This window comes from Schistocerca nitens, chromosome 2 (assembly GCF_023898315.1).
Source record: "Schistocerca nitens isolate TAMUIC-IGC-003100 chromosome 2, iqSchNite1.1, whole genome shotgun sequence".
Classification (NCBI taxonomy): Eukaryota; Metazoa; Arthropoda; class Insecta; order Orthoptera; family Acrididae; genus Schistocerca; species Schistocerca nitens.
In genome coordinates, this window is record NC_064615.1 from 146,471,098 (window position 1) to 146,596,489 (window position 125,392).

The 125,392-nt window shown below is 42.4% G+C and overlaps 1 protein-coding gene across 1 annotated transcript; it reads left to right on the forward strand.

The window, feature by feature from the left end:
- Positions 1–22,630: 22,630 nt before the first annotated feature.
- On the forward strand, positions 22,631–121,572 carry LOC126234882 (glutamate receptor ionotropic, kainate 2-like). Its single transcript, XM_049943622.1, has 7 exons — positions 22,631–22,650; positions 40,953–41,202; positions 63,035–63,377; positions 67,351–67,567; positions 79,035–79,246; positions 102,637–102,824; positions 121,297–121,572. Exons 1-7 carry the CDS (start codon positions 22,631–22,633, stop codon positions 121,570–121,572), a joined length of 1,506 nt encoding a protein of 501 aa, XP_049799579.1.
- Positions 121,573–125,392: the final 3,820 nt, after the last annotated feature.

Below are 125,392 nucleotides of genomic sequence, written 5' to 3' on the forward strand. Positions count from 1 at the left end.
TACACATGTGTCATTAAAAGTATTGTCCATCGTTGGCCACTACTTTCTCCCACCTTTCGGGCAGTGTACGAACCCCGCTTCGAAGAAATTGTTCATCTTTTGAAGCGATGTACGAATCGATCCAACATGTGACTCCTTCATGAGATCAGAAGTGTTGGTCAGCCCGACCATGCTCCATTGATCTAAACAGGTGATAGTCACAGGGAGGAATGTCTAAATAATACGACGGGTGGGGTAGGACTTCCCATTTTAACGTTTCCAAGTACGTTTTGACACCTTTTGCAACGTGGAGTCGAGCGTTATCGTGCTGCAAAATCACTTTATCATGCCTCTCGCTGTATTGCGGCTATTCGTCTTTTAATGCTCTGCTCAAAGGCATTAATTGCGTTCGGTAACGAGCACCCGTCATTGTTTCACTTGGTTTTAACACCTCATGGTACACGATGGTCCCACCAAGTGCAGAGCATGATCTTAGAGGCGTGAATATTCGGTTTGGCCCTAGACGTGGAAACATGGCCAGGATATCCCCATGGTTTTTTGCGTTTAGGGTTATCCTAATGTACCCATTTTTCATCCCCGGTCACAATGCAAAGCAGAAATCGCCTCCGTTTTTGCCTCTGAAGCAACAGTTCACAAACACAGAAACGCCGTTCAACGTCTCTTGGTTTCAGCTGACACGGGACCCAAGTTCCTTCTTTCTGAATCATGCCCATAGCCTTCAGACGTTTTGAAATGGCTTGTTGTGTCACTCCCACTAATCGTGCCAATTCTTGAGTTTGACGCGTGTCTTCACTCAGTAATGTCTCCAATTCTGCATCTTCGAAAACTTTCTCTCTTCCACCACGAAGCCTGTCTACGGCGTTAAAAATCACCGTTCTTGAAGCGTTGAACCGAACACGACACGTTCTTTCACTAATAGTGTCCTTACCATATGTATTTGAGAGCATTCTATGAGACTCAGACGCTGTTTTCTTCATATTGAAACAAAGCTGTAACACCTCCCGCAAATGACGAGAATAAGGCTCGTAAAGTGACATTTTCAATCACGAACAACATTATGATGCAGACACAAATCGACTAGTGTTTGAATGAGGTTATGTTGACCGAGGTCCAAGATAACTGCCTGACGTTTGGATCTATTTCTTTCGACGGGTACTTAACGTTGTCGCCACCTATCGGCAAGCGGCGGAAGCAAAGTTGTACACCTTGTACATTTCCATCTATCTCCAACTTATATACTTTTTCCATTCGAACAACCAAGGACACACAGCTCTTCATGTTCATTTTCAGTTCATCCTTATTGGATCCCTCTTTAAGCTTTCTTATCCTATAGCCCAGATCATTTTCATCTTTTACTAGTGCAGTCTCGTAATCTGCAAAGTACAGGCTAAATTAATTGCTATCCTATAGTGTCACTCCCACAACCTGGCCTTTTCTACGCGAAATCTGCGGTATCGCTGCTAAATACAGCTCAGAAAGGTTCGCTGACAACCCAAATCCTTGACGCAGACCCTTATTCACCTCCAACTCTGTCCAACTACTCCAAATCTTAAGCGCACTGTGTTATTTTCACACAATTTCATAACAACCTTTGGCCATTTTTGATCCAGCTTTATCTCTTTAAACTTTTGCCACAGTTTGTTGGTGGGCACATTATCATATGCTTTCATTAGGTCAATCAAAGCAACATGTGTCTCCATTCCTGCCTTTGTGCGCTTTTCACACATTAGTTTCCTTGGAAAGACGTTATCCATTACTGATGTTCCTGTTCGGAATCCTGCTTCCTCTAATTGTATCTCCAAGAATTTCGTTGGACCAAATTTTCCCGAGCTCTGGATGTATTGATCCATGTCCTGGTGCCCTCTTCATCTTACAGCTCTTCACAGCCAGTTGAGGCAGATGTATATCCAAATGCAATAACTCCTCCTGTTGCATTTTCAGCTCAGGCCGATTTTCTTGGAATAAATCCTTAAAATAAGTTGTTTACTGATCATGACTAATATTACTATGACGTAACTTTCCACTGGTTCAGCCGCTGAGAATTTTTCTGGGTTGTATGGCCATGGTTAGGTGAATATGGATTGGGGGGAAGAAATGAAAGAGGAAGCCGCCTTGTAGGATTCTGCACAGAGCATAACTTAATCATAGCTAACACTTGGTTCAAGAATCATAAAAGAAGGTTGTATACCTGGAAGAATCCTGGAGATACTAAAAGGTATCAGATAGATTATATAGTGGTAAGACAGAGATTTAGGAACCAGGTTTTAAGTTGTAAGACATTTCCAGGGGCAGATATGGATTCTGACCACAATCTCTTGGTTATGAACTGCAGATTGAAACTGAAGAAATTGCAAAAAGGTGGGAATTTAAGGAGATGGGACCTGGATAAACTGAAAGAACCAGAGGTTGTACAGAGTTTCAGGGAAAGCGTAAGGGAACAATTGACAGGAATGGGGGAAAGAAATACAGTAGAAGAAGAATGGGTAGCTCTAAGGGATGAAGTAGTGAAAGCAGCAGACGATCAAGTAGGTAAAAAGACGAGGGCTAATAGAAATAATTGGGAACAGAAGAAATATTGAATTTAATTGATGAAAGGAGAAAATATAAAAATGCAGTAAATGAAATAGGCAAAAAGGAATACAATCGTCTCAAAAATGAGATCGACAGGAAGTGCAAAATCGCTAAGCAGGGATGGCTAGAGGACAAATGTAAGGATGTAGAGGCTTGTCTCACTAGGGGTAAGATAGATACTGCCCACAGGAAAATTAAAGAGACCTTTGGAGAGAAGAGAACCACTTGTATGAATATCACGAGCTCAGAAGCTCAGTTGGCAACCCAATTCTAAGCAAAGAAGGGAAGGCAGAAAGGTGGAAGGAGTATATAGAGGATTTATACAAGGGCGATGTACTTGAGGACAATATTATGGAAATGGAAGAGGATGTAGATGAAGATAAAATGGGAGATACGATACTGCGTGAAGAGTTTGACAGAGCACTGAAAGACCTGAGTCGAAACAAGGCCCCATGAGTAGACAACATTCCATTAGAACTACTGACGGCCTTGGGAGAGCCAGTCCTGACAAAACTCTACCATCTGGTGAGTAAGATGTATGAGACAGGTGAAATACCCTCAGACTTCAAGAAGAATATGATAATTCCAATCCCAAAGAAAGCAGGTGTTGACAGATGTGAGAATTACCGAACTATCAGTATAATAAGTCACAGCTGCAAAATACTAACGCGAATTCTTTACAGACCAATGGAAAAACTGGTAGAAGCGGACCTCGGGGAAGGTCAGTTTGGATTCCGTAGAAATATCGGAACACGTGAGGTAATACTGATCCTACGACTTATCTTAGAAGAAAGATTAAGAAAAGGCAAACCTACGTTTCTAGGATTTGTAGACTTAGAGAAAGCTTTTGACAATGTTGACTGGAATACTCTCTTTCACATTCTAAAGGTGGCAGGGTAAAATACAGGGAGCGAAAGGCTATTTACAATTTGTACAGAAACCAGATGGCAGTTATAAGATTCGAGGGGCATGAAAGGGAAGCAGTGGTTGGGAAGGGAGTGAGACAGGGTTGTAGCCTCTCCCCGATGTTATTCAATCTGTATATTGAGCAAGCAGTAAAGGAAACAAAAGAAAAATTCGGAGTAGGTATTAAAATTCATGGAGAAGAAGTAAAAACTTTGAGGTTCGCCGATGACATTGTAATTCTGTCAGAGACAGCAAAGGACTTGGAAGAGCAGTTGAACGGAATGGACAGTGTCTTGAAAGGAGGGTATAAGATGAACATCAACAAAAACAAAACGAGGATAATGGAATGTAGTCAAATTAAATCGGGTGATGCTGAGGGAATTAGATTAGGAAATGAGACACTTAAAGTAGTAAAGGGGTTTTGCTATTTGGGAGCATAATAACTCATGATGGTCGAAGTAGAGAGGATATAAAATTTAGACTGGCAATGGCAAGGAAAGCGTTTCTGAAGAAGAGAAATTTGTTAACATCGAGTATAGATTTAAGTGTCAGGAAGTCGTTTCTGAAAGTATTTGTATGGAGTGTAGCCATGTATGGAAGTGAAACATGGACGATAACTAGTATGGACAAGAAGAGAATAGAAGCTTTCGAAATGTGGTGCTACAGAAGAATGCTGAAGATAAGGTGGGTAGATCACGTAACTAATGAGGAGGTATTGAATAGGATTGGGGAGAAGAGAAGTTTGTGGCACAACTTGACTAGAAGAAGGGATCGGTTGGTAGGACATGTTTTGAGGCATCAAGGGATCACAAATTTAGCATTGGAGGGCAGCGTGGAGGGTAAAAATCGTAGAGGGAGACCAAGAGATGAATACACTAAGCAGATTCAGAAGGATGTAGGTTGCAGTAGGTACTGGGAGATGAAGAAGCTTGTACAGGACAGAGTGGCATGGAGAGCTGCATCAAACCAGTCTCAGGACTGAAGACCACAACAACAACAACGACAATGGCCATGGTCCATGGAACTCTTCAATCCCTGACGTTTCGTCCAAGGCTACGTTGGACATTTTCGAAGGTGCTCCTGGTTGTGCTGAGTCTTTCCGACAACCAGGAGCACCTCCGAAGATGTCCAACGTAGCCTTGGTCGAAACGACTGGGATTGAAGAGTTCCATGGACCACGGCCATACAACTCGGAATAATTCTCAGCAGCTGAAACATCCGGTCGTGAAAGCCTTCATTGTATGATTGCCTATGGCTGACTTGATCCATCTCCTTGCCACAGCACTACCGGTCCCACGTATTATCCTCTCTGTATATTCACGTTTTCCTTCCCGCGCCTCCCTTTTGCTTTTTAAAACCTCTCTTTTCGCTTCCCTATTTACTGTCCCAAATCTGTCTCTACTTTGACTGTCATTCACATTTAGGATTGCCAAGCTTTTGTTTTTCCTATCCATCATCCTTGCTATTTCTGCATCTCAACAAACTGATCTTCTTCTCATATTCTCCTAGTTCTTCTTTCGCTACTTGTTCCAGTGCTTTCCTTATGTGCTCGTATTCCTCTTCTAATGTTCCCTCTGTTGTGTCCAATTTGTCTGCCGCGCGTGATTAGCCGAGCGGTCTTGGGCGCTGCAGTCACGGAGTGTGCGGCTGGTCCCGGCGGAGGTTCGAGTTCTCCGTCGGGCATGGGTGTGTGTGTTTGTCCTTAGGATAATTTAGATTAAGTAGTGTGTAAGTTTAGGTACTGATGACCTTAGCAGTTAATTCCCATAAGATTTCGCACACATTTGAAGATTTTTATTATCTCTCCCTAAAACGTCCAAGTTAAGCCTTATAATCACAGCCTGCTCAGCCTGTTACCTCCTCTTCTGTTCACCACTCCCCGGGATAGTAAATTTTACATTACACCAGATGATGGTCACTTCCACAATCTGCCCCTCCTTTAACTCTGACATCCTGAACTTCTAAACTGGATTTTTTCCTCAAAATTAGATAATCAATAATTGATTTCAATCCTCTTACATGGTTATATGACGCAAATTTATGTTTATACATGTGAGCAAAAAATGTGTGTTTTACTTGTAATTCCTACCCCTCCAACAAATCCAACAACCTTTCCCCGTTCACACTCATAACATCGTCCCCATACATCGCAATACCCTTCCTATTTCTCTCTTTTTCTACTCTGCTTTTAAAATCTCCTGCCAATATCAGTTCATGGTGATTTGCAACGACTTCTAGAGTCTCTATTAGCATCTGTTCAAAATCTCAAAATCTTCATTTACTTTAAACGGCATATGAAAATCGGATTATCTGTTTAGAATAGGTTTTTTAAAAAAAGTTGGGCGTTCTCCGAAAAAAGAGACCCCATGAATTCAGACAACTGATTAGCCTCGATGTGGAATGAAGCCACGGCCTTCAGTGCAGATGCACATTTACGTCCGCCCACCTGTGGGAATCTAAAATTAGCGGGCATGGACACGGATAGGGACTGAGGATAAGTGGCACTGGACGGAAATGTCAGTCGGCCGGGGAGTGCACGGAGATAGTACTCGCATTTGCGATAAACACCAGGTCTGGATGGCGGAGTTGTTAACGAAACTGTCTAGTCAGTAGGAGATGATGGGTTCTAGTCCCGGTCGGCCACAAGTTTCCGCTAGTCACTGCTGATTCCACATAAAGTACCGAAGCAGTGATAACATTTGTTCCCTGCCTTTCCTTTCTTCTTTCCCACATCTACTTTCAATTTACGTAACAACAAGATTCCGCCCCAGGCTTGTCATAATTTATATGAAACACTGTCGGCGTAGCAGCTTAAAAAGGGAGTTTCTTTTTTACAAAGCAAGGGCGATAACCACTTGAAATTTTTTTTTGCCTCAGCATGTCCTCACTGTCGCCTTTATGTAGTACCATCAGCCGCTGTTAGATGGTCACTCAGGCATTTATAAAACCAAACACAAGATGAAGCATCATGTGACCTGGTCCTCGGTCTACAAAAAAATTGGGAGAATGGTTGGGCACTGCCTAGAATGTAAGTTGCCGAAACCAAGTTCGGGCCGTAAGAACGGAAAAAAAGTTCTACTGTCACCTCCGTAAACATGTTAGTTATCTAGTAAGTGGATCACAGGATGCTGGTCTGTGATGTTATCCGTGCGTCTGGGTAAGACTACGCATTAACACGGACCATCAGGTGATAGATAGTGGACGAAACGCGAGTGAGGGTAGCGATTTGAAGAGCAGAGGGAAAAAAGTGCCATGGCTCGTGCCGTGGGAAAAAAAACCTCTGCGACAGTGGGATGGGTAGTAAGAACAGTAGTGGCTTACTAGCTGCGATAGTTCATGCAAGGTTGGATTTGTTAGTATGGGTATCATGCATCATTACCGTGGCATGCGATGGCGATGTATCCCAGTTGCTGCTGCCGCTACATTCCTGGAACAATCAAGATCGTTATACAGTAGTGGGAGATCGGCCATAGATCATCTCACTGTGTGGGGGATGTGTGGAGCTTGTCTGCATGCAGTGTACGGTACGGCTTCCCTGCGTGGTGCCAGTTATTCGGCAGCCGTAAGAATGGATTGCTGCACTACACCCATGTGGAACTCCTTATCATTGATCATGTTGGCCCACTTTCCCGGTCTCAGGTGGGTTACCGCTATATATTCATTGTAGTAGGTGACCTCTTGCGTTTTGTACTATAGACGTCGAGCGGGTGGGGGGTGGGGGGGGGGGGGAGGGGAGTGGAGATAATAACTGTGGGAATGAAATTTTAGTAGAACTATCATGGTCTTTGATCCTGTCATTCACGTCAGTAATAATGCTCCAGTTTTCGTTCTTCGGAAATTCTGCAAGTTGTGTTGCATGGGATCCATCACGTAACTATCTTCCCCTATAACCCTTAATCGTCTTTCCGGAGAGGGCTAATAGGCGAAGTCGAGGTGGGACCATTCCCTCCCATGGTAAAATTTTGCTTTTAACACAGCGAGGCATAAACATCATCAAGCTGTCGTCCAGTCGTTAAAGTTCACGCATCGTTTAAATTTACCATTGTCAAACTTGTGGGAAATAACGCACTTGCTTCCTGATCAGGAGACAACCGGGGTTCTTGCGTATAATTGGGGCAGCGTGAGTGCGAACATTGTGAGGTCTCATCAAACAGAAGCAGTGCACTACAACCGTGGGCAATGCCCTGCCAATTTTAACATAGGGGACATGGTCTGCGTTGACAACCCTGGAGTTCATGACAAAGGGGGCAAGGTATCGAGTAAGTTTATGTAACGTTTTGTGGCCCTCACTTCGAACACGCAACGAGTGAAGGACGATGCCTCTCAACCATTTGGATGGTTCAAATGGCTATGAGCACTACGGGACTTAACTTCTGAGGTCATCAGTCCCCTAGAACTTAGAACTACTTAAACCTAACTAACCTAAGGACATCACACACATCCATGCCCGAGGCAGCATTAGAACCTGCGACCGTAGCCGTCACGTGGTTCCAGACTGTAGCGCCTAGAACCGCTCGGTCACCCCGGCCGGTTCAACCATTTAGAAAGTGTACCCACGAGTCATATGAAATCTGCTAATACTGATATGCTTTTGCTTTCCGATCAGGTGACGGTCGAGGTTCTTACGGATAATTGGCGGAGGGCGAGAGTGAACATTGCGAGTTCCCATCACAGAGAGTTCAGTTTACGACAGCGGGGAGGCTGAGTCATTCTGCGAGGTAGATAGCTCATGCCCGGCGAGTTGAGCACTTTCTTTGGCGGCTGGAGGGTTTATGGTTTCTCTGTGGTTGCAAGGAAGGGATGGAAAGAGCGAGACGAAGGTGGTCGAAGTTGGCGGAGTTTGGTGGCGGTGTTGCATGGAGCATATGTGCTTCTTGGGGAACAATTGGCCAGTATTGCTGGCGCAGGGATTTTCTAATGCGAGCATCGTGAGCCGGCTCTTACCATACAGGATGCTGCGGCTGTGACGTGACATGCTTGGTGAGGCAACCCCCGTCCTGGCTGTGAAAATTCGCATGGTTTCGGGGTTTCTCCTGCAGAACTCAGAAAGATTAAGCAACGGATCGTGCCCCGGGCTGTTCTAGTCACTCAGAGCACCTTCATCGTGGGATTTGTAAGACATAGGGTCAAGTCCTCCTTTGGTTCTTCGGTCGTGGACAGATTCACGTCCTATATAAGTCTGCCGGCTTTCGTGGCCGTTGTCACTGAAGTTAAAATCTTCTGGGTTATTAGGCCGCGTCATGTTTCTTCTAAAATGTTCGACGTTTCGACCCCTCTGCTGGGATCTTCCTCAGGATCTTTTGGTGTCCACTACTGCTAGAACAGCAGCAGTGGACAACAAAAGATCCTGAGGAATATCCCAGCAGAGGGGTCGAAACGTCGACCATTTTAGAAGAAACATGACGCGGCCTAATAAGCCAGAAGATTTTAACTTCATATTCACGTCCTGCCTCCTTCCGTTCATGGATGAGCATTATCTGTAATGTTCGCCAGAAACTTGTCTCGGTTGTCTGCAGTTTGCTGAATCAGCTTGCAACTTGGCTTCCCCCTGGTGTTCTGCATCACTTGTGCTGTGTCCCCTCATTTTGCATTTAATTGTTGATTATTTGAAGGGGCCATTGCCACGTGCTCAAATCTCTCCCGTATATCTATTTAGAGTAGGTTTAAAAACAGTTGGACGCTCTATTTTAGGTGATACTTCAAACTTTCTTGCGATTTTGATTTCAAAACCACTGCTGTCTATACTCAATTTAAGGTTTAGTTTTCATTTCGTCACTATGTTGAACTTAAGAAATGGGACCCACTTTAATTAGTGGCAGCGGCTTTGTTCTTGTACGTTTGTAGATAGCACAGTTGTTCTACAGCGCAATAACTGGAATACTTTACGTGATATTCAATCGGTGCTTACAGCTGTTACATTATATACCATCAAGCTAATACATAGCGATACATATAAGATGGGTCGATCTACGTTTTCAATTGAGGATATTAGTAAAGAGAAGTAGCTGAAATGAGACTAGCGAGAAACTCAACATCAGCATTGATGATCACAAAGTAGATGAAGTTAAGGAATTCCACTATCTAGGCAGTAAAATAACCAATGACTGACGGAGCAAGGAGGACGTCAAAATCAGACTATCAATGGCAAAAAGGGCATTCCTATCCAAGAGAAGTCTGCTAGTATCAAACATATGCCTTAATCTGAGGAAGAAAATACTGAGAATGTACTATTGGAGTACAGCATTGTGTGGTAGTGAAACAAAGAGTGTGGGAAAACCGGAACCGAAGAGAACTGAAGCATTTCACATATGGTGCTACAGACGAATGTTGAAAAGTAGGTGGACTGATAACGTAAGGAATGAGGAGTTTCTGCGCAGAATCTGAGTGGGAAGGAATGACTTCCATAGTATTAGAGGGAGCTTTAGAGGGCAAAAACTGTAGGGGAAGAACGAGACTGGAATAAGTTCAGGAATTACTGAGGACGTAGGTTGCTACTCTGAGATGAAGGGGTTGGCACTGGGGAAGCGGACAGCATCAAATCTGTCAGAAGACTGATGACAAAAAAAAAAAAAAGACAATTTGCATTTCTTGTTTGTTCATCTTTTCCTCAACTTTGTTAGCTAGTCGAGATCTCTTAGTGGTTTTAACTATGATGGGTACACAGAGCCGCTGGCCACCTATTTACATAGTTGTCAGATTAGCTAATACATTTCCCAACGTTACGCCATTATCTGGTTAAGATTTCAAGTTGTTAACGCAGATTTACTGCGATACAGCTAGTATTAATAAGAGCTGTAGGTAGAGGTCCTAAAGGGAGAGATAACCTGTAAATACGCAATGAGACTTCACGCTCGTCGTCGTTTCGGATGTCTCAGTGGGCCGGGCCCACTTCCTTGCGTCGCTGAAAACTTGTATCCATCAGTCTGGCTCTACGTCAAGATAGCGGACAGTTCAATGAAGCGCCGCATCTCCATGTGCCCATAGCGACACCATCAGCTGATTATTAAATAAGCTTTCTCACTGTACCAATTCTTCAGCCCTTCCTACACCGTTATGAAATATTTGTGAAAAAATATTTATACGTGTGATTAGCAAGTGATATAATATTCACTTCTTTAAGATTGATGTTCAGTTTCGTTAGACTTACGTTACAGACACGAACTCCCTCTTCGCGGTATGTTGGTTGGTTGGTTTACGAGGGAGGGGGGAGGACCAAACTGCTTGATCCTCGGCCCTCCCTCTTTGTGTTTTGTCTTCCTAAGGTTAGTTTGTTGATCTGGGAGAGGAAACCAGACAGCGACGTAATCCCTCCCATCGGATTAGGGAAGGATGGGGAACGTAACCGGCGGCCCCCTTTCAACGGAACCATCCCGGCATTAGCCTGAAGCGATTTAGGAAAATTACGGAAAACCTAAATCAGAAGGATGGACGTGCGTTTGAACCGTCGTTCTCCCATAGGCTAGTCCAGTGTGCTAACCACTGCGCCACCTCGTTCGGTAGTCTTCGTAAGATTTAACGCACACTAGCGCTCGTTGCTTCTTATCTGAGTGAAATCTTTTATAGTCAGACTGTCAGTCTGCTGGTGGTAATCGTCGTTTTAGTACTTTGCTGATGATGCGAAGTTTTTTGGTCACCATGGCTTCGCATTTCTTCCGTTACTTTTGAAGTGAAGATTTTAACGATGGTACGTTTATAATCTGCTTTTTACTGTCCTGTTATTGTTATTAATCTGCTCTCAATTGCCGGAACTCACTGAATGACAAAACATCTGCTAGGCACTCGATTTTATATGTTAAGTACTTATTCATGTACTTGAAGGGTACTCCGAAGTAGTAAACAATCAATGTTTCAGGGTCGACCTGGATCTAAACGAGAACAGCCACGCCATGACCCGTGAAAAACTTTTGTGCTTTTAGGACGTTATGATGATCCGAAAGAAAACTGATATTAGCAATAAATGATATTTAAAGTTACTATTGAAAGAAAACAGCGCTCGGTCACTATTTGTAACAAATTAACTGGGTTTCAACACTGCTAGGAGTGTCTTCCTGAGTTTAAATCAAAGAATGGTCTTTAACATGGTCACAGAATTATGACTAAAAACGTATGATACAGAGTATAAGTACAGAATCATCGTGAAAGACTGTCAGAACTTATATGTCATTTATAAAATAATAGATATACCAAAAGGGCATCAGTCACAAAGATATTTAAGATAAAAAATGTTAATGGCGAGCCACTAAGGGCTGTTCGTTACTTACGCGGTTACAGGTTGCTACCTGTAACGGCATTCATTTTATAAACTCTTTACAGCTGTTGGTAATCGGCTTAGAAAACATTCTGCCGCATAACCACCAGCACCTGTCAGTAGTTTCGTCACAGCATTCTCATCAAGACCTGTCCTGACTGGTGAAGGCATCAGTGCCTGAGTCATGTAATCCCACTGTTCTCAAGTGGATTAGATACTCTTATTTAGAGAAACGGAAAATGTCACCCATGTAGCAAATACAGGTATTTTACATCAGATTTTGAATCTGGTTGTACACTACGTTGCGCGAACTAGTTACAGTAGTTTCATCAGCCCGATGATCCAATCTTCCACTACGTATGATTGTGATTCCTGCAAAAAGTCCAATAGTATTATGAATGGTTCGTTTAAAATTAAAATTCGAAGATTTGTGATTACTATTGATGGGTATTCTCAGAATACATATTCGAGACGACTGGGTGTGCGCAATGAAACGGAATAACTTTCAACTTCACGCATGTTATCAGATGTTATGAAAGCTGCCTCCTCCAGTCAGTTTCGTCGACGTCCATCCGCCTGTAGCCATGTGGCATATTCGTAGCGGATAATTCACTTCCTTCAGACAGTCCTAGGTGTCATAAATTCGCGTAAAAGGCTATCAACGTTTTTAGTGATTTCGTTCTGGCGCTGGTAATCGATGATCATACGCACTGTGCGATGATTCTTATTTACGGCCACCACAGGGTGAACCGAAGACATTATGATGATTTAATGACGTTGTTTTCAGCATTCGCTGTTCCTTGTAAATAATCCTAGACATTATGAATGACTAGTATGGCTATACCTCTGCACATATCCTTACGTATATGATGTAGGTGTTGATGGAAACCGTAGACCGGTTCTAGACTAGAACTTATAGGTATAACTAGAATTCTGAATGACGAAGGGATAGGAGCCTCTTTAGTGATAGACAGTCGGCAATACCAGTCGTTGCTTCGTGAACTTGTTGGAGCAGTTTCGTCTGTGTGATGATCCGATCTCCCACCATCTATGGTTCCTCGTGATACCTGCAAGAAGTCCCATAGTATTATGAGCGGTTCTGGTAAAATCTGAATTCGAAGTTTTGTCTAAATTCGAAGTTTTGTGTTTACCATTGATAGGCATTCACTCAACACATGTTCGAGGCCAGTTGATGCACAAGGTGTCCACGCCGAAATTTCGTATTTTAAATTAAACTAAATGAAATAACTATTTTTTACAAAAATAGGTTGTACATGAAGATAAATTTTGAAAAAAAAATTACAGTAACAAATGAAATCTCTTCCACGTGAGCCCCTGCGGTGACACGAGGAATGTCGAGTCTGTTTTCAATTTTCGTCCAGGTCCGCTGCAACATAGTCGAAGACAACAAACCGAGTACGGAGGTCTTGAATGTCCTGCACTGCAGTGGCGATCACCATTTTCTTGACGTAGCCCTATAGAAAAAAATCCAACAGTGTCATGTCAGGAGAATGTGGAGGCCAATCCATGTCGTGCCTTGTCCAATCCTGCGTTCTGGAAATGTTGCATTTAGAGCTTTCCGGACATCGAGGGACCACCGAAGTGGAGCGGCATCATGCCGAAATCTAAGGTTTGGTTGCAAGTCTTCAACCTGGAGTAAGACAAAGTTCTCCAGCATGTCTATGTACGTCGTTCCTGTGACAGCTGTTTCAGGAAAGAAGAATGGTCCAGTTATGTTGTCACACATGAGGCCACACCAAACGTTCACTTTCGGGCTATATGGTACCTTTTCCCTGACTGTGTGGATTCTGCGACCCCCAAATTCTAGCGTTATGATTGTTCACAGTTACAGAGACAAGGAACGTGGCGTCGTCAAAAACATTACACTTGACAGGAACTCAGGATTCCGCACGATTCGGTTAAGCATTTCGTATGCTAATTCGCATCGTCGCTGCTTGTCATTAGGCTTTATGGCCTGCAGTATCTGCACCTTGTATGAATACAGACGCAACCGCTTTATGAGGACTTTATGGACAGTTGTACGAGGCATCTGGAAGCGAAGCTTGACGAACTGATTTTTGTGAACTTCGTTGGAATGTTTGGTGGATATTCTCAGCTTGTTCCTCAGAGTCCGCCGACCTCTGCCATGCCCATTTGCAATGCTGCCAATTTCCATTAAACGACAGTGCCATGTCCGCATGCTCTTGGCGTCTGATGCTGCATACCTGTAACTCCACTAAACTGCCTTTGCAGCATAACAGTGCATTTAAACTCTGCTTACTAAAGTACACTTTGTGCCAACTGATGCCATTTGCGCTTCTACGGACAACAATTCAACAACGAAAGTGCAACAGATGTTGAAAAAATTTAAGCAGCAACTTTAAGTCCTTATGATGCACCCAACGGACAAGTCAGACATGAAACAAATAAAGGTTTACTATTTCTAATCGCGTCACAAAATAGGGAATTTCAGTGTAAATACGTTGTACATTTCCGTGGCGCTGGTCAGCGCAATAGCCGTTGAATCTCAGAGCATTATCTGCTTCAGCTACAGAAAGTAAACATTGAACATCACAGAAAACGATGCTCCAGAGTCTAGTTATGAGGCACGTTGACTGAGACGATGAGTGTTAGATGTCTTGGCAACAGTTTTTAGAGGAGAATTTTTATCTTTGGCATTCACAGTCGCATCGTCAGCTTTCCTGATTTCTGTGTCTTGGAGACTCGTTGGAGAGCGACGTCATCAGATTACTGTGTTGGGCTTCATACCGCAAGTCGGCTCTACTCACCTGCGGTTGTTTAAGGGGGGTAGGACGTCAAACGGGCCGACTTGGAGCAGGAGAGTCACCACAGGACATTTTAATTTCTACTGTCTACACTTTTACAAATAAATTCATAAAACTTTGTCAGCATAACCAGGAAGGATTGAGGACTCACACTCGTCGCAGTGGAAGTTCAAAAACATAGCAACTTACCTTTTTTTTACACGTGAAATTTCATCATTTTTTCACTTATTACTGGCTGCATTTGTTGCTATAGGTGCACTTTTCTTCGTAAGTAAGAGAGATTCTTCGATGACTTTTTCATAGCATACAAACAGTAGTTAGAGGTGTATGAAACTTCAGAATTTTCCAAATATATTAAAAAACTGTGAAAATTGAGATAATTAACTATAAAACTTGAGTTTTTTCTAAACATTAAGCTTAAAATGTAACAGTTCATTCATTTTTCATAAATTAAATTAGTATTATGCTGAGAATAACACACACACACCCATGCCCGACGTAGGACTCGAACCTCCGGCGGGACGGCGCCTCAAACCGCACTGCCACTGCGCGCGGTTGAGTTCGGTGTGTAAGATTGGCGAACTTCCTCATGAAGTAGATATGCTACATTATGTGATAAAAAGTATCCGAATACCTGGCTGAAAATGACATACAAGTTCGTGGCACCCTCCATCGGTAATGCTGGGAATCAATAAGGTATTGGCCCACCATTAGCCTTGTTGACAGCTTCCACTCTCGCAGGCATACGTTCAGTCAGGTGCTGGAAAGTTACTTAGGGGATAGCAACCCACTCTTCAGGAGTGCTGCACTCAGGAGAGGCATCGACTTCGGTCGGTGAAGCCTGGCACGAAGACGGCGATCCGAAACATCCCAAAGGTGTTGTATAGGATTCAGGTCAGACGCTGTTCAGGCCAGTCCACAGGGACGGTGTGTAAGATTGGCGAACTTCCTCATGAAGTAGATATGCTACATTATGTGATAAAAAGTATCCGAATACCTGGCTGAAAATGACTTACAAGTTCGTGGCACCCTCCATCGGTAATGCTGGAAATCGATAAGGTATTGGCCCACCATTAGCCTTGATGACAGCTTCCACTCTCGCAGGCATACGTTCAGTCAGGTGCTGGAAAGTTACTTAGGGGATAGCAACCCACTCTTCAGGAGTGCTGCACTCAGGAGAGGCATCGACTTCGGTCGGTGAAGCCTGGCACGAAGACGGCGATCCGAAACATCCCAAAGGTGTTGTATAGGATTCAGGTCAGACGCTGTTCAGGCCAGTCCACAGGGATGTTTTTGTAGTGTAACCACTTCACCACAGACCGTGCATTATGAACAGGTGTTCGATCATGTTGAAAGATGTAATCACCATCCCCGAATTGCTTTCCAACAGTGGGAAGAAGGAGGTGCCAAAACATCGATGTGCCTTGCTAAACAACAAGGGGTCAAGCCCCCTCCATGAGAAAAACTGCCATACCATAACACCACCGCCTCTGAATTTTACTGTTTGCACTATACACGCTGGCAGATGTCGTTCACCGGGCATTCGCCATACCCACACCCTGCCATCGGATGGCCACACTGTGTACCATGATTCGTCACTCCACACAAAGTTTTTCCACTGTTCAATCGTCCAATGTTTACGCTCCTTGTACCAAGCGAGGCGTCGTTAGGTATTAACCGGCTTGATGTGTGACCTATGAGCAGCCGCTCGACTATGAAATCCAAGTTTTCTCACCTTCTGTCATAGTACTTGCAGTGGTTCCTGATGCAGTTTGAAATTCATGTGTGACGGTCTGGACAGATGTCTGCCTATTACACATTACGACCCTCATCAACTGTCGGCGGTCTCTGACAGTCTATAGACGAGGTCAGCTTATACCCTTTTGTGCTGTACGTGTCCCTTCACGTTTCCGCTTAATTATAACATCGGAAACAGTGGACCTAGGGCTGTTTAGGAGTGTGGAAATCTCGTATACAGACGTATGACTCAAGTGACACCCAGTCACCCGACGACTTTTGAAGTCCATGAGTTCCACGGAGCGCCTCATTCTGCTCTCTCATGATGTCTAATGACTACTGAGGTCGTTGATGTGGAGTACCGGTCAGTAGATGGCATCTCATCGCACCTAATATGAAAAACGTATGTTTCTGGCGGTGGTCGGATACTTTTGATCACACAGTGTATTTTGTTTTCTGACTGAGATATTCATTCAACGATGGCATTTCTGGTCATCTAAGTTCAATGTAAACAGGCATCATAAGCTCTCTAACTTATTCCACAATTCGTGGTATTAGTAATTCGGGGATCTTAGAGGCAAAGGTGGAAAAATGGGCCCATGCTGATATTATCGGTCCCATACATATTTGGAAGTACAGGCCACGAATTGTAGCGGAGAGCATATGAACTACTAGAACTAGTTGCCAAATTTCACTGTACAGTGCGCAAACATAGTAGCTGTCATGGTTTGTGAGTAGTTGTGCTGTGAATTTTTTCGCTGTCATCAAAAGTTTGAAAGGTTAGTGTTTACTTGAATAAAACTCGAATTTCTAACATGTTATTAGTGTAACTAAGGTAAGGTACGTATTTGCCTTGCTGTTGGGATACCGTTTTACGTTAATTAACGTCGGTTGGGAACCAAACTAACCGTAGGCAAGATCGTTTTCCCCAAGATGACGAGGGTGGATATATGGGCCCCTTTTGCTGCTGGTATTATGGGCCCCGTAAAATCAATCAGATATTGCTACTCTTTATGTTTCAGATGCCTCGAACACATCTTGTACCCCCAAAAAAATCGAACGGCATTCTTGGGACAAAGCAATTATGGCAAATACTACTGTAGCTATTAAAGAGAAAAAAATGGGGTTGAAAACAGCGGTTAAAGTGTACTCTGTCCCTCGTTCTACGCTCCACCGGTTTCACCACAGGGACTTGAGGACGAACTGGTTAAATATCTTCTCATTATGGAATCCAAATTCTACGGCCTTACCAGAAATGACGTCAGGTGCATGAACTACCAGCTTTGCACAAGAAATAAAAAGTTGGTGTTTCTGTCCCTGATGTTGACGACGCTGTATGTCTATTTTGTGAAGGGATTTTTTTCAAAGGACACAAAAGGTGAACTTTGGGCCCAGTGTATAGCCTGCGAGATGTGGGTTCAAAACGAATGCGCTGGATGCGAAAAAGATGCTTATGTGTGTGACTATTGTAAATAGGCTAGGCGTAGGATGTGAAAACCATCCCACTAGTAGACTAATTAACAATTTTCAGAGTGAATCTTTCTTTCATTGTACAGAAAAATTAAATAAAATTATATTTTTCAAATTTTTGTTTCTTTTTATTTCAAACTACCTTGGGGCCCATATTACCAGCACAAATTCTTGACGCAACAAAATGCAGAGTATCAGGAAAAAAATAAAATTTTGTTCTAAATATTAAAAAGTTGGACCAAAACATGTCATAACTATTGCAGGACATACTACAGAAATGTTTTATGTTAATTTCAGGTGATTATACTAAAAATAAAAGGTGTTATATAAAAAAACAGAGTGGGGGCCCATTTATCCACCTTTACCTCTATTATCTTACAGAACTCTCATCTGTTAACGTTAAGCAGTGCACTTTCTTCTCGTTTGCTGTACCGGTGTACTGGCGCCACTTGTTGAGATTCTCAGCTATTGTGACGTATTTTGAAAGAAGACTACCGCAGATATCCTGTGTCAAGCCCTTCACTAGTATTGAAAATTTGTCCGCCTCCGTTACCTTCTCGAACATTGCGGGACATAGAGCAAAAGAACTGTGCACATATACTGACGAGAAAAATTGTAACACCAAATAATGTAGAAATTTCGGGAAAGTTTTTGTCTAAGTAACATACTTAAGTGACTGAATCTGCAGGTTAATGTAAGCGCGAGATACGCCATTACAAACGTGAAACACTTGTACATTAACAACTGGCATAGCCGCCAGAATGTTGAAAATAAGCAGGCAGAAGTTCTTTCATTATGTTGCAATGGTGCCGGATGTGAGTTTGTGGGCTGGAGTCCCACGCCTATTCCACTTGGTCGATCAATACAGGGCCAGATGATGCTGTTTATGGATGACGTTTGAGCTGTCTTCCGATGACGCCACATATGTGCTCTATTGGAGACAGATTTCGTGAATAAGTAGGCCAAGGCAACGTGTCGATAAACCGTGGAGCATGTTGGGTTACAACAGCGGTATGTTGGCCAGCATTATCCTGCTGGAAAATATTCTCTGGAAAGCAGTTCATGAATTGCAGTACAACACGTCGAATCACCAGATTGACGAACAAATTTGCAGTCAGTGTGCGCTGGATAACCACTAGAGTCTTCCTGCTGTCATACGGGATCGCGCTCCCGACCTGAACTCCAGGTTTAGATCCATTGTGTGTAGCATCCAGGCACGTTGGTTGCAGGACGTCAACTGGCCTCCTAACCAACACATGGGCATCGCTGGCACCGAGGCAGAGCCAGCTATCACCAGAAACACGACAGACCTCCACACTGCCCTTCAATGAGGTTTCGCTTGACACTACCGAAGTTGTAAACGGCACTGATTTGGGGTCAGTGTAATGCAAGCCATAGGACGTCGGGCTCTGAGTTGTCCTTGTAGTAGCCGATTTGTAACAGGTCTTTGTGTCACTGTGATGCCAACTGCTAACCAAATTGCTGCATCAGATGCAATACGGGTGCGTCAAGAGGCATACACCGGACACCACGGCGTTCCCCCTCGGTAGTACCACGTGGCCGTCCGGAGAACTGTCTTCTTGTGACAGAACATTCTCGTGATCACCGCTCCCAGTAATCAAGTGCAGTGGCCACATTCCTTCCAAGTTTTTCTACAGTATCGCGGAAGGAATTCCCAGCTTCTCGAACCCCTATTACACGACCTCGTTCAGCATCCGAGAGACGTTGATAGTGGTGTCTTTGTCACCTTAAAGGCATTCTTGGTTAATATCAGCTCACTATGTCCTTTCTCAAAGATAAGTAACGCTCACGACCGTTAGAGCATGTATTTAAAGCAGACCCGATTTGCATCGTCATACTGGCGCTACTAACACCACTATTACGCGACTGGTGCGAAATTCCCGTAGATGTCGTCTTTCGGATGTAGACAAAGGCCTACCAACTTTATTTTATGTCACACAACTCCTTTTTGGTGGTGCAATTTTTTTTTCCGACCATGTAAAACTGTGTCCTCTCATCTTTCCGCCGGGCGCTGTTCTGCATTGTTCTTCGGACAAACAGACGTACTGCTGATTTTTGCCAAATGTTTTCTTAATTTCCACCTGAAATTTTTCCAGCTTTTGACCGTTACCTCGTTCCGCATTGCTGTGCTGCTTCGTCAGATTTATAGTAGACGTTGGTATGATACCTGTTGCCATCCCATGCCTTATTAAACGTAGTGTTCAAAATTTCGTTGCGATACCATCAGTTTCCCTTAAGCTACACTCATTCTTATATTTTTTTATATTATTCTAGCCATGGGCTTGCGAGCACGATATCACAGATCTTCTAGTTGGTATACATGCATTTGTTTGATTTTTGTTCAGTACTGTGATCTATAATTTGAGACTAAGGAATGAAAAATTAAAGAGGAGAATTGAGTAACTGCTTGGAACGAGAGGACGTTGAGAAATGAAACAGACAAATAAGTCTCCCTTCTTACATTTTTTATATTATTCTAGCCATAGGCTTGCGAGCACGATATCACAGATCCTCTAGTTGGTATACATGCATTTGTTTGATTTTTGTTCAGTTCTGTGATCTATAATTTGAGGCTAAGGAATGAAAAATTAAAAGAGAATTGAGGAACTGCATGGAACGAGAGGACGCTGAAAAATTAAACAGACGTATCAGTCTACCTCGTAAGAAGAGAGTACACAGTATGCATTTAACATACACGGCAGAGAACCAGCGGTTGTAAAAACTTTCGCAGTACGTGAAACTCACCGGTGTTAATTATTGCAACGACAGTGAGGGCTAAGCTCCTAAGGCGTCAACTTTGGGGAGGGAAGCACGGCCAAGACAAGAAGGAGTAGAAAACAATTCAAATGTGACATTATAAGGTCTTTTTATGGAGTAATATAACTGAAGAAAAAAATGGTTCAAATGGCTCTGAGCACTATGGGACTTAACATCTGTGGTCATCAGTCCCCTAGAACTTAGAACTACTTAAACCCAACTAACCTAAGGACATCACACACATCCATGTCCGAGGCAGGATTCGAACCTGCGACCGTAGCAGTCTCGCGGTTCCGGACTGAGCGCCTAGAACCGCTAGACCACCGCGGCCGGCTAACTGAAGAAACATCAGTTAAAATTTAGGAGGAGAACGGTCAATACAAATACTTTTAGCAGGTTACCAAGAAAGTATACTGACAAAGAAATTGGAATGTGGAACACAGAACTACTGTATAAAGTAAACGTATTCACTTACTAAGGAAAAAAAAGACTTTAATTGGATATGAAAAGTAATTTTTATTGTCACTGAAAGAATCAAGCGTTTAGGTGTACCCTTCGTACTATGTCGTATGTTATACAGTGCTGTTCACTATTCTAATGTGCACGATTGCTCTGATTTCAGTGAAACATGCTCTACACTTTCTTCCACGTTAGTGATCAACGGGTTTATAAAGTCATGACCCATGGACTGATGAAACGAGTAGAATGTTGCTTTGCAGCAAACAGAAAGGATAAATGAAATGTTATCGTTACACAACCGAAACTATGTGGGAAATTCTGAATGGAAAATTTTAACTGCATTGTAATTTTACTTTCTTTATCAAAAGAAAAAATGTATTTTCCAGATAGGATCGTACAGGGCCGATATCGCGGTGACAGTGAATTATTGTAGCTAGCAACTGGACAGGATGCCATATGATACAGCAAATAATCTTGACAAATGTTTCTAAGCTGCTATTTCATGATACTTCCAATAAATAATATTGCCAATACATTAAAGAGTAGCTCAAAACAGAAGGAAACTTTTGGAACTAGACATGAGACTTTGTGATGCGAAAAAAGGCCCGTTGACCAGGGATACAGAGCTACAGATGTTTCATTTACGTTTGAAAGTTGCCATCGAGCCACGGTTCTTTGAAGTTATTATCTCGACTAAAAGCCGATGCTTACTTTGATCAGCAATTCAGAGCCGAAATGAAAAATGTATCATCTGCACGGAGCGCACGGGTAAGTATCGGAAGAGGTAATACTTTAAAAGTACGACGGATGATTTTTCTGACTGTAGTCTTTACTTATATTTCAGTAGGAGACTTTTGACCTGTGTATCAAAGATGCAAAATATTGTTTGATCACCGTGAAGAAAATTGAGTGTCCATTTCTTTCGTGAAAGGTGAACGAAACATACTTCGAATTACCTTCAGAGGGCAAGTTAAAATTTTTACGTCACTTCCGTCAATATAGGCCGAAGCTGCTCCAAAGACCACGCATTTGGAGAGCGTCAAGCGAACCGTAAAGTCGAGGCACAAAATAAAATTAGATACTGAGTTAATCTAAATCAAATTATTTTATCGGTAACCGGGTGAACCCTCAACGAAAAAGAGTATTGGTTTACTCGCAGTCCTTACTACCAGGATAAATTTTCCCATACTTACAGGCAATGCATTCTTTACTAATGCTGGCAACATTAGGAATTTCGCTGTGCAATGGACGTCTAGTACTACAGAACGAGGACCTCAGCTCTTTTGATAGTTTAGTACGTGAAATGGGGTCCACAATTCTCTTGAAGGAATTTGTCAACTACAAGTGTATAGTTGCGTTGTCGGATGTTCCAGAGGGTTTAGCGTTCTTAGATCCGTGGTTCCCCACAATAGTACGAGTATCGCTGGTCAGTGGAGACGTTCCTGTACAGCGCCTCCTGCTGTCCGCTCTGGACGCCGACTGCCGAGGGTTGGTGGTTCGATGTCACGACGCCATCGCTGGTGTCGACCGATTCCTCAAGGCATCCAAGACGGCCGTCACCCGAGTAAACCGTCGTTTACTGGTACTGCCGGTAGCTAAGTTTCCACACATTAACGTATCTGCAGTATTCGCTCTCCGCAGCATCGACCATGTACCCGACATTCTAGTGGCTAGAATGGCGGATAATGATGAAAGGTAAGGAGTGGTTTTTTTTCACTGTTAGCTTCTTTCACCTAGTTCGTGTTAGACTATCTAGAGATGTCTTATTTTGTATAAACGATTTCAGTTCGTGGTCAATAATTTATTTATTGATTTTTATTTAAAGTGATTCTGTCCTCCACTGCATGTGATTCAGTTTTGCCCTTATCATTCATCCTGCATGAAGCAATGTTTTATTAACTACATAAACCAAATTTCTTCTCAGTCTGTGGTTGCACGGCATTTCCACAACTACATTATATTACACCACTCAGGCTCAAGAAGATCTTTTTATGGATTTCTGCGTTAATTTAGGACAGTTATACACTTTTCTCAGAAGTTACTTCCAAAACCATGGCATACATCTGGTGCTATATCTTGACACCTTATCGAATCTGTCCGTTTTAATTTCCTTTAGAAATGTATCTTCTTTGAACTCTATTAAAGAGCAATTTTCGAGACGTGTGCTTGGAGGTTCGATGCTTGAAGATACATGTCTAACTTCATCTGAAATGAAACACGATGAACGAAATTACTGTATGTGCTCTATAAATATATTAAATGTGAAGTACAAATACGTTCCTAGGAATGTAACACTATAATCCAAAAATTATATTACCCGCTGTAGATGGTTAAAGGAATTAGCTATGACTATATTTACGTTCTTCATATCCATAGTCACACAATTATGACTGATATTACGTCAGTGACTACAACTACGGATAGTATATGCCTGTCACAAAGAACTATTGAAAATTGACTTACACAGGTTTGATAAAACACTAAAACAATTATACAATCAACGTATCGACTGCCTTTGCAGCGCTCTCTTCAAAACAGTTTCAAAGGACCGCTGCAACGGCGGTAGAAACGTTTTTGGTTTAGTTGCAGTTTTTTGCAATGACGCCGATTAACACAGAAAATGTTTTAATGAAATTTACACTTGCCATGGGAGCCTACGGAAATACACTGAAGCGCCAAAGAAAGCGGTATAGGCATGCGTTCAAATGGTTCAAATGGCTCTGAGCACTATGAAACTTAACTTCTGAGGTCATCAGTCCCCTAGAACTTAGAACTACTTAAACCTAACTAACCTGAGGACATCAAACACATCCATGCCCGAGGCAGGATTCGAAGCTGCGACCGTAGCGGTCGCGCGGTTCCAGACTGTAGCGCCTAGAACCACTCGGCCACTCAGGCCGGCTAGGCATGCGTATTCAAGTACAGAGATTTGTAAAGAGGCAGAACACGGCGGTGCCGTCGATAACGCCTGTCTAAGACAGCTAGCGTCTGGCGCAGTTGTTAGATCGGTTACTGCTGCTACAATGGCAGGTCATCAAGACTTAAGATCGTTTGAACGTAGTAATACAGCCGGCGAACGACTGATGCGACACAGCAATCCGAGGTAGCGATGAAAAGGGGATTTTCCCGTACGACCATTACACGGGTGTAATGTGAATATCAGTAATACGTTAAAACATCGAATCTCCGACATCGCTGCGGCCAGAAAAACACCCTGCAAGAACGGGACCAACGACGACTAAAGAGTATCGTTCAACGACGCAGAAGTGCTGCCCTTCTGAAGATTGCTGCAAATTTCAATGCTGGGCCATCAACAAGTGTCAGCGTGCGAACCGTTTAACGAAACATCATCGAAATGGGCTTTCGGAGCCGAAGGCCCACTCTTTTATCCTTGATGACTACACGACACAAAGCTTTACCCCTCGCCTGGGCCAGTCAACATCGACATTGAACTGTTGATGAATGGAGACATGCTGCCTTGTCGGACGAGTGTCGTTTCAAATTGTGTCGAGCGGATGGACGTGTACGGGTGTGGAGACAACCTCGTGAATCCATGGACCCTGCATGTTAGCAGGGGATTGTTCGAGATGGTGGAGGCTCCTGTAAAGACGTGGAGCGAGTGCAGCTGGAGTGGTATGGGACACCTCATACGTCTAGATACGACTCTGACAGGTGACACGTACGCAAGCATCCTGCCTAATCATCTGCATCCATTCATGTCCATTGTGCATTCCGAAGGACTTGGACAATGCCAGTAGGACAGCGCCACACCCTACACCTCCAGAACTGCTACGGAGTGGCTCCAGGAACACTCTTCTAAATGTAAACACTTCCGCTGACCGACAAACTCCCCAGCCATGAACATTACTGAGCACAGCTCGGATGCCTGGCGACGTGCTGTTCAGGAGAGATCTCCACCCCCTCATACTCTTACAGATTTATGGGTAGCCCTGCAGGATTCAAGGCGTCAGTTCCCTCCAGCACTACTCCAGACATCAGTCGAATCCATGCCGCCTCGTGTTGCGGCACTTCAGTGTGCTCGCAGTGGCCCTGCACGGGATTAGGCATGTATATCAGCTTGTTTGGCTCTTGAATGTATAACTTGCAATGAGATCCCTCATGATCTTGGATGAGAATATGAGATGCGAAGTGAAGTGTAAAGAAATCGTGAGACTGTGTGACTGGTAGAATCATTGTGTGCCAGCACTACGAAAATAAAATTTAAAGATACGCACTGTAAAACATTTGAGGGTCATTCAGTGAGGAGTTGCAATACTCCTAATTTTCAATCGATAGTTCGTCGTTGTTCAGTGCGTTCTTCAGAAAAATAACATTATTGCAGTGACGTTATTTGTAAGGTCATAACCGCCACTGCCACCTTGTTGAGGCAGTCTGCCCTGCCGAGGACCAGGCAGGCGTACCTGTGCTTTGATGAGGTTGCAACTTCTGCCTGGAGAGCTACTCATGCCATCATTTCGCCGCCATCATCGTCTGTACGAGAATCTTACTAGGCAAAGAACGTTATTAATATTTGAGTACATTTCTCGCGGAAAACAGCGGTCTGGCGAAAAGTACTTTAAAATGAGCACAAGCAGTCTAGATCGCGAAAAGCCTTGATTTAGTGGTAACACCATGACCGAAACCAGTTACCAGAAAATGAAGGTTTTACGCGGTCGAGACTGTGTGTGTTCATTTTAAAGAATGTTATTATCCACTGACACATTCTGATTCCACGAGTACCGAGTAGCCGGTATTACGCAGTGAATCGTCCTGAAACACCATCCTGAGATCCTCCTTTCTTTTTCTTCGATTCATCGGTCCGTCTGGTTTGACGTGGTCGACCACGAATTCCCTTCCTGTGCCAACCTCTTCATCCCAGAGTAGCACTTGCGGCCTACGTCCTGTATAACGTGTTGTATGTCTTCTAGACGAGAACAGCTTCATTCCGTGTGACGTGTCGGAATGAACAACAAAACCTCAGTTCGCCTGACGTCAGTCGGGAGGTGTGTACTGCAATGTTGCCTAGAGAGACGGGACTCCAACTACGGGACTGGAGGATTTGGTCAGCTGTGGCGCTCTCGATGATAATAACAGGGCGAGCACAAGTAAAACGGAGCAGCCAATTTTTCTTTCTGTATGGGAAAATCTTTTTCTGTTCGTGCAATGTGATAAAGTTGCAAAGTGTTTCGAACGTAACAAAGAAGTACGGAGTAATAAGAAATTTTATGCCGTTTTCCGTGCCAATGAATATGAGAAATACCAAGGAGAAGAACGTTGCTACGAAATATCGAAATTTAAATAACATGCTGATGTTCAGGACTATCAAAGCAGCTAAGCATCTTTCCTTTATAGCTACAGAATAGCTATTCGTATATCTATGAAAGACCGCCCGTTTACTGAGGCGAAAGAAGCGATTCTGATGGTCTCTGAAGAAATAACTTTGTCTCCTTAGACTATTGGGTGAAGTACTCGGGAAATGCGTGTGTATATCCAAGAGAAATTTGTTGTTATGCAACCTGAGTTTGTGCATTATTCTTTAGCTATCGATAAGAACGGTGACATATTAAGTACTGTGCAATCATCTACTTTCATTAGGATCGTCAATGACAAGTTGAACATCATGGAGCAATAATTGGATTCAGTTCCCTTAAGGGGCTCCGGAACGCCCTATACTTGCAATGTTAAAATAACGCTTATAAATTACATCTTTCCTCACAAAGTATTTGTGGTAGGAAGTTGAACTTTTTACAGATTATTTATTGGAATATGGGCTACAACTTAACACAGGGATTTTACAAAATTTTAGTTCAGTTATTAAAGATGATTTTTTTTCAATTGTAATGAAAATTCACAAAATTTTTTTGCAATCTTTTATTTATATATTCAAAAATATACAGTTTTTTGGAAAAAGGCTGTGTTAAATTATGCAGAAGGTACTGTGTAACATTTACTGAAAGTTTGAAACAAATATGTTTGGAAGATCCTTAGAAAACATGTAATTAGTATGAGAAAATAAAAGTTTTGGGAATCGAGCGACAAAGATTGGATTAACTTTTTAGTGCATTCCAGGTCCATACGATGGATTATCTTCATCCTCTGCAAACTCCTCCTCCAGCTTCCTCTTGTTCCTCCTCCTGTTTACTCTTGCTTGTATTTCTAGACTCTTTACAGCCCTGTCTGCAGCCCGAAGGCGTTCCTTGTCTAAAGCAAGCATCGCTCGTACCCATTAGAACCTATCTTCATTCCCATATTTCTAAATACCTTGTACCTTACAATGTTGCCATCATTGAAAGTCGCAACAGCATCATACACACCAAAGTGAAGTGTTTCTATTCCAAAAAATACAGTCTTGGGGATTCTCGACCATATAACACTATTTACACTTTCATTGGGGTTTTGAGTTTTTCCGTGAATACACTTTTTCAATAGTTCAGGTGCTGCTAAGTCTCTGAAAATAGGTTTTATACTTTATCTCACATCACTAAAATGTACCTGATGAACACGGACGTTAATAATAACACCATTTGACAGCAGTTTAACAGCGCCACAGTGGGTCACGCCCATGTAGAACACATTTCAAAAAAAATTTAAAAATATTTGTAGTCTTCGGAATTGAATAAATTATATATCTATTAAAAGGTAATAGTCTACAGATTCAGAAAACGCAAAAAAGTAAAAATTGAACTTTTCATGATTTTGAGCCTTTCCGGAGCCCCTTAAGGGCAACAACACAGGGACAGTTTCAAAAGTGATGAAGGAGCTGTTGAGAACTATGGATTGACCTGGAAGAAGCGTTTTCCTGTCGCAACAGATGCATCTCCGTGGATGGTAGGAGTCCATACTAGATTAATAACACGAATGTAAGAACATACGAAACGTGCTCCTGGTCCAACACACGATTGCATTGCAGTCAACTGCTTTTTTCATTAACAGAATCTTTTCGCCAAGTACATTAAAGTGGAAAATGTTATGGATACCGCGGTACAAGTTGCAGATTTCATTCAGCCAAGAGGCCTCAGATATAGTTTAAAACTTTTCTTGAAGGATGTGGGTCAATATAGTGAACTCAGATATCATATTATGACTCCAGTGTGCGCTGGTTGATCGTGCGTAGGGTGTTAGTTCGATTCCTCGAGTTAAGAGACGAAAGACCATTACTGATGATTAATCAATTTCATCTTGCTCTCATTTGCAAGACCCTGAATTTGTGACCAACCTTTGACTTCTGATTTAATATGTCACTTGAACGACTTAAATGCATCACTCCAAGGTAAGGGCTTCATCTCAACAGGTATGTGCTATCGAATCAAAAATTTCAAAGTGGCGTTGTATCTGTGGACGAACCAACTTTTTTTGGAAGCATTGCCAATTTTTCTCAGTTGCTGCACTTGGGTACTCCAGATATTACTCTCTCTGAAGAATATGCGCAACTCATGCGAAATCTTCGTAACTAGGTTGAGTCCAGGTTTTAAGGTGCAGAAACATTGTCCACTACGTTTCAGCTGTTTGCAACCTCGTATGCAATGTCTGTTAACAGTGTCCCTACCAGGTACCAGATGTAAATTTTGAATTTATAATTTGAATATTTGTTGAAGGATAAATATAATCACAAGAAAAATCTGGCTGGTTGCAACAAGCATGTTCGCCAAACCAGAATTCCTAGGTTATACAAACTTCTGCCATAGATATTATCGATGTTCGTTTCGACTCATGTGTGCGAACAATTCTTTTCTATTTTGAAATTTGCAAAGTTCAAATTCCGAACCTTGTTGTTAGTTCACAGCCTAACATGCAGTCTTAGACTGCAGATACTTCGAACATTACCTCCTTACATTGAGAAACTACTTAAACAGAAACGAAACAGAAAATGTTGGGAAATGTTCACGTAATAGTTATGTACAGCTCGCTTCCAAACTGTAGTGAAAATTATATTATCTTCTGTTCTATTTACCTTATAAACATGACTGTACATTAAGCTAGACTGTTAATATAATTTCTCATAGTATAAACCGAAATGCATTGTTTTATATAACTGAAACAGCATTTCAGTTACGATGCCCAAGACGCCTTTTAACACCAGATTTGTTTCCTGACTTTCCTAAACTGGTGCATCCCTCACTCCTCTGCCCTGCAGCATCACTACAGAGGGCAGTGACATCATTTGTTGAACTCCCCTTCCCTGGGAGCATGTAAAGGGGTGTCCGCTAACGTCACACTAACGTCACACGGACGCTACCTTCCCCCTCTGTTTGTATTATAAACTGTCTTCCTCTATAGTTTTCACCTTCTACAGCTCCTTATAATACCATGGGAGTTATGTCTTAACATATGTGTTACCATCCTATCCCTCCGTCTTGTCAATGTTACCCATATGTTCCTCCAAGCGGCGATTCTCCGTAGAATCTCATCATTCCTTGCCTTACCAGACGACCAAGTTTTCAACATACTTCTATAGCATCACTTCTCAAACGTTTCGATTCGCTTCTGCTCCCACAGTACATGGTTTTTTACCGTACAATACTGTACTCCCAACGTACTTTCTCAGAAACTTCTTCCTCAGATTAAAGGGCAACGTTTGACACCGGCAGGCTTTCCTTTGTCAGGAACTTCATCTTTGCCGACGCCAGTTCGCTTTTTATGTCGTCCTTGTTAAATCTGCGATGTCTTATTGTGCTTCCAAAGCAACAGAAATCCTTAACTTCGTAAGCTTCGTGGTGATAAGTTTTGAATTTATTTTCGTCGATAACCTCATTTCGGCTACTTCTCATTACTTTTGTCTTTCTTCCGTTTACTCTCATTCCATCTTTTGTACACATTAGATCTTCATTCCATTCAACACCTCTTGTAACTCTTGGCTACTTTCACTAAAAATAGCAATGTCATCACCGAACGTTAATATTGACATTCTTTCATCGTAAATTTTAAACGCACTCTTTGTTCCTTTCTTGTATTTCCGTCATTGCTTCTTCGATCTGTAGACTGAACAGTAGGGACGAAAGACTACGCCTTTGCCTTACACACTTCTTCACATTTTTTTCTGCAACTATTTCACCTAGGCTTCCCTATTTATTGCATTCCTAAGTAATTTATATTTCGGCGTCATGTCTTTCCCAGAGTACTGTAGTACATCCTTTTTTTGTCAATCAGTTGTAGCGTTTCTCCCGTTAACCGAGGTGTCTTCTTCAAAGTATATCTGGCTATCCAACGTCTGTGACTGCTGTTTTTAGAGTTGTCCACTGCTATTCAACTGAGCTACCTATTTTGTTACTCGTTATCTCAATATTCACATCTTCAGCGACTTTCTCAGTACTTCAGTATTTCACTTCCTTCTACATGATTCTCTTAAAATTCAGTCTTCCCTTCATCATTACTAAACTGTTATCCGATTCTGTATCTGCTTACAATCTATATCTGATAGTGGTATCTCTGTCCGACAATAACGCAATCCAGCTGGAATATTTCCATATCTCCGCGCCATTTCCACGTATACTAGCTGACATTTAATACACAATTCTATTGGTCTTTCTTTTCTTAATTCCTACAGCCCCCCCCCCCCTTGTTCTTTCGTTTACGTTTTTCTCATGCACCCCACTGTCACTTTCCGGTCCCTTACGATTACTTTGTTTTCAATTTCCTTTACATACTGAATCACACGTTCCGTGGACTCACATACTTTCTCCATCTATTCATCTTTTGCCTGCGACATTGGCAAATATACTTGAACAACTGTTGGCGGCGTTTGTTTGATGTCGATTCCGATGAGAAGAACGGTGTCACTGAACTGTTCACAGTTACTCTCTCCTACATTGCTTATCATAATAAATCATACTCCCGTTATACCATTTTCTGTTGCTCATGATACTACCCTACATTCGTCGGACCAGAAATCTTTGTTTACTTTCACTTCAATTTACTCACCCTCACACGTGGAATGGTGCCGTTCCTCGTTTAGGCTCACCTCCACGTTGGCAGTCGCCTCCCAGAGATCCGAATGGTCTAATTCGAAATCTCTGGCCAATGGCGAGATCATGATGACACTTTTCTAATTCCATGCCACATGTCCTGTAGATACATATTTTGTGTCTTTAACGAAGTAGTTTCCATTGTCCTGTGCATCCTTACGCAGTTCATCACAGGTGATTGTTCTGTCTTTTAGGGGAAAATTCGCACCCCAAGCTCAAGTGAGTACCCTGAACCTCTGTCAACTCCTCGACCGTCTTTCACAAGGCTGGCGGAAGAACGAGGGTGACTTCTTATGCCAGAAGCCTACGGCCGACATTTATGATGAATTTTATTCAAAATGTTGGTAGTGCATAGCTGCGAATACAGGAACCCAGAACGTTTTCATTACTAGCCAAATACGCAACTCCTTGACCATGTTGCCGTTTAGTGGTGTCCACACCCTCAACATTTCTGCACTCCGAGTGTGAATCAATCCAGATACAATAAGTGACGTTGTGAGAAATCGATGGGCATCACCATTTCAACGGAGCGAATGAAATCCATCTGTTTCTGATCTTTTGTAAGGCGATTATGTTGACAACGTCTAATCCTTGGGATTGGAGGTTCCGATGTAAGGTGTGATAGGTGAAGATAGGCTCAGTCAGCGATTTAAGTGAATTTAAGGGGAAAACTAAGGGCCACTGATGGCAGTTTGCGCCTATTTAGTTATGAATAGTGTAGTTTGCTTGAGCATAGTCTCTATGATATTCCATTATCAATTGCAACTTCGGAACTACCTCTCTACTTGCTTTCCGTTCCTAGAATACCTGTTACTTTATATATACATAAATTACCTGGCGGTCAGGATAAGCAGCAGTCTGTGGATGTTTGCTGATGATGCTACTATGTACACGAAGGTGTCGACGTTAAGTGACTGCAGGAGGATACAATATATCTTAGACAACATTTCTAGTTGTTGTGATGAATGGCAGGTAGATCTAAACGGAGAAGTGTAAGGTAATGCAGATACACTACTGGCCATTAAAATTGCTACACCAGGAAGAAATGCAGATGATTAACGGATATTCATTGGAGAGATGTATTATACTAGAACTGACATGTGATTACATTTTCACGCAATTTGGGTGCATAGATCCTGAGAAATCAGTACCGAGAACAACCACCTCTGGCCGTAATAACGGCCTTGATACGCCTGGGAATTGAGTTAAACAGAGCTTGCATGGCGTGTACAGTTACAGCTGCCCATGCAGCTTCAACACGATACCACAGTTCATCAAGAGTAGTGACTGGCGTATTATGACGAGCCTGTTGCTCGGCCGCCATTGACCAGACGTTTTCAGTTGGTGAGAGATCAGGAGAATGTGCTGGCCAGGCCAGCAGTTGAACATTTTCTGTATCCTAAAAGACCCGTACAGGACCTGCATCATGCGGTCGTGCATTATCCTGCTGAAATGTAAGGTTTCGCAGGGATCGAATGAGGGGTGGAGCCACGGGTCGTAACACATCTTAAATGTAACGTCCACTGTTCAAAGTGCCGTCAATGCGAACAAGAGGTGACCGAGATGTGTAACCAGTGGCACCCATACCATCACGCCGGCTGATACGCCAGTATGCCGATGACGAATACACGCTTCCAATGTGCGTTCACCGCGATGTCGCCAAACACGGATGCGACCATCACGATGCCGTAAGCAGAATCTGGATTCATCCGAAAAAATGACGTTTTGCCATTCGTGCACACAGGTTCGTTGTTGAGTACACCATCACAGGCGCTCCTGTCTGTGAGGCAGCGTCAAGGGTAACCGCAGCCATGGTCTGCGAGCTGATAGTCCATGCTGCTGCAAACGTCGTCGAACTTTTCGTGTTGTTGTCTTGGAAACGTCCCCATCTGTTGACTCAGGGATCGAGACGTGGCTGCACGACCTGTTACAGCCATGCGGATAAGATGCCTGTCATCTCGACTGCTAGTGATACGAGGCCGTTCGGATCCAGCACGGCCTTCCGTATTACCCTGCTGAACCCACCGATTCCATATTCTGCTAACAGTCATTGGATCTCGACGAACGCGAGCAGCAATATCGCGATACGATAAACCGCAATCGCAGTAGGCTACAATCCGAGCTTTATCAAAGTCGGAAACGTGATGGTACGCATTTCTCCTCCTTACACGAGGCATCACAACAACGTATCACCACGCATCGCCGGTCATCTGCTGTTTGTGTATGAGAAATCGGTTGGAAATTTTCCCAATGTCAGCACATTATAGGTGATGCACCGGCGCCAACCTTGTGTGAATACTCTGAACAGCTGATCATTTGCATATCACAACATCTTCTTCCTGTCGGTTAAATTTCGCACCTGTAGTACGTCATCTTCGTGGTGTAGCAATTTTAATGGCCAGTAGTGTAAGTAGCAAAAACCAACCCATAATGTTCGAATACACCATTAGTAGTGTGCTGATGAAAAAGTCACCGTGATTAAATATTAGGAAACTGTGTAAAGGGGGTCGCATAAAGGACCTAATGATACCCATTGCTGAGTACTTTTTGAGTGTTCAGAATGCGGACCTGGTCGGACTAACGGAAGACATCTAAGCAATTCAGAGGCAGGTTGCTAGATCTGTAACCGGTATTTTTGAACAACACTCAAACATTGCGGAAATGCGTCGGGAACTCAAATAGTAATCACTGGAGGGAAAGCGACGTTCTTTTCGAGTGGAATTATGGATAAAAAAGTTAGAGAACCGGCGTTTGAATCTGACTGCAGACCGATTTTACTGCCGCCAACGTACATATCGTGTAAGGACTTTGAAGATAAGATTATGGAGATTAGGGCTTGTACGGAAGCATAAAGGAAGTCGTTTTCTAATCGCTCTATTTCCGAGCGGAAGAGGAAAGAAATGTTGTGTACTAGTAGTACAGGGTACACTCCGCAACGCACCATATGGTGACTTGCGGAGTATGTATTAAGATGCAGATACAAAACTTGATCGCCATGTATCATACCCACCCTCTTCCTTCCAGTCTTCTGCTGTCGAGGTTGTGTGGATGATATTTTTCCGAAAGTCAGATGATAGCCCTCTGATCTCACAGATTCTACACCTGAAGTTCAATAGTGCTTTGACTGTCACCTCAGTAATTTGAGAAATTCCGAAGGAACATTTTCTATTTCTTCCGTCGTATTGGATCTTAAGTCCTTCAAAGCCGTCTTAAACCCTGACTGAAGCACTGTACAATATGGTACCATCACACGAAGAGATATTTCAATATAGTTATTAATTTAAACGGCAGAATTGTCGATCCGCCATTGCATATAATATGTATTATAGATATTCTGGTTTAGTCGAGATCGCAGGTACGAAATAATCTGTGATTGCGGGTGATGCATTTCAGGGAACGGTAACTGTTGTCGCTCGACACGAGCGCGAGAGTGGGATTTTCAGCTGAGCAGTCTGGGAACTGAGTCGTAGCAGTGCACTAGCCGACTTGTTAAAATGTTCAAATGACTCTGGGCAGTATGGGTCTTAACTTCTGAAGTCATCAGTCCCCTAGAATTTAGAACTACTTAAACGTAACTAACCTAAGGACATCACACACATCCATGCCCGAGGCACGATTCGAACCTGCGACCGTAGCGGTCGCGCGGTTCCAGACTGTAGCGCCGAGAACCGCTCGGCCACCCCGGCCGGCCCGACTTGTTAGGCTTGTGAGTTAACGACCATTTCGCTCTCATTCAAGTATATGGCCGAAAGAGTCAGCCTTCAGGAACTGTGGAAAGAACCCTGTTGTACCGGACCGGATGCCACAAACGGCGCAGATTCACCATGAGATGGGGAAACTTACCGGCGTCTATTGTCTATTGAGGTCTAAGTGCTATAGTGTCCCAGTGAGACAGACGAGAACCTACGTCATAGAGAAACCCAGTAGAAGGTTTTTGTGGCCAAGGAGACGCAGCAGTGTTAAATACGGCGGACCTAACATCGGCCATAAAGGGAAACATTTGTGAAAAGTATTTAATTCTGTAATAATGCAGGGAATCAAGCCACAGTAATTTTAATCAGCCATCCTCCATACATTTTCATGGTGATCCCAATAAAACTTGAATATTGATCGTGTCTATAATAGTTTAGGATTTACTGTTAAAGTAAAATTAACACGTTTTGCAACAAAGACCTGAATCCTAAAATCTGAACGCTTTGGTCGATCGTAACGATCGTCATTTCATATAGAAGTGCATGATTAAATGACAGATGTTGTAAATATCAACTCTGTAACTTTTTTGTTTAAAAGATATAGTAAATTTAAATCATCAGCATTTTCAGTTAAGCATCAGATCATCATTTCCTCAATACAAAAGTCAATGAAGGGTGACAGCATGACACCTTATTAAGTCATTAGGTAATAGAAAATTTGTTGTAAAGTTTAGTGCATAATACTTACTTTCTTCTTTATGTATTTATCAGAAAGCACATTGGTGCAAGGCTACTGGCCGTGACATTCAAAGTTAAGAAAGAAATTGTATTGATTTTATGCAAAAGAATTTAACGTTTGTTTTATAATGGATATTATTATTACTTTATTTAGAACGTGAAAGTGGTCAAGCTTTGATTATTTAAATATGTTAAAATGTAAAATAATATAGAATACGCTGTAGCCAATCAGGTGGACGGCTTCAGGAAAGGTAATGCCCTAGACAGTTGAGCGATTTCGGCTGGAAACACCAAAGGGTACAGTTCGTATTGAGACGCGAAAGCGGGCAGTCAGTCTTTAGCCAGCTAGGAAGTGAAACGACTTAGAAAATGTCGCGTTGTGTGGTATCGCGGGACTTAGTCTCTGAGCGGTGAGCAGCCGCGCGCCTGGTGTGAACTGAAACTTTTCGTGTGGAGTATCGGATTTGTGTTTCGCGATGAGATTGTGAATGTTCGAAATGTGTCAAATGGATAAGCGCTCGAGTATACCGTAACTCTAAATACGACCACTTTCGCTATTAGTTTGTTTTCTGAATAAAATTATTCTAAACAAATCACAACTGTGTGGCCTACATCATTTCTCGGTCGTTAAGTTAGTTCCCGATATTATTATTACTGTTATTATATGTTATGTTAACTTTTCATTTCGTAAACTTGCCATCAGCCAGACAATGTAACCAAAGGGTTACAAGTTTGTAATTTAGGGCGTGTAATTCGACACTTGCGGTTCAGCTCGTAGACGAGTTTGAGCCAAGACATTTCGACGAAGAGGAACATCTCTGGGATGTTAGTTCGCAGGCTGTTTTGCTTATCACAAAAAGGGGATTCGCGTTGCGGTATGTTACCGTGTAAGTTTCACTGTGAAAGCGATCGGTAACATATGATGGCATGTAGAATGTCGCTTAGTTGTGTGCAGTTACGAGAGTTCATAATTCTTGAGTATTCGTAATAAAACATACAGTTCTTGATCTCATAATAATCATTCTTCTCAATCGATTAAGTCATCATTCGCTTCGCTAAATGATCAACACATACAGTCGGTTAATTATTAAATTGAAGGATAAAGATGAACAAGAAATCGTAGGACTATAACAGCCCAGGTATGTTATAGCTGGATTCCGTATATCTTCCGTATTGACCCCCATTTCTTCTTCTATCTCGTCATCAGATATTTTCTCCCTCTCATAAGGGCATTCAATGTACTCTTTCCACCTGTGTGTTCTTTACTCTGCGCGTAACACTGGTATTACTTTTGTACTCTTAATGTTGATACCTTTTCCTTTAATTTCACTAATGTCTGATTTCACTTCTTTGTATTGTGGAAGTCATTGCGACGAACATTTCTTTTTTATATTATATCACATATGTGCTGCAGAGATTTTGCCTTAGCTTTCCTGCGCTTCCTATTTATTTCATTCCTCAGTGACCTATTATTCTGTATTACTGCTTTTCCTGAGTATTTTCGTACTTCCATCCTTCGACGCTCAACGGATTTCTTCTTTTACCCAAGGTTTACAAACTGTTATCTCCATAGTATTTATATTTGTCTGTTCAAATTACTTGATTATTCATTTTAGAGTGCACCACTCCTTTTCAACCCAACCGCTTGCTGTGTTATTCATTATTACAGCATCTTCAGCCTTAGGGAACTTCAAACGTATATCGTCATTCCACAGCTGTTCAGTACCCGCTCCTTTCCTCGGTGATTCTGAAGATTCTCTTACACTTCAGTCTCTCCTTCACCATTACTAATTTGTGGTCTGAGTCTGTATTTGCTACCTAATATGCCTTACAATCAACCATTTGTTATCAGAATTTCTGTCTCCCGAAGATGTGATCTAGTAGGAATCTTCCACAAACCTTCTTTGATAACCAAAATTTATTGCAGAACTAAATTATTCTTCCTCCTTTTTCATCCCCATACCGATACCAATTCTCCAGTCACTTTAATTTCTACTCTGCTCAATACTACAGCGTTCCAGTCGCCATGAATACTATACTTTCATCTCCCTTTACACATTGTACTTCAAAGTCTTCATACACTTTCTCTGTCGCATCATCTTCTATTTCTGACGTCAGCAAGTGAACATGAAATACTGTTATTGACGTGGGTTTGCTGTTGACTCTGATGAGAAAACGCTATCATTGGACTTTTGGCGAATACTCACGCTCTACCTACTCTCATTACAATGTTGTCTGTTCTTATTAATACGCTCCTATACTTGTCTGACTTTATCTTCTTTTAATTCCGCTGCACTGAATCCAACTACATCTAGAATGCATCTCTGAGTTTCCGTTTTCAGATCTTCTAGCTTCTCCACCATTTTAAGACCTCTTACACTGCATGATACTACTCACACAGTGTTAGCATTTCGTTACTTATTCAATAGTTTTCTCTTCGTCACTTCCCCCTTTCCAGAACCCAGAATGGGAGACTAGTCTGGAGAGACAATCACTAAAGCCTTTTCCCTTACAGGACACATTGACTGTGGATACGAATTACGTGTCTTCTATGAAGTGGTTTACGCTGCCGTCTGCATCCTTATGACGCTGATCTTCCGCCTTTTAGAGGCATTTTCCCAACCCAAGGGAAAGAGGTTGCCACAACCTATGTTTGCTCCTCTGCTCTCTTTGAAAAGGCCGTTGGCCTGACGGAAATAACTCTACACATCTTTGGCTGATGATTTTTATTCAACGTTGAGGCAGTGGCTGGGTTCTAATTAGGTACTCATGACGTTTTCATTACTACCCGAAAATACTAACCACAGACTGTGATAAGTTTTACAAATGGGTTTGTTTTCCTATCATAACATCCTAATTTTCTTCTTAATATTTATGCATTTCAATGTTTTCATAACATTCTTTTCTTTATACGAAGATAAAAGAAATTGTATATATTCTTTTTTAACCTTCCTACATCCTTGACGACGATGTTACTTCGCGCCTGTGCAAGTAACGTTGATATATTAGTTCATTTTAAAGTGTATTATATTTTTCTGAGTTCTTCGACATGCCGGATGGTGTTCTCAGTATGGAAGCATTGATTGGATGGCGTGTTTATAGTAATCTAAAACAAAGAAAGTACATTATTAACAAACAAAATAATACAGAGATGTGAATTAGTTTGTTGTTATCATTATCAGACGGGTGCTGCACAATGTTGAAACCTTAGGGAACAAACTGTTTTCAAAATACACTCCTGGAAATGGAAAAAAGAACACATTGACACCGGTGTGTCAGACCCACCATACTTGCTCCGGACACTGCGAGAGGGCTGTACAAGCAATGATCACACGCACGGCACAGCGGACACACCAGGAACCGCGGTGTTGGCCGTCGAATGGCGCTAGCTGCGCAGCATTTGTGCACCGCCGCCGTCAGTGTCAGCCAGTTTGCCGTGGCATACGGAGCTCCATCGCAGTCTTTAACACTGGTAGCATGCCGCGACAGCGTGGACGTGAACCGTATGTGCAGTTGACGGACTTTGAGCGAGGGCGTATAGTGGGCATGCGGGAGGCCGGGTGGACGTACCGCCGAATTGCTCAACACGTGGGGCGTGAGGTCTCCACAGTACATCGATGTTGTCGCCAGTGGTCGGCGGAAGGTGCACGTGCCCGTCGACCTGGGACCGGACCGCAGCGACGCACGGATGCACGCCAAGACCGTAGGATCCTACGCAGTGCCGTAGGGGACCGCACCGCCACTTCCCAGCAAATTAGGGACACTGTTGCTCCTCGGGTATCGGCGAGGACCATTCGCAACCGTCTCCATGAAGCTGGGCTACGGTCCCGCACACCGTTAGGCCGTCTTCCGCTCACGCCCCAACATCGTGCAGCCCGCCTCCAGTGGTGTCGCGACAGGCGTGAATGGAGGGACGAATGGAGACGTGTCGTCTTCAGCGATGAGAGTCGCTTCTGCCTTGGTGCCAATGATGGTCGTATGCGTGTTTGGCGCCGTGCAGGTGAGCACCACAATCAGGACTGCATACGACCGAGGCACACAGGGCCAACACCCGGCATCATGGTGTGGGGAGCGATCTCCTACACTGGCCGTACACCACTGGTGATCGTCGAGGGGACACTGAATAGTGCACGGTACATCCAAACCGTCATCGAACCCATCGTTCTACCATTCCTAGACCGCCAAGGAAACTTGCTGTTCCAACAGGACAATGCACGTCCGCATGTATCCCGTGCCACCCAACGTGCTCTAGAAGGTGTAAGTCAACTACCCTGGCCAGCCAGATCTCCGGATCTGTCCCCCATTGAGCATGTTTGGGACTGGATGAAGCGTCGTCTCACGCGGTCTGCACGTCCAGCACGAACGCTGGTCCAACTGAGGCGCCTGGTGGAAATGGCATGGCAAGCCGTTCCACAGGACTACATCCAGCATCTCTACGATCGTCTCCATGGGAGAATAGCAGCCTGCATTGCTGCGAAAGGTGGATATACACTGTACTAGTGCCGACATTGTGCATGCTCTGTTGCCTGTGTCTATGTGCCTGTGGTTCTGTCAGTGTGATCATGTATCTGACCCCAGGAATGTGTCAATGAAGTGTCCCCTTCCTGGGACAATGAAATCACGGTGTTCTTATTTCAATTTCCAGGAGTGTATATCATGTGTTGACATACTCAACGCCCTAATACCCTATGCCCTCCTTACATGTCCCTTAATTTGTAATGATCGTTGCTACGTAGTCTCACTTTCAATACAACGATAATACCACATCATAAAGTACACATCTTTCCTAATTTATAGGCTGAAGAATTAATCTTCGTTTTCTTCATAGAAGCAGTAGGGCAATGGCGTGCTCTGGCAGCAGAAAAGTTGCTATGATGTTTCTTCTGTGTTCCATTGCCTTTTCAGTCTATATGATAGAACTATCTGGTATTCTTTCTTGAGGCATTACGTTCATGCGTGAGTATCATCTTTAATTATTTTACTTTAATGTCCTATCTTAAAAATTTTGAGTTCGCACATCATCATTTATAAATATTCCTATTTTCGTCAGCATGCAGCCATTCATAGACCTCGCTTTTTATCCACATATCTTATAAAGATTTTATTATTCCTCAATTATGTTTCTGAGCTGTACACACTAGAAAATTAGTTTTCAGACTCCGTTAACAATGCTTTAGTGTGAGTGAGAAGAAAACTTTTTAAAATGTCTCACTCGATTAAAAACATGGCTCACAATTCGTTAACATTCTATCGTCTTTGTCCTTTATTGTTTGATGATAAAACTAATTCTGATATATTTTACGTTCGTGAAAAGTAAAGATGGCAACAATACAACACTAATCCTGATCTTACGATGGAAGGTAGCAAAATTTGGAAGACGAAGAGTAACGTCAATATTAAATTGCATTAGCATTTGTCAGTTTGGCTTTGAAAGCTACAGTTCAATCCTTAAACGAGTATTTATTTCCCATAATTACAAAGCAAGAGGAAGTGATTTAACTTAGGGATCTATCACAATTTTAATATGATGTATTTCTGTGAGCTTCGTTATGTTGCTTATACCAGAAAATAAAGCTGTTCACTGAGGTGTCGCCTTGTCCACCAGCTTCGAATTGGTAACACTGAGGTTGGCCGGGCAAGAGACGTGGCGTGACGAGCTGGTGGTGGCGCGGTGGCGTCGGGGGCTCGGCTTACACCCGCCATCTGCGGACCTCTATCCCAGCAGGTTGGCAGACCTACATGGGCGTCGGATGATACTTGCAGTACTCGACTATCCGCCATATGTCATACTCAACAGCGACGCTAATGTATTCGATGGTGTTGAGACACGCATCATTTTAGAGCTCGTGAAAAAGGTATGTAGTAGTAGTAGTGAGAGTAGTAGAAGTAGTAGTAGTAGCTTCATTCATCCACAGAGCTGTTTTTACAAAGATATAGGCTATGTCACAGTATTTACAAGTTTAGTCCAATTTAAAATAAGCTAATTTGTATCCACATACACTTACAGACTTCTAGTTTGAGACAATCATTAGATTTTCTCCTGGTATACAATACTTTTTTTTACAAATAACTTGTTACATAATGTAATACCATACTGTTCAATCATATCTCACTACCAGTCACTGCACACACTATACACACATTGTTTCATAACACTTCCTTCACTGCACACACACACACACACACACACACACACACACACACACACACACACACACACACACTGGTGATCTCTGGGCCATTTTCAGTACCAAAACTTCCCATTTGCTATCCTGAAACACATAGTCAGATTGCTTCTGTCAATAACATGAAAATGTATACCCTTTTCCATTATTGGTGGAGTTTCACTGTAATATAGTCAATTCTGGAGAGGAATCAGCACGAATCCTACATTGCTCTGAAATCTGTCATGTAGAAAGAATATTCATCAGTAGTTGAAGTGAAATAATTAATTATCAGCAATTGTCCGATTTAATCCGACAGTAGTCGCATGAATATCCCATCATTGTTTTCAATGTTATTTTAACAACTGTGAAACAGAATAGGATATATACACATATAACGATGTCGAATTCAATTAATTTTCAACTCCACATGTCAACGAGCTATATGTATTATAATATCCACACATAACTTATTTTATTCAAAAGAAACAGAAGTGAACATACATTACATTAAAAATGAACAACAAGTATAGTTGATAAAATATACAATGCTGTATCCTTGTATGAGTCTCAGATACACATCAGTTCAACCAATATTTCCATGATTACCTTTTGGTAGATGTATTATTTCAGTCCGCTCTGTCCAAACTATTGACAAACACTATCTTCAAATGATCATGACATGTCCACTTCTCACGCCGAACACACCGCTTCCTGATTTATTTGTCCCGCACCCTACCACACTCGTAATACCTTCCTCTTTTTCCCTTTCTTTCCTCTTTCGGCCTGTTTACTGTCTTCTCCATTCCACGCAGTGGAAGTCCCCACTTCCGCATCTCCTTAGGTACCTGAAGTGCTTTACATCACCTTTCTATTTGGGGCTTTATAAGTCCCCGTTCAATATTGGTTAGAAAAGTAGTTCTCGTCAGTGCTCTATCTTCATTTTACTGAATAACTCAGAAAAATAAATAAATTACCTATCGAAACAGAAAGACAAATGGCAACACCAATGGTCACATGGATGATAATTGTCAGTCAGAGCACACAACCTGGATAAACGTATTTTTGTACTACCTAAAATAGGCACATTCAAACAACAATGGTGAAACCCAGGCCCACTTGCTTCGGAGGTGAGTACGTTACCACCCAGCTAAGCCTGTTACAATTTTCCTTCTACATGATAATGTACACAACAATTTGTTACAATTTTGCTGCAACATGCCCACTTTTATTGCATTGTTTAACAATTTAGCTGTAAAACGGTGATGTATGTGGTGGTGTCTTCATTGTGATATAGCATATGATGACAAACATTTTGTACATGGTGCAATATAATACAATTTTACTTTAACAAGGGGTGATTTGCTACAATTTCCCTGTAACATGGAGATGTATGAAGACATTTTTTTAGAAATTTTGTTCTTATCTGCCACTTTGCATACTATTTGTGACCCAACAGCTCACATAAGCTGCCAAGTGATGGTATGTAAACTATCAGTTTCACGTGTTGCAATACAGTATTAAGATGCAGGAATTGACACCAACTGTCAAGTTATGCTGCAAAACAATTTTAAAATTTAGTAACTGATACGCACTCTCAAGTTATCACACACAAACACACACACACACACACACACACACACACACACACACACAAACACTACCTCACAGGCAAACACACACACACACACACACACACACACACACACACACAATAAATATCATTCATTGTAAGCTTCTGGTGTCAGAATACTGTATAAGTTACAGTAGCTATCACCAGTTATTATGATACCTATACTATCACCATTCATTACTGATAATGGTAGTAACTATGATCAGGATTGTGGCAACCACCGTATCAACTGACATATGAAAAAGTATTCAAGGGATAAGGACAGTCACCCTGCAAATTGGCTATCAGTATCCTACTTTGTAAACTGACTGTCATAACTTGTTACAATGTCACTGCAATATAACGTATTTAGCAATTTTTTAGTGTTGTGGTGTAAATGGGGCAGTCAGTTACAATCTGGATGCAAAATGAGGATTTACTGTGGTGGCAGAAGTGGAGTGTTCTGTAGCCTCCTCTATGTGATGGAATAAGTTAACAGTGTCTGCTGAAGATAACAAATGTGTTGTACTTCAGGGTAAAGATATAATTCTTGCATGGGGTCACTATAAATTTCGAAAATCGGTAGCTGAATATATAGCAACTCTCCTTTCTTACCTATAAATATACGCATTACCGCTGTTCAGTGTGCTATGTGTTGTGTGATATCCATCAGCTTGCTCCATAAAGCTGCCAACTTGGGCTCTTGTCTGTAGATCTTCGTAGGTATTGTACATTAATTGTTCAACATGCTAATGTCTGACTCTGTTTCATTGAAAATCTTCACACTTTCAGGTAAACTGCCAGGATAATTATAAGCCCATCCAATTGTGTATTTCCACTGTACATAGCAGCAATTGGTACTGGATTATAACATAAACACATCCGTACACCGGTGGATAATGTCAATTTATTATCCCTGTAACCAGGATTTTCGAAAATTACAACTGAGTAAAACTTGCTATACCTAGAGTTACATATTTGCTTTGACTGGCACTTTAACTGTATGATGTATTGAAAAAAAGTACTTGGTTACCTGTGGTTTCTGATGGTGGTTTACTTAGAGGATGTCCTATGATACTGCCCACATTAGAGAGAAAATAATTAGTTAAACATAGGCATATACACCAAAAATATATCATTATATACCATCTAATACACAATGACATTTTATCCTTTATCTGGGATGGATGTGATAGTTTGGTTCTTGTTAACTCTTCAGCAGTTACTAAGCAACTGAAATGGGTCAACACTGACCCTAAATTCAGGAGGCACAATCCAAAATGACGTCACAAGTAGACTTGCTGGAATATGGGCATCCTCACTGATGCAACCCAACCTCCAAGCATGCCACATTTCTCTCAGTCGAGATAAGTGTGTGTACAGAGTAATGATAGATTCATTGCCAACTGACCATATTGCCCACCCAATAATATTTGGGATAGTGGCAATCACCAAGTCAACTCAGTCGCCATTTCAACTGATCAACATTGCCTCACCCAGTTGTATGGTGGATTCCAGCAATAACACTATCGAATGACCATCATTGTGTCAGTTGCATTGAGGGTAATGAAGCCAGCATATCAACTGACAATCGCAGCCCCACCTAGTAAAATGACCTTCATTGCCCGAAACAGTAGTATCCTGGGTTAATGGTAGTCACCACACCAACTCATCATTCTCATCCCTTACATGATGTTTTATTGAGCAGTTGCTTACAATTTTGATGTAACATATCGATGAACACGGCAATTTCTTAACATTTTGCTATAATGTATCGATGTAGAGGGAATTTGTTACAATTTTCCTATAACTTAGCGATGTATGGAGGATTTTCTTACAAATTTGCATTAACATACCGGTGAATGGGAAAATTTTGCACAGTTTTTATGAAATGTGGTGCAATTTATTACAATTTACCTACTACGCAGTGATGTATACGGGCTGTTCGATAATACAAGCTGGCATTATTAGTACAATGGTTCAGAGGTGACTGATGACATAATAGCCCTCATTTCCTACCTATATGAATGTGTGTTACTACTGTTCAGTATACTACTTTACTGAAGAGTTTTGTAGCTTTCACTGTGCGGCAACGTAAGTCTACATCTACAGGGTGTTACAAAAAGGTACGACCAAACTTTCAGGAAACATTCCTCACACACAAATAAAGAAAAGATGTTATGTGTACATGTATCCAGAAACGCTTAATTTCCATGTTAGAGCTCATTTTAGTTTCGTCAGTATGTACTGTACTTCCTCGATTCACCGCCAGGTGGCCCAATTGAAGGAAGGTAATGTTGACTTCGGTGCTTGTGTTGACATGCGACTCATTGCTCTACAGCACTAGCATCAAGTACATCAGTACGTAGCATCAACAGGTTAGTGTTCATCACGAACGTGGTTTTGCAGTCAGTGCAATGTTTACAAATGCGGAGTTGGCAGATGCCCATTTGATGTTTGGATTAGCACGGGGCAATAGCCGTGGCGCAGTACGTTTGTATCGAGACAGATTTCCAGAACGAAGGTGTCCCAACAGGAAGACGTTCGAAGCAATTGATCGGGCTCTTAGGGAGCACGGAACATCCTAGCCTATGACTCGCGACTGGGGCAGACCAACTGTAGAACGACGAGGACACCTGCAATGTACGAGGAAATTCTTCGTGCAGTTGACGATAAGCCTAATGTTAGCGTCAGAGAAGTTGCTGCTGTACAAGGTAACGTTGTCCACGTCACTGTATGGAGAGTGCTACGGGAGAACCAGTTGTTTCCGTACCATGTACAGCGTGTGCAGGCACTATCAGCAGCTGATTGGCCTCCACGGGTACACTTCTGTGAATAGTTCATCCAACAATGTGTCAATCATCATTTCAGTGCAAATGTTCTCTTTACGGATGAGGCTTCATTCCAACGTGATTTTCAAAATCAACATGTGTGGGCTGGCGAGAATCCCCACGCAATTGTACAATTACGTCATCAACACAGATTTTCTGTGAACGTTTGGGCAGGCATTGTTGGTGATGTCTTGATTGGGCCCCATGTTCTTCCACCTAAGCTCAATGGAGCACGTTATCATGATTTCACACGGGATACTCTACCTGTGCTGCCAGAACATGTGCCTTTACAAGTACGACACAACATGTGGTTTATGCAAGATGGAGCCCCTGCACATTTCAGTCGAAGTGTTCGTACGCTTCTCAACAACAGATTCGGTGACCGATGGATTGGTAGAGGCGGACCAATTCCATGGCCTCCACGCTCTCCTGCCATCAACCCTCTTGACTTTCATTTATGGGGGCATTTGAAAGCTCTTGTCTACGCAATCCCGGTACCAAATGTAGAGACTCTTCGTGCTCGTATTGTGGACGGCTGTGATACAATACGCCATTCTCCAGGGCTGCATCAGCGCATCAGGGATTCCATGCGACGGAGGGTGGATGCATGTATACTCGCTAACGGAGGACATTTTGAACATTTCCTGTAACAAAATGAAGTCACGCTGGTATGTTCTGTTGCTGTGTATTTCCATTCCATGATTAATGTTATTTGAAGAGAAGTAATAAAATGAGCTCTAACATGGAGAGTAAGCGTTTCCGGACACATGTCCACATAACATATTTTCTTTCTTTCTGTGTGAGGAATGTTTCCTGAAAGTTTGGCCGTACCTTTTTGTAACACCCTGTATATCTATATGTATGTCATTACTCTGCTATTCACGGTAAAGTGGCTGGCAGAGGGTTCAATCAACCACCTTCAAGCTGTCTCTCTACCATTCCACTCTCGAACGGCCCACGGGAAATATGAGCATTAAATTTTTTCCGTGTGAACCCTGATTTCTCTTATATTATCGTGATGATCATTTCTCCCTGTGTAGGTGGGTACGAACAGAATGTTTTCGCAATCGGAGGAGAAAACTGGCGATCGAAATTTCTTGAGAAGATCCCGTCGCAATGAAAAACGCCTATGTTTTAATGATTGCCACTCCAATTCAAGTATCATGTCTGTGGTACTATCGCCCCATTTCGCGATAATGCAAACGAGGTGCCCTTCTCTGAACTTTTTCGATGTCATCCGTCAGTCCCACCGGATGCGGATTCCACTTCGCACAGGGATTACTAGAGAATAGAGTGGACAAGAGTGGTGTAAGCAGTCTCTTTAGTAGACCTGTTGCACCTTCTAAGTGTTCTGCCAATGAACCGAAGTCTTTGGTTTTCTCTACCCACAACATTATCTATGGGATCATTCCAGTTTAGGTTATTTATAACTGTAACCTCTAAGTATATAGTTGAATTTACAGCCTTCAGATTTGTGTGATTTATCGCGTAATAGAAATTTAGCGGGTTTCCTTTAGTACTGATGTGAATAATTTCACACTTTTCTTTATTCAGGGTCAATTGCCACTGTTCGCACCATACAGATATCTTATCCAAATCATTTTTCAATGCGTTTTGGTCATCTGGTGACTTTACAAGACGGTAAATGACAGCATCATCTGCAAACAATCCAAAACGGTTACTCATATTGTCTCCTATGTCGTTAATCTATAACAGCAACAATAGCAGCCTTATAACCCTTCCTTGGCGAACGCCGGGTATTACTTCTGTTTTACTCGATGACTTTCCGTCTATTACTACGAACTGTGACCTTTCTGACAGGAAATCACTAATCCAGTCGCACAACTGAGGCGATATTCCATAGGCACGCAGTTTGGTTAGAAGACGCCTGTGAGTGGTGTCGAAAGCCTTCTGGAAACATAAAAATAAGGGAATCAATTTGATATCCCCTGTCGATAGCACTCAATACGTCATGAGTATAAAAAGTCAGTTGTGCTTCACAAAAATGATATTTTCTGAATGAGTACTGACTATGTGTCAATAAATCGTTTTCTTGGAGGTACTTCATAATGTTCGAACACAGTATATGTTCCAGAACTTTACTACAAATCGACGTTAGTAATATGGGCCTGGAATTCAGCGGATTACTCCTACTTCCGTTTTGGTGTATTGGTGCGACTTGAGCAATTTTCCACTCTTTAGGTACGAATCTCACCGTGAACGAGCGGTTGTATGTAACTACTAAATATGGAGCTATTCTATCAGCATACTCCGAAAGGAACCTGACTGGTATACAATCTGGACCGGTGGCCTTGCCTACATTAAGTGATTTAAGCTGCTTTGCTACACCGAAGATATCTACTTCTGTTTTTCATCTTGATATTTGTTCTTGATTGGAATTCAGAAATATTTATTTCGTCTTCTTTGGCGGAGGAGTTTCGCAAAACAGTGTTTAATAATTTTCAAACAACTTACAGGAATTCAACCTGGTAATGTTTACAGCGACAGTCGATATTTCGGCGGGAGTACACCCCTCCATTTTCAAGGCATAAACTGCAACGGACAGGCATTGTACAGGCATTACTTTTGAATACATTATGAGAGTGACAGTAATCAATATGTTACAAATATTTACTATTAAAAACAGGCTTGATCACAATTTATTTAGTACGGTGACCGGTTTCGACCACTACTGTGGTCATATTCAGACCAATGAGTAAGAACCTGTAACCGCTCTCTACATCTACATCTACATCCATACTCCGCAAGCCACCTGACGGTGTGTGGCGGAGGGTACCCTGAGTACCTCTATCGGTTCTCCCTTCTATTCCAGTCTCGTATTGTTCGTGGAAAGAAGGATTGTCGGTATGCTTCTGTGTGGGCTCTAATCTCTCTGATTTTATCCTCATGGTCTCTTCGCGAGATATACGTAGGAGGGAGCAATATACAGCTTGACTCTTCGGTGACGGTATGTTCTCGAAACTTTAACAAAAGCCCGTACCGAGCTACTGAGCGTCTCTCCTGCAGAGTCTTCCACTGGAGTTTATTTATAATCTCCGTAACGCTTTCGCGATTACTAAATGATCCTGTAACGAAGCGCACTGCTCTCCGTTGCATCTTCTCTATCTCTTCTACCAACCATATCTGGCACGGAGCCCACACTGCTGAGCAGTATTCAAGCAGTGGGCGAACAAGCTTACTGTAACCTACTTCCTTCGTTTTCGGATTGCATTTCCTTAGGATTCTTCCAATGAATCTCAGTCTGGCATCTGCTTTACCGACGATCAACTTTATATGATCATTCCATTTTAAATCACTCCTAATGCGTACTCCCAGATAATTTATGGAATTAACTGCTTCCAGTTGCTGGCCTGCTATTTTGTAGCTAAATGATAAGGGATCTATCTTTCTATGTATTCGCAGCACATTACACTTGTCTACATTGAGATTCAATTGCCATTCCCTGCACCATGCGTCAATTCGCTGCAGATCCTCCTGCATTTCAGTACAATTTTCCATTTTTACAACCTCTCGATACACCACATTCAATACGGTCACGACGACACCCCTCGATCGACGTTAACACTTGTGGTGTCACTCGCCTTCATACATGGCAGTGGATGTTTGAAAATTCGTGACGCTAGCTCAGTGGTCGTCAGTTGATTTAAATACAGGGTGATTCAAAAAGAATACCACAACTTTAGGAATTTAAAACTCTGCAACGACAAAAGGCAGAGCTAAGCACTATCTGTCGGCGAATTAAGGGAGCTATAAAGTTTCATTTAGTTGTACATTTGTTCGCTTGAGGCGCTGTTGACTAGGCGTCAGCGTCAGTTGATGCTAAGATGGCGACCGCTCAACAGAAAGCTTTTTGTGTTATTGAGTACGGCAGAAGTGAATCGACAACAGTTGTTCAGCGTGCATTTCGAACGAAGTATGGTGTTAAACCTCCTGATAGGTGGTGTATTAAACGTTGGTATGAACAGTTTACAGAGGATGGGTGTTTGTGCAAAGGGAAAAGTTCTGGACGGCCGAGAACGAGTAATGGAAATGTAGCACGCATCCAGCAAGCATTTGTTCGCAGCCCAGGAAAATCGTCTCGCAGAGCTAGCAGAGAGCTGCAAATTCCACAATCAACTGTATGGAGAGTCCTACGAAAAAGGTTAGTTATGAAACCTTATCGTCAGAAATTGGTTCAAGCACTGTCTGCAGCTGATAAGATTAAAAGAATCGATTCCTGTGATTTTATCCTTGCTCAAATGGAAACAGATGAATCTTTCGTTTCAAAGATTGTGTTTAGTGATGAAGGATGTTAAGGATATAGTGTTTCGGCCACCTCTCCCAGCCACCATTGATGATTTGAAACGAGAAATAACAGCAGCTATCCAAACTGTTACGCCTGATATGCTACAGAGAGTGTGGAACGAGTTGGAGTATCGGGTTGATATTGCTCGAGTGTCTGGAGGGGGCCATATTGAACATCTCTGAACTTGTTTTTGAGTGAAAAAAAAACCTTTTTAAATACTCTTTGTAATGATGTATAACAGAAGGTTATATTATGTTTCTTTCATTAAATACACATTTTTAAAGTTGTGGTATTCTTTTTGAATCACCCTGTATATTTCCCGGCTGACTCTTAATTCAATTACTGCCACGGGGGTGAGGAGAAAGAACCCATCATGGTGATACCAGCATTATGCGTATTTAGATGTTCGATTAATTTGAATGGTTTGCAATGTTCCAGCGATTCTATTCAAACTCTATGCTGATGTATCGACAAGGACCATTTTCGCAGATAAACATGCAAGTACGTAATGGATGTTCAGTTTCTCAATATAGTTCGTCGCACTCACACATTATACATCCGCTGTAAGAACAATTTCATGCATTCACAATTTTGGCGTCCCGCAATATTGGTTCGCTAAATATTATGACGATACGTTGCATACAACTTCCACAGATATTGTTTATCATGTAGTCAAGACTACGTAATGAAGCCAAAATCGTGGATAAAATTGAAATGTAGTTTCTTTATTAACACTTCTCTTTTCACAAATTAAATATGAAATATGAATCGGGATTGGAGGTGATGATCCTATCCTTCTTTTTTAGTATTGTAGGTCACCGTTAATTAATATCTGGTAGTTAATAAACGAACTATTTTTTATGCTGGCTCGTTGTTTGTATCAGTTACCACCGCAACCGCCCAAGGATAAGATTCTATTAATGTTCCTCGCACACGCGTTTCACCATTTTATAAAATGCAGAATTGCGTAAACTATAGCTTTCCGTTGCGCACAACCTTCGTGGGTTCCACAACCATAATAGATTCCCAAGAGTATTTTTCCCAGCTAACACAAAGTTCGAATTATGTTGTCGGATTCAATTTCACTTCACTTGACAGTAAACGTCTCTGATCTCTTCGTCACACTTAATGTATTTTAAACGTGCTTGAAGAGTCTTTAAATAATCTCCTTAACGAATTTCGCAGTCGCGTACCACTTTTTCATCGACTAGCCCGATCGCTATAACTGAAGGTAGAGAGCTCAATAATGTGTTACGTGTTCTTTTATACGTATTAAAACACAATCGCTTGGTCTTTGCTACTTTGCTTTTTATTACTTTTCATTATATTGCTTCTTAGTAATACTGTGCTGTTATTGAAGTTTCGTATTACTGTCCCCTTTTTAATTCTTCCCCGATTTTCATTAATATGATGCTAATTGACACGCATGCCCGCAAAGTACCGTTACAAACCTCCATCTTCTAGAGAATCACTCGACAATAACCTTGGAGGCAATCGAACAGCTCAGTCAGCATTAGATGGACCTATATTCTTCCGAGGCTGCAGGGTTAATTTTACTTTGGATGTCGCTACTGGAAATTCTGGTAATGGTTGGTTTACCCTAGCCATCGTTCGTTGTGAAAACGCCTCCCCTCCTGGAATTGAATAATTCGCCGATCGTGATGGCATCGTCTACAAGACCTGGCATTGTGGAATAGATCCGATGACCCGAAGTAGCCCTATTTATTTTTATAGTAATACACCATTTACATTGTATACGCGCTCCTGTAGAAAAGTTAGTAATGATGAAAAAATACATGTATGGATGAAAGGACTTGGTGTACATGCTGAAAATGTAAATGTAACTGGAGGTATTACTTTTTACTACAGTTATTAATACAGTTTGATTCTTGATCTGTGTAACCGTTAGATGTACATCGTGAACCGGGGGCTCAAGGGTGCAACAGTTTGAAAAAATTCGAAATCATAGTGCCGCACTGCCCGCTGAGCGCCTAACGAGTCGGTGACGCAACCCGCCCGACTTGGCTCGGCGCTAGGCTGGCGCAGCAAGGTACGCGTGAGCTACTAGTCATTCTCTAGCAGAAGGAGGTTCTTACTCATTGGTCTGAAGATGACCACAGCAGGTGGTCGAAACCGGTCACAGTACTAAATAAATTGTGATCAAGACTGTTTTTCATAGTAAATATTGTACAGGCTGATTTAAAACCTCGGTTCTGGAGTAATTCAGGAAAGATAACACACACACACACACACACACACACACACACATACACACACACACACACACACACACACACACCCATACATACACACACTGAACACGTCCTGAATTACTCCAAGAACCGAATCGCCGTAAGTTGTTTGAAAATTATATACGCCAGGAGAAACCCAGTTCTCACCTGTTCAATAACTATGCTTTAGTGACACTGTCATCAGTGACCCCAAAGTTGCTATCGCGCAGCGAAGGTATTGATTGCGTCTTGCCACTGGTGTGTCTTATGTATGACCGGAATATCTGTGGGCTTCTGCAAAATTCCGATACAGAGTTTCGTTGTGGAAATTATTAAAAGCATCTCACATTGAAGTATGCGCCGTATTTCGAACTTCTGCAAAACTTTGCCTATCTTGGAATTTTACGTTCATTTAAATTTGGCATGCATTCTTTCGTTGCTTCTGCAACAGCGATCAGTACCATCACTTATTAATTTATGTGATATACAGGGTGTTTCAAAAATGACCGGTATATTTGAAACGGCAATAAAAACTAAACGAGCAGCGATAGAAATACACCGTTTGTTGCAATATGCTTGGGACAACAGTACATTTTCAGGCAGACAAACTTTCGAAGTTACAGTAGTTACAATTGTCAACAACAGATGGCGCTGCGGTCTGGGAAACTCTATAGTACGATATTTTCCACATATCCACCATGCGTAGCAATAATATGGCGTAGTCTCTGAATGAAATTACCCGAAACCTTTGACAACGTGTCTGGCGGAATGGCTTCACATGCAGATGAGATGTACTGCTTCAGCTGTTCAATTGTTTCTGGATTCTGGCGGTACACCTGGTCTTTCAAGTGTTCCCACAGAAAGAAGTCACAGGGGTTCATGTCTGGCGAATAGGGAGGCCAATCCACGCCGCCTCCTGTATGTTTCGGATAGCCCAAAGCAATCACACGATCATCGAAATATTCATTCAGGAAATTAAAGACGTCGGCCGTGCGATGTGGCCGGGCACCATCTTGCATAAACCACGAGGTGTTCGCAGTGTCGTCTAAGGCAGTTTGTACCGCCACAAATTCACGAAGAATGTCCAGATAGCGTGATGCAGCAATCGTTTCGGATCTGAAAAATGGGCCAATGATTCCTTTGGAAGAAATGGCGGCCCAGACCAGTACTTTTTGAGGATGCAGGGACGATGGGACTGCAACATGGGGCTTTTCGGTTCCCCATATGCCCCAGTTCTGTTTATTGACGAAGCCGTCCAGGTAAAAATAAGCTTCCTCAGTAAACCAAATGCTGGCCACATGCATATCGCCGTCATCAATCCTGTGCACTATATCGTTAGCGAATGTCTCTCGTGCAGCAATGGTAGCGGCGCTGAGGGGTTGCCGCGTTTGAATTTTGTATGGATAGAGGTGTAAACTCTGGCGCATGAGACGATACGTGGACGTTGGCGTCATTTGGACCGCAGCTGCAACACGGCGAACGGAAACCCGAGGCCGCTGTTGGATCACCTGCTGCACTAGCTGCGCGTTGCCCTCTGTGGTTGCCGTACGCGGTCGCCCTACCTTTCCAGCACGTTCATCCGTCACGTTCCCAGTCCGTTGAAATTTTGCAAACAGATCCTTTATTGTATCGCTTTTCGGTCCTTTGGCTACATTAAACCTCCGTTGAAAACTTCGTCTTGTTGCAACAACACTGTGTTCTAGGCGGTGGAATTCCAACACCAGAAAAATCCTCTGTTCTAAGGAATAAACCATGTTGTCTACAGCACACTTTCACGTTGTGAACAGCACACGCTTACAGCAGAAAGACGACGTACAGAATGGCGCACCCACAGACTGCGTTGTCTTCTATATCTTTCACATCACTTGCAGCGCCATCTGTTGTTGAAATTTGTAATTACTGTAATTTCGAAAGTTTGTCCGCCTGAAAATGTACTGTTGTCCCAAGCATATTGCAACAAACGGTGTATTTCTATCGCTGCTCGTTTAGTTTTTATTGCCGTTTCAAATATACCGGTCATTTTTGAAACACCCTGTATATCTCTATATTGGCATCGATACTATCTCTTTGAAATCATTCCACATCTTTTCTACCCTTCCATGATCAGAACGGAAAGAGTGGAGGGTATCCTTTAAAAAGGCGTAAAGAGCACTTTTATAATCTTTTTTAAATAGATATACTTTTCGTTTCTTTTTGATGGTTGTAGGTGTTACGACATTCAGCCTGTCAGCAGCTGTCTTACTGAGCTAATCCCTGTATTCGTCATGATACTCCCTATTTGTCTAGGATTATTTGTTTCTAATAGGTCAAGCATGCTTTCGAAAACAGTTACGCTTCGAGTAGGCTCATGAACTAATTGTTCATAATAATTTTCTGATAAAGAATTCAGTACAATTTTGGATAATTTTCTATGCCTGCCGCCGGCTTTAATCCTATAATATTTCCAGCATATAAGGGGTAGATTGAAGTTACCAGCGACTATAACTATATAAGTGGGGTATATATTTCATACGAGACGCAAGTTTTCTTTGAACTGTTCTGAAGCTATATTTTCTGAGTCGGAGGGTCGGTAAAACGACCCAATTAATAATTTAGTCCGATTGTCAAGTATAACAGCTCCCCGCACTAACTCGTAGGAACTATCTACTTGAATTTCACTACAAGGTAAACTACTTCTGGCAGCAATAAATATTCCCCCACCAAGTATGTTTAATCCTTCCTTTCTGAACACCGTTAGATTGTTTGAAGATGTTTCGGCTGATCTTATTTCCGGCTTTAGCCAGCTTTCTGTACCTGTACCTATTTGAGCTTCAGTGCTTCACATTAGGTCTTTTAGCTCTGGTTCTTTCCCAGAACAGATACGAAAATTTACAACTACAATATCGATCGTTTCTGCAGTTACCTTACTCTCTTTTACATGCACCTTTTTAGAAGGACCCCCTTTCTGTGGTTTCCTGAGACCCTCTAACCTAAAAAACCTCCCAGTCCTTTCCACACAGCCACCGCTAACCGTGTAGCCGCTTCCTGTGAGTAGTGGACTCCTGACCTATTAAGCGGAACCCGGAAAACTACCACCCATTGGCGCAGTGCAAGGAATCTGCAGCCTACACGGTCACAGAACCGCCTGAGCCTCTCATTCAGACCCTCCACTCGACAATGCACCAAAGGACCACAGCCACTTCGAACGACGATGCTGCAGGTGGTGAGCTCAGCCTCAATCTCGCTAGCAAAACCGACAGTCTTTACCATTTGCGCTAGCCGACCGAAAATAGAATCTCCTTCGATCCAAAGCGACTCACTTCACTGGTATCGACTTGACCCACAATTTGCAGCCTAGTGCACCCTGTACTCTTCATGGCATCCGGAGGCACCCTTTGCACATCCGGAATGATTCCCCCGGGTATGCACACGGAGTGCACAATGGCTTCCTTCCCTCCTTGGCAGCCATGTTCCTATGCCAATAGTCCCCATTACGCGCCTAACGTTGGAGTTCCCAATTACCAGCAAACCCACCCTCTGTGAATGCCCAGACCTTGTGGGCTGAGAATCTTCCTCTGGAACAGGGGGGATGACTGCATCCGGCTCAGAGACTTTATCAACCACAGACAATGCCCGAAACCTGTTCATCAAACGAACCGGAGAGGCCTTACGATCGGCCCCTTGGGAAGTCTTTCGCTGCCTGCCAGACTTTCGAATGATCTCCCACTCGACTAAGGGTGAGGGGTAAACCCGGGGCAGCCACGGCAGTGGACCGATTGGGGGATACGTGGGACGTCCTCGACATCCCTCGCATGCCCGACCCCCCACAGTGATGCCCCTTGGCAGCAGCCTCAATCTGTGTGACGGAAGCCAGCACAGCCTGAAGCCGTGAGCGAAGGGTCACCAACTCAGCTCGCGTCTGTACACAGCAATCACAGTTCCTATCCGTTACTGATGCCGCTCCTGTTTCAACCTCATAAAAATGTTTAACAAGCGAATGGTGTACACGTCTTATAAGCAGCAAGAACTCGGGTTGCTGTCTCACTGACGATCTAACCGACACTGTCAGCGTCGTCAGCAAAAGATGACAAACATTTTATGCTGCTAGGTTAAGTTAGTAACTTAGCACAGACGTAACAGTAATGTTTGAGTTAGATATCGGTCTTAAGTAAACCAAGACCGGTTTTGAAAAATTTAGATGTGACAATAATATTGTTTATTTTGTTGTTAAGAACAGACTATTCTCGTCAACAAGTGAAATATAACCTTTTAGATCCTCTGCAATTTCCATTAGCTCTGAGGCTTTTAAAGAACAAATCTTCCCATTGATTGCTTTCTTCATTTTATGGTACAAATTTGGAACTAAGATGATGAATTAACTTTTAAGTTTACAACTCTGATGTTGAAATACTTAATTTTAGGTTCCATTGTGGTTGCAACGCGTGGTACAGGTGTTGCTTGACATATAGATCTTTCACAAATCTTGTCGTAGACTTCTAGGAGATGTAGAGGGGACTTAGTACGTAAGTTGTTGATATGGAACCGTATAAAAAGATGCACTGATTGATTGTAAAATAAATTTGAAGATCGGATCATTTTCAAATCTCCTGCTTCACGGCACGCACAGAGCGGAGACGGTTTACGCCGACCGGTGTGCCCTACAGAGACCCTTCGCATGGGAAATATTTCTAGTACTCGTCTTCGGATTCTTTTTTACGTGACAAGCACGTTCTCTTCAAAATCTGGAGCTCGGCGTTTCCGTGTAGCGCCACAGTAAACTCTCCTGGTTGTGAACGTATCACCTTTTCGCAGCCGTTGATGCATTCGAACTGAAAGGGCATGTGATGTCATGGCTACGATTAGGATTGATGATGGCTCCTCATTTCAGTTTTTGTGCTACCGTGTAGCTGGAATTTCGCAGTGATTCGACTATCAAACTTAGCTTTTGTCCAAACGGTACATGCCGAACGTGGATTCCTTATCAAAACTTTATCTACACTGTCTAGTCACATTAATGTCTTTCTGGACGATACCAACAGGAAAGTGGAGTCATGTTGACTCCAGTACCGTGGCCAGCTGAGCTGGGGTTCTCGGCTGAGGATCAATGGCACGAACAGCCCTATCGAGGTGGACCCATTTCTCGATGGGCTTTAAATCCGAGGAGTTGGATGGGCACGTGAGTACAGAAAAACTCGTACTAATGTTCTCAGAACCACGCACGTACATTGCGAGATGTGTGATAGTCACATTTGTCCTGCTGGTAGACACCATCGTGCCGAGCAGAAAAAAACTAACTGCATGTTTCTGTGGGAATGGTCCCCAAGGATAGATGCATACCTGTGTTGATACATTGCGTCTTTCAGAATGACGTGATCACCTAGGGAATGGCATGAAAAACTTCCCCAAACCACGATTCTGCCTCGGTTGTTGCTGGTTTTTCCGACGCTACATGCCGTACACGCCAACGCCAGTGTGTCCATTGTAGCATAAAACGTGATTCAGCAGAAAAGGCCACTCAGTGGACGTCCAGCTGAGGTACTGGCGTGCAAATTCCAGTCTTCGTCGCCAGTTAACAGCAGTCAGAAACGGTGCAGGAACCGTGCAGATGCGGGGCCCATACCCAGCAACATCGCTGAATGGTCGTCGAGAAGACAGTGTTGGTAGCAATTTTGTTCATCTGGCCGGGCGCTGGTCAATAGCTGCAGGTTTATTTACCCGTACATATCTCTGCAGCGTTCATTTATCCCTGTCATAGAAGGCTCTTGGTAGACCACTGTTGACTCTGCGCCTGTCTTGGATAGATCGTTTTTCCATGCACGGTATACTTTCACCATGATAGCATCCGAACAGTTTACAAATTTAGCCATTCTTGACCTGAAAACTAATAATCATGCTCATTTGGATGTCACATAAATTGCTCCGTTCCCGAATTACGACAATGACTGCAATGTTTTCCGTGCGCCCCCCCCCCCCCCCCATGTCCTGGACACACACTATATACCCTCTGTCACTAGTGCTGTCACCTACCATATATGAGTGGTGTGAGCGTGGGGGGGGGGGGGGGGGGAGTTGTCTGCTATTTGGTCATTTTGCGCAACGGATTAATCTGAGATATACCATTTACCCTGTGGCTCCTGCACGATGCAATTTCCACCCCCACTACTACAGATGTCAGACAGACGCTCCTAACGTTCTAAACAGAAATGCCTGAAAAACGTTCAGCAATAAATATCTTCTGGAGTCGTCCGCTGTAAGGAAATGAGACAAATATTCACAAAATTTCTTACGTAACTAGTGGGATACTTGGGTACTGGAGTAGTGCTAGTTAGTGTAAGAAAAACGTGAAACTAACGAAAATTATTATTTATTTTGCAAAAATTCTGAGAAATCACAATGGCACAATGAATTGAACAAGTTATATCCTGGTTCTTTTCGGAATGTGAAGTTACCTCTCAAGGATAGGATTCGCTAATGAAATTTCTATACAATGTTTAAGATTGTTATTGACTTGACAGAATGGCCGAGAGGCGCGCCTACTCAACTTGAATAACTATCCTTTAGAATGTTGTTAGGTACGGTCGAGGCTGTCGCGTGTGAAATGCAGTGAAGTGTACTGTTGTGGAGTATATATGGGGCTCGCAATAGCTGTAGCACTCAATACCGTAGGCTGCGATGACTGCTGTCTGCACTGCTCGCTGCTGACAAATAAGATAACTCTTGTTGTATCTGGATTGACCTTCGCCAATCAAACTCTCCCTATGCCTTGATGAAGTCAAGGATTCCTATTCGCCCCTGGTCTAACTATTGGCGTGGTACACTGGTCAGATAACCAGTCCACCACGATGCCAGTCAAAAATTCGCTCGCAGGCGTTTAACTATAACTCTGTCCGTTCACACCACACAATAAGTGTGTTGGCCAACACAGTGAACAACGCATAATCGCAAGGACTTAATATAGAGTCGAACTTCGATTCGCTCTAGACAGAGGTTCTCTCCCAGTGAAGTACTGAGGAGAGACTTGTTCCTCGCTCCAAGAGCGACAACGGAATGGAGCCTCTCCATGCCAGACGTGAAGGGGTATATCTTTTGGTCTCTTCCATTACTCCTTCAGCTCAAGGTGTCAGAAATATCGTCTGCCAATCAGCATTGCTCTTCTAAAATGGGACAATCACATTTCGTATAAGGCGACCAATCAAGAAATCTGTAGTATCGGCGTTTGGCGTTTGCTGTCTCCCTGTGAAAATCTCTGAAACTGTGTGCTATGTGTAAAGAATGCGTAGGTGGATGCTCCCAGACAATGTAGCGGAATTTGCTTTTAAGCCGAATACGGGGTCGTTCCCCCTTTCACTCGGGCACACGCTGTCTGCTCCACGGGTGGCTGAGGTTGACTTGTCCTCTGAAGGGACCAGCCTTCCGGTGTGTGGTCTGCCTCTCTCGAACTAAAAACTCCTGTGACCAGCGTGTCTGGAATGTATGTGTGTACGCCAGCCTCGAGTATTTCTACCCCTTCTTATTTGCATATCGTTTACATGAATTCATACAACATTGACTTTATGTTATCGAGTTTGCGTTCAGATGAAGCGCCTTGATATGTGGAATATGATTGTGAGGGCGGAATATGTAAGCAATGAAGGTCAGGAGACCATGACGTCTTACAGTGGTTATTGCACATTGACGTCGAACATAGGTGGTGGTCACGTTAATCTGACTGGGCGGTATCTTATGTCCCCTCTACAAACCCTGTTTAGGTAATAGTTCTTAATATGCTATAATGATTACTATAGGACATAGTACCTCGGGGTCATTATGCCCAGTCCCTCCTATAAGGGAACCAGGAACTGAAAATCCGACGAAATAACGAATTTTCTTTTTATTGGGTTAAGCTACACCTCGGGTTTTTCTGAATCAGAATACGTATATTTTTGTGTGTCTGGTGCATGTTAACCGTAAAGAAGGAGCGTTTTCTAGACAAGGACAAGCCCCTTTCTGTCTGCTGTACACTGATTTGTGTTTATCCTGGCTGCATCAGACATTTTTGCTTTATTTATTCTTTGACCACTGTTTTGCAAGTTGGTGAACCTCGTGCTAAACGAGTGTACGTAACAGATGAAAATCAGTTCAGCGTTCTGTTTTCATTTAGCTCCGCGTAGTGATTTTAAACAGCATTTGAGTTTAAGAAGTAATTTTGTTGTGTTTATAGGTATATGCTGTCCGTGCTGATCGTAAATATGGGCAGAATAAAGAAGTATAACAGTAGGAATAAGTTTAAAGGTAACACAGGACCTCTGTCATTCTCACAGTTCAAAGGACACCGAGTCATGGCGTAAGTATCAGAGAGTTACTGTAACTGGTGCTGTATATACCACACCTCCTAGCAAAGCCAGTAGCAGATGTTATAACACTTGTATATTGAGCCTTAGCTAGCAAACATCCGCTTGCTACGAACGGGATCGGTTGTTAAAACTGTATTGTGAACCTCAAACCGTCTGAAACAGGTGTCACGTATGCAGTGTTGTCTTTCAATGGTGGGCCAGTCAGAAGGCTAAAAGTTTTCAGTGATACGGGCATAGAATCGGGGGTGAACATGAAGAATGCGCTTTTGTAAGTTGACCAGCTATAACTGCAGGAGGTTGAAGAAAGTGCGCTACAATTGACAAAAGTGGCAGAACTGAATATGGTTCAAATGGCTCTCAGCACTATGGGACTCAACATCTGAGGTCATCAGTCCCCTAGAACTTAGAACTACTTAAACCTAAGGACATCACACACATCCATGCCCGAGGCAGGATTCGAACCTGCGACCGTAACGGTCGCGCGGTTCCAAACTGAAGCGTCTAGAACTGAATAGATTGCCTCCATACGTAAGCGAGGGGATACAAGAACACGCTACGATGACAATTATAGACGTGGCGAGGTTTTACTTGGCTGAAAAAGTTGTATGATAAACTTTAAATTCATTTTCCTGAAGGTACGAACCTTTCGCTTTAGGTACAATTTTCTTTGAAAATAACACATCTATATCAATGGACCTTGGTAGAGAGATTAATTACAAGAATTTAATAAAAATGTACTAGAATTATGCCAATCAAGTAAAACTTTTGAGGAACACTTAGAAACAATTTTCTTTACATCACAATTTGTTTGGTCACATCCCTATTAGTGAATAGGTACTGTGATAACAATGTTATTGTAATACACTGAGGCGCCAAGGAAACTGGTATAGGCATGCGTATTCAACTACACAGAAACGTAAACAAGCAGAATACGGCGCTGCGGCCGGAAACTCCTATATAGGACAAAAAGTGCCTGGCGCAGTTCTTAGATCGGTGACAGCTACAACAATGGCAGGCCATCAAGTTTTAAATGAGTCTGAATGCGGTGTTATAGTCGGCGCACGAGCCATGGGACACAGCATCTCCGAGGTAGCGATAAGGTGAGAATTTTCTCGTACGACCGTTTCACAAGTGTACAGGGCAATCACGAATCCAGTAAATCATCATATCTGCGACAAAGCGGCGGCCGGAAGAAAATCCTGTAAGAATGGGACCAACGACGACTGAAGAGAATTGTTCAACGTGACAGAAGTGCAACGCCTCCGCAAATTGCTGCAGACTTCATTGCTGGGCCATCAACAACCACTCAACGAAACATCACCGATATGGGCTTCCGGAGACGAAGGCCCTCTCGTGTACCCTTGATGACTGCACGACACAAAGTTTTACGCCTTCCCTGGGCCCGTCAACTGCGACATTGGACTGTTGACGACTGGAAACATGGTGCCTGGTCGGACGAGTCTCGGTTGAAATTGTATCGAGCGGATGGACGTGTACGGGTATGAAGACAACCTCATGAAAGCATGGACCATACATGTCAGCATCGAACTTTTCAAGCTGGTGGAGGCTCTGTAATGGTTTGGGGCGTGAGCAGTTGGAATGATATGGGACCCTTGTACGTCTAGATACGACTCTGACAGGTGACACGTACGTAAGCATCCAGTCTGATCACCTGCATCCATTCATGTCCATTGTGCATTCCGACGGACTTGGGCAATTCCAGCAGGACAATGCGACACCCAATACGTCCAGAATTGCTACAGAGTGGCTCCAGGGACACTCTTCGGAGTGTAAACACTTTCACTGGCCACCAAAGTCCCCAGACATGAACGTTATCGAGCATATGTGTGATGCCTTGCAACGCTCTGTTCAGAAGAGACCTCCATCCCCTCGTAAACTTACGGATTTATGGATAGCCCTGCACTATTCATGGTGTCAATTCCCTCCAGCACTACTTCAGACATTATTCGAGTCCCTGCAACATCGTGTTGCGGCACTTCTTCGTGCTCATGGGGCACCTACACGATATTAGGCAGGTGTACCAGTTTCTCTGATTCTTCAGTGTATAAGTAACACGCTCCGGAGAAAATAGGGCAACTTACGCATCTTCCAAATTTGGTTTCATTTGAACGAACAGTTTTTGAGAAAAGTGTACCAACGACGGTATGGTCAACCACAGGAAATTCCCTCAGGGCCTTGTCCCTTAACGTTCAGTTCGGTGTTGCTTGCAGGTGAATGCAACGTGGAGCGTGCTTGAAGATACAACGTATAAGTGGGGCACAGTATGGGAGAACGGCTCTGGAAACGGTATGCTGGGCGCCGTGGCGGTGGACGAGGCGGACCTGGCGTTCGCTGCGGTCTACCCCTGGTACCCCGAGTACCTGTTCTTGGAGTACTCGCGGCCCTATATCAGGGCCGGCATCGCGTGCCTGGCTCCGCGGCCGCTGCTGTTACCTGGCTGGCAGGTCCCCATACTGCCCTTCTCACCTCCCCTGTGGGCGGCCGTCGGTTGCTCCGTGGTTTTCGCCACGGCTGCACTGTACGCTGTGAAGAAACTATCGGATCGGGTTCTTGGTGAGTTGCACGTCGGTTGTCACCTTCCAAGTGTTAAATGCTGTTGTTATGGAAAAGAGACGAGAGTTCAGTTCGGAAACCCATCTTGCTTTTACAGATTCTGATAAAACATTGGACAATGTGAGTTCAGACATGCTGTGGAATGTCATGGCTGAACGATGTTATCTCACCTCATAATTGCTGCTAAGAGTCTGTACACAAACACCGCAAGTGTTATGGATATGGAGAATATAGCTACAAAGCCAATGAATACAAAAAAATGGGTATGACAGAGATGCTGTATTCCTCCAGCACTCTACAATATATATATATATATATATATATATATATATATATATATATATATATTTGGATGGGGTCCACCTTTAGCAAAACATAGTTTTGTTTTTTATCCCAAACACGTTTCACTGCAGTTGCAGTATCATTAATGAGCATTTGTTTCATGGCTTTTTACCACAAGGTGTGGTTTTCCTGAGGTATTATGTTTTTATAGCGCCTGTTTCCTTTCACAGTTTGACATGTTTACTTTTTTCCTCGTCTTCTTCACTGTGAAGTTCTATATATTGAGCTGTCACTGTTTCACTGTTTATAGTGGTTTATTACTTAGTAATTTTCATAAAATGGTGATTGGGTAAGATACAATGAGGATATTAAGAGCACGATGTTTGCCTTGCGGTGTTTGGTGAAACGGAGGAAACAGAGTGCGGTTGCGGATTTAGTGGTCATCAAACTGCGGCCTGCGGGCCGCAACTGGCCTGAGTCAAGTATTCCTGCGGCCTGTGGTTCTCAGTCGTATTTTATAATAATATGTATTTAGCAACTATCAGCCTAATTCAGAAACGCAGCTAACTTTAAGAACTTCATAAGAGTGGAGTTTTCCTGCTCAGTAAGAAACAAAAATACAGAGACAGTAATATTTTAAGACGTGTTTAATTTTAACTCCCAGTGGGTGAATTCGGTCGTGTGGTAAATAGTGTGCTTCTTATCTCACGGACAGAGGGATAAGAAGTGCAGTCACTGCGGGTTTAGAGGACGTCAGATGGTAGATGGGGGATGTTTCATTCCTTGTTTTGCAATACTCACAATCCACAAACTTCCGCTTCCGATACAGATCAACTGCTGTGGTATAGTTTCTTACACGGAGGTAACATGGACTCGTGAATGACGGTGATCTTCAATTGCAGCACCCAACTGTAGCAAGGAACATTAGGTTAATGAAGGGTGTTGCGATTTAACGCAGTTAGTAGAATAAATTTGAGATGGTTTCTCATACTCAGTCGTGCATTGGTACGAATACCATTACTAATCTATGTCATTGGCACCCTTAATAAAATCAACAACTCTTCACTACACAACTGTACTGCCACAACTGTAAGTTAGCTGAAACTGGCAGCAATCTGGAACGGAAAACAATCGGCATGAAGTGTTCTGAATGGTGACGACTTTCAACGGTCGGTACTTGGGGCCAGCGGCCACCTCTATTCATCCTTACTATACCTAGTCTATTGGAGACTCGTAACATAATGATTTATGCACATTGCCAATTAATAATATAATCGGTACATATGTGGCTCCCGATGCTGCCCCACAATGTCAGTAATGGCTCTTGCGGGAAAAGGTTCGATGATCACTGCCTTAGGTACTATAGTCTTCATTTATTTCAAAGCTACAACAGCTGATCACTGATAGAAGAGTTTGGTAAAGTTGGAACAGACTGTGGAGTGTGGAAAGACAAGCAAGCACTTTTCCGTAAAATTCTTCTGGGTTGCTGGATCTGTCGTGTTTGAAAGGTGCCAACATGTGTGGCCAGTCTATAAATTCCCACTGGTTAGCGAGTAGTTAAAAATCATTTAAATACCTGAGAATATCTTGCCTTCGGTGTCCCTCGACGACTGCATACATGAGCTAAAATATGCTTCTTCCATAAATACAGGATACCGTAATGGATTTCACAGCAATGATGGAGGCCAAAACTGAAGTAAAGTAATTACGTTGAATTATTCACTTCAAAACCTGTATCTTATGAGCTCATGATGAATCTTCGGTGTAATAAGCCTCGTTGTTACTACTACAGCTAAGCGATGGTAGTACATACTACACTGGCGATACTTCCAGATGCAGTAATTTGATAGAAATGCGCGTGTGAGGTCCATTGCATTGTTGAACACTAATACTCAACAAAGTACGAATATAAAGTCACATATCATTCAGCCTTTTGCCATATTAAATCAAACTGTTTAACACTCCGAAGTCACTGCACTGTTCAAATATGCTGTTTAAGAAAATGTTGCTCTACTGTAAATCCAAACCTGAATCATGCACCAAGACCTTGTTTCAACTGTACGCAAAGATCTGTCCAACACTCATCCCTCTAACAATACTCGAGGTCGAGTATTTATACTCGTCCTACATCGCACTACTGAATATAATAATGCAACACATAAATTAATAATATGAAATAGTTTAACAACATTATCAAACACTCTATATTATTCCCTACTTTGCTAGAACAAGTTTAAGACATTTTCTAAACTCCTAAATATCACATTAGTATTGAAATTGCAGAAATAAGCATTCTAACAATGCCAAACGATCAACTATCTATATTTTCATATTAACAGAATATTCCGTCGGTTCTTGGTAGAACAACATTGTAATAAATGAAAAGCACCAGTTTGATTTTGTTCTACAATATTACTTTTATTGTAAACCGGTTTTCGGCTTACAAGGCCTTGTAAGCCGAAAACCGGTTTACAATAAAAGTAATATTGTAGAACAAAAGCAAACTGGTGCTTTTCATTTATTATATATATTTTGTTAATTAGGCTCGAGTTTTAATTCCTACCACTTACAAATGATGAGAGCGAAATATATTATTCTTTTATCCAAACATTTTCCATATATTAATTTCCTGAATCTGATTTTGTTTGTTTATGGTACAATGGGTATTGTAACTACTGTTGTTTGGTATTGCTATTATTCTTCTAAAACCCTTTTTCCTAGTATCGAAAAGTAATTGAATTTAATTATAGGTCTACGCAACTTCGGTACCAATTGTACAGACTCTTCGTGCTCGTATTGTGGACGGCTGTGATACAATACTCCATTCTCCAGGTCTGCATCAGGGCATCAGGGATTCCATGCGACGGAGGGTGGATGCATGTATCCTCGCTAACGGAGGACATTTTGAACATTTCCTGTAACAAAGTGTTTGAAGTCACGCTGGTACGTTCTGTTGCTGTGTGTTTCCGTTCCATGATTAATGTGATTTGAAGAGAAGTAATAAAATGAGCTTTAACATGGAAAGTATGCGTTTCCGGACACATGTCCACATTACATATTTTCTTTCTTTGTGTGTGAGGAATGTTTCCTGAAAGTTTGGCCGTACCTTTTTGTAACACCCTGTATTTCAGCTCCACAAGTTTGAAGGATGTATAGGATTTCCGAACATATTCCAGAAATTTTTTGTAGTAGCCAGTTCGTGGTTGTCTTTGATGAGGGTAGGCGTTTGAAGGAGACAATGATGTATAGATAAACAATGTCCTTTTCTTCTGTCAGTGTACTGATGGTTAGATGCGCCCACCACAATTTCTTCTTCTGTGCCAGGCTCATTATGTCGTCGTAGCTCTTACATTCAACAGTCTCGATTATTTTATTGTTATATTCCATTCTCTTTCTTCTCTATAGATTTTACCGTCTACAGTTACCTCTAGCATAATGTCAGTTATCTCCTGGTGTCTTAACACATCCGCTATAGTCAGGTTCCTCTGTCGGTGTTTCCCAGTTATTCCTCACCACGCCCATTCTGTGGCATACCTCTTCATTTTAATAACACAACAGAATTATTATTTTTAGCAATAATAGTTCTGATGTACTGCAATCTAGTTATTTCTAGTAATTAGTAAATAACAGTTTTTGTCTGCTTACGTTTTAAAGGGAAACTATCCTTGTCTTTGTTGGCACCCCCCTCCAGGTACAGGCGATGGGCCGGCAGGTGGGCGGTACTCGACGGTGGAGGACTGCTTCTTCCGTTCTTTGGGCCTGCTGGTGCTACAGACACCGGACGTGGAGCGGCGCCACACACGTGTCGTGGGCCCCACGCGCCACGTGCTGTCCTGGCTGCTGATCGCCTACCTGCTCGTCACCGCCAGCTACGGCAGCGGACTCTCCTCCGTGCTCACCATACCCAGGTATCAAATAGGATAGTTAACAGCCAGTTAGATTCAGAAGAAGACTGGGGCTTCAAAAAAGGTACTGGTTGCACGAAATTTAGAGATTTCATAGGAAGGTTTACTACTGTCGTCATTAGGCGTGCAGCAGCTACGACAGACCACTCCAAATATGTCCAGGACTAGTGCGGTTTTCGCTAGGCTATATCACATTTTGCATAAGACTTAGTAGAGTAATTGAGTGACGTAAGACGGGTGGAACCTGATCAAACAGTAACAAGACAAGAGTACCACAGTCCCCAGTCCTGTCGGCGGTAGCAGAGGTGCCGCATACCACCGCACTACTCTACCAAATGTAAGAAAACACGCAACTCAGGTTATAGTCCATAAGTTTCCTTGCGCGCTTCCAGCCCATCCCTACATTTCCTGTAGTTGTGGCCATCAGATATCTTGCTCATGAAGATATTCAGGCTTTTACAATATAGGTGATAGTCGAAAAATAAGGCATGGTTTTGATCCTTGCAAGAGCTCACGATCCGACTTCGGAAACATTACGAAGAAGTTCGAGAAAGTCAAACTGAGGGAAATAAAGAACGCCAGTGCCAAAGATCTGCTACTTACGGGAGAAATGCAACGGCTCAAAAGACTTAGGGAAACATGTGTATAAAAGTCCGGTACGTAAAATTTGTTTTGATTCAGGCGGTACCTGTGCTCTTAGTGTATAGCTTGAGTAATTTGCTTTCACTGTGTGCAACAACTGAAGTAATTCGCCATCTATCGGCTGTGTTACGCACTACAATAAGAAGCGCTCCCTCAGATGGAAGGGAGTATCAGTGTCTCAGGGGCCCCATTGTTCTCTAGTAAGATACACAGACGACAGTGGTGATTTGTGAACGTTGTCTTCAACCAAGCACATGCAGTACCACTACGTAATGCAGTGGTAGTTGTAAGGCAGTCTGTTTGATCAAAGTACGATTCACTTAGCCATATCACTGTAGATGCCAAAACCTCTCTATATGTCATCCATAGGCTATGGTTAAACTACAGGAAGACCGTTCACGATACAAGGCGAATTTTACAAGATTGGCTACGCATTACAAGCCCACCTGAAGACCTATATCGGGCCATCTCTGCATTGCGTTGTCGTGTGACTACCCCAGAGCACTGCAAGACAACTTTAGAAGGACCTCTGGAGTCTGATATCCGATCGAACTGTAAGGAACAAGCTACGAGAGAGGACCGTACGACCGACTCGAGTACCCTGCGTGGCGCAACATCTCTGTCTTTCCCATGTCAACTGCCAACTTCGTCACTGACGAGACGTGTAGTTCACAGACGAGTACAGACTTCCTCTGACGTAAGATTACTATGTTCGTGCGTAGTGTTGACAGCCGTACGGGTCTTGTGGTTCTCCTTAATCGCCTTACCGCCTCCTAGTACATTTAATAGATCCTGCTGGATCATGTGGTCCCTATTGCTTGCGGTGGTGGCACTATAAAGCTAGGGCCCATGTAGCGAGCGTCACTAGGGGTGTTTTGCGAAGCCAGGACATTACATTAACGGAGCGGCCAGCGGTTGGTCCCGACCTAAATCACATCAAGCTTGTCAGGGATATGCGTAATAGACGTGTCTTTGGCCATCATTTCTGTCAAATACTCTTCAAGGACTCTCAACGGCTCTCATTACGGAGTGGGAACGGATACCACAGTGTGACCTCCTCAGACTTATGCGGAGCACGGAGCATGCTACATAGATGTCAGGGGGTGATAAACGCTCGTGGAGGGCATACACGTTATTGAAGCTCTCAAAGATCAACGAAAAGCACGAAGTATGGCGGAATGGATGATTGTCCCAATTTGTTTTCGACACTTGTCGCACATTTCAGTTCTAGTTCTGTAAATGAAAGAACATCTAATGATGCTTTGTTGGGTGCTTAATGTGTGAAAGATAAAGCTATAATATGATAACGTATCGAGTCCTCCGTTACTGCTCAGTGAAGTATGGCAGACACCCAAGTCGTGTTTCCTTAATTCCTTTGAGCAGTGTATTTTAGATGCGTTGAAACGCAGTCCACACGTCGCTATGAGACAGCGTGAATGTTCGAAAGAGCTTAGCCACACAAATATTCTGTTAATACTACCTTCAACACATTTAATCGTTTCCAGATTTCGCTCCATCAGAGTTTCATGAGAATGATTTTCACAATTGCTTACGTTTCACCGAATGGTGTCCTCAAAAATAGTAAAGTAATGAGACGTTTCTGCGAAAGAAGCATTATTTACGAAGCATGGGTATATCGATCTTAGAAATAATTTTTCAGAAAAGGTTACTTGAAAATCTATGCTGACTGAAATGGGCGAATAACGACCTTTGGTCGGAGAACGTCTTGTGAGGTCATTGGTTCCTCTTTTACCGAAATTACTCTAAATAACAGATATCAAGCTGTGACTGCTGTTGGTAAATATTCCGATGGACACTAGGCATTCCATAATCCATGCAATACTAGTATGACATACATTCTGATTGCTTCACACTTGTAACTACAGGTGTCCTCAATAGAAAGTGAAGAGGGTTTTGGATCGGTCGTTCGGGTAATTCAAAACTATCTGCACGCCCATCAGAAATAACAGCACTGGGCTTTGATCTGTGGTCTACAATGAAACACCAGTAGCTGCCAAAGACATGAAATGCCGTATAGAATGTGACTCGACTGTAGCGTATCCAGATTCAGTTCCGTGCGCAGTGCTGTCCGTCCAGGATCGATTTATAGAAACAACCAATACTCAAGGTTATCATTTTGAGCACTTGATGTGACAGTCACAACAGTAATAAACATATGAACCGTAACTGAGTTCCGTGTTTGCCTAAATCTGGTGCAGTACGGAAGACGTTTGTGGAATTTTCGGTATTATTGGATCAAGAGCCGCACTTCTTGCGTAGTTATTCTTCAAAGCTTCTTCCAGTGGCAGAGAAAATGTATATAGTTCCGTTTCTGTAAAAAGTCCACGTCATTATAGAGATATTGTTAACAGTCGCTTCTGCACGACGGAAAATTAACCAGGTTTAGTGCAGTGAAAACCGCACCGTGATATTTTTTCCTTTTATTGGTGTGTTTTTGGAGGCATGTATTAGCGGCAGCAGTGTGTGTTTTATTCACTTAGATGATAGTAACAGATGAAGGTTTAGTTGTTTTACCGACGTCGCAGAATATTTTATCATAAATTTGCACTAAGGTTAGTTTATGACGTGAATTGGCAATTCGTGTCACGTCTTTCTTCCTCCTAAACCCAGCCGGCTGTGAAAGCGGTCCTCTTTCGCGACTATTACGCTAGAGGGCTCGCTCGGCAGCCGTCATGCCACAGGTAGCGAGCGGCACTCCGAGTTGACCTTAGGCGCGGCAAGGTGGAATATCACCTGCTCCGTGATCAGCGTGCACACAGTCGAGTGTAGTCACCGCAGGGCAGCCCATGGAGACGCCGGCGGTCAGCGTAGGGTGTGACCGGGCTAGAGCGGCGGCTGGTATTGCAGAGGCGGGCGACGCTTCGAGGTGTGAACAGTGGAGCAGCAGAAGAGGCGCACGTTGACACGGCCCTCTGCTAATAGCAGTGGTACCTGCGGCTGAGAAATCTTGGCGAACCGTTAATCGAGTGTTGAGACAATATTATTCTTCTTCATGGGTGTAGCAGCTGCGAGTTTAAGAAATGGACGACGGAGTCAGTCTGTGGACAGCAAAAGACGTGAAGCCTTCTCCTAAACGTGCGCCCACGAGCCGAGTTCGGGATTTCACAGACGGTCAGCGTGGTTCGTGGCTCCTGTGTGCGCGCGAGTAATCCAACGTTCAGTTGGTGTCTTTTCGCGGATGCGAGAAAGGCGATGTCAGTGGAGAAGCATCCAGGGTCCTTAACAATACAGGAGGAGCACTAGCAGGTTGCTCTAGTGACCGACAGCGGTATTTTCAGCGGTCGAGTAATGCAACATAGTTTAAAGTCAACAGTACAGGCTGTGCATACAGTGTCACAAAATACCAGTAATATTGCATATGGAAGGTCCATATGTAAAGTGCTCCTTTATGTGGCTATTTTGTGGACACGCTGGGCGTGTGGTTATTTCCTCTAAGCGAAAGCCGTATGGAAAATTATGTTATTGTTATAATACTGTGAGCGTCATTGGTAATGTACGTGTGACTGTACAGAAAACTATCTTGTGATTGTTGCACAGTATGGGTAATTGATTTTGTGTTTGAAATTGCACAGATAATCGAAATTTCGAGGTATGCATGGATATTATTCTAGTGAACTGATAGAAGTGTAGTTTTGGTGAATAGTTGGTGTGGTCATGGATCTATATTTAGCTGCTGCTAATACAACTGAGTCCTAACTATGCCACAGACTTCTAAGTGGTTATCTGTAGAAGACATAATCGTTTGCGATTTTGGTGTCTGTGGCCTTATATTGCGGGCGCACAAGTTAAATAACAAAAAATTAAACTGTAGCATGCAAAAGGTGTTTTCCTTTTCGAAATTTTGATTTAACTAATCAATAAACGTCAGGTTCTCTTTCGCGTGTCTCTAGTTTCGTGTAGAGATCTGAATACTGTTGCGGCATCATTAATGAAGCGAATGAGCTGATGGCCGAGTGTAAGAAAGCAAGGGACCTACTTTAAGAGCATTTCGACCAAGCAATTTCTCCATCTACTAATACCAACCATATCAGCTGCTGAAGGACCAATCAAAGAAACTGCCGAAGTTGAGGCTGCTCTGAAAGAGTTGAAGAGAGGGAAACCCAATGGCCCGATGGCATCCCAGCAGAATTATGGTGTTCTCAGCAATGCAGTGTGGTAGGTTGGATAACACATATTTTCAACGATATCATCAGAGAAGGTAGAATACCAATAGATTGACAGCAGAGCATAACTGTAACCGTCTTCGAAAAGAGAGGAAGCCTTGCTGAGTGTTCTAAATACCGCCCGATCAGATTACTGAACCACACGTGGAAGAACCTTGCCGCGTTGGCGACAGCAATAAAGTTCTTCGCCTCTCTACGTGATTGCTTGTAGGCGTTCCAACTGGGTAGTGTTTGGTCTTCAAGATATTCGCGATGGTTTTTTTTTCGTGCGTACGGCATCATTAAAATCGTCATTCCGATACCACATATCTTTGGTGATCCTAAGTCGTCCTGGTTTCGTAGTTCCGACAATACAGCGCGCCGCTTCATCAACAGAGATCTACAATTTAGTCCAGCTATTTCGACTGTGGTACTTGAGGGCACTGTAATTTCTGACAATGTCAGCCTCCTTCTACTTGACGCGCCATCATTCGATTTTTGATGGTCTATTTCTGGCAGAGTACCAAGATGTTGGTGGGTTGATTCTAAGCTTACGATCATTTCATGTGGAGTCACGTTTGATCCACTAAAATACATGTTTATGTGAGTTTCAGGATTTTAAAACCAAGTGTTCTTGATGACCAGATTATGATTTTCTATATACTCGACGATTCGCTGGCCTTCACCGTTCTTCTCTCCATGTCCATATCCACCGTGGAAGTCATGATCTTCTTTTCTTTGTCCGACATGTCTATTCAGGTCACTAGAGTCTTCTCGTCAAACAGTGCGAGGCAGGCATCTTTGGTTTCCGCACTCAGGACTGTTGATGAGGCATAGATACTTAAGAAGTGGATTGTTTGTCAATATGCAGTGAAGATAAATTTCACAAGGAGATCGTCGTAACACTGCACCTCAGTGACATAACCATGGAATTTCGCTGATATGATAATGCCGGAACCGTCAGTTGTTCTGCAGGTTCTGTTGTATAGCAGTTTATAACCACAATCAATGTCATATGACTTATGTTGACGTCACCCTGTTTCTTAGACTGCTCAAACATCGATGCGCCTCCTTTCGAGTGCCTAAGTACGCTGCATCGTCCAGTCACAGTCCCGACGTTCAGTGATGAGAGACAGAGTGTATGGGCTCGCTTGTTTAGCCTTCGCCGCCCTTGAGATGGTTGTGTTGTTGTTGTGGTCTTCAGTCCTGAGACTGGTTTGATGCAGCTCTCCTTGCTTCTCTATTCTGTGCTAGCTTCTTCATCTTCCAGTACCTACTGCAACCTCCATCCTTCTGAATCTGTTTAGTGTATTCATCTTTTGGTCTCCCTCTACGATTTTTGCCCTCCACGCTGCCCTCCGATACTAAATTGCTGATCCCTTGATGCCTCAGAATATGCCCTACCAACCGATCCCTTCTCCTAGTGAAGTTGTGCCACAAATTTCTCTTCTCTCCAATTCCATTAAATACCTCCTTATTAGTTATGTGATCTACCCATCTAATCTTCAGCATTCTTCTGTAGCACCACATTTCGAAAGCTTCTATTCTCTTCTTGTCCAAACTATTTATCGTCCACGTTTCACTTCCATACATGGCTACACTCCATACAAATACTTTCACAAACGAGTTCCTGACACTTAAATCTATACTCGATGTTAACAAATTTCTCTTCTTCAGAAACGATTTCCTTGCCATTGTCAGTCTACATTTTATATCCTCTGCTCCGACTATCCTCAGTTATTCTGCTCCCCAAGTAGCAAAACTCATTTACTAATTTAAGCCTCGTTTCCTAATCTAATTCCCGCAGCATCACCTGATTTAATTCGACTACATTCCATTATCCTCGTTTTGCTTCTGTTGATGTTCATCTTATATCCTCCTTTCAAGACATTAGTCATTCCGTTAAGCTGCTCTTCCAGGTCCATTACTGTCTCTGACGCAATTACAATGTCATCGGTGAACCTCAAAGTTTTTATTTCTTCCCCATGGATTTTAATACCTACTCCGGATTTTTCTTTTGTTTCTTTTACTGCTTGCTCAATATACAGATTGAATTTCATGTCCCTCGACTCTTATAACTGCCATCTGGTTTCTGTACAAGTTGTAAATAGCCTTTCGTTCCCTGTATTTTACCCATGCCACATTCAGAATCTGAAGGAGAGTATTCCAGTCAACATTGTCAAAAGCTTTCTCTAAGTCTACAAATGCTAAAAACATAGGTTTGCCTTTCCTTAATCTATTTTCTAAGATGAGTCGTAGGGTCAGTATTGCCTCACGTGTTCCAACATTTCTATGGAATCCAAACTGATCTTCCCGAGGTCGGCTTCTACCAGTTTTTCCATTCGTCTATAAAGAATTCGTGTTAATATTTTGCAGCCATGGCTTATTTAGCTGATAGTTCGGTAATTTTCTCATCTGTCAACACCTGCTTTCTTTGGGACTGGAGTTATTCTATTCTTCTTAAAGTTTGAGGGTATTTCGCCTGTCTGATAATCTTGCTCACTAGATGATAGAGTTTTGTTAGGCCTGACTCTCCCAAGGCTGTCAGTAGTTCTAATGGAATGTTGTCTACTCCTGGGGCCTTGTTTCGACTTAGGTCTGTCAGTGCTCTGTCAAACTCTTCACTCAGTATCATATCTCCTATTTCATCTTCATCTACATCTCTTCCACTTCTATAATATTGTCCTCAAGAACATCGCCCTTGCCATGGTAACCCTTGCGTAATGGCGACGCTGACTGGGCTCTGCCAAAATGTGTCGCTTTCAGGGGACGCCCCAACCGTGCTGCCGAGCCAAAAAATGGTTTAAATGGCTCTGAGCGCTATGGGACTCAACATCTGAGGTCATCAGTCTCCTACAACGTAGAACTACTTAAACCTGACTAAACTAAGGACATCACACACATCCATGTCCGAGGCAGGATTCGAACCTGCGACCGTAGTTGTCGCGCGGTTCTCCTACCCAGTCCTTGGAACACCATTTCCATAAGGATGTGAAAGTGGTTTTACTGCCGGATTGTCATAAAGCTTGTCGCCAAGCAGTTCAGAAGCTGTTGCAAGCGTGACCTTAGGCCGCTTCTGGCGTGGAGAACGGACGCCTTTAGTAGCCGCTCCTCTGGAGAACAGGCATTACTTATTTTTTCTTTTTTGTTAGTTATCCCCCTACTGCACTGTACCGGTCGTCTCCATCTCGGCTGTAGTTACCATTTAGGACTTCTCTTTTGGTCACAGATGGTTTAACCGCCCTTCCCATCGTTGAGACCATACAGGCTGTCCTCCTCCAAGCCGTTGACCATGGAGCCTGAGAATTAGAGGTTATAATGTGCAAAGACATATTATTCCTCGAAACCCAACAGCATTGGGGCCGTAAAGGAACAAAAGGAAGCCAAGGTTGGCCAGGAAGGAATGATAAGAAGAGGGGAGCCAGGCATAAGTAAGCGGAAGCTACTCGAGACTCATCAGCTCGGTATCCCGTGGTCGCCAACCACGTACTCAGTAGGTTTAAGTCCCTGGGGGAAATGACAATTAGTGTTCGTGTGGCTGTTACGTTCACGGTCAGCCACATTGGTTCAAAATGGCTCTGAGCACTATGGGACTCAACTGCTGAGGTCATTAGTCCCCTAGAACTTAGAACTAGTTAAACCTAACTAACCTAAGGACAAACTGCCTATTGGCTTCTGTCTCGGGTTCTTCGGCCGACGTTCATCTAATGATTTTTCTGACGTTTCGCCAGCACGAGTGGCTGGCATTGTCAAAGCTTCACCCTCCATTGCCGGTGGTGAACTGGAGCCGAGCTCGCGGGCGCAGGCTATATGTACCTGGCGCGCCAACGTCCGAGGGCTTCTCCGCGGTCATTTCCGGTGCGGTGACCGCGGAGAAGCCCTCGGACGTTGGCGCGCCAGGTACATATAGCCTGCGCCCGCGAGCTCGGCTCCAGTTCACCACCGGCAATGGAGGGTGAAGCTTTGACAATGCCAGCCACTCGTGCTGGCGAAACGTCAGAAAAATCATTATATGAACGTCGGCCGAAGAACCCGAGACAGAAGCCAATAGGCAGTTTGTCAACAAGTGGCCACGAAAGCCTCAACAATTTTGTAACCTAAGGACATCACAAACATCCATGCCCGAGGCAGGATTCGAACCTGCGACCGTAGCGGTCTTGCGGTTCCAGACTGCAGCACCTTTAACCGCACGGCCACTTCGGCCGGCCACCCACATTAATTAACTATTAGTTGCCATACTTCTTACTGCTTATTTAATTGTAATTAATTACTAGTAATCACTAGTTAACCTAATTTACTATGCTTCCAAATTTTATCTCACAATTAACTTCAGTATCAAAAGTTTTAATTTTGATGGGAATATGTTTGAATACAATATCACTGTCGCCAAAAGCGTGCAGTAGCGCGCACGGCAACCAAAGAGTTAGTGAGCAAGGGCGCCCACGCAAAGTGGCGGTTCTCTCGTTTGAGTTAACATCACACAGTATCGCAAAATAATGTGTAATGTGAAACGTTTATGAGACGCAAAGTTATTTTATATTAATAAGCTACGTTCAAAGTGAATGCATTGAAATAATTTCGTAGTTGAAGTAACCTGGTTCATCATAGTGTTAATTAATCAAAAAGCACAGTATTACAATTAACAGGGGCGTTATTATACATCATCTTCGTTGTAATGAACACCATATCGTAAGCATGGGAATATTGGTACTATCGTCATATTCGTTGGGGCTCTCTTTCATATGCTCTCTTCGGAAATTTATTTTTGGCTTTGTGACTTTACATTCAAGTGCGCAAAATTAGTGATATGTAATTACAAATGAAAATTTTTGCTATGATTTCCCACTTATCGTAAGTGGTACCAGGTTCTTTACACTGCATGTTCAGAATATCAGAACGTCTTGCACTATTATAATTTCATGTCATTTCATCTCGTCTGAGCGCTCCTCCTCCTCCTCCTCCTCCTCCTCCTCCTCCTCCCCCCCCCCCCTCCCTACGACCAAACATTGACTCCGCTTCAGTGGTTTTCATTGGTTTCACATACGCGTTTCTCGTTTATTTCGAATACACGCATTACTATGACATGTAAATTTTTCTAAGTGTCAAAAACGATCTGCATTGCCAAATACTTCTCAAACCTCTGTAGAGCATATTTATCGACTTAACACACTATCCAAGGTACGTTATGTGGAAACTCAACATTTCAACTGTGATTATGTGATCGAAGGCAAATCAACACATACAGTTTTGTACTGATGGCTGTCAGCGGCTAAAAAATATTATGGTTAACCACTAAGCTCAATTTTCGAACAAAGTGTTCATATAAATTTTATGTTCTATCTGGCACTACACGCGAAATAAGAGAAGTATATATCATGTAGCATTCTCAGTTACAGTTACTTGAATTATGAAAATGTTAATGTAAACAACGGTTACATTATTTAAGGCTGATTCTCTGTTGGTAGTTACAACTAATAATTTTATTGAAAAATAGCGTTAGTTTGTCTGTGAAGATGAAGATGTCGCATTACTGTGATGGATGGCTCTACATTTTCTAGCTTCGCAATTTTGGCAATGTAATGGTGTATTACTTTCCTAATATTTATTATACTGCAAATTAGAATTTTGGCGTGACTCAATTCAGGTGCAAGAATATTTTTAATCCAAAAGAGGGCTCAGTGTGTGATAAACTTGTTCGTGTGGCTTCATGTAAGACTCTGTCCTATAACATGAAAATTTGTAGCTCATGCTACTTAACTAATTCAAAGGAATGATAGCAAATAATGGAAGTGAGCGGTATGTGAGGAAAACAATTTATGTGAGGAAAACAATTCTTTTCTGTTGTTGAGTAATTTATATGCAACTCTGCAGCACAACTCTGAAGACACTTTTGGAAAACTTATATGCCATCAGAGACAAACAGCGTGTTATTGAGACAAAGTAGACGGTATTTCTACATTTTCATTTCAACATTTTCATTTCACTGCTGTAATATCTCAGGGCCTTTGAAATGTGACACTAAAATAAGTATAACTTACAATATACAAGTTTTGAAATGAAGATATACATTTTTAACATTTACAGTTGTGAGTTGTTTCCCTAAATGATTTACTACAAGTACAAGGTTCATTCTCTGCGATTACTAGTAACGTAATTTATCATTCTTTTCCTTATTATACGTTTCATTTAATTTACATTAATGAAGTAATATTTTTCCTGAACGTATAGCATTATCAATGTATCACATTCTATCGAAACAAACAGAAAAATATTGTCGTAGAAATTATTTCTAATAAAATGTCTCCTGAGGAGAGACACAGAAAACCATCACCGAAGTCAAAAGTATGTTAGTGAAACATATATCACGCAAGAATAAGAAATTTAATGCAAAAAGAGAAATAAAGGGAAAAATGGGGTTAGGCGTGAATTGCAATAAGTAAAACGTTATCGATGTGTAGGTGTATTGGTGTATTATGCAGATGAAGGTTAAAGAATCTGAGTAAGGCAGTAAAAGTTGAAGGGCAGTATCAAATTAATAAAAGGAACATAAGCCGCTTTTGACACAGTGTACAGCAGCTAAGGGTTAATATGCTAATATTGTTGGTCTCTTAAGCATATGAGAGTTGCTATTTAACACAGTAATTTCAATTTTGTTATTTTTCTAGATATGAGCCTCCCATAGACACCGTGGTTGACTTGCATGACAGTGGGCTGCAGTGGGCACAAATCGACAGTGCGTTCCTCAACTCGCTCAGAGGACTTACAGATCAAGTCTACCTGGACCTGATAGAGCGTTTCCGGGTGCTCACACCAGACGTCCTGCGTTCTCGAGTCACCACACGAGACTTGGCGTTTATCGTCGAGAGACTTCCTGGAGGTATGATCTACTTATCGTAGTTTCCTGCTGGTTGAGTCACCATAAAATGTAAAATAGGATATTCCACATATTTTGTAATACGAATTGATAAACTAGCCGTGATTTCCTACGTTCTATTCCCTTATCTCTCAAGTACATATTTTACGGTTATGGGAAATGGTTGTCATTGTCATTCTTGCAGAGATGAGTAATGGTAATTATCTGGTAAACATCTTGTGGTTGAAGCTCTTGTCTCTTCCACATACGCTTCCTGATATGTAAGAAGGAATTATAGTTCCCCTTGAAGAACTATAACAAGAAGAACTGTATGAGAATCATATTCACATTTGAAAATGCGGCTAAACTTTGGCTACTCTGTGCATCGGTAACAATAAAAATTTGTGCTGGGCTTGGGGTCGAACCCGGATTTTCCGCTTGACGTCAGGGGTAGCCTTGACCGCCTCTCCTATCGCCGAGTACGCTGCCTACTCCGATCCTACCTTCCATATGTCACCGCTTTTGTCTACATCCTAAACTTGTGCATGTACTGTGAGTCCCCTACGGGACGAAACGTAATGATTAAACTCAAAGCCCAGTTATTAGGCATGAAACAGAAAATTGCAGAGCCTGCGTTGTTAGAACAACATGGACACAGCAATATAGCAAGAATAACTGTTTTTTCTCTGGGCAGAACCAATTATCGCTGTTACATAATTATGTGGTAAACATTTTAATTCTCCTTTGTTATTGTGACGAGTTCCACGACTGCAAATAACAGGTAACAATAACAGCAGCTCTTCTGGCAACAGATTTTATTTGAAAGACCACTTTTGGCCTCACACACGGCCAATGTTAGATGACACCAAATACATCTGTTCATACAAAAATAGGTGCATTTGAAGTTATCTGAAAATGTCCCTGGGTGAGACCGAAACTATGCGTACTTTAAATGAAATATTCTTGCAACTGTAGCTGGTTTTCTTGCAGGCAGAAATTACTGAATAACTTAAGATGGCTGTAAACTTTTATATCAAAAGAGCACGGGTGTACAGGAACGTCAATGGTATCTATTCCCTTTTGTATCTGTAATGTTAGTACCTGTAGTGCAATGACAAAAGTCGAGTATCTACTTCGTATAGGGAACAGTTGTATTTAAACGCCTTTTTGAGGTAACCCTGTTGTGAGCGTTTCATTCCAATCTACACGCAGCTTTCAGCTAGTTGATGTAAAGTTCTTTTTGTTTTGAACGGTTTAAAAGTTTTGAAGGACAAGTATGTGAAAAATATACTTCAAATATCGCTCTATTTCTCCTGAAGATGTGAAGGCCCATAGTAAAACGCAGTCACAGGCGTAAATATGTCGGAAATGCAAGATGTAGAAATAACCTCGATTGTTACAAAGAGAAGTGTGTCGGGATCCCTGCTGTGCTTGCTGAATACTAATGACCATGCAGACAATATTAATAGTAATCTCACACTTTTCGCGGATGACGCAGTTATTTACAATGGATACTGTCTAAGAGGAGTTGCTATTATTACATGCAATCAGAGCTTGACAAGATTTCAAAGTGGTCCGAAGACTGTAAAACTGTGTACTTCACAAAACGAAAAAGAAACGCAGTATCCTATGACGGTAATATCAATATGTCACAGATGACACCGGTCGACTTATACAAATACCTGTGTGTAACACTTAGTGGGGATTCAGAATGGAGTGATCTCAAAGGCTCCATAGTGGGTAAAGCAGGTGGAAGGCTTTGCTTTATTGGTGATATTAGGGAAACTCAGTCAATATACAAAGGATACTGTTTGTAAATTACTCGTGCTAACAAGCTCAAGCGTGTGGGACCTATGAGAAATAGAACTAGCAAGTGGTATTAAACCAATACAGACAAGGGTAGCACAAATGGTCACAGGTATGATTGACCCATAGGATAGTGTCACAGGACTGTACTAGCAGTCTCTTGAAGACAGACGTAAAGTATCCAGAGAAAGCCCACTTACAAAGTATCACGAACCAGCTTAAAATGATGAAGCTAGGATTCCATTACAGCACGCTGCTTATTGTGCCCGCTGCTTATTGTGCCCTTATGCGCCGTAAGGACAAAATTAGATTTATTTTAGCGCGCATGGAGACATTTAGATAACCATTCATCCCGCGCTCCATATTTGAATGAAACAGGAGAAAGTCGTAATAACTGGAACGATGTGACGTACACTCTCCCACGCTTTTCACAATGGTTTGCAGAGAGCGGATGTGGATGTTAACGTAGATGTGGTATCGTAAGATTTAGTGTGTGAAGTAAATGATGTTATGACATCTTATAAGAAGCCGTATTCCACCAGTTACGTGAAGACCAAAAAAAGACAAAGCTGTGTACAACAACAGAGGGTGCATCTGTTGAATGTAGACTAGAAGTGAATACGTAAATTGCTTTTATGGACCAATTATTCACTTTGTATGAGATATGGCTTCACCTATTGCATGGGGGCTTAATTATTTATAATGCAAATATTTTTAATTTTTGTCGCTGTATGTCCGGCTACGAGGTCTCGTAAACGGTTGGCCCTGAGTAGTACGAGTACGCAATCTGACTGCATAGAATAACAACAAAGAATGAAACGAAATTTCCGTTAACACAATTAATTAAGTCCCCAGCAACTATAAAAGCTACGAAACAACAAAGCACAAGTGTAACTGTTCTGTGTGTGGAAGTGTGATTCAACGTACACATCTGGCACGGTTCTTCCTCAATAATACAAGATTTTTAAACACCATTTACACTGAAGTAATTAAAATACTATAATTGCATATAGAAACCAGAATTACAGTCTAATACAAGAACACGAGCCAGATGCTTTGTTGACTGAACCTGTGACCAAGAGGCATTATTATTTAAGACATTTGAAATAAAAAATTTTCTTTACCTTCATATATATTGACGAAAAATACACTCTGATCATTACAACATCCCCAATCCAACAACATCTGGTGTCTTGCCCAACAGAACAACTGCACACAGCATGCTCACAACTAGTCCTCTAACTACGGCTACCTCAGAACTACAACTTCCCACAGCAACTTCTGAACAAGCACTGGTAGTGGAGGCGGCGGAATAAAACTCTTTGGCGCAATCTCTGGCGCTGTGACTCAGTGTAGCCACCTTTCATATGCCCCTCCTCCACGGGCTAGAATTTGATGGTATTTTTGCCAGCATTGGTGGAGAAAATACCACCAAATTCGTTCAAAAAAAAAAAAAAAAAAAAAAAAAACAGGCAAATATATAAGATAATATTAATAAGTAAATATCACATAACTAAATATATTTCGGCTTTGCACTTACCCTTCAATAACCTAATATAAAATACAGTAGGGAATACAAATGCTTGCATACATGCGATTTACATAATAATTTTCACAAGTATCATTCAAGCAATGGCACCAGCAATGACAAATAGGTGTAGGTAAGAGTCTCATAACATTTCACAAACAGTAAATATACAAAAAATCAGTTTATACAAACATTCACATAAAATCCTTTCAATAGTTCAATAAACAAGTAGCACTCCTCAGAGTAGTTAAAAGTTCCAACAGTATCACCCAGCAATGGTCAACAGGTGCAAATAGCAGTATCATAACATTTCACCAGAAGTATTTAAACAGATCCAACAGTGGCACCCAGCAATGTTGAACAGGTGCAGACACCAACAAGTGACATTATCTCAGTAGAAGCAGTTCCATCAGTGGCACCCAGCAATGTTAAACAGGTGCAGACACCAACAAGTAACATTATTTCAGTAGAAGCAGTTCCATCAGTGGCACCCAGCAATGTTTAACAGGTGCAGACACCAACAAGTGACATTATGTCAGTAGAAGCAGTTCCATCAGTGGCACCCAGCAATGTTGACCAGGTGCAGACTGTAGTGGACTGATAAGGCAGCCAGTCCACAGAGACGGGTAGCCGAAAGGGCACACGTACACACACGCCGACTGGCGCGAAGTCTGGAACAGGATACGTGATGAATGTGATAAAGAAAAGAACGTAGCTACTAGAACACTTAACTTTTATATCGTCCTTTGGTATACAGCATTCTTGATGATACAAGTGAGAATCTTTAGATTCATGAAGTAACTAATGGCGCCTTGCAAGGTCGTAGCCATGGACTTAGCTGAAGGCTATTCTAACTGTCTCTCGGCAAATGAGAGAAAGGCTTCGACAGTGTAGTCGCTAGCAAAGTCGTCGTACAACTGGGGCGAGTGCTAGTCAGTCTCTCGAGACCTGCCGTGTGGTGGCGCTCGGTCTGCGATCACTGCCAGTGGCGACACGCGGGTCCGACATGTACTAATGGACCGCGGCCGATTTAAGCTACCACCTAGCAAGTGTGGTGTCTGACGGTGACACCACATTCCTCCCCCGCAAATCGGCGAACGGTCGTGTTATAAGGCTTCCACCCGCCGTGGGGAGGACCCCATGTTGACGTATGCAATGAGGTGGGGAGCCGAACAACAGGCGAGGCTGTGCCACCCGCACCTGGCCATTCGGTCCGAGGGGAGCTAGGAATAGCCTGAAAACCTAGTCCAGGGTGCACGTCAACATGCGGTGTATGCGCCCGTAATGAGACAGAAGGGGCCGAAGGGTCGACCTCCATTGCGTCGGGGGATCCGACGCGCGATGACGACATCTGGGCCGGAGCGGGCAAGAGGTCCATGACGGAGGACAGCTGGTCTTGGGAAGCGATCGGCGGCGTGTGACCCATGGAGGCGCTGGGCGGCTGCAGCGAAGCGTCCACTGCGGGCGGCGCCGGCGGGAGAACAGGCGGCGGCGGCGGCGGCGGCGGCGGCGGCGGCGGCATGTCGCCATGAGGCAATAGGGAAGGCAGCGTCGGCAACACCTGTGGATGAGGCGAGCCAGTAGATGGGTCCCCAGGGCGCTGACCGGACGGCACCGTCACTGAAAGCAGACGGGGAGCGGCAGAACCCAGGCGACGACAGAGGCGCAGCTGATTGAGATGCCGACGCACCTCACCAGAGGCCCCCAAAACCAAATACATCGCGCGGCCGAGGCAGCGAAGAATGCGCCCTGCGAGCCAACGCCGTTAACCTCGATAGTTGCGATAGAAGACAATGTCGCCAGGAGCAAAAGCAGGAGTCTGCTGCTGCACAGGAACCTGATGCGGCAGATGCAGCAAAGACATCAAGGTTCGATGAGGACGACCGTGGAGCAACTCAGCCGGCGAGCGACCATCGCGGGGCTGAGAGCGATACGAAGACAAAAAGAGCAATAACGCGTCCTCCCGAGAATGCGACTCTTTCAACTTCAACATCTGTGACTTGAAAGTCCGGACCAACCGTTCGGCGGCACCGTTGGACTGAGGCGAAAACGGCGCGGATGTCAGATGTTGAATACCATTGGCCTTGCAGAATGACTGAAATTCTGCAGACATGAATTGTGGGCCATTGTCGGAAACAATAGTCTGCGGAAGACCTTCAATGCAAAAGATAGCGGACAACGCTTGGATTGTGGCAGAAGACGTCGTAGAAGACATCCGGACAACAAATGGAAAATTACTGAAGGAATCGACAACAACCAACCATCGAGCATTCCAGAATGGACCGGCAAAATCTATGTGCAAGCGTTGCCAAGGGGAAGTGGCTTTCGGCCATGCAAAGAATTTCCGCGGCAGTGCGGATTGTTGTTCGGCACACGCCATGCAAGAAGAGCACATATTCGTAATCCCAGCATCGATTCCGAACCAAGTACAGTGCTGACGAGCAAGTTGTTTCATGCGCACTATACCCCAATGTCCTTGGTGGAGAAGCTGTAAGACAGAGGACTGTAACGAACGTGGGACCACGACCCGAGACTGGTCATTATCAGAACGCAACAACAAAACACCACGTCGTACAAAAAGTCTCTCCTTGTGAGCAAAAAATCGACGAACCAGCGGATCCGTGATCCGCGACGTTGACAAGAGCCATTGCGTAGCAACAAGACGCGAAACTGGAGCAAGGACAGGGTCAGCAGCCGTGGCTGCAGCTACACGACGAAAATCAATCGGAAACGATTCGACCACGTTATCGGTTTCCGCATCAACGAACATGCAAGCAAGTTCGGAAGAATCGAATGCTGTTGCGACCTCATCACGCAATGCGTGGGGAACATTGCGCGCTCTGAAAAATTTCGGTTGCGCGTTTACTTGCAGTGCCAAATGTGCTTCATAGTTCTTAGCGCAACCAAGGCCCGGTGCAAAAATGTCTGCAAATTCCTCACATAGACTAGAAACACTGGCTGAAGGCACAGTCTGGTTCACTGATAGGACCTGATTGCCGATAGACAAGTTAAACAACTGAAATAAATCTAAACCAAACAAGTTCACTGCCGAAGAAGAACGAAGAACGTAAAAAGACACAAGTTTTGTTTGTCCCTTGTATGTTGCAAGAAGAGTGCACTGTCCTAACACAGGGATATTCTGTCTGGAATAACTCGTGAGCTGAACATTTGCGGCACGCAACGGAGGTGCGCCCAGGTGTTTGTACGTGGCGTGATTGAGCAATGAAACTGCAGCTCCGGTATCGAGCTTGAACGGTATCACTTGTCCGGCAAAGTCCAAATCTACAAAAACTTTATTGTCCTGCTGACGACAAGAGCGACTGCTTTGTGCAACTTGAACAGACACTGGAACAGAATCACGCGCGACGTGACAGGACTTCCGTCGACGTCGACGCACACTTGTTGTGGGACGAACACAGTCACTGTTAGCGAGAGGAACACTGGGCGGAGTGGCAGTAACGACATGAATGTCCATGGGCGAAGGTTCCCGAGCCCGAGTGTCCTTGGTTCGATTCCGGCGCGAAGCAAAGGGCCTGGAATGGTTGTGAGTGTCCGATCTAAGCTTTTTCTGGCAAACACTTTGAACATGTCCTTTCTTGTTACAGAAAAAGCAAATAGCCTGGCGTGACGGGCAATTCTCACGCGAATGTCCAGTTGCACACCGCGGGCATGATTTCACTGCATTTGCTTGCTTGCGCGGGACACGTGGCTGCGCGGACGTGCGCGAGGGCAGGTTAGCGTTCCGTGCAGCGGGCCCGGCGGGCCGGTTAATGTGACACACGGCTGGCGAAGTTGCAAATGATTCCTGAGCAAAGTCAAGTGTGTCTTGCCTATTCAATATGTCTATCACTTGTTGAAGGGAGGGATTAACTAGTTTCAAAATCTGTTCCCGTATGCGAACATCAGAAACGTTCTGTGCTATTGCATCACGTACCATTGTATCTGAATAAGGGAGTCCACAGTCACATTCAAATGCACACTCCCTAGTAAGTCCTTGCAAAGACGCAACCCACTCCCTATTAGTCTGACCGGCCGTACGTTTTGTACGAAGGGACGCATACCTTTTTGCAACAACATTTACTGTTTCCTTGAAATAGGCATCTAAAGCAGACAAAATTTCTTCGTATGACAGAGTTGCTACGTCGCGCCGGGGAAGCAATTTCACTATCACACGGTAGGTGGACACACCTACACACGAAAGCAAAAACGGCTGCCGCTCATTACCTTGAATTCTGTAGGCGGCGAGATGAAATCCAAATTGTCGGGACCATTCCGTCCATGTCTCTTTGGCCGCCTCGTAGGGCCTAAATTGAGGTGCAACAGCATGGTGTGGCTGCGGTAGCGATGAAGCGGCGGCGGCCGCATCGTTTTGCAGCGCACGTTGACCCTGGACGAGCTGTCCAAGGGCATCCAATAACGCCTGCGTCTGCTGATTCTGCAAGCGATAAAATTCGAAGCCATGACACAAGCAAATTAATACAATACGAACGCTAAAGTCCCTTTTGAGACTCGTCGCCAATGTAGTGGACTGACAAGGCAGCCAGTCCACAGAGACGGGTAGCCGAAAGGGCACACGTACAAACACGCTGACTGGCGCGAAGTCTGGAACAGGATACGTGATGAATGTGATAAAGAAAAGAACGTAGCTACTAGAACACTTAACTTTTATATCGTCCTTTGGTATACAGCATTCTTGATTATACAAGTGAGACTCTTTAGATTCATGAAGTAACTAATGGCGCCTTGCAAGGTCGTAGCCACGGACTTAGCTGAAGGCTATTCTAACTGTCTCTCGGCAAATGAGAGAAAGGCTTCGTCAGTGTAGTCGCTAGCAAAGTCGTCGTACAACTGGGGCGAGTGCTAGTCAGTCTCTCGAGACCTGCCGTGTGGTGGCGCTCGGTCTGCGATCACTGCCAGTGGCGACACGCAGGTCCGACATGTACTAATAAACCGCGGCCGATTTAAGCTACCACCTAGCAAGTGTGGTGTCTGGCAGTGACACCACACAGACAGCAACAAGTGACATCATCAGTAGAAGCAGTTCCATTAGTGGCACCCAGCAATGTTGAACAAGTGCAGACACCAACAAGTGACATTGTCTCAGTAGAAGCAGTTCCATCAGTGGCACCCAGCAATGTTGAACAGGTGCAGACACCAACAAGTAACATTAGTTCAGTAGAAGCAGTTCCATAAGTGGCACCCAGCAATGTTGAACAGGTGCAGACAGCAACAAGTGACATTATTTCAGTAGAAGCAGTTCCATCAGTGGCACCCAGCAATGTTGAACAGGTGCAGACAGCAACAAGTGACATTATTTCAGTAGAAGCAGTTCCATCAGTGGCACCCAGCAATGTTTAACAGGTGCAGACACCAACAAGTGACATTATGTCAGTAGAAGCAGTTCCATCAGTGGCACCCAGCAATGTTGAACAGGTGCAGACACCAACAAGTGACATCGTCTCAGTAGAAGCAGTTCCATCAGTGGCACCCAGCAATGTTGAACAGGTGCAGACACCAACAAGTAACATTAGTTCAGTAGAAGCAGTTCCATCAGTGGCACCCAGCAATGTTGAACAGGTGCAGGTAACAGTCCATAATATTCACTATCACTAATCAGACAGTTCATCAGAGCTTATCAGCAGAAATTAAATATTTCAAAGTGGCACCCATCATGTTAAAAAAGTGCAGGTAACAGTCCATAATATTCACTGTCACTAATCAGACAGTTCATCGGAGTTTATCAGCAGAAATTAAACATTTCCAAGTGGCACCCATCATGTTGAACAAGTGCAGGTAACAGTCCATAACATTCACTATTACTAATTAGACAGTTCATCAGAGTGCATCAGCAGTAATTAAACATTTCCAAGTGGCACCCATCATGTTGAACAAGTGCAGGTAACAGTCCATAATATTCACTATCACTAATCAGACAGTTCATCAGAGTTCATTAGCACAAATTAAACACTTCCAAGTGGCACCCACCAATGTTTATACGTGTAAGCACGAACAACAGTTTGAATGCTCACACAATTGCTTTTACAATATTATCATCAATGCTCTTACACTAAACATACAAATAATAATAACCACACAAATGATATCGGATAATTGTCATATTAACTATTACAAATACACAAATATCAGTAAACCTATAATATTTATGGGTGTCAGTGCAAGCCACAACAAACAAGTAAAATAATAGTTAGGAGATAGGTCGGTACCAATTATTTTGGATTAGGAAAGGAAAACACACAAACACACTCACTCATCTTTCATCCACACTAAGTACTACTGTGTAACTGAATAGTGTTAACTGTGTAAATGCAATTCTGTCAAAGATTTGATGTTCGACATGTGTATCAAGTAGTAGAGGCAGCAATGTATAACAGTCAATAATAGTTAGTCAACGTCATAGTCAACATGTCAAGACCAATGTTTGCCAAGCCAAATCAAATGTACGGTTGCTGAACAACTGTCAGTGTGCCAAGATATGCAAATACTTCCTCTCTCCAAAAAAAAGTATATACTGCTTATTGATTTAACAAAGTGTGTGTGTAGACCATCTTCCTTCTACTTGAGGGTTCTAGTCTGCCATCTTCATCCTCCTTGTTCCATGTAAACCGACAAAAAAATATGCTCCTCACTTTTCCTCTTGTTCACCAAAACTCCAATAATCATCAGCATCACATAATCTTAATACGTGAATAATACCTCTTACGTCGATACATATAAACCTTATCAATATCATTTACCTTACATCTTGTCCACCGAAACTCCAATAATCAACAACTTCACACTATCTCAATACCTCAATAATACCTCTTCAATACGTCGATATATATAAACCTTATCGTAAATATCATTTACCTTACCTCTTGTCCACCAAAACTCCAATAATCATCAACTTCACACAATCTCAATACCTCAATAATACCTCTTCAATACGTCGATACATATAAACCTTATCACCAATATCATTTCACTTCCATAACAACTCTTTCCTCTAGTTAGTCTCCTCGAACAAGTACACATAAAATCCTAGTGCAAACTTCAGTTCATCATCCCATACAATCCGAAGACACAATGTCCACACACAACCTCTGTGTAATCCATCTGATCCAAATCTTCTACTCATTATGAATTATAAAATACATTTTGGTTACCTTGTCCAACATAAAATAAAAGAAATGCATACATGACCTCTAACAGCCTTTAGTTTGAATAACTTTCAGTAAGTAAGTGCTAGCGCGGAGTGTGAATGATCGTAATATTTCACAGTGTGTACACCACTTCAATAATCATGGCAAAACAGAAGCAAACATGTGGAGTATTTCTTGTGTCAAGTGTCACTTGCTATTTCAATTGCTTACGAAGAGTGCAGTGTAATAACTGTCAATGGTCTAAACCTAGTGTTGGTATGTCATTTCGTTAGCTTCCTTTCTATTAGCATAAATTTATACAGCTTCCATAAAACCTCCAGCTCATGTGACTTCAATGAAGTTTCTTGTACCAATGTCGTTCGTAGAATTACAGCAGTTCATTTTCTTATCTTAAAATATAAGGCACTGAGTGTAAGCAAAACATGCAATAGTGAGTAAATATACCAGTAGAGAACAGAATGTTAACAAGTGGATGTAGCACAATCCCTATAACGAGGCTCTGCCAAGCGAACAATCTATAATTAATACCATAGTGTGACCTAGACTCCATGTTCGTACACCGTATATCAGCATTTCTATACACCAAATTAAAGAGTAGTTATGATAACAAAACAGAAATGTGTAAATATGCAATCCATACGGAAAGCAGCAAATATGTATCTTACATAATAAACAGGTCATTAGCATCATATCAGTATAAGCAAATAAATATTCATATGTAATCTTAATAAGTAAACATGAAGGCGCAAGCAGATAAATCACAAAGTATAACTTACGTACATAACCAAAGTCAGCACAATTAATCAGGTGACAATTATAATTTAAATAAATAAGCACAGCAGGCACATAATAAAAAAAAATATGACATCAGTGAAAAAGCGTAGCAGCCAAGCGATGCATAATATACACAAGTAACAACCCTGTTCATTAATCAATCATTGTTCAAATCAGTTAACACAAAGTATAAATCTCACAATCGCGAGCAGCAAATTACGTCTAAAGTATGTACCTAAATGTAAATGTGTTACCTGAAAAATAAACTCAGTTAATATTTACCTTTTTAGTTTATTACTTTCTCCTTCGAAATTACATTCTTCCTGAAATTTTCTCGATAGTAAGTCCTCTTAACGTCGGACACACACAGAATTTACCTGAAGTTCTTAAATATTTTATACACCGTATCCTGAAAAATACTGAACGTTAATAACATAATTTATCAAGTCACTATAGCTTTATACTGAATTGAATCAAAGAAATTAGACTGTGTATTTGTTTACGGCTGTCAGCGCATTCGCACTGAGCGCTCGATCAGCTGTAGGTACGCGTGACGTAGGAAGTAATTATTTGCGGTCAACGACTGCCTTGTGCGGCGCGCAGACTTGACTGTTGCTTTATAGAGTATGTGCCACCGCCGGAACACGGCGCGGTATCCTTGTACTCTCCGTGTGTTTACGTATAACTGTTAGTTTCTCAAAAGTATGTCATTCCACAAAAATTAGGAACAGCATAATTACGAATAGCGTCTAGCTTCTCTGGATCAGGAGGAATGACCAAGAAATTTCACCTGAGAACGACCAAATTCAGATTTTTCCAAGTTCACTGTAATGCCAACTCTTGCAAAAATACGTAATAATGAATCCAAAATTTTGTTATGCTCACTCCAAGAACGTTTAGCAATAAGAATATCGTCAACATATGAAGTAATATTGTCACAAAGATAAACAGGTAAACTTTCGTTTAAACTACGAATGAATGCTGCTGAAGTTACAGTAAGTCCAAACGGTAATTTCCGAAATCACTTTTGGGTAAAATAGTCATGTCCGGTAATTCTTTACTGACTCCTTTTCTAGATAGATTGATAGTCGAAGAGTTGTTTTGATAGCTACAAAGAATAGTAAAAGAGTAGGCAGCGGTGCAGAAAACTAAAAGGGAAATAGCACCACTACAGCTCGGGGCCCTGTGCACGCTATGGCACATATTCACTTAGTGTAGCGAATCCCCTGAGGACACAAATAGCCACACATAAATACCAGTTTGTGACTTAGTGGCCAATTTGGTGGAAGTGCGTACATAAATTGATCTAACCATGAACATGGATGTATGTCACTCTTAGAATTGCGAAAAATCTTAAATTTCCGAACAGTTAAAAAGTGTTTATAGTCAACGTTTTCGCCTCGTGGCGACAAAGACCTACAGCGTCTGTCCCAGTCCGAATGTCGATTATTGTCAAGTTCGCGCGCCTGGCGCTCTCTTGTTGCATCTTGTAAATGAAACAAATTATTTTCTTCAAACCCCGCTGCTATCTGTGATTCTAAATTTCTTCTACTGTCTTTTCCTACGATTTCGCCTTCAATTTGTTTGACTTGCTTTCGTAATACCTCAAATTCCCTTTTAACGCGTTCATTAAATTTTCCCTGATTTTCAACATGCTTATTTATGTTCTGGTACTCTTCGGTTTCTGCAAATGGCAATGGAGCTGTATCATCTGAATCTCTGTCCCCATTTAAACTAAGACTTGTCAATTTATCTGAAATCTCCTCAACTCCTACCGATAAGTCACCTATTTTTTCTTTCTGTTTATTTACGTCTTCCTTAAGTGTCGCGACTCGGGTTTCAGTATTGACACATTTAGAAGTTAACTGTTCATACTGTTGTGTTAGGTTATTTATTCTGTCATTTGGTACGGATTTCTCGATTCTTTCAAATATTTCTTCCTTATCGTGTGCACGTTGTAAATTTAACTCTGAAAATTTTTGTACTATCACGCGACCTCTTTCTTCCTGTTCTCTATCCTGTTCCTTTTGTCTGATTTCTATTGAAATTAATCTATTATAGTGAGCATTCAAAATCGGTTGTACTTCTTCTCTAATTTCTTTCTATAATTCATCTTTCATATCTTTGAAACATGTCCCTATTCGTAAGTCTAACCGTGTTTCCATTGTTCCCATCTCTGTTTTAATTGTTCCTATTTGTGACTCTAACCGTGTTTCCATTGTTCCCATATCAGTTTCTAACCGTGTTGCCAATGTTCCCATATCTGTTTTTATTTCAGATCCCAAATTTAATATTGCACTCATCAACTGCTCCATATTAACTGGTTTGAAATTCTTTTCGCTACTAACATTTCCCGTAAAACTAATTTCCTTCGTCATAGCAGTAAAGCTATCTGTGTTCGATACTATTCCAGAATCTTCTGTCGTTAATCTCATATTCTGAAAATTTTTGGATTGTGAAAAGTTTTGAACTGGTTCCGGACTATTTTCCCTGCTTATTAAATTATTTTCTACTTCATTATTCATCATACTGTTCTCCTGTGTTGGCGAGTTCGCCATGTTAACAATTTCGTCATTCTGACTATCCATCATTTTTGCCTTTTTCATCGATCGCGTAATCATTTACAAAACATACAAAACTCGTCACTATACGAAAATTACACACAATGACACTTTATCTCCAACAAAACCATTCACACGAAATGCTTCCCTCAAACACGATTAACGAACAATTGAAATCTTCGTAACTGCACAAAATTTTTAAACGCGTATAAAAGACATCAAAAATTAAATTCTGCAAAAATACCATTAGAAGAATGACAAGACAACTACAAATGTTCAATTACCAAATCTACACATGCAATATAGACTACAATTACTAAACTACAAATTACTTCAACAATATTACTGTCTGCTATTTTTACTATCAAAAGAATTCCAAGGGACGATCCGAAGCAGCGGTCGCCACGTGCATGGGGGCTTAATTATTTATAGTGCAAATATTATTAATTTTTGTCGCTGTATGTCCGGCTACGAGGTCTCGTAAACGGTTGGCCCTGAGTAGTACTAGTACGCAATCTGACTGCATAGAGTAACAACAAAGAATGAAACGAAATTTCCGTTAACACAATTAATTAATTAAGTCCCCAGCAACTATAAAAGCTACGAAACAACAAAGCACAAGTGCAACTCTTCTGTGTGTGGAAGTGTGATTCAACGTACACACCTGGCACGGTTCTTCCTCAATAATGCAAGATTTTTAAACACCATTTACACTGAAGTAATTAAAAAAACCAGAAATACTATAATTGCGTATAGAAACCAGAATTACAGTCTAATACAAGAACACGAGCCAGATGCTTTGTTGACTGAACCTGTGACCAAGAGGCATTATTATTTAAGACATTTGAAATAAAAAATTTTCTTTACCTTCATATATATTGACGAAAAATACACTCTGATCATTACAACATCCCCAATCCAACAACATCTGGTGTCTTGCCCAACAGAACAACTGCACACAACATGCTCACAACTAGTCCTCTAACGCCGGCCGAAGTGGCCGTGCGGTTAAAGGCGCTGCAGTCTGGAACCGCAAGACCGCTACGGTCGCAGGTTCGAATCCTGCCTCGGGCATGGATGTTTGTGATGTCCTTAGGTTAGTTAGGTTTAACTAGTTCTAAGTTCTAGGGGACTAATAACCTCGGCAGTTGAGTCCCATAGTGCTCAGAGCCATTTGAACCATCTAGTCCTCTAACTACGGCTACCTCAGAACTACAACTTCCCACAGCAACTTCTGAACAAGCACTGGTAGTGGAGGCGGCGGAATAAAACTCTTTGGCGCAATCTCTGGCGCTGTGACTCAGTGTAGCCACCTTTCACTATGCGCATTATGAAGTAAACGGGAATCATAACGGTAGGTCAAATTAGATGGCCCTGCAGTAAAGAATGGCTAAGCAGATTTTATCTGTGAAATTTATTATGGAGATGGATACATAACTTTGTTTGCCGTTTTTAGAGGTCTTCGTGCAATGCAAGAACAATGGTACAAGTGGACACTCGATGTTTCGAAAGCCCACTTACACAGAGCTTTATCTTTGGGAAACTATCTTCCATTATCCGGTACAAGTAGTCGGTGTTCCGAATACCTTGATCCACCAAGCCCATGCCATCTCGGACGTCGATAATCTGCAACAGGAAGTATAACAACTACCAACTATGTTCCTCGACAAGGTACTTTCGTCTCGCTAAGTACAGAAAACTCTGCAGGCGTAAAAACGCCAGAACAAGGACGAGGATGAGGTTTTCAAACTGACAGTTTATCTACCATATTTAGGACCTCTTCCACTGTATGTCTTAGACAAATGGTTTCGGAAGGCAGGTGTACGTATATACGGTTTCGTGTGACTGCAGCAAATCAACTACACTACACGTGTTTTTCTTATCCGTATACAATCGAATTTTTGGTTGTATTATTCCGGTCTGTGTAATCTCTTCTGGTACTCTATCTTACTGCAGTTCTTTGCTATTATTCCAGATCTGAAAATGGCTGTGTAATCAGCGGAAGCTAGTTATCATTTAATATTATTCCCTAACGATCATCACCTTTAAGATATATTATTTAAAAAATTTTATCTTAACGTCAAACTTTTAGGTCGTTCGTCTCCATCCTGGCTATGTCTGAATTAACAGCTTTATGTGTTTAGTTGGGCAAAGAATGTGAAAAACAGACGATAATGATTCTGTGGACTTTTTCTGTGTTGCCACATTGCAATGCGTGGAGGATATTATTCACGAAAATCTTCGTCTTGACAATCGATAACGTAGCGTAGATTCTCTTGAAACCACATACAACATTGTTTTTTAGATCGTCAGCCGTCTGACTGGTTTGATGCTGCCCACTCCGAGTTCCCCTACTATGCCAACCTCTTCACCACAGAGTAGGGCTAGCATCCAACATCGTCAACCTATTTCACATATTCCAGTAACGTTTTTCCCACATAGGTTTTATCATCTACAGCTCTCTCGGGTACCAGGGAAATTATTATTTTATGTTGTAACATTTTTCCTATCGTAGTGTGTCTGTTCCTGTTAATGCTTTTCACACGTTACTCTCCATGCATATTGCTAGGAGAATTTTCTCATTTCTCGTATTATCGGTCAATCTAATTTTCAAACTCTATATATAGCCCCATATTTGAAACGCTTCGATTCTCTTTCCCAGTTTTCCCACCGACAATAATGCACTTCAAATGTGTGTGAATTCCGAAGGGACAAAACTGCTGAGATCGTCGGTCCCTAGACTTAAACACTACTGAAACTAACTTATACTGAGAACAACACACACACACCCATGCCCGAGGTAGGACTCGAGCCTCCGGTGGGAGAGACCGCACAATCCATGACATGGCGCCTCAAACCGCGCGGCCACGCGCAGCAAATAGTGCACTTCCATACGATACTGTACTCGTAACATACGTTCTCAGAAATTTCTTCTTCAGATTAAAGCAGATCATTTGGCCAGAAATGACACCATTGCCTGAACTAGTCTGTTCTCTATGTCTTTGTCTCGTCAGTAATACATTATTTTGCTTGGAAGTTAGCAAAATGGATTCACTTTGAAGTGTAGGATACAGGTGGGGTGGGGTTTGTGCATAGGGTTTTGGAGATAGGGTGTTGGGTGCCGGGTTTAAAATACGACGATTGTTTGTGTTTGTTTTTGTTCACCGTCTTTCTAATGCGAGCCCGGCAACTAATTTTGTTGTCAGCCAGAAAGCGAAAGAAAACATACTGACCTTATTTCCCAGTCTGCGCGGCCACATTCCGGTCCAGCCCACTGAAAGAAGTGTTTCTATTCTCCTTCTGCTTAATGGGATAAGGACTATGATTTTCAATGAAAGTATGAAGTTCTGGTTCATACATACATTGAGTAAAGTCTCTCATGTACAACGCTTTGAAATTCACTACATTTAATTGATAGTAAATCTTTCTATCATAAATAGCACAACTAGCAGTTCAGAAGCGACCTCTACGGTACGTTCCTACCAGATTGTCTTTCACCCTAATAATAATCAAATGCGTGTTTGAAATAAATGCTCACCACAAAAGTGGACATAATAGTCACTGTTCGCTACGCGGATTTGTAGTTATCACGAACGGCACACTAACTGTTACATTAGCGAAATCTAAGCGATCCAGTAGGGTGTACAGTCCTCCTTTTTTACCGCAAATACGCGATTTGTCACAGTCCGTCTCTGACGTCATCCTAGTCAGAGCGCGATCCGACCTTCAACCGACGTGGATGTTACAGTAGCAGAGTGCGAAGAGAACATTACTACTGCCTCTCGGGCTGTATTTATGCAGGTGACGCAGTGGACGGCCGTGGGTACATCTGTTGTCTACCGCCTTAACACACGGCAGCAGTGTCAGAACGACCACTTTCTCGGACACAAAATACACTACTGACCATTAAAATTGCTACACCAAGAAGAAATGCAGATGATAAACGGGTATTCATTGGACAAATATATTATACTAGAACTGACATGTTATTACATTTTCACGCAATTTGGGTACATAGATCCTCAGAAATCAGTACCGAGAACAACCACCACTGGCCGTAATAATGGCCTTTATACGCCTGGGCATTGAGTCAAACAGAGCTTGGATGGCGTGTACTGGTACAGCTGCCCAAGCAACTTCAACACGATACCACAGTTCTTCAAGAGTTGTGACTGGCGTATTGTTACGAGGCAGTTGCTCGGCCACCATCGACCAGACGTTTTCAATTAATGAGAGATCTGGAGAACGTGCTGGCCGGGGCAGCAGTCGAACATTTTCTGTATCCAAAAAGGCCCGTACAGGACCTGCAACATGCATGCATTATCCTGCTGAAATGTAGGGTTTCGCAGGGATCGAATGAAGGGTAGAGCCACCGGTCGTAACACATCTGAAATGTAAAGTCCACTGTTCAAAGTGCCGTCAATGCGAACAAGAGGTGACCGAGACGTGTAACCAATGGCACCCCATATCATCATGCCGGGTGATACGCCAGTATGGCGGTGACGAATACACTCTTCCAATGTGCGTTCACCGCGATGTCGCCAAACACGGATGCGACCATGATAATGCTGTAAACAGAACCTGGATTCCTCCAAAAAATGACGTTTTGCCATTCGTGCACCCAGGTTCGTCGTTGAGTACACCGTGGCAGGCGCTCCTGTCTGTGATGCAGCGTCAAGGGTAACCGCAGCCATGGTCTCCGAGCTGATAGTCCATGCTGCTGCTCGATCCGTTACAGCCATGCGGATAAGATGCCTGTCATCTCGACTTCTAGTGATACGATGCCGTTGGGATCTAGCACGGCGTTCCGTATTACCCTCCTCAAACCACCGATTCGATATTCTGCTAACAGTCATTGGATCTCGACCAACGCGAGCAGCGATGTCGCGACACGATAAACCACAATCGCGATAGGCTACAATCCGACCTTTATCAAAGTCGGAAACGTGATGGTACGCGTTTCTCCTCCTTACACGAGGCTGCACAACAACGTTTCACCAGGCAATGCCGGTCAACTGCTGTTTAAGTATGAGAAATCGGTTGGAAGCTTTCCTCATGTCAGCGCGTTGTAGGTGACGCCACCGGCGCCAGCCTTGTGTGAATGCTCTGAAAAGCTAATCATTTGCATATCACAGCATCTTCTGTTAAATTTCGCGTCTGTAGCACGCCATCTTCGTGGTGTAGCAACATTAATGGCCAGTAGCGTATTTGATAACATAGTTATGAATTATTTAAGAACTTTCTTAATTTTTACATGTATTTAGGTAATTCGTTTCAAAGCACTGAAAAAGTTTCAGCTCGCCTGAATGAAAACTTTGCATTCTAGAATTTTTATAGTGGAACTAACGGTAGATCGTTAGATCTGAACCATTCCTTTACAGGAACTTGTATTCGCTGTTATTAATACTGCAACTCTAAAATTTGTTATAGCTCTATTATTTAGCCGGTTTTGTCATCTGATTTAACCAAAATCCTCTACTACAGGTACTTAAACTACTACATTCAGGTATATTTTCGTTACAAATTTGGTTTTAACTTAATTACTCAAAAACTACAAGAGGTAGCTTAACGTGGTCTGTCAGTTATTAGTTTTAGGGTGAACTGAAGCATAAAACAAAGTTTTACGTGTCTAAGTCCAATATTTAACGCATTCCATTGTTTTATAAAAACGTGGATTCCGGTCGTAAGTTTCGTTCTTTAACTTTGAAACTTGCACCAGTTATTTATGAGCTCCATAGGCACCTTCTGACAAAATTCTGGGTTTCTAGCTTTATTATTTAGAGAAGCTAATTTTTTTCTTAAAACGTCATTTTTACGAAAACTATTAAGACCTGATAATTGAAACGTTATTACAATAAAATATATCTTACGTTTATTCTTCAGGAATATTTGTCCCTTGAATGATATCTATCATAGATGTTCCGAACGCCAGAAGCATCGCGCGAAGGCAGGTGTACCACAGTGAATCTTACTCGGGAAAGAAGCGTCATTGACATAGCTAAAGATTTCGCGAGCTGGCAATAATTTCGCAGCAAATCATGCATAACGGATAATTTTTCGGGAAACTGGTGTTAGCACTTGATTATGAATCAAGATACACTACAGAAATTTCGCCGCTCGCCTAACACTGATCATTACAGGGATCTAGCCAAGGTTATTGTGGAACTGTATTGCAGCACGCGAGTTGACATACGGAAGAAACTGGTGTAACCTCCCCCTCATTTATCGACCTTAATGATAGAAAAATTTAAACTGCGTGCACCTAATGGAAATTTGGGAAAAGCAATCGTCACTGAAGTTAATTTGTCGCTGAGTAAAATTAATAAAGAAAGTAAATGTGCGGTCGTTACGTTAACAATTAATTTGTGTTAATTAGATATTTGAGATTTGGGGAAAATTACGGTCGCCAGTCCTATGGACAACTACTATACAAACTGAAAATGGAAGATTAATGCACATATAATTAGCATAAAAGTGTGGCAACTGAAGGTTGACGCGTGTTGTGTGAAAACTGAATGTTTGTCAGAAGTAATAAATTTCGCTACACTCTGACTTAATTTAGCAAAAGAATTAATAAAACCGGAAAATTGAAAGTTAATTTAGTGACTGAAATAACAGTGAGTTTGTTTCTGTAGCACAACGAAATTCAGTAAAATAAGGTTAGTCTTGGTCTACCTCAACAATCATTTCAAAAGCTACTTAAATCTACGCAATTTAGAAATAAGAGATTTAACTTTGAACTTGAATTAAATGATTCTGAACAATTAGCAATAGTAAAATTTAGTACGTACCAAGCTGAGCTGGAGTCACAGGTAAGCTAAAATATGGTAACAAAACTCGCACTCTTAATTTGTGCTTGTGTAATCTAAATGTTGTAGCCAGTTATGTATACTTTAAATGAACTTTGAAATTAAAGCTGTGAAATGGAATGATATTACTGTAATGCTGGCGTTTGAATTTCAACGACACTCGGGTACATTTCGGAAAAGTAAGGGACCCTGCTTGGTATTGCAATTGGGACAATGAGCAACAAAGGTTCATGCTAAGTTGCTGTAATTTTGTGAGGCAAATGGAACAATTTTAAAAGCTGAGGTCTGCCATACAGTTCTAAAACTTTACGTGCTTCCAGTCTTCCTTGTTGGTTGGTTGAAGGTTTGAAGTCGTCTGTCGAGGAGGTGGCGACAATCACTCATTGTCGGCCGTAGCTGTTGCAGAAGCTGGATGTTGGCGCGCCTTATTCTCGACACGGTCTCCAGCCGAAACGGGCTCTTGATGTGTGCCAGCTAACGCTTCCCGTCCGCGACACGAGGTCAGAAACTAACATAGCAAGTCGAGCGCAATTACATGCTGCCAAACCCCGAAAGCGCGGCAACTCGCCGGAGCATCACACAACACACCTCCTCCACCGCCCTACTCCAGCCAGACTCCTTCTCTGTCCGCGCTCCACGCGGCAGAGTTAACACTACCAAAGATCCTAAACACTTTGGTTCTCCACACGACCTATAGATGGAGTCGTTCGACAGCATAGTTTTCCCTAGGCAAGACCCAGCGTAAAAATGCAAATAATATTTACAAAACAAACCAATTATACATCGACATAAATGCTTAAATATATAAATATACAAATAGTAAAACAATTACAATATATAAAGGCACAGAAATGTCATATCTTCAGGTAAGGAAAAAAATGTATAGTACAATAGATTGAAGTAGGAGGATATGCATTGCCGGCGTTACACTGCACCCTGTTTGTGATACTATTAACGCATCAACCTAGTGTAGCTCTATTCACAGGTCAGAATTCTCAAATTACCTGGAATACTGTGTGCGAGCGAGGTTGTTTTCTGATACAGCAAATCAGACGCAGAAATTATTACAAAACATTTCATTTCTAACATCCTTCCTACGCTACCGACATAGCTCTCGTGACAGTCATCCACTCGTATTTGTGTCTGTAGATAACACTCTGGGTTAACAGTACTTTGTAGATGATGCAGCACAATAATGATTTGCTGCAGGATTTCAAGGCCCTTTTGAACGATGCTGTAAGTCTATGGAATAGAGGAGAGGGGAACGTATTGTTGAAAGTTAAGGATAACTTCAGGCTGATGGTTGCAGTGCGGAATTACTTATTGGCTCATCCTCTAAGTTTAACATACACCAGAAGACATAACGAAAAGTTGTAAGAACTGCAAAGGATTCACGCTGGTGCAGATACTGAATGTTGATACTAAACGTAATTAAATATAATGACTACTCGTAAATGGACATAAATAGTCTGTCTACTGCTCGATTACACTTTTCACCATCAATCGCTCCAAACAGTGGCAATCCGGAAGATATCTACGAATAACTGCCTAGGGAGAACTAATGACGAGATAAAGCTAATTTTAGGATAAGTAGGTGCCAGGCTGAAATTCTTTGGAAATATCTTAGGGAAATGTAATTCATCCACTTACACAACACTAATTCGATATCTTATTTTTGAAAGTTTGCGTTGAATGCAACAGTTACCTTTTATTTCATTTTCGTACTATTGCACAGCCTTACGCCACGTTCAAGTACCACGTTAAAAGATTTTATATGAAAATATATCTATTGTAATTTGTACATCATTCACTCCCTGTTTTTAGTTTTAAGTAACCAGTGATCTACTAATATGTATTTTTTAATAAAATACGTTTTAAGAGTGTGCCTGAAATTGAGCTAAGCCTGATACTCTACAATACAACGAAAATAAGACACAAATTAACGGTTGCAGACATAATTAAGTCAACCAATGGAATCACCTGTGGGCATAGCACAAAAATACGCTGTCGACGATTCTTGAGTATTACTCGTCTTGCTGGGACTCTTACCACGTTGGATTAGTAGAAGCGACAGAGAAAGACTGCACGCTTCGTCACGTGTTCCCGTAGAAATCGCAGGAGCGTCATGGAGATACTAATGAGACCTCACTGCCAAACGACACAAGAGCGGTGTTTTACATTGTGAAAACTTTTAAAATTAAAACTGTGATGACGTACGCTCGAAGACGGGTCGGACAACACATTACTTTCTTCTATAAAACCCAAAGGGGAACGGGGAAACGATGTTAGCAGTAAAAGTGCACGTCACTACACAATGTAAGGTGGCTTGCGGATTATGGACGCAGTTGATATAGTTTTAAACATAGGAAGGCACTCTGTTAACGTAATTTGGTAGTTTAGTGACGCTGGCTAATGTATACACTAACAATCTTCTCGGATGTAGCGAGCAGCTGGATTAATGAAAAAATTTTGTTCATAAAAAGGCGATATTTAATCCCATCTTCTATTCTTTACTACACATCCTGTTATTAAACATGTTTTAATCACGTACTCCAGTGTCACAAAGTTTCAGAAGCCTGAAAGGAACTTTGCAGAAGTACAAAATTTGCGTATTTATTGTGTGGATGACTATTTGTGTTATTATTTAACAGGCTTATAGCAGCGTGTAATTAATTTCATTCTCTGGCTAGATAAGTTTAACAGTATCAAAAATTGTTTTTATGGCTAGTGTAAGACAAATTTGGTGTGATATGAATGAGCTTCTTTTCCCCAGGGTACTTTTCCATTGGTGACTATATCGACGAGGAAGCGCTGAGCAAATGGTTGCGACCGATGCGCGAGGACATCTACTGGGAGCATGTGGTGTTTGCGGTCCGCAAATGCTGGCCTTACCTTGAGCAGCTCAACGACATCATCGACAGACTCTTCGAGGCTGGGATTATAAGCGCATGGGAGGGACAGGTGTGATTACGCCCTGTCTAGGCTGATGATTGGTGTCTAAAATTATAGATCATAATCGATATTCATTTATGTCAAAATACTACTTTTAACATGGCTTTTACTAAAAAGTGTCCGTCGAGGGTCTATCATTATAAAGATGTAAAGAATCCTAAGTCAGCTCTTACATCAACATCTATTGTTGTTGTTGTGGTCTTCAGTCCTGAGACTGGTTTGATGCAGCTCTCCATGCTACTCTATCCTGTGCAAGCTTCTTCATCTCCCAGTACCTACTGCAACCTACATCCTTCTGAATCTGCTTAGTGTATTGATCTCTTGGTCTCCCCCTACGATTTTTACCCTCCACGATGCCCTCCAATACTAAATTGGTGATTCCTTGATGCCTCAGAACATGTCCTACCAACCGATCCCTTCTTCTGGTCAAGTTGTGCCACAAACTCCTCTTCTCCCCAATCCTATTCAGTACCTCCTCTTTAGTTATGTGATCTACCCATCTAATTTTCAACATCTATTATCTGCGTAATAATGTGAAATATGTAGCACTGAGTCTTATTGTAACGTACAATGGTCTGACAACAGTCAAGAGTTAGCTATATGCACATATAGAAATGGTAGTAGTAACGCGTATAGAAGGTATAAAATGACAGTGCATTGGCGGAGGAGACATTAGGACTCAAGTGATTCGTGTGGAAAGGTTTCCGACGTGGTTATGGCCGCACGACAGGAATTACCACACTTTGAACGAGGAATGGTGGTTCGAGCTAGGCGCATGGGTCATTCCATTTCGGAAAACATTAGGAAGTTCACTATTCCGCGATCCACAGCGTCAAGAGTGTGCCGAGAGTATCAAATTCCAGCCATTTCCTCACACCACGGACAACGCAGTGATCGACGGCCTCAACTTAGCGTTAAGTTGTCAATGCAGAAAAACAACGGTGCATGAAGTAACGGCAGAAATGAATGTCAGACGTACGATGAACGTATCCGGTCGGACAGTGCGGCGAAATTTGACATTAATGAGCTATGGCGACCGACGAGAGTGCCTTTGCTAACAGCACATCGCGTGCAGCGTCTCTTCTAGGCTCGTGACCACATCGGTTAGAGCAGAGACGACTGGAAAAACCGCGACGTGGTCAAAAGAGTCCCGATTTCAGTTGGTAAGAGATGATGGGGTTCGCATTTGGCGCTGATCCCAGATAAAAACAAGGCACTGTGCAAAGTGATGACGGCTCTATAATGGTGAGTACTGTGTTTATGTGGAATGGACCGGATGTTCCGCTGTTTGCGGACCATTGGCAGCCGTTCTTGGACTTCATGTTCCGAGACCACGAAGCAATTTTTATGGTTGACAGTATATTACGTCACTGCGTCATAGTTGTTCGTGATTGGTTTGAAGAACATTCTGGACCATTCGAGCGAAATATTTGGCCCTCAGGGCGCCCGGCATGAATCCCATCGAACGGTTATGGGACATAATCCAGAGGTCAGTTCGAGCACAAATATCTGCACCGCCAACACTTTACCAATTATGGACGGCTGTAGAGGAAGTGTGACTCAGTACTTCTACAAGGGACTTCCAACGACTCGTTGAGTCCATGCCACGCCCACTTGCTGCAATACGCCAGGCAAAAGGAGGTTCGACACGATATCGGGATGTAACGTATGACTTCTGTAACCTTGATGTACACGAAGGGTAGTCGTAAAGCTATTCCAGGTTGAAAAAATCAATCATGAAACTTGATGTCACTTTCCCCAGTTCCTCTATAGACTGATAATTCTATGCCACTCATTCTACCCAACGACGGATAACTTGGCGCAGTCTATAATTTGGCTGTTCAGGAAACATTCTTCAAAGAAAACGGCTTCGTCGACATTCTGGAAATGCCACAAACGCTATGGTTTCTTCATCCCAGGGAAGAGGAAGAAATCATTACTTGCCGTGCCAAGGAGTACATGGGATGAGGTTAAATGTTAATACTCCGGGTGAATCTGCTTATCAGGCCATAGTGGATCTTACACTGGTCACTCACGAAATAGCCGGCCAGAGTGGCCGTGCGCTTCTGGGGGCTACAGTCTGGAATCGAGCGACCGCTACGGTCACAGGTTCGTATCCGGCCTCCAGGCATGGATGTGAGTGATGTCCTTAGATTAGTTAGGTTTAATTAGTTCTAAGTTCTAGGCGACTGATGACCTCAGAAGTTAAGTCGCATAGTGCTCAGAGCCATTTGAACCATTTTTGAACTCACAAAATAACAATTAACTACCTCCGAATAGGGGATGGCTTCATACTCAGGAGAGAAATGCTACCATCTGCGATTCCCGTGGTGTACAACTCGTTGTACGCTACATTTTAACAGAATGACCTTTATATTGTGACGAGATGGTGGAAGCAAATCTAGATATGGATCTGCCGCCTGTCGCAGCTGATGGCGAGATCAGTGTGTAAAACGATTTAAATTTCGTGTAGTGTCCGGACTCCACTCAAGGCGTTTAGATTGAAACTTTTAACGTGTTACCGAGTGACTGCTCATCCTTTTTATTCTAGAGATCAATCACACACAGCTACCTGCTCTACTACTTTAATTTCTCCCAGAGCTTCCTTTTTAATTCCAAGTTATAGGACTCAGTTCGATATAATGTTATCGCTCTCTCTCCTTCCTTGTGTGTGCTTATGTGTGTGCATGTGCGTGGTTACGGCACTTCTCTATATGAACTGTTGGATATGTTGGTTTCAGTGCTGTATAGGAGCGAATAATTTTCCTCGTTCCAGTGCCTCTAAGACGACCCTAGGTCCACTCAAGAACGGGTGAAGAATGTCTTCTTATTTTTATGAGCCACCAACGCATGAGAAGACAGTAATAGTGGACAGCAACAATATCATAGTTACAGAAAAACTGTAACTACATTCTAGATACTACTTTCCAGCAATCTTAAGTAATGATAAAAACAACGTATGATAATAGGTACAGAGAGTGTACAAGTTATTAACTAACACAACAGATATATATATATATTAAACTTAGATCACACTGGAACCGTCTGCGTCACCTAACCACTCTGTCATATGAAGGCGCATTGCAGCTGTGAACTTACACTCAAGTGACGAAAGTCAAGCGAAACCTCCTCATATCGTATCGGAGCTCATTTTGCTTGACCTAGTGCAGCAGCTCAACCTGACACGGTCGCCACAAATCACTGAAAATCCTCTGCATGTATATTGAGCTGCTCATAACAGCGAAATTGTTACCGGCGCAGGCTGTTGTGCACAAACGAACCGCTCCATTATGTACCACGAATGTTCAACGGGTTTCATGTCGACGACCTTCATGACCAAACCATTTGGTCGAATTGTCCAGAACATTCTTCAGGGCAATCGCGAACATTTGTGACCCAGTGACAGGTCCATTGTTGTTTGGAAACATGAAGTCCATGAATGGCTGAAAATTGGCCCCAGGTAACCGAACATAACCATTTACAGTCAGTGATTGGTTCAGTTGAACAAGAGGACCAATTCCAATCCATGCAAAAGCAGCCCACACTACTACGAAGTCACCACCAACTTGCACAGTGGCTTGTTGACAACTTGGGTCTACCCATGGCTCCCAGGGGTCAGGGCCACATTCTAATCCTTCCATCAGTTCTTAACGACTGAAATCTGGACTTACCTGACGAGGCAAGGGTTCAACTTATATAATTACAAGCCCAGGAGAGGCGGTGTAGGCTGTTAACAAAGGAACTCGCGTCAGTCGTCTGCTGCCATATCACATTAACGCAAAATTTCTGCGCACTGCCCTAAAGGATTCGTTCCTCGTACGACAGCCATTGATTTCTGTGGTTATTTCACGCAGTGTTGCTTGTCTGCTAACACTGACAACTCTAATCAAACGGCGCTGCTCTAGGTCGTTAAGGGAAGGCCGTCGACCACTGCGTTGTGCTTGGTGAGGCGTAATGCCTGAAATGTTGTTTTCTCAGCCCACTGTTGCCACAGTGGATCACTGACTATTTAACAGCCGCAATATTTCCAGAACAGAATGCCCCATGCGTCTCACTCCAACTACTATTCCGCTTTCAAAGTCTCTTAATTCCCTTCGTGCGGCCTAATCATGTCCGACACCTTTTCAGATGAATCACCTGAGTACGAATGACAGCTGCTCCTATGCAGTGCTCTTTTCGCGATATTACATCTATTTGTATATGAGCAAATGGCCAGCCCCTGACTTTTGTTACCAACTGTACATCGACTCAGAGTGCATTATCGAGCCAATCTTCCCTTTCGAGCACGAAAAAGGAATTACCGCGCGATACTCCACTCCACTGATGGTGTGTGCCATTTTGTTTGGGCCTCAGCAGCAGCGTCTAGGGTAGTCTGTCAGAAGGATTCCATCGTATTCTTGGACTATGGACATATGCCTACAACTAAACTAAAAATTTATTATGTAACATTATTTTTTTCAGGTAATCAATAACAGCTTTATGAGTAACCTTGTATTAAGGTTTCTCCCTGTTTCATTCAACGGTATACTGTGGGAATATGGCTATACGCATCTATGTGAGCTACTATATGCCTAATACCATACCTGGAACAGGTGTGCCACGAAGGAACGTTTCCAGTTTCCGCTTTGAATAGCGCTTCCTGATGTTCTGTAAGGAGATCGTTCCAATATCAAACCAGTGACTGTTCGCACCACTCTCCTTTGCACATGCTCAGTATCCAAAGTTAGTAGTTCCTTAAGGGGGGACGTACCTGAAAATGCGAAAAAATGTCATTTTTTAAATTTATTGTCTTTCGTTAGCTCAACTCATTGGCAATAATCTCCTGAAATTTCACAATCCAAATCGCTACCTAGGTACCTTAAAAAAATTAAATCCCTAACGTGTTCGTTCTGCCACGCCCACTTGTTTGAAGAGGCTCTTCAGTATTAGTTTTTGTATTACTGACGGAAACATGAAGACTGCTGTGAAATGTATGTAGTATATTCTCTTTGTGATGTATACTATCCGTGAGTGTGGGATATTGTCGCTGGAAGCAAAAGACAACGATAATCTTTGTTTACATAGTCGCGAATACTTGTTTCTATTTGCGTTGTTTTACTAACTTCATCGTTGTGTTTTGTTGTATTCTTTAATAATGCAACGACAAAGAAAAGTTTTCAAAAAGATGTGCAAGATGCTTCACGTGCTTTATTATATTGGAGACACGCTAATAATTTCGGTAATGGTACCGAATTGTCTCATGAGACTATGTGTTATAAACATGTGATCTCTTCTCCCAGCAGCTCAAGGCAGAAGATTTCAAGTGTCAACATTACTGACAGTGGTGATGACTGTCAAAATAACACTGGTCATCGGATGATTGACAATGAGTTGTTGTCTATTGCAGTGAAATTAGCAAGTGTATGTAAGACATGTGATTCAGACAATCTGGAATTATTCGATGATGGTAACAGAGTGGGCTGGTGTGTAATGTATATATTTTATGCAAGGACTGTGATGCTGACATCTCATTTAAAACATCAGAATCAAATGACTGGTATGATGAAGCGAATATGCTATTTTTATATGGTTTAAGCTGCATTGGTGTAGTAAAAGAAGGAGGAAATATACTCTGTGGAATTATGAATGTGCCAGCACCATGTGCTAGACTTTCAACGGCATATACTGAATTGGAGAAGGTACTTTATGAAGTCTGTGAAGAGAATTTATCTGCAGCAACAGCAGAGGCAGTAAGAGAGAATGATCCTTTGGATGATGAAGATGGTAATCATGTGAAGACTGATCTGGTTGTTTCATGTGATGGCACATTTATGTATAGAGGCCATACATCCCTATACGCCATTTCAAGTGTAACACGTGTTGATGTAGGCAAAGTACTTGGTGTCTAAGTAATGAGCAAGTACTGTCAAAATTGTCCTATTACCAGAAATATGAAAACAGAAGATCTGATGAAGAATCACAGCTGCAGAATGAACCATTTTGGATCAAGTGGTTCGGTGGAAGGTGCTGGAATGAAGATAATTTTTAACAGATCTGTTTCTAAACATGGAGTTAGATACGTATAGTATCTTGGTGATGGTGACTTCATCGTATTCAAGTTGGTAAGTGACAGAAAACTATATGGTGCAGAATGTATTACTGAAAAGCTTGAATGTGTAGGTCACGTCCAGAAGCGCATCCCAAGATTGTGAAAAGTTGTGGATGACCTGAAGGGCAAGAAGTTGGAAGATGGAAAGGGTCTAAGTGGAAAGAACAGGTTAACGAAAAAGATGATTGATACCCATCAAGTGTATTATAATAAGAATATTAGGGATAACCTATCAAGTGTTGAAGACATGCTCCGGTCTGTTTGGGCAACATATTTTCATATGTTATCCACAGATGAACAGCCCTTACACAATCTTTGCCCAATTAGTTTATGCCGCTACAAACAGTCTCAGAGGGATGGAATTCCTTATACTCACAAGGAAAGTCTTCCTAAATCTATTCTCAATGTTATTTAGCCAACATTCAGGGTCCTATCCAACCCTGATCTTCTCAAGAAATGTGTTCATGGCAAAACGCAGAATCCTAAAGTCCCTGAATGCCCTCATATGGAAACGTTACCACAAAAATACATTTTGCTCATCCAAGATAGTCAAAATTGCAGTTTATGGCGCAGTTATTGTTTTTAATGGTGGTGACTCAGAGAGGATGAAGGTCTTGTAGAGAATGGGTTTCAAGCCCGGAGTTTTCACTCGCGACATCTTGAAGCGGATAGACACTCAATGTATACTTGCATCCGATAAATCAAATGAAGAGAAAGGAAATGAGGACAACATGGTGGCATTTGAAGGAGGGAACGACAATGAAATAGAATATTAAACTTTAAAAGGCATTTCCTCAGAATTACTGTTTACGTTATTCAGGTACATTCTCCAAAACTAGAAAAGATGTGACTGTGATTACTGGCTTGTCTTTTTTATTGTGTATAAGAAACATGTGCAAAGAGTTGGGTTGGTATTTAATATCATGCATGAATCCCAAGATATATAATTAAGGAGGTAGAATTTTGATGTGTATTTTTTCAATTAAAAGTAATTAAACATAAAACTTCATTAAATGTCAATAAACTGAAATGCTTCTGTGGGTTTCTTTATATGAATGTAAAGATTGTACTGTAAAATTTACAAGATAAGTTCTTAGACACTTTCTTAGTAAATGGTACCTATGTAAATCGTGAGTTCAAACATTTAAAATTTCCAAACAATTTCAAAATTTCAATTAAAATTAAAAAAACTTTCAGTAGATTCCCTGAACTACCATCAACCACTGTACATAATTTCAGTTATGTGACTCAAAACTTGTGGATTTGGTGACAGGTTGTATTTGTACCTGTATTTTTGTACTTCCCCTCTTAAGGCAAGTAATATTCAAATACGGATCACAAAGGAGATTTGTATCCAACTTCTTATGTAGACTGCAGTTTTGATTAACTGGAACCTCGAGTCGCACAACACCGTTTTTATTTCCACTACAGATTTCATCTCATAGCCCGTTATCAAGTCGGCAATTACATATTACAACAGGAGTTGTTTTGTAATTTGTTGACGTACTACGTCCTACATACCCACAGCTTCGTAAGATTCCTGTTGTGATTTATTCAAACTGATAAGAACAGTTAAGAACCCCTACGTCGGAGATGCTGCAAATGCCGGACAAAGTAACGCATTACGTTTTCCCTATATTCTACAAATGCGTCTAACCCTGCCATTGGCTTTACACAGCTGAGCTTATTTCATAGTTCTACTTTGTTTCTGGATACACTGTAAGTCACTTTTTTAAATCGAAACATAACTCTTCTTTATTCATATTTCTCTGGATTAAGAGCAAGAAGACAGCGTTTGTAAACGGGCTGATATTTTCATCGAAATCTAGCGGTAAAAGATAATATTTACCGGAAAGAGACTATTGTCAGCTGCAAAAATTAACTGCGGCTAATAAATTTGACATGAACAATAATGGTCTCATCCACCGACGTGGCGTACTCCAAATACACACACCCAAAAACGTTTTGCATTACCTCGATTCCGGGAGTTCCGGAACCTGTACAAGGAACTGAAGTAGGGAACAACATTAACGTTATTTCCGTCCTTCTTACTGCTCATGAATACCACACATTTCATGCTTTACCACCATACAGCGAGACCTTCAGTGGTGGTGGTCCAGATTGCTGTACACATCGGTACCTCTAATACAGAGTAGTACGTCCTCTTGCATTGACGCATGCCTGTATTCGTCGTGGCATACTATCCACAAATTCATCAAGGCACTGTTGGTCCAAATTGTCCCACTTTTCAACGGCGATTCGGCGTAGATCGCACAGAGTGGTTGGTGAGTCACGTCGTCCATAAACAGCCCTTTGCAATCTAGCCCAGGCATGTTCGATAGGGTTCATGTCTTCTAGTCGACCGATGTCATTATCCTGAAGGATGTCATTCACAAGGTGTGCACGATGGGGGCGCGAATTGTCGTCCTTGAATGCCTCGCCAATATGCTGCCGATATGGTTTGCACTATCAGTCGGAGGATGGCATTCACGTATCGTACAGCCGTTACGGCTCCTTCCATCACAAGCAGTGGTGTAAGTCGGCCTCACATAATGCCGCCCCAAAACATCAGGGAACCTCCACCTTGCTGCACTCGCTGAACAGTTTGTCTAAGGCGTTCAACCTTACCGGGTGGCCTCCAAACACGTCTCCGACAATTGTCTGGTTGAAGGCATATGCGACACTTATCGGTGAAGAGAACGTGATGCCAATCCTGAGCCGTCCATTCGGCATGTTGTTGGGCAAATCTGTACCGTGCTGTATAGGGTCGTGGTTGCAAAGATGGAAGTCAACATAGGTGTCGTGAGTGAAGTTGCGCATCATGCAGCCTATTGCGCACAGTTTGAGCCGTAACATGACATCCTGCTGCTGCACGAAATGCATTATTCAACATTGGCGTTGCGGTCAGGGTTCTTACGAGCCACAACCCATAGGTAGCGGTCATCCACTGCAGTAGTTGCCCTTGGGCGGCCTGAGCGAGGCATGTCATTGACAGTTCCTGTCCCTCTGTCTCTCCTCCATATCCGAACAACATCGCTTTGGTTCACTTGTTGAGAGCCCTTCCTGGCACAAAGTTACAATGCGGACGCGATCGAACCGCGATTTGACCGTCTAGGCATGGTTGAACTACAAACAACCCGAGCTGTGTACATCCTTCCTGGTGGAATGACTGGAACCGATCGGCTGTCGGACCCCCGCCGTCTAAAAGGCACTGCCCATGTATGGTTGTTTACAGCTTTGGGAGGGTTTAGTGACATCTCTGAACAATCAAAGGGACTGTGTCTGTGATACAATTTCCACAGTCAACGTCAATCTTCAGGAGTTCTTGGAACCAGGGTGATGTAAAACTTTTTTTGATGTGTGTATTACATCATGGACGGTAGTTTACTCCCTGTGAGGGTTAACGAGCTCCGTCCTGTCTGTCTTGAAATTATCCAGCCGTTTTTTTTTAGGTGATATGAATATGACACTGAATCATAAGTCTTTCGTAATTTTGTTGATACTGAATCAACTTGGTCTGCCCTATCCATGGCGGTGAGAATATCATGTATAGGCGGAAGATGTTACTTAATGCTTGGTCGATATTTTTTATAGCTACACCCTTTTCCTTGAGGGAATATATTTTGTTCCATATTGGTAAAAAGTTCTGTTTCATATTATTCTTCTGCAAATACACTGTCTCATGAAATGTATCAGGACACCTATTAGTGGACATAAAAATTTAGTTTGAATACACTTTGCCTCTGTGACAGCTCGAAACCTTCTGCGGACCCTGTTTGTGGAGGAATGGCAGCCGTATCTTCCCAAAGAGCCGAAATCAGAGAAAGTAGTGATCCGAACGATTGAGGCTGCAGCGATATCGTCGTTTTAACTCTTCCCAAAGTTGTTCCGTTGCTGTAGGTCTGGACTCTGCGCAGGCCAGACCTTTCAAGAATGTTGTTGTCCGTTAACCATTCCTTCACTGATGAAACTCAACGGCAGGTTTTATTGTCATGTTGATACAGACATATTCTCCGACCTGTTCCTCTACTGTACGCAATACAGAATTCTCTGAAATGTGTTCACTTCCCGCTACATGTTCAAATGTGTGTGAAATCTTATGGGACTTAACTGCTAAGGTCAACAGTCCCTAAGCTTACACACTACTTAACCTAAATTATCCTAAGGACAAACACTCACACCCAGGCCCGAGGGAGGACTCGAACCTCCGCCGGGACCAGCCGCACAGTCTATGACAGCAGCGCCCAAGACCGCTCGGCGAATCCCGCGCGGCTGAATGCAGACTCATGTGTGGTTTATGAGAAGATGCTCTAACCTTGTATCGCATTCTTTTTAACCTCCTACAGACAGTCATTGTGCTGGTGGCACTTCGCAACTCAAGAGTTCTTCCCTCTGTGGATGTCATACGATTTTGTATAACAACCCTCCGCAGCACTAGACGGTCTCTGTCTGTCAATGCATGAGGTCTTCCTGGTCTTGGTTTAGACACGGTAGTTTCTTCGCGTTTCCACTTCAGTCATATCACCGTCATTCGACTAGACAAGCGTCAGAAGGATTGAACTGACCCTGATGGATTTGTTAGGCGACAGCCAATCGGTAGGCCACGTTTAAAGTCACTGAGCTATCCTGACCAACCCATTCTGCTTTTAATACTTTTCTACTGAAAGCACAATACTCCCGGCCTATCTTTTCACCGACAGGTCCTCCTCTCAAGGCAACTAGTGGACAGTTACACAATACATATTGATGTCCGCATAATTTTTATCAGATAGCGTAGAGGTCAATGATATGGATAAGAATTTCTGTGCACCAGTTCCATTTCCTTCTTAGAGAATATCACGTCTGCTTTTTCCCCATCATAAGGAATAACTAGCTCTTCATGAGGCTTCCAGTAACGTGTGGTCAAGAGAAGAAGTAATTCCCTACCCATGGAGTCCTTCAGGCCCTCGGATCTTAGTTTTAGCTGCTTTTCACCGCCATTATGTCGGATCATCACTTATCTTAACAGCAGTACCGAATACGGCTGCTAAATAATGTTGACATTCCGTGAATTTCCCTTTGTGAAGGTATGTATGGACACTTCAGTATTCGGGTCTCTTTTCATGCTCCAATTCCTGTCTCCTTCCATTTCCTGTGTAGTATGGACACTGACTTGGGTGCCAGGCATAGCGTACAAAATTTTTTTAGCGTTCTGAGACTTTTCCTGCGACCATCCTTTTGGTCTATGCATTATCATTCTGGCATCCGAAGGCTTAGCAGTTAACATCTACTTGTGAATTTATGCTTCCTTCGGACATGTTATGCAGCAATACAAGCGTGTTCAGCATTTCAGTATTTGAAACGAAGTTATTCTGTTATTGCTCTACTCGTATTAACACACTTTTTCAGTCAGTTGCCTGTAACTTACAACTCTTACAAAATGTTACGCCATTCATTGACATGGTGGAGACTATTATACAACCTTCTTCCTGTTTCTTCTGGCCTGTAGTCAGTTTAACTGACCTTTTCCTTCAAAGTTTCAGATTTCCCATATCTTTAAACCTAGAAAGACGTCAGTGTATTCTTACCTTGATTGCCTAGATAATAGCGCCGACCTGTGAATTCAGACGAAGGGCTAATTTTCAGCTGAGTATTTTGCAGAGGTAACTACTACAGTACTATGTTTGCTTTATTTCCTTTTGGTCAAATTCGTGTGCTGAATGAAATGGCTTCAGATATCCGCCCTATCACCATTCAATAACGTTTCTTGAAAATTTCAGTTTTCTGAGTGGCATGTAGATAGTTTAGTGTAATGTTTCCTCATTTTAAGATTTATTATGTTCCATTTAGTACCATAATAAACAAGAATCATTATAACTTCTCATCTCTCATTCAAAATATCTTAAATACAATACAATTAAGTACGTTCACATCGCTTCCCAGAACGTAAGCCGCGAGTGAAGTCCTTAGTTACAATTTTACACCCAGTTATATATCAGTGATAGGAACTGAAGGAACTGAAGTACGTAACATGCAGCAGATATCATGTTTGAGATGTTGCAATGAAACAAAATAGATCATGGATATGAAACTTCCTGGCAGATTAAAACTGTGTGCCGGACCGAGACTCGAACTCGGGACCTTTGCCTTTCGCGGGCAAGTGCTCTACCGGTAGAGCCAAGAAGTTTCATATCAGCGCACACTCCGCTGTAGAGTGAAAATTTCATTCTAGATCATGGGTAGTTTGAATAAAAGTAATGATTAGATGTAGTAAATGTATGTCATTTAGTAATATGCCATTCAGTAAATAGATCATGGGTAGTTTGAATAAAAGTAATAATTAGATGTAGTAAATGTATGCCATTTAGTAAATGAAACAGTAGTTTTGTCATCTGAGTGTGAATTAATGTAGGTTAATTCTTAGAAAGGAGAAAACAGCAACCAGCCACTATTAATACTGCTATTTATTATTACTATTATTACTAATACTATTACTATTATATTATTACTATTAGTACTATTATTAATTTTAATACTGGCTGGTTGCTGTTTTCTTCTTTGTAAGAATTAACCTACATTAATTGTACACAGTCACGGTCTCACCATGTCAGTTTTAGACAAAATAGCATGAGTGAGAATTATTATATGTATATATATGTTTATGTCTTGAAGAGACCACCGAAATATTAAAGGGCTAAAGGGCAAGCAGTAGGAGCCCTTTTGATCACAGAAGTCTCGAGTTATTGAAAAACATTTCTGAAAATCTCTCCCTAGTGTCTTACAGTTCGTTGAACAAGTTCAGCTAATCAAGGTAGGTTAGAAACCATAAGAAAGGAAATATTTGGACGTTTGGATGAGAAAGCAGTTATAAGCTGAACACAGCGCTCGAATTAAAGTGGAGTGCAGTACCAATCCTGCCTCGGCCATCATGATTTATTAACCATTTACCTAAATAGAAAAATTTGAATTTTAAGGTCGTCTCTTCGAAAGTTTACACGATCCGCTTTCTTCCTTTTTTTTTCTTTTAGTGGTTGTGCTCCATCTGTAATGACTTTCAGCTCTATGGGCCATTAAACCTTATTCTTCCTCCTTGTCTTTTCACTGGGGTAATTGTGTGAAAGGACTAACCGTGGCAACTATGAGAAGTGCTGCATTTGGACCACAGGAAATAAGAAAAATGGTGGCTGGACGGAAATTTCACACATGCCGCTAGGAAGATGAGTCTAGCTCCTTAATTGTGACTTCTTTTGTCTAGATTCGTTACTTGAAGGTAGCTTGTTGAAACACGCTTGAGTGTGACAAGAACGACATAAGCGTCGAGCAGGTAACCACAGTGATTGATTCGTTTGAGAATAATAACATTATACGCCACTATCACACTTATTCATAACGAAATTGCCTGTTTCGTCTGGGTTGGGTTGGGTTGTTTGGGGGAAGAGACCAAACAGCGAGGTCATCGGTCTCATCGGATTAGGGACGGATGGGAAAGCAAATCAGCCGTGCCCTTTCAAAGCAATTATCCCAGCATTTGTCTGGAGCGATTTAGGGAAATCACGGAAAACCTAAATCAGGATGGCCGGACGCGGGATTGTACCGTCGTCCTCCCGAATGCGAGTCCAGTGTGCTAACCACTGCGCCACCTCGATCGGTGTTTCGTCTGGCATCGACCAAGATCATAAAATACAAAACGCGGTTCTCTCCTACCACTGCAGAAACCACCTTGACAGCGTCGCATGAAAATGCAGTTTCTGCTGTGGTGAAACTGGTCCACAGCCTATATGAGGGTAGCCACTGTCGGCCGAAACTAGTAGCTTAGTCAGAAGCCAAAGCGATTATGTCAGATACCTGAATTAATCTTGTCGGCGGTCGCTGAAGTGCTGGCATTGGCGTTTGTGGTAAATGGCACACTATCGGGGAAAATAGGACGAATATTGAAGAAACACCGAGTAGGAATTGTCTTTTGCCCAACCAATAAAACACGGGCATTATTGGGAAGTGTCTAAGACGACCTCAGTTTGCGGAAGGCCGGTATATACCAGATTCCGTATCCTTGTGGGAGGACTTATATTGGACAGACAGTGTGCACCAGCGAAGATCGTTGCCGAGAACATCAGAGCCACACTCGGCTTAGGTACCCCAACAAGCCGGCGGTCGCAGAGCACTGCTTGTCGGAAAATCATGAAATGGGCTGCTAACATACCAGGGGCTTGGCACAGACATCTAAATTCTGGGACATCGTCGTTAGACAGGCTATCGAAATTCGTTCCAAGGACGGACTCATGAACTGAGATTGCGGCTATAATCTCACAAGGCATGGGAACCAGCATTGAGTCTAATTAAAAAGACGCTCATCAAAGAAAACGAACGGGCGACGAGGGCAGACGAGGCAATTACACCAACGCCACCACAGACGCCGAGACCAGCGTCTCAGCGACCGCCGACAAGAGGCCGCAGGCGCGGACCGCGGAGAGAACGACGGGCTGGGGGAGGGGATTTAAGACGGCCGCCTGCCCTCAGGAGCTCATTTTGTCAGTGCACCTGACGATGGCGACATATCTGATCGCCGAAATATTGTACCCGTTGGACACTGTGGACCGGCAGTACACCCATAAACTGTTTGTGCTGTAATCGTATTATCTATCCGAAGGTGTGTGTGTATGTCTGTGTGTGTGTGTGTGTGTGTGAGTGTATGTGTGAGGAAGAGGGGAGGGTCATATTCAACAATCCACCAGACTGCATGAAAAAATCTTTGAATACATACCAACAAACATCTCTGTACTTCCTCATGGAGTGTAGTTGCGGGACATGTTAAAGCTAGTCCGATCATGTGATGGAAATGTTATAATTAATTTTTTTCTGATGGTCATACAGTTGGTAATACATGTAACAGAACGTGCATTGGTACTACTAAGAGTATTCTAAAATGTATTTTCCGGTTTTGGATCCTACCTAGGCATCATTACATCGTTAATGTGGTTCCAAACAAAAGCGGGCAGACTGGCTGCCGCCATCTGTCCTAAACTGTGGCAGCAGAGGGCGCTCTAAGTACTGAGCAGCTGTAAGTGTGGGTCAGCAGACACGCATCACAAGGACTACCAGGTCCTGCGCGACCATCGTCGACCTCAGACGGGAACTTGCAATTCCGTCGCTATGATGCCCATGTGGTGGTAACGATACATGATACCACATGCAGTAAGCATCAGGTTTAATACCCTCAAACCTCCAGATGTTCAGGAAAAATTTCGGTGTACAGGAAGTTCATCATAAGATTCAGGGGAAAGTGATATTGCGAGAGAAATTTATCTAAGAGCCCAGAAAAATCATTGTAAAAGCGTTTATCACAGACAAACAAGTCAGTCACTACGAAGAGATAGGCAAGAGTGAGTTAACCATTGGGAACAGAACCACAGCAGAATCGTTGGGAGCAATACCATAGCTGAGCCTCAGAGCTCCTGTAGAGTGACATTTCGGTGCTGAAGCAGTAAAGCTTCCAAGAAGACCGCTCACAGTCGGGGCGGACAACTGAGTTACCAATACGTCCAACAAACCCTTACATATGAGTTCTGTGTCTGTTAGAGAAGAAGAAACACTTCAGGATTGGCCTATAGTTTCATAGAGCTGTATTTGATACTTTGTGTCAGAATGTAAGGAGGAACGAGTGCTTCTCGTACTCCCCAGCAACTGTGAGTAAGGTATCTGATCGTGTATAGTGGCTACAAATAATAGATGATACTTTCCATCTGTCAGAGCATGAGGAGATACGACAGAGTCCCGCACTTATCTCTAATATTGTGGTTGAGGTATTTAATACTGTAATGTCTGAACGAAATGCAACATGCAAGTAGAGGGCTGGTTGCTGATAGAAAAAAGTAGGGACAAACCGGGATTAGCTAGAAAGGCCAAACTTGTAGAATCGTAAAATATACTCATTGATTTGCAAACATATAGCCACAGTAAGACATCTCTTCGAATAATGTTGAACTACTGGGAAAAATTGCTCCGTTTTCTACGAATCACAACTTTTCGTCCTTGTTCCAGAATAATTTGTGGCATGCATCTTAACGTCCTGATAGGACTATGCAGGCCACTCGTTTACCCAGGATGGTGACAGGAAATACTTTGGAATGGGACGGGCCATACTAAATTACACACAGTATCTGAATTCCCAAGTGTCTAGCAACCGAGAGGACATGTGTCGGGTATTCCATCTAACACTGACACCCCATATGTTTTCTAAATGAAACAAAATGTTAAAAATAGGAATTTCAGGCCAGGGACGTACTTATGTCAGACGGTCCCACACTGGACAGGACTGCACAGTCTCTACAAGTAATCAAACATCACTTTTACCACAAAGTTGCATGATTTTAAATGGCACATGAGCTCCTTTTCTACCGAAATGAAAACTATAGGTACAATTAGTGATAGCAGACTTAGTTTCACTGCTCTAAACCTTATACATTCTGGAATACTTAGACTTTTAATCGTGGAAACGGTGCCATAACCGAGAGAGGTAGCGCAGTGGCTTGCAGACTGGACTCGTATTCGGAGGGCGACGCTTCAAACCCGCGTCCGGTTTTCCGTGATTTCCCTAAAACGCTTCGGGCAAATACCGGGATGGTTCCTTTGAAAGGGTACGACTGACTTTCTTCTCCATCCTTCCCTAATCCAATGGGACCGATAACCTTGCCGTTTGTTTCCCTCGCCTGTATCAACCAACCAACCAATGCCGTAATGCTTTAATGCCGTAATGCGGGTTGCCTGCAATGTCCTGAAGCGTGCCGTAGCCAACCCTTGCTCTACGCGTTACGACAGAAACTGTGGCACAGTTGCCATTCCTTTAAAGGTTAACCATTTCAGAAAGTATGAGATTTAGAACAGTGCAAAGAAGTCCGCCATAACCGTTTACCTCTGGTATTCATTGCCATAGAGAAACCATACATGTGCCATATAAAAATCCTAACTTTGCGTTCAAAGTGATGTTTCATACATTTATGAATTGCGCATCCCCGCGCGTCGTGTGAGCCCCTGACACAGGTGCACCCATGGCCAACTTCATTCTTCACGTTATGTGTCGTTTCGCAAGTATTTGAGGTGGCATTGTTACCCGGGACACTCTGAACAGATATCATATATACATACACAAAGAGGGCGGGACGGCCACTAATCCCTTCTGCGCACGTGAACGCATACACTAGACCTCGTACGGGTATCAGCGATATGCTACAAGTACTGAGGACAATGGACAGGAAAACTACATCAGCAGTGTGTGGAGAAGTTGAAAATTTGAGACGGCCAAGGATCTAATACTCACGTCAAGTATGTGAGTTAAGGTTATAGTCGTGTTTTCAGCACGACAAATATCTACATGGACGTTGTGATGACTTCTGGTGCAGCATGGATTTTCAGCACTGCGAAACTTGTTCTGGCTCCTTTTGACGTGGCAGCAGAGGGCGGTGCGCCGACAGTCGTGCACTCACTGGTATGAGATGAGCAGCACCACGTCATCTTTTCAGTGATTTTGAGGACAAACGTTGCTAGATGGCTTTCGTCATTGTCATACAAAGCTAGAACGGGTGTGATGGTATGGGTTCCCACGCATGCATACGACAATCATCTGCGGTTTGCGTCTGCAGTATTTTGTCAGCAACCGTTGAATTTCTCTTGAATTAACAGATCTGGGAGTATCCTACATTCGGGATTTATATTGTTAATCTTTCTGCAAGATAATAGAAAACGGCATGTTGTCCGTTATCTTATGGAATGCTTCAGTACACAGGGTGTTCTACTATTGCCTTTTCCATCACGTTCTTCAGATCACTCTTCCACTGAAGTCTGATCAGGGATCGCTGTGAGATTTTAACGCCACCATTCACTAGCCACTAAAATCAACGAACTCTCGTGTGAATCAACATGAAATGATTTACCGGTATCTTTCATCCAAGCTCAGTTCAAAAATGGTTCAAATGGCTCTGAGCACTATGGGACTTAACTGCTGACGTCATCAGTCCCCTAGAACTTCGAACTGCTTGAACCTAACTAACCTAAGGACATCACACAAATCCATGCCCGAGGCAGGATTCGAACCTGCGACCGTAGCGGTCGCGCGGTTCCAGACTGTAGCGCCTAGAACCGCTCGGCCACTCTGGCCGGCAAGCTCAGTTCGGTTCGATATATAATTATATTAGATTATAGGCAGAGTTACTGCTAGTCCTGACAATTCTGTGTACAAAATTTCGCACTCTGTAATCCCCAAGCCAACTACAAATTTAATCATGTTTTTCGCCAACTGTACTGTACGCCCACAGCAATTATAATTGCTTTATTTGCCATCCTTTTTCGTATTGGAGTTTTAATGGCCAACAGTGTGCGTATCAGAGCGCCGACCTAGACTGCTGTAAATGTCTTTTGCAGGTATCTCGCAAGTGGCTGGTCCCGCGAGTGCAGCTGGCAGCCCAAGTAGGGTTGCGCTCGTACGCGCAGGCGCCTGATGGACCAATCAAGCTGCAGCTGACCCACGTGCAGGGAGAGTTCGCTCAGCTCATCCTCGGCCTCTGCCTGTCGCTGGTCGTCTTCCTGCTGGAGATCGTCTTCCACTGGAAGACCAATGGTGCCACAGGGTTCCAGTTTAACTCCACGATTAAGGTGTCACTGAAGATGAATCGTCGAGAGGGTTCTCTGAAGGAATAGGCGCGTGCAACTGTATGGTTGTCAGCGACACATTGGATCTGTCACGACTTAATATATTACACTGACTAGTGTTATTCATTAATTCACCATGCTAGCATTGTAGTTTTGTAGCTCATATCACCCAAGCGGTAGGACTGCCGTAGGCTCTAGAGCATCGATTAACCAAAAAAGTAGGGAAGTGCGGGTATCCAGATTATTGTTTTGTTGGGCAACCGATAATTGATGAAAATATATCGTATCAGTGCTCATAGCAAAGCGACACAAACAAACATCGAAACAAATACAAAACAGTACAGACGTCTTGCAAATAACGTGAAGAATGGATTACACTGCCTAATATGGAAAGTTCAAAACCTATGAAAACATATCGTACGAGTGTTCGTAGCAATGTAAAACAAGGACACATTGTATTAAATACAAAACAGTACAGACCTCTCACAAATAACATGAAGAATGGACTGCATAGCCTAGTATTAAAAGCTCAACGTTTACATTAAAGAAAAACTACAGCTTAGGAGAAGAAGTCTAACTTACGAATTTCCTTGAAATTTAAGGCTCGTTCTTCTACCGCTAAATGTCACAAGCAGTACAAAGACATTATCTGGGCAGCATCGCTGTTAACGTGTTGTTCTAAACATTTCATAGCCGTGTCAATGCAGTTTAAAACTTTCCCAGTGGACGGTACGTTTTCATCATAGTCGTTGTCGCTACGCTCTTCCTCCGCCGTCGATAACACTATCAATTCTTTTATCAGTCGTCAATGCTTGGTAGCCGGGATCATTAGCATCATATTGCAGACTTGAATACTTCCCTGGTCGTATTATGCCAATTCTATAGATTCTTAAATCAACCGAGCTACTGAAGATACAAATTGGCTCACGCTTGTGCGCTGCGGTTGTTATAAAATACATGACTTTATATTAGTTGTATACGAGATAAGTAAACATAACAGCGTCCAATTTAGAGCAATTTCATTTTCATATGGAGCGTATAGAAGTGAAATGACCATATGACATCATTGGTTAGGAGACCCCATATGTGACTGTTCAGCCGCCTAGTGCAAGCCTTTCTATTTGATACCACTTCAGTGAATTGCGTGTCGATGATGATGAAATGATGATCAGAGCAATAAAACTCACAATACTCGAGCCCATGAAATCTCTGACTCGGTCGGGAATCGAACCCGGGCCCCACGTGTGACAGTGATTCACGCTTACAAATTTTTGTTTTTTTTTTAATTCTACAAAAACATTTACAAAAATGATTCAGCTGCAGAGTTGGACGAGGCACGTAGTAGTTACATAATTACTTTCGTACCGTGATCCTGGGTTCTGGTTTTGACAAGAAAATAGGAAACGCTTTAATTTAACACCATAAGTGGGGATTATATGGCATACTGTGTATAGAATGAACTTCCTTGAATGATTCTGCAGTATGGGCAATACTGTCGTTAATATCCACCAAGAACCTTCGATTTCAATCTCCTATTGGCAATAAAGTTAACGACTTTTCATTGCAAAGTCTAATTGTCACCTTACATTGTCCAGCATCAACCATCTGCTGTACAATGTCCTTGAATGTGTACTAAAAGAACGTCCCTGAAAAGATATTTTTGTTTTATATATGTAATATACATGTTGTGTTGTAATAAACAGAATAGAGTTGTCTACTGATCTGTTTAAAAAAATCCTTTAGCTGTGGGTGACTTCATTATAAAGCTAGATAGCAAAGAAACTGCTCTTTGATAGGTAATTTGCTCCTACCATAGATATAAATACAGCTAGGAAAAGCGGGAGATTGGATAAATAGCTGTTATGGGTTAGTACATCTTGGAAGCTCTGTAGGAAAAAAATTGTTGATTAGTACAGTCTGGAGAAAAGTGTATATTGATAAAGATTTAAGTTTGTTCAAGAAGTTTTTAACGTGCGTCAATAAGATGAAGTACCAAATATATTTCTCTGTACTGTTGACACATTATCTGTGTAAGGCAAGATGTGCAGCAAAACTGGATTTTTTCAGGCTGATCAGATGGAGTGTATCACTGTGCTCTTTAACTCATGTTGTAAAGGTTCTATAATTTTGTTGAATGTAAAGTCTTGTACATGATTTTGGAATAAGTTTCATTTTTGACATTGCAACACAGAAGTTTGAGTTATGTGGATGATTTTATCTTGTATTTCATTGTTGGTGGAAAAGCTTATTCCGCTGTCACGTGCCTTGAAGAGGCTGGCAGTGTGATACAATATGTTATTTAGGAAAAGCTGACTTTCAAATGTGGATTTTTTCTTTGTGGGTCGTTACTTGGTACAGTTTTATTGTATAATTTGGTTCATACATGTGTCAGTTATTGGAGACAACTTATTTTGTTTTACTTTTTTCTTTATTCGTTTCAGTTGTGTTTGTTGGGATATTGAGCATGCCATTACATATAGACCTGAGTTATACCTTTTTATGTTGATCAGGGGGGAAGAAGTTTTATGATTGGTAGTGTTTGGTAGTTGTTGACTTTCTGAAGATTTGAAAACCATTCTTTTGGTTTTGATTAGAAATCTCAACAGCAGGAGGAACACAAAGCCTAGCAGAAAAACCTAACAGATTACACCTCACTATTCAATTCGCCTTCGCGCTTGAAATAGCAGATGGAATGAACTATCTTGTGTTAAAACCATAACGCTGCATTAAATGATGAAATTAGTTTTCTACACAATTTCATACAACTATCACCCATAACGATAAATTCAAGTATTTCCTGTCTTCTTGTCACGGCACCAGTATCGAAAATCTTAGCACGAAAATAAATACTTCATTATTTCACAATGAACATGAACCTGAAAAACCTCGAAAACTTGTTGATGGAAATACATGTTTCAAAAGTATCTGATCACGATTACCTGCTTTTGAAATCAGCAAATTGGTTGTATGTTGAGGATAGGACGTTCTCGGTTCACTGATGTTTCCATTAATCAGTATTCGGAAAATGAATGTCTTATTGTACTCTTGCTTGTTACTGTAGCGTTTAGGTAGTAACTTTGGAGTTCAAACATCTGTGTCTAAGATTACAATAGGATCTAAATTGGTTTATTCCACATAGTAGCCTGCTCCTTGAAGTGGACTTCACTTTTAGGAAGAGTATTACTCATAAGATTAACATGACTCGGCTTTCCACACCAGTGCTTTTTGAAGGCTGATATTTGACGACTCTCACTAGTGACTGAACCTCTGTGGATAAGATTGCGAAAACAACTTACACTGTACCCGGCTTTTTACAGATTACTGCTGAGCTTTTCGTACCACTAACACTGATTTTGAGTCTTTGAGCAGCTGAAAGGGGATGTAGTGGTTCTGTTTTGCTTCCTGGCGCAGCTTACTGCATACTGTATTCAAACGTTGCCCCCCTTACAATTTCTATCGCCCATACCTCGTTCCATTAACAAACTGAAAATCCCTGGACGCCTCCAGATATGTCCTATCAAACGATCCCTTCTTTTAGTCAAATTGTGCAATAAATTGCTTTTTTTTCATCATTTTCATTCAGAAACTCATTTGTTACTAGATCGCCACACGTAATTTTCAGAGTTCTATTGTAGGACCACATTTTAAACCTTTCTTTCTCTTCTTGTATCACACTTCTCTTCCATACAGATGTGAACTTCAGGCAAAAACCTTTAGAAATGACTCCGCAAAGGTTAAATTTGTATTAGATGCTAACATGTTCCCTCTCTTCTGATATGAATGCAGTACTGTCGTCGCTCTGTATTTTATAACTTCTCTACTTCGAACCTCGACAAATCATTTATCTGAAGAAATAGCAAAGCTCATA

What these genes read in the sequence shown, in the direction of transcription:
- LOC126234882 (XM_049943622.1), top strand. Translation starts at nt 22,631, where the DNA reads ATGGCGGATAATGATGAAAG. An exon ending in TCCGTGCTCACCATACCCAG is followed by an intron (nt 67,568 to 79,034) that starts GTATCAAATAGG and finishes TTATTTTTCTAG; the next exon opens with ATATGAGCCTCCCATAGACA. An exon ending in TAAGCGCATGGGAGGGACAG is followed by an intron (nt 102,825 to 121,296) that starts GTGTGATTACGC and finishes TGTCTTTTGCAG; the next exon opens with GTATCTCGCAAGTGGCTGGT.